Genomic DNA, 125285 nt, shown 5'->3' on the forward strand with positions numbered 1-125285 from the left:
GAACTTGGAAGCGAATGGTGCACAAGCCAACCCTAGCCATCCTTGGCATCCGAAAGGCCCCACACCCCAGCCTGGGACAGGTGCGCTTTGGGTTGTTTTCCCAGCTGTGATGCTGGATTCAGGTCCGCAGCCCAACTGGCAGCTGGTATGCCTGTGTGTGAAGCTTGGCCTTGGCCATAGAACTGAAGAAAGTTGCCCTGGTCCCCAGAACCCACAGGTGCCCACACAACAGGCTCTGTTTCACCCCATCTAAAGAGCAGTAGGTACTGTGGACTTTCAGTAGGAGACCTGGAGGGAAGGAGGACACTCAGGACCTGGGGACAGAGAGGGCAGGCACAGCACAAATAGGTGTGAGAGCCTCTGAATCACTGGGGCACCTGGGACTTGCTGAGCTCACCGCCTGCCAGGCTCACTCGACTGGGGGAGAGTTTTTTTTTTTTTAAGTTATATTTTATTGGAGTTCAAATTGCCAACATATAGCATAACACCCAGTGCTCATCCCATCAAGTGCTCCCCTCAGTGCCCGTCACCCAGTCACCCCCACCCCGTCCATCTCCCCTTCCACCACCCCTAGTTCGTTTCCCAGAGTGAGGAGTCTCTCATGTTCTGTCTCCCTTTCTAATATTTCACACTAATTTTTTCTCCTTTCCCCTTTATTCCCTTTCACTATTTTTTATATTCCCCAAATGAATGAGACCATATAATGTTTGTCCTTCTCCGACTGACTTACTTCACTCAGCATATTACCCTCCAGTTCCATCCACGTGGAAGCAAATGGTGGGTATTTGTCGTTTCTAATGGCTGAGGAATATTCCATTGTATACATAAACCACATCTTCTTTATCCATTCATCTTTCGATGGACACCGAGGCTCCTTCCACAGTTTGGCTATTGTGGACATTGCTGCTAGAAACATCGGGGTGCAGGTGTCCTGGTGTTTCACTGGCTGGGGGAGGTTTAACGGTGTCGTCTGGCTCTGCTGCAGTCCTCCCGAGGCCCCACAGTCTGGAGGTCCTGCCGTGTAGGGTGCACTAGGAGAAAAGCAAAGAAAGCCTGTACCCAGTTACCACGACCTCAGGTCGTGAGCACGGTCCTGGGCATGCAGGTGTGTGTCAATAGATAGATACCGTGTCTCCCATTCCTTTTTCACAGAAATAATGATGAACTTCCAGCCACCCCCCTATTCAGCCTGCCTGACACCCAGGCCACAGTGTAAAGGCCAGCGGAGCCAGGCCAGCTCTCCCAGGGAGCTGAGCCAACAGCTTCAGGTCCCACCAGGCTCTTCCTCACCCCAGCAGGGTGGGGGTGGGGGTGGCGGCCAGGAGGCCCCATGCACAGGGGTCTCTGCCCTGAGCCACAGCAGGGAGGCAGACAGGAATTCAGCTAGTGAGTGCCAGCTCAGTCTGAGGGGCAGCCCAGTTCTGGGCTGCGGGCTGCCTCCGACAGCGAATGCAGAACCACGCTCCTACTGCTCCGATCACTGTAACTGCTCGACAGGTTTCTCTCAAGTTATCAGTACCTTGTGCAACAGTATTTCGATTCTGGGCCCTGGGCACGCATCCTCTGAGCTGCCAGCTGCCCCGTGTCTACTCGAGAGGCTCAACGTCCTGGCCAGCTCCTAGCAGGTGTTCCTGCATCCTTCGTTCCTTCACTCAGTGAGGACCTGGAACACCAGGCATCGGGCGCCCACCAGTAACGGTACAGACGCGGCCCCAGCTCGGCGGGGCCAGCGGGACAGTGGGAAAGCACAGGGAGACAGTGTGGTCAGAGGCCTCTGAGGGGTCACCAAGAAGCTGGCCAAGGAGGGAACTACCTGAGCATCAATCAGGATAAAACCACAATGGACAGAACGATGAAAGTGGAAAAACAAACTAATTGGTTATCACAGGAGGATGTTAATAGACCAAATCACGGTCGTTATTTTGAACACTAGCAAGTAAAGGAAAAGAATGCTATCTGCCTGTTTTGTTTCTGTGCCCACTGGGTAACATAGAGTGGATGGAAAAATTCCATTTATAGAAGAATTTTGGCACCAATGAAGAAGGAATGAGAGAAGAGGATATAAGGCTGGCCAGGACTACAGCGTTGATGGTCAGTGGTTGTTGCATCAGAGAGGAGCAACCAGACACAGGCTTCCTGACGGGAAGCACACACCACACCCACGGGACAAAATCTGCTGAGCATTTATCTATCACGGGCTACAGATGATACAAAGGGCAAAGCAACCTGCTGAATGATGCCACAGGCACCACACTCAGCAGAGTCCAGTCTGTGGAGGACTGCTGGGCATGCATCCCGGTTTTTTCAACAAATAAAATTGCAATGGGGGAGAAAAGAAATTGAAGGGAAATACATATATAATTAATATATATAATTATCTATTTTTTTAGAGAGGGAAAGAGAAAAAAGGCAGAGGCAAAAGAAGAGGGAGAGAAATCTTCAAGCAGACTCCCCGCTGAGCATGGAACTCAATGTGGGGCTTGATCCCACGACTCTGAGATCATGACCTGAGCTGAAACCAAGAGTCAGACGTTCAAATGACAGCCACCCAGGCGCCCCAGAAGGAAACCCATATTAAAGGAGGTTTTAGGGGCACATCAGTCACATCATGTAGACATTATTTGTGTGATTCACACAAACTGTGTGACATTTATGAGACAATTTGGAAAAATGGATACTAACTGTATATCTAATAATATGATAATGTTAAATGATAATTGTTTGGAAAAAGGACACCGGACTGCAAGGTCATGCAATTTCTCCAGCAATGTGAAGGATTCAGATTTAAGGGAGGGAAGGGCTACTACACAAGCTCCTGGCAGGTTGAGTCTGCGTGAATAAATGAATGAGCTCATTCATGAGTTGAGAGTATTGGCGTTTTGTCTTAAATGTTCACTGTGTTGTTAATATCTAATGGAATGTTGTATATAAGAAAGTACCTTGAAAAACTTTGACGTTTTATTTAAGAGTAGGTCTAGGGACACCTGGTTGGCTTAGTCAGTTAAGTGTCTGACTCTTGATTTGAATTCAGGACATGATCTCAGGGTTGTGAGATCGAGCCCTGTGTTAGGGGCTAGGTATGGAGCCTGCTCAAGATTCTCCCTCTCCTTCTCCCTCCGCCCGCCTTTCTCCTTCTCAAAAAAACAAACAAACAAACAAAAAAAGTTAGAGCTAGAAGTCTTTGAAAGCCAGCCAGTCATGCACATGGAGACTCAACAAATACATTATTTGCTGCTGGGTTGGCTTGCTTTGCCAGTATACTTATGGTGATCATAGATTTCTAAACCCCAGAAAGGGGCATGTGGTCTGGCACCAGGATATTTTCCCATTTGTGAATGTATTTAGATGAAAACTCTTACTCAGGTCTAACATTTAAGTCACAATTAGTTGTACATTTATGAATCCCTTTTAAGGAAAGCACAAAGGTACATGAAACTCAAGGGAACCCAGGAAACTGTATGTATCATCCCCTTAATTATGTTCCACGCGAGTCAGAGCCTCATCAGAGAAGTGTGTCTGACGTGCTCACCAGGCTTCCAGAAGTGGGGACACTGGAAGACGGCCCAAGAAAGCAAAGAGTGTGGTGGGAGTGATGGAGACCAGGAGGCACGAGGAGCCGTCACAGAGCCTGGGTGTTTCGCCAGGGAAGCTAAGGGTGTTCAGAGTCACTGCTTCCAAGTTTACTTTGTGCTTTTAGTCATCAGAAATCAATGACTGGATCCTCAGGCCAACAGAGGTGAAGCAAGAAGAAACGAGCTGTAAAGAAGTACCACGGTATGCCCACCACCTTCTGCAACTGCTCCCACCGGGGTGGCCGTGACCTGCACCCGGCTGGACCCCAAGGACCAGTCTTCATCTTCCTGGACCCGTTGCAGCCTTTGCCATCTGCTCCTTGAGACGCTTCCTTCCCTGGGACCCCAAGGCCCTGTAACTGCCGGGTGTCCTCCTATCTCACGGGCATCCACTTACTCAGAGCCACAGGTCAGCACACCCTGGGTGCAGGCCAGCACCCCGCCCTTGGCCAACTCGTCCAGGCCCCAGGCTTTCAACGCCATTGGGATGCCGGTAGCCTGCGTGTTTATGTCTCCGCCCAGACCTCGCCCATGGACTACAGACTTGCGTAACCACCGCCTACACGATACTTCCACCTGGATTTGTAACACGCACCCCAAACTCACATGACTCAGCCACCTGCTCCTCCCTCAGCTGTCTCCACCTGACGGCAATGCCATCCTGCCAGTAGCTCTGGCCAAAAGTCTGGGATTGTCCAAACTCCTTTTTCCCATATTCTGATCTGCTCTAACAGCAAAACCCATTGGCTCACCCTTCAAAAGCCTACACAGAATGGGACAGTTTCTCTTGATCCCCCCCATCGTCCTTGTGGCACCAAGAGCAATGGCCTCCCTCTGGGCTCCCTGCTGTCCCTCCCTCTGCCCTGCACTCAGGTTTCAGCTCAGTAGTTGAGACGGGTCTGCATCTGAGCGTGTATGTCACTGCTCTGCTCCCAACTCTCAGAGCAAAAGCCAGTGTCACCGTGGCCCGGGGCCACTCCACTTCCTTCTGTCTAGGTGCTCCCTCCTCGGGGATTTGCACTGGCTGTGCCTGGTACCAGGAATGCCCTTCCCTGTGACCCACGGGGCTCACTGCCTCGATTACTTCATTTCCTAACTCTGATGTCACTTCTCAGTGAGGCCTCCCTCGTTTCAAACTGTCCCCCCACCGCCCCAGCACTCTCCCGTCCTCCACAGCACTGTCCCCTCCCAGCTAGTTATGCATTTTGTTAGCTGGATGTCCCCTCTGTGGCAGGGGCTTTTCTCTGTTTGGTGTGTGGTTTTTTTCCCCAGCATCTAGAACAATCCTGGGTCCACAGTAGGTGCTCAGAAAATATTTGTTCACTAGAGGCCTGAGTCAGGTAAGAACCACTGCGATGGACAACCACAGAAGTTGTGAATCCTCCGCCCTCCGTACGAGGATTCATTTATTCACCGGACAGGCTCCTCTGGATCTCACTACGAATCAGGCACGGTTCTAGGCCTGGGGATGTGCCAGGAACAAATCAGGCGAAACAGAAGCATCCCTGCTCAGGGAGCTTATAACATCGGGGGAGGAGGGTGACAGGCAGGATAGATCAGGAAAGAAATAAATGATTTCTTATGTTCGAGACTGATGTATGCTAAGGAGAAATTGCGTGCAGGGAAGAAGATATAAGACAGAGAGCGCATTCGTCCACTCAGCCACCCGACCAAAGTCCCACAGACTTCAAGCTTAAACAGCAGAAGCTTATTTCTCACAGTTCCTGAGGCTGGAAGTCAGAGATCACGGGGTTGGCAAGTTTGGGTCTCCGAAGGCCTCTTTCCATGTGTCTGCAGACGCCATCGTCTCCCCGTGGCTTCACATGATCTGCCCTGTGTGTGTGTCTGTGTCCTGATGGCCTCTTCTTATGGGGACACGGGCAGATTGGACTCAGGCCCACCTACGTGGCCTCATGTTAGCCTTGTCACCTCTTTAAAGGCCCTGTCTCTAAACACAGGGACATGCCGAATGTGAATTTGGGGTGACACAATTCAGCCCACAGCAGGGGGTTAGCTGGGTGGAGGAAATTTAGGTAGGAGGCTTCAGAAGGCCCCAGTAAGAGGACAATTAGTTAGCAGATCTGAAAGAAGGAGAGAACCAGCCACGGGGATACACAGGGGTGCAGCATTCCAAGGGCAAAGGCCTGAGCCGGGGGCGCCTGGCGCCTATGAGGAGGAGCGGGGAGAGAGAGCCAGGTTATGTGTGTTGGCTGAACAAAACAGAGCCCGAGCAGGTGGCCCGGGAGGGATCACAGCATCCTGGGTCGCGGGCCAACAGGTGCTTGTGGGAGCGTGGCCACTGCTGGGGACCAGGCTCACGCTGGTGGGCCAGGAGGCTGGGGCAGGGGTGAGGCGGCAGAGGGGGCAGCTCCCCGAGCTGGGGTGGCGTGCCTGGCCCAAGGTGGCACCGCCTCGGGGGCAGAGCCTGGGACACGGCCTGCCCTCTCTGGAGGTCCCGAGGGCCCAGTGGGGCCTGTGGGGCAGCTCAGCTTCATTCTCCCTTCCTTGGCCCAGGCCTCAGAGCCCCCCAGGACGCCTCTGGCTCACAGATCCCCAGCTCAGAGTCCGTGTCCCCAGGCCTGTCCACCAGGCCTGAATTGATGGGGAGGCCGACAGTGGTCAGACCCTGGCCATATTTCTAAGACATTGCTGACAGAGATGCCTTCTCCTCCTTGGGCAAAGAACTACGCCACAGCAAATGTTCTAGGCCTTTCCCGCTTTCCTCAGTTCCCGTTCCCACTCCCTTTTTTTGCTTATTGAGGGGTTCAGCCTGGGCCAGGCCTCCTACCCTCCTTCTTGACCCCGCCCTCACGCCATCCTATCTCCCCCTCCGAAGTGCCCACCCTGCCACCTGTGCTGGGGGCCTTCCTTCTCCTCTCTAGAGGGGACACACCCTTTCCACCAGGGTCTTTACCTGCCCGCCCCCCGTCTTTGCTGCCCACCCCCCTGACATGTGCTTATCTTAGAAAGCCTCTACTGTCCCCTCTGCCTGCATCACATCTGTGTTTCCCGCAGCTGGGCTTCTAGAACTAGCAGACTACCCTCACTGCCTGCATTTCTTCCTTAATTATTTCCAAGCCAACTTTTTGTCCCACCCCCTAACAAAACTAACCACTCAAAGGTCACCAAACCCAGGTTTTCTACTGAGTCCTCATTCTTGAATTGTTTTGTTTTTTTTTTTTTTTAATTTTAAGTAGGCTCCTAGTGGGGCTTGTCTAATGGGTCTAGTGGGGCTTGAACTAATGACCTCGAGATCAAGAGTTAGATGCTCAGGGTGCCTGGGAGGCTCAGTCCATTAAGTGTCTGCCTTGGGCTCAGGTCATGACCTCGGGGTTCTGGGATCACCCCATGTTGGGCTCCCTACTCAGCAGGGCATCTGCTTCTCTCCCTCTGATACCTCCCCCCACCCTGTTCTTGCACACTTGCACTCTCTCTCAAATAAATAAATAAATAAATAATTTTTTTTTAAAAAAGTCAGATGCTAAACCAAATGAGCCACCCAAATGCTCCTGAATTCCCATTCATACAGACCCTTCTGGGTTTTTTTTTTTTCGAACCACTGACCACTCCCTGCTTCCCAGGGCTTCTCTGATCTCTCAGGCTACTACTTTCTGGTCTTTTCTCCTGCCCCTGCCAGGCTCAGACACCCTGTCTCCACTCGGCTACAGACACAGCCTCCTCACAGCCTCCACTGTTCATTTCTGGAATTTTCCATCGGGCGACCCTCCTGGTCATAAACTCAGCTCAACCCCAACTACACCCCCCAGCCCACTCCCCTAGTTCTCCTATCTCTCAATGGTGCCCCTCTGTCCCCTCCTCTAACCACTGGGCTCCTTTCTGACTCCTTTTCACTTCTCATGCAATCAGGCACCAGACTCAGCCTTTCATGTCTTTCAAAGCTCTCCCGCCCTCTGCTTTGATAGCCCGCTGGGCTCCAGGCTCCCCAGGTCCTGCCTGCCTCCCAACAGCACAGCCTGGATGAATTTCCTGCGGTGGACTACTCCACTCCGGAGGCTGTCGGAGGTGGCTTTTCATTCTTTGCTCACCTCCTCCCCTTCCAATCATGGGCCTTCCAGGTGCGCTAGATCTCAGGAGCAGAGTATGCCTAGACTCTCCCCACTCAGATGGGTCCCCTTGTCTTCCCAGGTTAGGTAGCAGAGCAGAGCTTTTCTCTTGAATGTTTCAAGCTCTGTTATGTCTTCCGTCTGCAAGATGTAGCAGTGCCCAGGTGAACCGTGGCTCATCAAGGCAGTGTGCATGGAAGGCTGCACTTCATCCACCACCCATGTTGAACATTCTCTCTAAACCAGAGAGCAGTGACCTGAAAACCCAGCGGCTCTTGGCTCCTTCAGCCACTTGTCAGAGATAGGGGAGCAGCTACATTAGTTCACTGAGTCTGAAATGCACACCATACCGTTGCTGAAATCAGGGCATAGCCAACACAGTTTAGCGGGCATTTTTTTCTTTCTCGTGGTACATAAAATAGTGGTTCATCTTCCAGTTGATTGCATCTTAGATTCTATAAGCTGTAAAGCTCAACTGCTGGTCTTCACTGCAGGTACATTTCTACAATATGAGCATCATACCACTATGTGGAGCTTCAAATTATGGGATGCTAGAGAAGGCACAAAGGGGGAGAGAGTTAACATTTAAAAAGACTAGATGCTTCCTGAGATCTTATCCCTAATTTGTGAAATGGAGCTAAGAGAAAAGAAATATAAAAACCCGGGCACCTGGGTGGCCCAGTGGTTAAGCCCTTTGGCCCAGGGCATGGTCTCGGAGTCATGGGATCAAGTCCCACATTGGCCTCCCTGCAGGGAGCCTGCTTCTCCCTCTGCCTATGTCTCTGCCTCTCTGTGTGTATGTGTCCCTCATGAATAAATAAATAAAATCTTTAAAAAAAAAGAGAGAAAGAAATATAAAAACCCTTTTCAAGCAACATATGAGCAAGTGAGAGCTGAAATGTACATCTGTGAATCTGAGTACACATAATAAACGCTATTTCCTGGGACCTCATCATTCCAGGTGGCTTCCTGGAAGAAGTGAGCTTCAAGTTGCAAAGGAAAGGAAAAGTGGGTCAAAGGCTCCGTCGTGTCATGTCATGGGTGCACTGTCCGCATGAGGGCAATATCTCCATTTCACAGAGGAAGAAACTGGACAGCTTGTGAGCATCATACCTGGGATATCCACCACTTCATAACTGAATTTGTGAGCAGTAGGACAGAAGGCTGAGGAATTATTTGAATCTCTGCCAGTTATTTACATTACTTTATTCCCCAAATCATCACCTGGGAGGTTGTCCACAGAGGATTGAAGATCTGGTCATTCTTGAATGTCTGCAAGGGCACCACAGAGTCCTGCTTGGCATGGGAGGCTCTGCTCCTTCTGGAATGTGCCCCAGAGACAAAGAGCCTGACCCACAGTCTTCTCAACATGGGGTGAGAGGAGCCGGGTTGGTTTGGGAGCCTGATGGAAACGCCCTGATGGAGCTCTCTGGGGCTGTCCATACATAACTGTTGGAGGAGAAGGAAATGAAGCCTCCAAACCCACCCAAGGAGCTAACCTGGGCAAGCCCTCTCCCTTCTCCCCACCCCTGCAGATGAGACCTGGCATCTGGCTAGAACCTAGTGCCAAGAGGGGCCCTGCCTGGCTTGACCTAGCTGCGAGGTCATCCTGTATGGGCAGCATACTCCTATGCGCGATGCAGGGATGTGTGCTGGGGCCCATTCGGCTGATTGCAGGGTCTGCCCTGAAGCCAAGGACATACCCCACAGACTGGGGGAGGGACTGCAAAGTGGAGGCTGAAAGGCAGCTGCAGGGAGAGGGAGGAGACCCCTGGCTCTGCACCCACACCTCGGCTTCCCTGCTTGTTACTTCCTTCGCTTTCAGCCCTGACCTCTGACTCAGCACCCATCCGGTAAGCGTGAGCGGGTGGGACAGGTACAGCCACCATCTGCCAGGTGAGGAGTCAAGGTCACATAAGGGGCACGCCTAGGGGTCGTGGTCTCAGTTCTCTCCGAGAACCGCCCCCAGTTCTCCGAGTGTGGAGCCCAGTAGCCTCCCGTATAGGAAGCTAGTAAAAGGCAACATTTATGGAACACTGCACCCGCCGCCGGGCGCTCGCGGAGCCCCTTCTGCGAGGTAACCCCGCGTCCCCCGCAGGGCAGCTGAGGCTCAGAGCCCGGCCGCCGGCCCGGGGCGGCGCAGCGCCGGAGCTGGAGCGGGGCCGGGCCGGGAGCGCAGGCGGCCGCCCCGCAGCGCCGCGCCCGGGCTGCCCGAGTAAGGCCGCGGGGCCCTGCAGGAGGTCAGGCTCCGCGGGGCGCCCGCCGGCCCCTGCGCCCGGGAACGCGCGGGATCCTCCTCCGCGGCTGCCGCCCTCCGCCGGGGGCACTTGCCCTGGGCCCCGGAGCCGAGCGGAGGGGAAGGGAGGGGAGGGGAGCCCCGGGGGCGCGGGGGCCGACGCCAGGCCCGCCCGGCCGCTGGGGGGAGCGCTGGGCGCGGAGGCGGCGGCGCACCCTCACCTGCCCGGGCTGCGCGGCGGGGCGAGGGGGCGGGGCCTCGCGGCGGGGGGCGAGGGGGCGGGGCCTCGCGGCGGGGGGCGGGGGGGCGGGGCCTCGCGGCGGGGGCGGCGAGGGGGGGCGAGGGGGCGGGGCCTCGCGGCGGGGGGGCGAGGGGGCGGGGCCTCGCGGCGGGGGCGGGGCCTCGCGGCGCCGGGAGCCCGGCGCAAAGTGAAAGTCCTGGCCGGCGCCTGCGGGAGCGCGGGACGGAGGCGGGACGGAGGCGGGCAGCGCGCCCCGGCGCCCATGGCGCTGAGCAAAGGGCTGCGGCTGCTCGGGCGGCTGGACGGCCCGGGGCCCGGCAGCGTCCTGCTGGAGGCGCGCGGCCGCGGGGACTGCCTGCTCTTCGAGGCCGGCACGGTGGCCACGCTCGGTGAGTGCGACCCGGCGCGGGGCGGGCGGGGCGGGGCGGGGGCGCCTCCCTTCCCCGCGGTGAGCGGCGCGCGGGGCGGCGGGTTCGGGGAGGGGAGGCCGGGCCGCGGGAGCTCTGTCCCGCCCGCTCCGCCTGCTGTGTGCGCTCACGGCCGCCGGGACGCCCTGCGGGGCCACCAGGATCCCAGGGGACCGACTTCGGAGCCGCCCGGCCCCGAGCCTGGCGCTCGTTTTCTGTGGCACCTGTTGATGAAGCCAGTGATTGCCCGATGCTTTGTGCTGGGCCCCTTCTCTCCCGGGAGGGATGGGCTGCACCAGCCCGGGAACAGAGACCCCGGAGAGACCTCGTGCACACACTTGCTGAGAAGCATCAGGCCTGCACTTTGCAGATGTCCTGCCTGGTGACTCTACCTCTGCGCTGCCCGTATTTGAAGTTAGATGCCAAGCCAGTTTATTTCACGTCTGTGCTACAGGAAGTCTTGAGGCTGGCCTCGAGCCAGGGACTTGAGCGATGATCTCATTTAACTTTCACGGTTCTGCAAGAGTTCCTCTTGTCCTCCTATTATAGATGAGTAAACTGAGGCCTTGAAGAGGCTATGAAACTGGCTTGCCCCAAGGTGACACATCGCTACCTGAATCCTCTGTGGCTGTTTTTAAAGATGTATTTATTTGAGAGAGACAGAGAGAGGAGGGGCAGAGAGAGGGAGAGAGAGGGAGAATCTCAAGGACACTCCCCGATGAGGGTGAGCCCAGGTAGCGGTGCTTGATCTCACATCCTAAGATCATGACCTGAGCTGAAACCAAGAGCCAGGCGCTTAACTGACCATGTGGCTGTTTTTATAATGTCATAAAATGCAAGGCTTTCTGGTATCTCCAACCACCCCATCCCTTGTTTTGTGGCTAATTTCATGGGGAAAGCCGAAGTGAGCAAAATAAAATAGGATTGTTAGAACTTTAAATTTGAATCCTGGAGGGTAGGCTTCCAGGTGGTGTCCAGCTGTACCACCTACTTTGCTCGTCCTAAACAAATAATTCAAGGAAGGTCACTGTCCGTAGGTTCTGGATGACCAATGTACTCATTCCCACAACACTTTATGTCTCTGGTCTCCCCACCCCTCTGCATCTTTATGCATGGATTCTTCAGCTGGGATATACATCTTGGAAGAATCATCTCTTCTATTTCAATTTCCCTAATCATTTCATTCCCACAGAGTTATCAGGCTTGTTTTCCGTTGCTTGGTTACAGAAACAATGTCTCCAATATTGTCAGTACCATAGTGTGCATTCAGTCGTTGATTAAATTATTATCAGATTATTCCAGTTTGTGCTCTGTCCCAAAAAATCCAAGTTTGGTCATTTGCTAAGGTCTTGAAAGAAAACCACAAAGGTTTCCATTCCATTTTAGATGTCTACTTCATACCACATTTATCAGAACCGAGAGATTCATTCCGTGGTACAAAAATACTACTTCATCAAAGAGATTGAAGCGTCCATCACTTGGAGTAGAGGAATGTTAAGGAAGGTTCAGGCACATGTAAGAGTCCCTTGGAAACCACTTGGAGAAGAAGTCTTTATTTTTTTCAGAAGTGATGACTTTGAAATGATTAATGAAAATAATATAATGCCAACTTTCCATTTGGAAACTAAGTTTGGGCTGTGATGCGTGTATATTACTTTGGTGATTATAGTACACTGGATGCTAACACAGAGGTGGTCATGAAAGGAATTGGCACGTTTCAGCTCATGTGCGGCCCATATTTGTCACTTAATGGAGCATTCATTTTTCAATAGAACTTGGGCTGAATACTTAGTTTTTTTTTAAAAGATTTTATTTATTTATTCATGAGAGACACAGAGAGAGAGGCAGAGACATAGGCAGAGAGAGAAGCGGGCTCCCTGCAGAGAGCTGGACGCGGGACTTGATCCCGGGACTCCAGGATCAAGCCCTGGGCCGAAGGCAGGCACTAAACCGCTGAGCCATCCAGGGATCCCCTGAATACTTAATTTTTAAAGTCAGTTTTTCTTAAGTTAAATGAAACTATTTTTAAAAGGCAGCTGTAGGGATCCCTGGGTGGCGCAGCGGTGTGGGGCCTGCCTTTGGCCCAGGGCGTGATCCTGGAGACCTGGGATCGAATCCCACGTCGGGCTCCCGGTACATGGAGCCTGCTTCTCCCTCTGCCTGTGTCTCTGCCTCTCTCTCTCTCTCTCTCTCTCTCTCTCTCTGAGTGACTATCATAAATAATAAATTAAAATTAAAATAAATAAATAAATAAAAGGCAGCTGTAGCACTTGGTGATATTACTGGTCCAAGGAGGATTATAAAAGCTTCCTGTGACTAGAAGGTTGTTGTTTCAGACTTCTCAAGTATCCAAAACATGCCACAATTTGATAGAATAGTTCTGAACTGAAATTCCCATCTGTGTTTCAGAGGGCTAGCATTTTGGCTTTCCCTTCCTTGACGAGGAAAAGCATACTTTCATATTTTCCCCAGAAGGTTTCAAGGTCAACTTTTGCCTGGGACAGTGCATCTGGGGGAGCTGGCGTTGGAATCCTGACTGTTCACTCTTCCCATGAAGTTCAAGGTTGGGGGCAGCTTCCTCTCACTGGAGCTGTGGTTTCCTGTGATGGGTCACCCCGGGGAGGAGGGAGAGGCCAGGGAGACTTAAGTGGACGGTTTATTACTGTGTGGGTGGTGGTTTCTCCCCAGCCAGTGAGGATAACTCAGTTCTGTCCTGCTGAGCGGTAGATGCACGCTGCTGCTTCTCTGGGGAGCGGCAGGGAGAGCCAGGGGGGCCCACAGCCGGCTGGAAGCACCGCTCGTCAAGGCCCACTTTACCCCATTAGGACCCATATTTGAAAAGGCCTCTCGCCACGGGGAGATAGGGACTCACAATTGCTTCAGTGTTTTCGGGTAGTGGTCAGAGATAGGAGCTCGAATGGGGCTGTGAGTTTAGGAAAAGCTGAGGACCCTCTGTTGGCCTGTGGCTGGGCGCCGTCCTTCTGTTCCTTCCACGGTGACCCTGCCGCAGTCTTCCACGTCGGGCCTGCTAGCGGGCAGCTTGCGGAGGGAATACTTCTGAGCTCCTGCCTCTCAAAGAATTAGGTTGAGAGTCTATCTTCAGTGTCCATCAGTGGGAGCAGGAATTTGGAAGCAGAAAACTCAAACAGGTTGGCACCAATCACAAAAGTTTGGATTACGTTCTTGCGGTGACCTGATTCACAGTAGGACGCTTCTCGGGTACAGGTGAAACGCCGTAGCACGTGGTCCGCAGTCCACAGCTAGGGTGCAGGTGTGCTCTTCTCTGCACATCTGGACAAAAAGTACTTGTCTTTCCCTGTTGTCTTGTGTAGACGTAGTGTGGACACCCAGTGGAGGCAAGCGTGCTGATTGTCCAGGGATTCCGTTTTCGGACGAGCTGGGATACTCCAAAGTTCAGTGTTCTCCAAACAGCCCCCAGGGAGGGTGGCCTGTGAGTGCCCCCGTGTTTGCACGAGTGTTTTTGAGCGAGAGCAACCCTGCCTGCCCCCACCCCCCACCCCATGCTTGCTGGTGAACAGGGAGCAGGGGCGGTGGGGGTGGAGGTGGGAAGGCCTGGGAGACTTAATTAAGTTAATTAGTGAGTGTCCTTCAATTACATTGAGCTTCTGGGGGGAAAGTTTCTGTGTAAACACCAGCCCTGGGTTTTCCCAGCTGCTGTGTTTAGATAGAGGCCACGATATCTTGCTTCATTTGAATTGGTGAAATGGCCACGGAGCCAGGCAAGGCTTCTGCTGAACTATTGCCTTGCTCACTCTCCCTGGCCTTGTGGCCTAGGACTATTTGGTCAGCGCCTTAAAGTTTGACCTGCTTAAGAGCACCCGAGAGCATCAGTGAGTGGCCATGTTATCAGCTCTCCTGGGTGAGGGGTCAGGGCGCCTGACTTGGGATACTTGGGCAGCCCCCACATGTTGGCCTCCACAGCTCGTGCCCGGGTCCTTCTTCCTACTTCTAGGTGTGCTCAGCATATTTACAAAAACACAAACTGGGTTAACGTGTACTTCTACCTGTCATTTGTGTAACTTGCCAGTGGGAATGTGATTTCGTATCTTGCCAGGCTCCCTTTTGGGGCCATGTGGCTCGAAAACTTTTTCCTTAACCTTTGTGAACATTTTCAAAGGTACAAAAGTAGAAGGAAAAATGAATCCTCTGTACTTGTCACTCAGCATTTATATCTGTCAATATATTTCAATTCTGTGTCACTTGTCCCTGTATTTTTTGCAAAAAAATGAATCTCCTAAAATTTAGTTGGTTCAGTGCAAGCAAGATTTTAATCTATTTGGCCTGGCTTCCTCCCTCATCCCCCCGACTTGCATTTGTGTGTATGTGTAGAAGTTCAAAGTTTACTTGACGGATTGAGATGGGACCAACAAACAGAGATGGTGGTGTGAATTGATTTTGAGATTCTGGCCAAGATACATTTTTTTTTTTAAAGATTTACTTACTTATTTTTGAGGAGGGCAGGGGCAGAGGGAGAGAAGCAGGCTCCCCACTGAGCACAGAGCCTGATCCCACAATCCTGAGATCATGACCTGAGTGGAAACCAAGAGTCGCCACTTAACCAACTGTGCCATGCGGGTGCCCCCTCAGTCCAGGATACATTTTTAAAAACAAAGTGATCACAGGGAAGAGTAAACCATCAGCTGGAAGAGCAGGATGTCTCCATCTTGGGATGGCAGTGATGGGTTCACAAGGAGACAGTCTGAGCCCTTTGGTGGCACTGCCCTAGACCATGGCAAGAGCGCGGCTTGCCCTGTGCCCCTCGCTGAAATGAGGAGTCAGGCCAAGGGTCCATGTTCACCCACCATTTGCACTCCCCCTCTGGACCCTGCCCCGGGTACAGAGGACCCTGGAATCTTCCACCCAAGTGATGCCCAGACTGCTTCCATCCTGCTCGTGCCTCTTCCCAGGTTCTGTGACAGACTGCAGTGCCAGTATCCACTCCAGGTCCCAGGGAAGGGGGTGTGGCAGGGTTGCACAGTACGGGTGGATCTGGACACATGACACATTGGCTGGGTGTCCTCAGGTGTGTACATGAGGCCTCTGGCAGAGTGGTATGAAGCCCAGAGGTAGGGGGTGGGGAGGCAGGTGGTGTCATGGTGTCAGTGGAAAGAGAAGGGGTCCAGGCTAAGGGCAGGTGCCCTTGCTGGCCACATTCTGGACCTGATCTTCCAGTTAGCAACAGGGGTGAACTCACTAAGCTAAGAAGGTAGAATGTATTTTGTTAAACAGAACTCTGACAGCTGTTCAGGGCATCTATGTAAGTATGGGTCTCACCTCTGGGGTGTTCCTTGGGGACCAGGTCCCACTTTGTGATTTGTGGCTGCTCAGCATTTGTTGCTAGACTGGGTCAGCCAATCCATCTGAGATGCAGAATATTTTTTGTTGTTGTTGGTTTTTCCCCCACTTGAAGTGTCCTTAATGCCCTGGGAAACTGCCCTAGGCTCAGACTTTGAAATTAGATGGGGGGGGGGGGGTGTCCCTAAGCATTTTCAGGCAGGGCTGGTGGTGTGCTGGCCAGCCCACCCCAAGGAGAAAATCAGATCCATTTTGTGAAGGTGTCTGCACTTGACCAAGAGCTGTGCTAGCATTTCCAGGCTGCATTTGCAATGGACAATGCTTCTGGTTTCCACACACTGGTGGATGTTGTGCACACACTGGTAGACTCATCCAGGCACTGGTAAGTGTCATCCACACACTGGTAGATTCATCTGGACAGTGGTAGAGGAGGGGCTCTCAGTGAGCCAGGGTCCACCTTCAGGCCAATGCAGAACAGCACAGTTATGAGCACTTTCTAATTGTGTCCAAGGAATGCTGGAAGGAGGCTTTGCATACTTCTATGTACATGTAAGTCATTCTTGAGGACAGTTTACTGAAAACCTTAAGAATATGCATGTCCTTGGGAGCGCCTGGGTGGCTCAGTTGATTAAGTGTCAGACTCTGGGTTTCAGCTCAGGTCATGATCTCATGGGTCCTGAGATTGAGCCCTGAGTAGGGCTCTGTGCTCAGCGGGGAATCTGCTTAAGATTCTCTCCCTCTGCCCCTCCCTCCCATGCCTTGTGCACACATGCATGCTCTCTCTCTTAAATAAATAAATCTTTTCTTAAAAAAGAAATATGCATGTCCTTAATCCAGTATTAAATGGATAGAAATTTATTTCAGGATCTATTCATATATCATGATCTCATTTTGCTGTAAGGATGTTCATTGCAAACTGCTTTGAAGTTTTAGCTGACTAAACCTTGGTCCAACTTGGTAATAATACCTAACATTTATAGGAAAAAATGGCTAACATTTACAGAGCACTTGCCATGAACCAGGCGCTGTTCTCAGTGCTTTCCATGTATGGATTTATTTAATCCTCACACGAAGGCAGGCACTAATTGTGACTCCATTTTACACTTGGAGAAAGCAAGGCACAGATAAGCATAAGACCTTATGTGAGGTTATACCTCTAGTTAGTGGTGGAACCATGATTTGAACAAGGCCCAGAGGCTCTAGAGAATAGTATGTTTAGTAAAATCTCATCTCTAGAAAAAAAGAAAATTCAGGGGCTCCTGGGTGGCTCAGTTGGTTAAGTGTCTGCCCTTTGGCTCAGGTCATGGTCTCGGGGTCCTGGGATCGAACCCCGCATTGGGCTCCCTGCTCAGCGCAGAGTCTGCTTCTGCCTCTCCTTCTGCCCCTCCGCCCTGCTCATGCTCTCTCTCTCTCTCTCTCTTTCAAATAAATAAAAAAATATTTTAAAAAGAAAAAAGTTCAGTGTGTGTATGGAAAAGACTCATGGTGCCCTATTATCTCTGTGCTTATTTTGAGCTTCAAAACACGTGTTGTCAGTGAAAATTGGAGTGCTGGTGAGTGTAAGAATCAGTAGAACATCCTTGTGGGGACTAGATTTTCATCTGATGCTGCATCAACAGGAGCATTCAGGCTCGGGGGAGCACTTGCCCACTTTCTGAGCAGTGAGTGTGCTATCGCAAAGGGACATCTTCGAGAGAAATATGTGGCCTTGGGTCCTGCGTTCCAGTAGAGCTGCGGCTTGCGATGGGTTATAGCCTTCCATGGGGATGTCCCCAGCACCTAGAACAGAGCCTGATTAGGACTCAAGACTCTGAGGAGTTTCTTAGCATAGAGGCAACAATGAGCCACCAGGCTCCCCAGGAACATGCTTCTGAATGTGAGGTATGTAAAATAGATAACATGTTGGACTGGCATCTTCCCAAAGATCTCCTTAGTTAGTTGTGAGTGGGAAGAATGCCCACATGAGTGAATGTATCCTCCTGTTCTAGTAGGTTTGCTCCGTCTGGAGGGCAGCCCGGGGGGCCGGGGGGGAGACTCTGCCAGCTGGGCAGACAGAACTGTGTTTTGCACCCAAGGTGGGCACTGTGCATCTTTCGTGGCCCGGATGCTTAACAAAGGGCCTGTCCAGGAAAGCTGGACACATCTGGCCAGGTCCTGCGGGAGTGGCAGTCTGCACTCACGGCACATCATGCTGGAGCCTTGCCATGTGCTTGTGAAGCTTCCTGGCTGGGAAAATGACTCCGGGCGGGAGGATTCACTTTGAGCACATCAGCTAAGGAGGACAGGCAGCTCCTTCTGATGACCCAGTTCTTGGGAGCAGTTCCAAAGTACGAATACAAAAAGTCTGAGTTTAATTTTATGGCAGTTTTTGAGGATCAGGGACTCTCCCGGGGAGCCTCCTGTAATGCCACGGGAGCTCCTACTTAATTCTGTTCCTGAATCTTCTGCATTTCTGCCAGCCACTGCCCACCCTCCCTGCCCTGCCTTCTCCAAGGCCAGGCCTGATGGAGCCCAGCCTCCCTGACTTCCTGGGGCCCCTGTCCAGCCTGACCACAGCTGCTGTGCTGTATTCACCGCCTACCCGGGAACAGGCCTCATCCCCTGCCACTTTTGCTCCTTGGCACAGTCTGCAGCGATACTTAGGGCAAAGCAGGTGATAAGAAATGAAAAGGGACCTTTGTCATTTAGAGCAGTGTGAGGTCTCACAGCGCAGATCTTGGGCCACCAAAAGCACTCCTAGTTTTGAAATTGATGTGGGATTTGGGGGGTGGGGTGGGGAGAGGGCAGGGTGGTCACAGCTATGCTCAGACCCAGACCCACCCTAAAACTGGATGGTCTAGTCACCCATCAAAATCTAGGGAAATGGCCAGATTTTAGTGAGGCATGATGTACAGTTTCTTCCTTTCTTTTAAGATTTATTCATGAGAGACAGAGAGAGAGAGGCGGAGACACAGAGGGAAAAGCATGCTTCTCGCAGGGAGTCTAATACGGAACCCAATCCCCAGACCCGGGATCATTCCCTGGGTGGAAGGCACACGCTCAACCACTGAGCCACCTGAGCATCCCTGATGTACAGTTTCTTATCTCTCCTGGCCAGCTGCCTTTTTGTATTCAACTTGTATTGATTTATTATTGATTGATGGTGGTAATCTCTACTCAGAAAAAGCAAATTGCTTCCCTTTCTTCAGGTCTCACCCTAGAATGTTCCAGTGAGACCTCCACTAAATCCTTCACCTGTTTCCTCTATAGCCTGGTGATAGAGAAGACCTGAATTCTAGCCCTGGCTCCTTATCCTAGCCCTTATCTGATGGGATTGAGTTAACCCCTCCAGGCCTCAGAGTCTGCATCTGAAAACAAACAAATGACAATTCCTTCTCTGGAATTCTTTTTTTTTTTTTTAATAATAATGGGTGGTGATAGGTCTGGTTCTTGGGCATTTGCTGTATACACATATCGGCATTGAGTACTTTACATGTGTTACATTTTTTTAAAAAAAGATTTTATTTATTCATTAATGAGAGACAGAGGGAGAGAGAGAGAGAGGGAGGGAGGAGAGACAGGCAGAGGGAGAAGCAGGCTCCATGCAGGGAGCCCAATGTGGGACTCTATCCCGGGACTCCAGGATCATGCCCTGGGCCAAAGGCAGGCGCTAAATCGCTGAGCCACCCAAGGATCCCCTTCTCTGGAATTCTATGTGCCTCTAAAAAAAAAAAACAAACAAACAATTAAGCGCTAAGCATAAGCAAATAAGCAACACCCTTACTTTACATACCTAGCTAAAGTAATAAACTACCCAGAAATTTGAATCTTGGGAGAAATGATCTGGCAAGGTAAAATGTAGGATGGTTCAGAACTAAGTCTGAGCTAAGAATCTAATGCTATACATTTTTTTTATTAGAGACTTATGAATTAATTAAAAGGCATGAGATTATCTCTCCTTGAATCTGCCCCTATAACCAGCAGAAAAATTTTAAGAACGCATTAACAATTTAGCTTAAATCAGGGACACAAAGTAAGGTATTTATTAAAATATAAAATGTGCTAAAGTATTAGCTCCTTTAGTTGGTTCTTATTAGCATCCATTAACATTCTGAAGATCCTTTCAACATAAACATAACTTTGCTTTTAGCAGTCTGCTCTGGAGGGAGGAGTTTGTGTGTCTGGCAATGTGTGGTCTTGTTTCAGCTGCTTTCTGACTCTTGTGTGAATTTAGCTTCACTTCGAATCTTAGACATGGCTGATAAATTCTGTATGTTGGGGAAAACTCTAAGCAAAGGAGACAGTTTTCTGCAGCTCTTGCTTCTCCGTTAAGCAAAACAGAGGTCAGGTGGAGACGACATGGATCCTGCTGGCAGAAGGAGTGACAGAATGCAGTCCAATGTGGTGGCAGTCCATGTGCTGTGGCCCAACAGAACTGTGACACCCGTGCCATGGCCTGCTGCAGTAATGGGCTTGTTTTTACATAAAGGGTGCAGATAAAGAAAGGAATATTGGAAAACTTGGGCTAGAAGTAACTTGCCACCAGCCCAGGCCTGAGCCAAGCCTTTGTGATAAGGTCCATCAATCATAGTGGTATCTGCTTATTTTTTACCCAGACCACCAAGAGTGGAGAGGGGAGGAGCCATGCATCCAGAGAGGAGGGGCCTGTGGCTCAGGAGGGGAGGAGCCCTGGGGCCTGGAGGGGAGGAGCATGCACCCAGAGAGGAGGGGGCCTGTGGATCAGGAGAGGAGGAGCTGAGGACCACCTGGAAAAAGAGCTGGTACTGGTGCTGTTTCCTCCACCACCTCTCCTGCTTTCCAAGCTGATCAGTCTAGAGGGAGCACTTTTTCTTCTAATTCACAGAAAAGCACCTTGTGGGTTCTAGGCTGCCTGGGTTCTAGGCTGCCTTGGAGAAAACAGACCAGTAAAGACCTTTTTCTAACTTGTATGGCAGTGATACATTTATAATCCATCTGTGGAACTGGTATTTGCAGCCTAACCCTGCAACAAAGTGGCGCATCACATACACAAAGGGAAAAATTATAATGAAATGCTGCTGCCTCCAGACGAATGGCTCCAGACCTGGGGGGCTGTCAGGTGTGGGTCTGACTTCAGCACCCTCTGAGACCTTAGGTTTCTGGTTCCGTTTTGCTGTTAGGATGTTTGGTTCGCCGAGAGCGTATTAGAATTTTGTCTTAAGGGAGAAGGTAGACCCAGATGGAAGACGAGGGAAGTGATCCTGTAAGAATCCTGTGAGTTTTAGATCCTGTGAGTTTTAGGGGTTGAACTTTGTGACTTTAGTTTGCTCACCAGCTTGCTCACCAGCTTTCTCCTGGGCTTTGTAGGACGGGCCTCAGTTTTGCGGCCTGTGAGCTCCCCTCCTGTGCACCCTTAAGTGTTTTGGATGGATGATAAGATTGTGCACTTAGAAGATCCAGGAAACAGATCCTGAAGTATGTGTCAGTGAAATGATACCATATCTGACATTTGTTTAGTAGTACTGTGCGAGGCAGATAGATGGGGAGGGAATAGGTGAGATGAGACTGGGAATATGTTGGTAACTCTTGGAATTGAATGGTAGGTCTGTGGAGGTTTAGTGAATTAATAAGCTGGCTGCTTTTCAAGCTCAGCAGATAAAAACTGATGGCTTTCCCATATACTATCATGAGTCAAGAAACTAGAAACTAGAGGATCACATAAGAAAAAAAAAAGATTCCACTCCCAGTGACAACAGTTTCTGAGAATAAACATAATAAAATATGTCAGGCCTAAAAGAAGAAAGCTATAAAACGTTACTAAAGCACCAAATAATTGGAAAGGTATCCTGTATTCTTTGATAGGAACACTGACATTGTAAAGATGTTCTTCTCCAATTAATCTGTAAATGCAAGTACCTATGAGTAAAATCCGATTAAATTCCAGTAAGAGTTTGACATAAAACATAATAGGCTGACTCAGGTATATCTGGACTCCCCCACACTTAAACTAAATGGCAGCCCCATGTGGGTGTGGCAGAGGCTTGAGACACAAAACGTGTGAGTCTTCCTGGTCCCACTGTCTTCCGCCAGTCCACCCAGTCCCCCAGCAAGTCCAGGTCTCTCTACCTCCACGTATGTCTGGATGCCACCAGTCCCCCTCCACTGCACAAGTATGGTGCTAGAACAACCATGCCCTCTTTCACTTGGACTGGCAGCCGCCACCTAACAGGTGTCACGGCCACCACTCCCAGGGCTTCCCCAGATCCCATGCAGGGACCTGCTCAAGCCTGCACCGCTTATGGCCTGTGCCCTGGCTCCTTTTCCTCTCTCACCACTTCCTGAGCTTACTACATCTGACCAGCCCTGACTGGCTTCTGTCTCCACATCTTTTTTTTTTTTTTTTTTTTAAGATTTTATTTATTTGTCAGAGAGAGAGAACATAAGCAGGGGGAGTGGCAGAGGGAGAGGTGGAAGCTGACTCCCCTAGGAGCAGGGAGCCCAATGCAGGGTGCGATCCTAGGACCCCAGGATCATGACCAGAGTCCACGGCAGATGCTTAACCTGAGCCACCCAGGCACCCCCACCCCAGCGTCTTTGTACTTGTTGTGTCTCCTGCCTGCCATCCTGCCCCCCATCCCCCGCCCCACAGACCTCTGCCTGGCCATGTCCTCCTCATTCGGGGCTATCTTGATGATTTGGCTGACACTTTCCTGGCCACCTTAGTTGAACTAGCCAGTGGCATCCACACTCCCCACACCCCCATTGCCTCTGTTCCACCACCAGCTTTCCTGTCTTCATAGCACTTATTACCAAAAGCACCTTCTTTATTGGCTTGCCTGTGTACTATGTAACGTTGCTCACCGTCAGAGTGCAGGCTCTATGGGAGGATGTTACAGGTTGCGTTGTGTCCCCCCAAAAGCGGTGTCCAAGTCCTAATCCATGATACCATGATAACTGAATGTGACCTTATATGGAAATCAGGTCTTTGCAGCCATAATTAAGTTGTAAACTAAGGTGAAGTCATATCAGAGTAGGGTGGGCCCTTGATCTAGTAGGACTAGTGTCCTTATAAAAAAGAGAAGACACAGAAACAGGTAGAGGATGATCGTGCGGAGACAGAGGCAGAGATTAGAGTGATGTGGCCACCAGCCAAGGACCCCCAGGGGCCCCCAGATGCTGGAAGAGCCAAGGAAGGATCCTTCTCTGGAGCCTTCCAAGAGAGCATGGCCCTGCCAACACCTGAGTTTGGACTTCTGGCCTCCAGAACTGTGAGAGCATAACCATGGTTATTTTAAGCACCCCAGTTTGTGATAGTACTGTCTTCCCAGCCCTGTCTGGTGTGAGGGGCAGCTCCAGAAACCCTGTGGAATGAAGAAAGAATGGCAAAAATAGCCAAGAAGATTTTGAAAAAGATTAGTGAAAACAAACTTGATCTACCAGATAGTAAAGCATACTAGAAAGCCATAAGAATGATATAATAGGGGAGTGCCTGGGGGGCAGTCGGTGAATCGGCTGCCTTTGGCTCAGGTCTCAGGGTCCTGGGATCGAGCCCCACATCGAGCCTCCTTTGTCCCCTCTGTTTGTACTCTCTCTGTCAAATAAATAAAATCTTTTTAAAAAACAGAATGGTATAATATACGAAAATCAATAAATTAGAAGAGAGGGCTCAGAACAGACTAATGTAAATGGATTGATTTATTTTATTGTAGCGCTGACGATTTATTCAGCCAGGGAAAATGTGGATATTCAACAAATGGTGTTGGTACAATTGACCAGTGCTGTGCCCGGTGGGGCTCTTCCTTTATTCAGCCAGATATTCAGATGGGGTTCCTCTTGAATTGTCTAATCTGAGAGGAGGAAACCTTGCTTGTCCATGGCACAGTGGGGGCTGTCCCTGTCCAGAGGAGCAAGTCCAGGGGTTCCTGCAGGTGACTGCTTGCACAGCCATCCATCTGGTAACTAGCTTCTCCCCTAGCTTAAAGCCTTGTGCCTGTTAGAGCCAATATCTCTCATAAAACCCCTAGAAGTACAGATTCCAGACTTCACCCAAGCCCCGAGCCTGGTGTCCTCACCAGCATGTATAATTCATCTATGGTTCTTCCCTGTCCGGGAGCAATTGACCAACAAATATCATTTTTACCATAAGCAATGTTATCTAGTAACATAGGAATCTTTATGGGGTTCCTAGGTTTTGTTAAGCCCATGAGGATGCTAATTAAGTTAAAGCTGTACATTATATCATACATTAAAGCAAATTACAAAGGCCTTTAAGGTTAAACATAAAGAGCCCCAACTTTTAAAGTCTTAGAAAAACACAAAGGAGCAGCATTCACAGATTTATGGTATAGAAGGCCTTTCTAAACAAAGCATAAAACTCAGAAGTCAAAAAGATAAAAAGGAACCTAACAAATTGAAGAAATATTTTTTTATGGAAGTATAACATACATAGAAAAATGAACAAATCCTAAATGTACAGCTCCATGAATTTTCACAAAGCGAACACACCCACATGATCAGGGTGAGATCTGGAAACAGAGCATTAACAGTACCCTAGGACTTCCTGCTCAGGCTTCACTCTGTGTCAGGCTGACAGATTGGACTACATAAATATTTAAAACTCCAGGATATCAGAAGACACCATAAAGGTAGTTTAAAAACAAGCAACAGCCTGGCAAGAAGCTGTGTATAACCACTTGCAACATATAAAAGGGTAAAAGACTGATAATCATTGGGTATAAAAGAGTGCCTGTAGATCACAAAGAAGGACAACTAGTTCACCAGAAAAGATGACAAAGGATATCTAAGTCATTCTCGAAAGATGCGAATGGCCGAAGCCACGGAGCCAGCACTGCCCCTCTGCTTCGGGCTGTACACAGTGCTGGACGGATGAGCGCTGGTACTCTCCTATTTTTCTTGCCATCTCCCTCCTGTGATTCAGGCTTGGAGGCCCCGGGACAGACACTGCATGCCACCCAGTGTCAACCCTCCCCCCTGGCCCTGTAGCTGTGCCTCCCGCCTGTCTCTCCCGTTAGGCCTTGACCCCTCTCCCAGGAGACATTTACTGCTCTTGTGCACTGGCTCCCAGGTCAGCCGCACAGGCTTCCAGATAAGCCCAGATTTGACTTGTCCTCTCGGGGACACACCTGCTGGGGTTCAAGCCAGGCTCAGTGTGCTGGGAACATCAGGGCAGAGCTCAGGTGCCTGGGGCATGTCCCACAGCTGTGGCAGGACCAGGAAGGGCAGAGAGTCGGAGGGGGCCACCATAGCCAGAGGTTAGGGCAGGCCGAAGGTATGGCATCCCATTCAGAAAGGCCAGGGTTGGGGAGGACAAAATAGGCCCCTCTTTCCCCCTTTCCTTCCTAGCTGGGTGATTTCCACCATTAAACCAGCAGACAGTGGTGTATCGTCCCTGCCCCAACCCCTCACCTCCTTTCTCTGTTCACGTGTGCTGTGGCCGCTCCCCCTCCTCCCATCCTCCATCCTTCCGGATGCGCTTCGGCCAGGCTTTGGTGCTCACGGCTCCTCTGATGCCCTCCATCCAGGTCCCCATGACTTCCACCTCCCCAGATCCCGCTAAGTTGTGTCCCCTGTCCAGAAACACCCCCAGGTGATCACACCTCCTTCCCTAGACGACGCTCCCCGCCCCCCGCCCCGCCATGGTCCTGGCTGGCTGCAGTTCTCCTGGGTGCTCAGAGCTGTACCCTGCAGGGAGTGCGCACCGGGAATCTCTGATGAGTGATGATGTTGTAGCAGGAAAGGATGTGACTTTCCCCCTCCTTCCAGCTCCCACTGGCACTCATGTAGCATAAGAAGTTATATATGCATCACACTACATGGCTTCTAAAGGGGTGCCTGTGGGCCTGCACATACACGTGTGTGTGGAAGTGAGGCTTCTCTGCAAGGGAGGAGGCTGTGAGGCAGGGTAGTAGCCGGGCTGGGAGGGGCCATTCAGATGGACCGATAATTGGGGGAGGAGGAGGAGGAGAGAGGATGTACTGAGGAGCTGGTTTGGGTTGTCAGTCAGAGAGGATACTGGAAAAGTAGTTGTACTACAACCTCCAGCCCCAGGCCCGGGCTGGCAGACCTAATTTGTTACTCATAGGAAGCAAACTGCAGAGCTTGTTGTATGAGGAGGTGACGCATCAGGACTTGGTCCAGGAGGAGAGCCTGGGGTGGCGGGGAGAGATGGAAGGCCCAGGAATGAGATCTGCGGTTAGGCTGTGAACACTGCCCCCAGGGATCTGGTCTATGGGATCCGCCCCCACGTGTACAGTGAACACACACACATTTGCAGAGAAACAGGTATCTTCCGCTTCCCCCTGGCTCCCTGGTGGGGCGGAGGGCTGCCCGGCTGTAGGGAGCCACCCACCCGCCCTACGGCCCCTGTCCCCAGGCTCTGTCCGAAGCATGCTCAGTGTAGACAACAGACTCGGCTCTGAAGGCTGCGTACAGGCCTGCATTCCAGCCCTCCTGTCTGAGGAGCCCGCCTCCTCCTCGGGCCTGGTTGCAGCCACAGCAGACCTCGGTGCAGGGAGGGGAGCTTGGAGGGGCCCACCCCTGCCTCACAGATGTTTTTCCAGCTGTGGCTGCAGGAGATTATAAATTTCCCTTTTATTTTCTCGGGTTGGTTTGCGCAGGCTAACACGGCCTTGGTGGGAGGCAGCGCATTTGCTTAGGTCATGTGTTTTCGGGGGCCCACCTCACCGCCCTCCCCCCGCTGGCTCTTTTGCGTGGCCTGGACTTTTTTGGTGAGAGAGAGAAGCAGTGGGAGTACAGGAAAGTTTCTTATTGGGGCTGCCTGCGTCTGCCCAGTTGGCTCTCATCATAGCTCTCAAGCTTCGGTTACAGACTGATGTTTTGATTTGCACTTTGCTTAGCAACCATCCTAAACCTCATCCGCCCCACCCCGAGAAAACCCATTGTCTTTCTGAAGAGCTGCTTTAGCTCTAAACTGGTAACCCTGGAAGGAACAGCGTAAGCCAGTCTGAATTGAACTCCTGAAGGAGACACTGACCTTGATCTGGATGATGCTGTCCTCTTGAGACCCTGAAATACTAGAAGATGGTTTAAAATCATGCACAAGAATGCAGCAGCCACAAATGGTACCTCCGTCTTGGACTGTCGGCATTGTTAAATTGACCTACTTATTTCTGTGACTTGTGGGCTGGGCTTCACTCGAATTTCCTTATGGAGTGTTATTGTGGAATATATTATGAGAGAAAGAAACGTGTGCGGTTAGTTTGCTTATTGATCTGGACTGGCTGTCTGCAGACCAGGAACATGGCCTGCGTGGCCTGGGTTTTAAGAATAGAGCACATGGTGGCTACGTCGGTAACTCCTACTCCTGGTGACACCAGCCCCAGCTTCCAGGGTCCCCTCAAAGGACAGGCCCATTCATTCCCAGAAAGTCCACATGGCCCTGTCATAGTTATTATAGGTCACCCGTGGTTCCTGTCAGCCTGGATGCCTTCTACCAGTCAGGACTATTTTTAATCATAAGCCATACTGTCTAGTAACTTAGATAACTTTTATCAGGTTACCACGGAAACAGGGCTAGAATGCTAACTTAAGGTCAGTTCTCTTGCAGGTTCTGTTAACCCTTTGCCCACACGCACCAGGAAGACTGTCACCCATTGCCCTGTGTTGGGATTACCTGGCTCCCTGGTGATTTTACCTCGTTCGCCACCAGTCTCTCTGATGCTAAGTTTGCTCTCATTCTTGGTACCTGCAGCCGTCATGGTGATCCTGTTGCAGCCCTTGGCTTTGGACTCCCTGACCTCCCCTCAACAGGTGTGTCCTCCACCCTGGTTTGGCCACTCTCCCCCGGCCATGCTCTGGTCCCCCCACTATCTGTGTCAAACACCCACTACCCCCACCTTTTCAGCACAGCCCTTGGTTCCCCAGTTGGGTGCTCTTTGACTCTGTTAGGACTGTGTCCCTGGCCCTGCCACCTTTCCACGGTCCCACAGTGTCCCCCATGCCTCTCCTTTGGCTTTGTGGGTCCCAGCCACTAGCTCTGCTTGCACCTCCCCCTGTGCTCCCTTGTCCCTCCCTTGCTGATACCGCAGTGAGATCCTCTCCTCTCCTGAACCGGCCTCTGTGTAGCTGGAAATTTCCAGAGACCTATTGTCATGCTGGTAGATGTCATTGCTGCTTCATGATCCCTGATTCCAGGTGGGTCCTGCAGTGACTGTCCCAATGGGCTGTCCGCATCTTCCCACCTCTCAGCTCTGCCACTCTCCTCTTCCTCCTCCTCCCCCTCCTCCCCCTCCTCCTCCTCCTCCTCCTCCTCCTCCTCCTCCTCACTCTTAGCTGCTGGACTTGCCTCTCCCTGCACTGAAGCATGAAAACATTTGGGAGGGATGTCCACACTACCTATGCCATGGTGGCTGCCTGTCCAACCCCCCCCCCGCCCCCCTGCCATCTGGCTGGTGTCTGCTCCCTTGTCTTTTATTAAGCATGGATGGACTGTTTCTGAGGGTGGTCCCCACTTAGACATCGGATTCCACTGACCTGCTCTGGAGCATTGCTGCAGCAGCTCCCCCTCTCCTACGACATTGGATTTTACTGTCCCAGAGCATTTCCACAGCATATGCGTGTGGGTGCACATGCACATGTGTATATACACATGCATGTATACACACATACACGCACACACATATACATATATACACACAAACACATACACAGGCATACACAGATGCACATGTACACATACATACCACGCATGCATGTGCACACATACATGTATGCACACACATATATAGATATATGCATGCATGCATGTATACACACATGCACAGATATACACACAAATGCAATGCACATGTGCAGATATATGCAGATATATACACATGTGCACACATACAGACATATATACACATGCACACACATGCATGCACATGCATACATGCACAGACATATACATGCATATGCATGCACGTGCACATAATATACACATATGCACATATACACGGACATATACACACATGCACATGCATACACACATATATCCACATGTATGCTCATGTACGCACACACACAGGGTTCCTCAAAGAATTGTCTCTACACAGTCTCTGTTCCTCCCTCTCCATTCAGCTTCTTGTCTCTGAACTCACCTGACACTGCTCCTTTCTGGCTACCAGTGCTGAACTGGAAGGACAGACACTCTGTCCTCATGTGATGGAACATAGAGCAGCATCTGAACTTGCTGACCACGCCTGCCTCCTTCAAACACTTTCTTCTCCGACCTCCAGGACACCACGCATTTCTGGTTTTCCTTACAGCTCTTTGGATATTTCATTCTCCTTGACTTTTGAACACACTGTTTCTGCCACTCTCTTCCCAGGTGATCCCTTCCATTCTCCAGATTTTGAGTACCTTCTGTTTGCGGGGGGCCCCCGTTTGTGTCTTCAGCTCAGCTGGACTTCCTTGCAGGACTCCAGGCTGGCACAGCTCTGCCCTCAATGTCTGTACTGGGACACCTGGGGGCACAGCAGGCTCATCGGTCTGACCTGAGCTCTCAATGTGGCCTCCAGGCTCCTTCATCCCAGTGACGGCTGCTCCAGCCTTCCCATTATCCAGGAGAAAAACTTGGCTTCATCCTTGGACCTTGTCTTTCTCTCATATCCCACATCAAATCTGTCCACAAATCCTTTTGATTTGAGCTTCAAAATATATGCAGATATCTGGCGATGTTAAGGAATTATGGCTAAGTTTTTTTCAGATGTGATAATGGTATCGTGGTTACATTTTTTTAAAGGAGGCCTTATCTTTCAGAGATTCTTACTGAATTATTTATAGATGAAATGCTAGGAAGTTTGGGATTTACTCAGTAATCTAGGGCAATGATTTTCACGTGGAGGACTCGTTAAAACAGATTTTTGTGTCTCATGGCCAGAGTTTCTGACTCTGTAGGGCTGTGGTGGGCCCGATCAGTTGTATTTCTAAGGCTGGTTGATGCGTATTGTCTGCAGTCCACATTATGAGACCCACTGATGGGTATAGGAGAGTGGTGAGGGGTACAAGAGCTGATAGCTAGGGTGGTGGTGGGTACACGGTAGTGTGGGTAGGTCCACAGCATTGCTCCAGTACTCCATTTTTCTTTGGAAATATCCATAGTAAAAAATTGTGTATGTGTATATCTGTGTGTATGTGTGTGTCCAGACTTTAACTATTTCTCAACACCTCCATTGCTACCACCCTGGTCTAAGCTAGCATCTTCTCTTGCCTGGATCGTTGCGGGGATCTCCTTGCTTTCCCCCCTGCCCCCCTAGGATCTGTTCTCAACAGAGCAGCCAGAGCAATCCTCCAAACCCTGCAATGGCTCCCTGTCACTCAGAGTGAAACCCCAGGTCTTTCTATGACCTACAAAGGTCTTTACAATGTGTCCTCCATGCTGTTTCCTCTGTCAGCCTCGGAGCTTTTTGTTGGTCCTTGGATAGTCAGGAATGCTTCTGCCTCAGGACCTTTACACATGATCTCATGGGCCTGTAGTGGCCTCCCTACCATCACTCAGCCATCCTTGTCATTTCCTTCCTGCCTGCTTTCAAAAGTCGCCCCTGCAGCGAGGTCTTCTCAGATTATAGTATGTAAAATTTCACACACGTGCGTGCACACACACCTACACGCACAACCCACACACTTTACGCCTCCTTCCCTGCTCACTTTTTCTCCTTAGCTCCTATCACTGTCTGTATTGTGCTTATTGAGCTTGTCTGTTCCTCTTGGCAGGAAGCTTGCACCGAGTAGGCCCCATCACTCTGCCTTTGTGGATATGCCTTGGCCGTGCCACTCTTCCTGGCTCCCACTCCCTCCCGGGTTGGCCTCCACTGTCATCTCACATCCATTCATGACACACGTTCCTTCTTTGCCACTGCCAAACGCCTGCCTTGGCCAGCTCTGCTCTGCAGGGGTTTTTGTCTGTTTGGTTCGCTGCTGTATTTGTCTAGGACAGTGCCAGCCATGGCAAGCTCTCACGACGCTGTCTCTGGCTGCATGGCTGAGTCCCAGGGGCCAAGGGGTGAATGAAGAAGAGGGTGGAAAGTACACGAGGGGACATTCCTTAAAGGCTGGAAATTTGTGGCCAGTGGGAGGGGAAGGAAAGGCACTCTAACATGGAGAAACCTACAGGAAATGCAACAAAAGTGTGAAAGACAAGAATAGTCTATTTTCGAAACATTAAGTAAGGGAGGACAGAAGTTGCAAATGGGCAGGCCAAATGCAGTCTGCAGAGGTGTGTGTTCAGCCCACACGATGCTTAAAATAAACTTGGATTGGTTGCCAACACTGAAAAATCAGGAGTGTCCTATTTCTCTCAAAAAACGAGAGGCTCGCTGGCACCGGGTTGGCATGGGACTGACCATCTGTACCCATTAGAGAGGGTATGCGTTCTCTGGTCCCCTGGGGCCCCCTCTAGCAGCTTCATTCATTCATTACCTGCCTGTTGCTATTGTAGACATTCCATCTGTGGCTCCCTTTTGAAGAGCAGAATGGATTTCTTCTTCCTTCAAACCTAACTGAGGGAATACAGTTGTTTGGGACTAGCAGGGATGTTGGGTGATTTTGGAACAGACTGCCTGAAAGGCCAGGCCACTGGGAGCTCTGGGGGTGGGGCAGAGAAGGCAGTGGGGTGGGGGGCTGCATTATGGGAGCAGAACGTTCCGTTCCCCCTTATACACTGAGGGTCAGAGGGAGCGTTGGAGAGAAGTGCATGGAAAAGAGAAAATTAGCTTCTAGGAGAGACAGCTTGCCAGCGAGTCTAGGCTTTAAAAAGACTGGCTCACCACATGAAAAAGTGACCAAGTGTTATGGGTTCACATGTGTCCCCGAGAAAAGATATGTCAAAGTCCTAATTTGCAGTATCTCCGAATTTGGAGATAGTCATTGCAGATGTAATTCAGTGACACGAGATGACATCATATGATGAATCCCAGATCCAATATGCCAAGTGTCCTTTTAAGAAGGGGACAAGACACAGGGACATGCACACAAAGGCCAGGAGAAGATGGGGATGAGAATTGAAGGGAGGCAGGAGGAGCACCGAGCTGAGAGCCAGAAGCAGGAGGAGGCCGGGCGGGCTCCTTCCCTAGAGCCTTCCGAGGGACGGGCCCTGCCCACACCTGCTTCAGCCCTCTGGCCCTCGGCCCTATGAGATGGTCACGTGTTGTTTGAGGCCAGTGAGGTGGAGGCTTACTGCGAGTTCCCAGGTGCAAAGGCCGGCAGAAAGGGGACCTGGTGGCCCTGAGGTGTGTTGGTTTGTCTGCTGAATAAGAGGTTAAGAGTCTTTGTTACTTGTATTGGCTAAACGTTCCTGGTGACAGGGGCTGTGATGCATGCACTTGTCACCTGCGATCCAGCAGGGCAAGCGGCCAGTTCTGTTGCCACAGCTTCTCCCCGTGGGCACGTTCCCACCCCTGGAGTGTGAACTTGACCACAGCACTTCAGTGAGCAGTTTCCTGGATGTTTTATTTTATTTTCTCAGGATGATTTGCAGAGGTAAATGAATATACAAAGGCCTCCTTGTTGTTGGTTAACAAAATGAGAACCGGGTGATACTAAGGCTTCAGGATTCTGTGTGAAGGCTTTGTAAAGCTCCGAGGGCTGACATATATATCTTTTGTGTGTCAGAATTATTCTCTTGCTTAATCAATGTGTGTCTTGAGATGAGGGCCAGGATCCTGGCCCTGCCTACAGCACCTGTGTGCAGGAGACCCCAGTCTGGACGGCCTGTGGCCTGCAGGGTTAGGATTTCACAGGATTTACCTGTCCTAGAGCAGCGAGCAGGCCCATTTCCAGAGGACTCTGTAGGCACAGGACGCAGTGTCTGGCCCTTGGCAGTGAACTTGCCATCACCTCTGGGCAGAGGGTGGTGTTCGTTGCGCAGCCAGGTGCAGATGCAGGGAATGGAGAAGCTACCTCGTCCCCCTCACCCATCATCAGTGTGGGAGCCAGAGGCCTATGGCCTCTGAGAAATGGGTTAGAGCCACCTGGGGGCCCCTTAGATATCAGCATCCTCATCTGTAGTCCCTGTGACTGTTACCTTATATGGCAAAGGGGACTTTGCAGATTTGATTTAGTGAAGGGGCTTGAGATGTGGAGATTGTCCTGGGTTACCTGGGTGGGCCCAGGGTACTCACAGGGGCCTTTAAAAGGGCGGGTGGGTGCCTGGGTGGCTCAGTTGCTTAAGCATCTGATTGCAGCTCAGGTCATGATCCCAGGGTCCTTGGGATTGAGCCCCATGTTGGGCTCAGCGGGGAGCCTGCTCCTCCCTCTCCCTCTGCCCTGCCCCTGTCTGCTCTCTCTTGCTCTCTCTCTCAAATAAATAAAAATCTTTTTAAAAAAGAGAGAGGAAGGAAGCAGGAGAGAAAGAGAGAATGAGAAGAAAAGGTGGGAGAAGAGGCCAGAGTGAGGCCGTCGCCGGCTTTGAAGAGGATGGGCAGCGGCCAGGAGCCCAGGGATGCAGATGGGCTGGAGATGCTGGGGAGTGCCAGGAAACAGGTTCTTTCCTAGAGCTTCCAGAGGAATGCAATCCTGCCAACATTGATTTTAACCTAGTAAAACCCATTTCAGAGACTTCTGACCTGCACAGTTGTCAATGCACGATTGTGTGTTGTTTTGAGCCAGTGGGTCTGGTCATTTGTCACCACAGCAGCAGGTGACTCACGCACCCTGCGGCTGCCCCTTCTCTGAACCCGGGTGAGGGAGTAGGTGGGACTGTCCCCCCAGTCCTGCTCATAATTAGCTTTAGGTTATGCCCCCTGGCCCCCCTAACAAATTCTAATCAATCCAAACAATTCCTCTGAGTATGGGGGAGGGGGTGGGAAATGTGACTTAGTAAACTGGTTGTTAACCTCTTCAGCGTCACTAACTCCTTTGCGATTCTGAGCAAAACAGCGGCTCTCAGCCCCATAAAAAAAATACATCCAGAAATTTGCGCACAGTTGCAGAGGTCATACCGATTCCCCCAAACCCTCTCCCGTGGAGTGGCCGTGTCTGCTGGGCCTCCCTCTGTCACCCCAGGTAAAGAGCCCATCTATCACAGTAATTCAGAGGCAGAGTGACTGCTTACCTAGTAAGCCTCCCTAATGGTGTCTGCGGGCCCCTTATTTGAGTTGATATTGGATTGATATTTCATTCTCTGAATATAGAAACATTCATCAGAGGAAGGATCCAAGGGCCCTGCCACCCTCCATGCCAGATGGGTCTCTGGTGTCCTTGCAGGTCAAGGGCTCCCAGCTCCGAAGGATCTTTCCGTCTGTCGGGTCTGCTATCTTCTTTTGCTTCCACCCAAGGCTGTGTCTTATCCTGGGCACTGGTGGCGAATGCTGAAGACCTCAGGGGCTCTGCTCCTGCAGCTTGCGGGGAGCCGCCTTGGGCCCAGGCCGGGGTACCAGCAGCACGTGCGTCTTCTGTGCAGCCTCCCCTGTGGGTCAGCAGGTCCCTGCAGGCAGGTGGGCACTTGCGGGCCGAGCCCCCACTGAACAATATTTAGGAAGGAAGGTCCACCCCATCGGGCAGCGATGACTCACTCCTGTTTCTGAGCCTGTATACGGGGCCGGGCCTGCGGCACCTGCTCCTGGCTGGAACCCCAGCACCTCCCGGCAGCCTAGCTGGGGACTCTCCTCACTCTCCCCAGCCCCCAGGGAGCTGTGGGCGCTTCCAGAGAGCAAGCTTTTTGTGGGAAGGTCTAAATCTCTGCAGCCTGGTGATTCGCTGATCATAAAACCTCCACACACGTTACTCGAGGCCGAGCTTTTGTCTCTGCGTTTTCTTTTTCGAGTGGGTGGGGAGCCAGATTGGAAGGCTGCGGTGAATGAACTCAACAGGAGCCCCGGGCTGATGTTGTCTGTGATGTGTTTCTCCCCCAGCTCCGGAAGAGAAGGAGGTCATTAAGGGCCAGTATGGGAAGCTCACGGATGCTTACGGCTGCTTGGGGGAGCTCAGGTTGAGATCTGGTGAGTACCCACCGGTTCCGGCAAAACAGCAGCTGTCAGAACGTCTGATGCTAGACTTTCAGGGCGCCGGGCAGAGCTTCTCTTGTGTTCGTTTGGAAAGGCTGCCAGATTTAGGCGTTTTATTTTAGCTGTTCTGATCTTTTAAAATGTTCCTTTATTTGGCTGAGCCTGCTCCTCCATGCCAGGGAGGAGGTCAAGGTGAATGAACGCAGCCTGGTTCTCACCTGTCTGTGCTGGTGGAGGAGGAGAATGTGTGCAAAGAAAGCTCACCTTCATTATTTGCCCTCCAGGACCTGAGTTTTTCCAAAGTCAGATCTGGGAGGGGCCACCCAGGGAGCTGTTTGTTGTTTACAGGAGATCCGTGCTCTAGAAGGGGTGGATGTGGGAGGTCAGAAGCCCCCGGACTCACTGGGTGGCTTGGGAGAAGAGCCGGGACAGAGCACATTGGCAAGGAGAGAAGAGCCCCCGAGCACCTGCCGTCGGACACCAAGGATGGGGTGTGAGCGAGAGGAAGGGAAAGTGCATGCAGAAAAGGGGCCACATAGTCTGACTTTGAAAAGGCTGAGAACTCACAGGAACAAGCAGGTGTCCTTGCTCATATGGGACCCTCGGGGCTGAGCTGTCGGCTGGGCTGCTATTGGGGGTCGCAGCCTTCTGGCGGGGCCCCTTGCCTTGTCCCCTCTGCGCCCCGGACCTCACCGGAGCCTTGGGGTGCTTGTGGGCTGCACCACCATTCCCCTCCTGTCTCAGCCACCTCATGTGGGTTGGCCCCACCCAGTGTGTCCAGGGACATTGGGGGCCGGAGCACAGGTGACATCCCTCATCCATCGCTTCTCAAAGTGAGAACGGCTGTGAGCTGACCAGACTCAGCACACGGCTGTTACCGGGCCGAGCGTGGTAGGGCTCCTCGTCTCCCACACCAGCTGTGTTCACAGACACGATTTGTTAAGCCAACAGAATACTGGTGTTCGACACTACTTTTCTGGGTCTTCTCTTTCGCGGGATGGTGTCTCCTGATCTGTGATGATTCCACGGATCGTTTCCAGCTAGTGTGTAGGAAAAGCACTCAGTACCCAGATGACAAGATTCATCTGTTCATGTCTGTTTTGTGCCCGGGGCTAGGTATACATTAACGTATTTAATCCTAAAGATAAGCCAATAGGATATTGTGTCTTGCCCACTGTTGATAGTAACAAAAACAGGCTCAGAGAATCAAAGTAATCGCCTCCGGTGAGAAGAGTAGCTAGGATTCAAACCCAGATCGAGCCGCCTCCATATGCTTGCTTTTCCCCTGAAAAACGTGCTGCCTGCCAGGGATTTGCTGTAGGACTTTCCCCACCGTGATTTTAATGAGGTTATGAAAAATTCCTGTGGCCCATGCTTCCAGACGATGATGTGAGGATGCCAGCTAACCTTCCATACCGCCTCCTCTGTGCCAGACCCTGTTTTGATGTATTAACTCGGTTCTCCCAAAGTGAGAGGCAGGTGCCTGTTACTGTCCTGCTTTACCTTAAGTGCTATATTTGGTCTATTCTGTGATATATATATATATATATATATTTTTTACATTGTAGCATCTTGGCTGGTAGGATGTGTTACAGTTGTTGACATCTTACAGTTATAACTGGCAGTGTTTTTCTCCGACATAAATCATTGATGCATTTTGCATGTGACCAGGGCCTGGATTTAGCACAGGGCCAGAACTCGGCCAAGGTCAGGGAGTTCTCAAATGGTGACCTGGGTTTTAAACTCGTGCCTTCTGGCACCTGGGGTTGTTTTCAACCACCAGGCTGTTCTGTCTTGAAAAGGGGCAGAAAAGTTTGAGCTTCCAAGGATAGGAAGAGCAGTACCTTTCCATCATCCCAGAGGAAAATGTTTTTTTCCTGGACTATGATCTGAGATCAGCCATGGGGAGTTGCTTTTAACGGGGAAGGGCAGCAGCCCCCCTGAGAAATATTGTCAGAGTGGGCCAGCGTGTCTGTGGGGTGTTTGGCCCACGGTCAGGGCAAGCTTCTGCAGAATCGTCCCAGGGCAGGATGTGGAGAGAGGTGACCACAGCTAGAGCTGCCCCAGGCAAGGCCCTGCTCTCTTCTATGCCACCCCCCTGCCCCTGCCCTAGGAGTGAGTTTGCACACAGGGCCATGCTCCTAGCATTGAGGATCGTCAGGTCCCCAACCACTGTTTCTCATGTCCTCTGAGTGCCCCCAGCCCTGCCTGCCAGAGTGGCTCTTCCAGGGTGGGCTGCCAAAGCTCTCCGAGGGGGTAAGGATGACCTCTGAGTTTTGGAATGTCAGGATTATTTGGCTTGTCTTCAACGCATTCCTGAAAGGGCCTAGGGTATCTGAAGGATAGAAGGATTGGGCCTTATCATGGAGTTTCTCAAATCCCCTTCGGCTGCGTGATGAAGTGCTTGGCTTTAACTTTATTTTCTTTTCCTGCTCCAAGTCCCTAACCCAGAACTATCATGTTTTCTTCTCCCGGTGTAGGGCTGTTGGGCGGTGCCGAGTGAAATACCAATTGGGGGTTGTTACCAAGATAGGCAGCCCGAGTTAGGGATGGGCATCCCCTTTGACTTTTTTTTAGGCTGAAGATCTCTGTACAAAGAAAGAGACTTCCCCTCAGGCTTATAACATGGGGCAGGTTGTTCAATTTCAACCTACCTAAGTGAAGACAGTTTTTTTTTTTAATGTTAGAAAAGAAATTAAGAAACGTGAACAAAAATTGCATACAAGTTTTATCCCAGGTTCCTAGGTTTTCATGGAGACTGTAAGTCCCTCCTTCCTCCCTGAAATGCCAGCAAGAAGGGGGGGGAGCCCCCACAATTAGCGAGGGAGTCTGGTTTCCTGATGCATACAGGATACAAAGCACAGAAAGTGAGAGTGTAGCAGTAGAAAGAATGTATCCCAATGATTATAGGGATTTAACTCCCTTTTAACCTAAGCTCTCATGGCCTCCCTGCTTCAGAACCTCAAGGGTGGAATACAGTGAGTCTGTAATGGATTGTGTCTTCTGGAGTTATGTAGTGCACAGGCTGTAAAGCTGTACGGGACGGCCCTTCTAGATTCTAGTTCCAGCTTCATAATAGACTCCCCATCTATACTTCGTAATTTCTCTAGGGCCGTATTCCCACCTGCAAAACCAGGAAAACTGCCTCATCTCTATATTACATAACTCTTAAGAGATTTGTAGGGGAGAATAAACATGGTCTGAACATGGGTACTAAGTGGGAGGGGGCTGGCCTGCAGAGGGGTCTCTCTGGGAGAAGTAGGTGTGGGGTGGAAGTCAGGTTGCTGACTCCCGGTGAATGGTTCATCTGCGTAGGCCAGTGGAGGGCTCCCTTCTGGGTGGGAAAATGAAATGAAAATGAAGTCTCTGGAGTGGGAAATTTGATAGTCTTCCGTCTTGAGATTCCGGGTATGCAGTATTCTCTAGAGAGTCTTGAAATGATGTGGCCTTCATCATTCCTAGAATAATTTATTACCTAAATCCAGTAGTGTGCTGGTAAATATTTGACATCCAGCTCTCTGGGGGGAAAAAGCCCTAATGTGTCATGTTTGCCAGTTTCTGTGGGGTAGCTGACCCACCCGGGGCGGATTTCAGGCTGAGTGCAGAGTTGGGGAAAGATGTGCACCGCTGGCTCACATGAGCTGGTGCCGGCTGCCAGCACACCGATGCCAACACCACTTTCATGTTCTAGAAAGGGAGGGTGAAAGAGATCCTTGAAGCTATGCCACGTGAATGCAGGGTGTTTAGAGTTCTGAGTTTGTTGGTGGGGGGAAGCCTTGAGGACCCTCCACTCCGTGAGTGGGAAAGCCTAGAGCTCCTAAGTCTTTTGTCTACAGCTTCAAAGTATGAGGGTGTCCTGTCCAAACAGGGTAGACACAGTGGTCTGTAGGTACCACAGGGCTGAGATTGGCACAGACCTGGCTAGGGAGCAAACTCCAAGGCTCAGCAAACAAAGAAATGCCAACGCAGGGAAAGAAAGAGGCTCAGCAGTGAGAACACACCCAGCATTGTCCCTGCACAAACGGCATTGTGTCTACGCATGACTCATCGTGATTCCAGCCCCAGCCCTTCCCAGCCAGATGACAATGGTCACAGCTAGATAAGACACGGACCCCGTTACTGCAGGGTCAGGGGGTTTGGGGCAGCTGTGCCTTGGAGTTGGGTTTTGAAGGCAGCCCTCTGGAGGGAGAGAATTTCTAAATTGACTCAAGGTCTCTGAGGTTTTTGTGTATGGGGGGGAATATAGAGAGGACAAAATTTACCATTTTAACCAGTTTAGAGTGGACAATTTGGTGGCATTAAGGACATTCATATTGTTGTACACCCATCACCTCCGTCTGTCTCTAGAAGTTTTTTCATCTTCCCAAACTGAAACCCTGTCCCCACTAATCCATACACTTTGGCGTGGCTGACTTCCATTCCTCCGCCCCGCTTGCTCAGACTGCAGGAGTTGTCTGGACCGTGAGCCTCCTGCCCTCTGGAGGGGTGTCTGCGTCCCCATGTATGTCAGCCCTTCTGGCTCTGGTGTGTCTTTTTGGCCTGTGACCCATTGCTTGCCTTCCCTGTCACCTCACCTGACTGCAGCCAGCAACCTCTGACCCAGGTGTGCTCTATCTTTGGCCAGAGCCCTGGAACCAGAGATCCTCTGGGCTGGAAGGGACATAGAAGCCATCAAGTGCTTCATTCTCCAAGGCCCAGAGAGGGTAGGAGACTGGCCAGAGGCCCCAAAGCCTGGTGGAGACGTGCTGAGTCCAGAGCCTCACCTTCTGAAGCCAAAAAGCAAGTTTGAGTTTTGTCTTTCCCTTGCTAAGATCCTTACTGATTTCACACCCCTGGACTCAGCCTCGACTAATGACTTCTGAGACTTTCCCCCTGCCCTGCCTCCCCCCAGGCCTGGCGTACTTCTTGGCTGGGAGAAAACTGACCCTAAAGTCTAGGTCCTGTGTGCAAGGTGGGCACCCAAAGGGACATCTCACACACCTGTGGCAGGTGAGTCCCACCAGCCCCATTATCCTCTAGAGACACCTTTTCTGCTGGTATCGCAAGCCAACACCATACTGACAGGTAGGCCAGGGGGCATGGACTCCCTACTACCACCACCAACACTAATAGCAATAGTCTGGTGCTTGGCTGGAACAAGGGCCCTTTCCTTAGAACCTGTAGTACATGGAGCACATCCGAGGGTTCTAGACAAGATTGGGTAGGTAGAGTTGTGTTAACACTGGGGTGACAGGGAGCCACACGCCAGCTGATTGGGGCCAGGTCCCCCTCCTGGAGGGCCCTCTGCCTAGCACAGTTCCTCTGGGGCCAAGAGACTTCCACGGCACTCAGATGTGGTCAGTGCTAAGGCGGTTTCTGGGTCCTCCCCTCTTTGGTCTAAGAACATCCCTGTGCTCAGGGGCCTGCTTCTCATCCTCCTCTGTCCCTTCCCCAACCACCCATCTTCCATCTTACCTCTCCCCCCAGAATTGCATCATGGTGTGTGGCTCTGGGAGGCAAATGCCTACAGATGCCAAACAAAGGTCCAGTTCCCACAATTGTTGTCGGCGCTGCCGAGGAAGCAGGTCACTCAGTGACTGGGTGACAGTCGACTTACCAGTCGGGTGCTAGCCAGTTGTTTGCTTTCTACAAAACTGAGGGAGAATTTCAGTGAACTGTCAGCTGACAGCATTAATAATAACTGTATGGATAGATTTTGTGATTCTTTTTTGAGATTTTATTTATTCCTGAGAAACACACAGAGAGAGGCAGAGATATAGAGGGAGAAGCAGGCTCCCTGCGGGGAGCCAGATGTGGGACTCCCTCCCGGGACCCTGGGATCACGCCCTGGGCCAAAGGCAGACGCTCAACCCCTGAGACACCCAAGCACCCCTGTGATTTTTTTTTAAATCAAGTAGCTCAGAAGGACTTTGAAGCGTGTATAGACAACATTCTATATTGTAGCCCTTTCTTTGCCATCGATGTCTTCATGTGAACGTGGTTTCTTAGTGTTCCCATCTACAAAAATGAAAAACAGAACTAAAAGTGGTATAGAAGCTGGTTTCATTCCGTTAATAAATGATATTTATTCTTTGATGAACCGGAGGTCCCATCCACCTTCCCAACAAATCTTTTTTTTTTTTATGTTAAAGCACGATTTAGCAAAGCATTTTGTTTACATCGTTCAACTGATTTTGTACTAAAAATCATCGCAGTGATAACTCAAGCCAAAGTCTTTCAAACACTTTGAGCACTAGGATCAAACTGCCACACAATGTGATCAATATGAGACGCAGAAGCATGAAATATGTGACATTAGGATGAAATCCTGGGTGGATGTGGGATGGAAATGCAAGGACAATCCCATCTGTTAGTGAAGAACTTAACTTGTTTGTGCGTTCCTTTATGAAATCAGAGCCTAGAATCCACTGGGTGATGGTAAAGAGGCCTACAACACTTTCATTTTTACATGTCAACATTTGGTATGTGCTGGAAAATATATTATTCACAACCACTTAAACTATTGAGGGAACTTGTGTCAGTTTCCAAAGGACTGAGTGGTGCATTAGCCACGCACATCCCTAGTGAGACAGTTAAGTCCATGAGATTGGAGACCTTGGGGCCCGATGGAGTTGGGGAGTGGGACCCACGTGTGCGTTGTGGGGCCAATAGAGACTAGCCGTACACTTGGGCAGACTATTCCCTTGTGTGTAAGATGGGACCATCGTTAGGCACATTGGTGCTCCATCAGCAAGGATATGGGCCAGAGCACCAGCTCTGGAAGCAGACTTGGCCTGAGTAACTTGCCCAGGTGGTAGAGCCCAGAAGGGGCTTCAAATTCCAGTTCCTCTTCTGTGTCACCTTGAGTAGGCTTCTTAACCTCTCTGTGCCTCCATCTGCCTCTCTGTAAAATGGGGCTAAAAGTGGTCCTACCTCCATGGGGTTGCTGAGGCAAAGTTCATAGAACAGTGCCTGGTGCCTGGTAAGCACTGCCCTGAAAATCCACTGTCATTAATCTGCTGGGTTTCCATGTGCTCCTACAGTGGCTTTTTGTTGTTGTTGTTAATTCACCTGTGCCCTCTCCTGAGCCCCCTCATCCCAGGACTCAGGAGCTTGAATTCTCATTTAGTGTAAGAGCCTTTTCATGCCTGCTGCAGTCACCTATCTGAACCTACCCCAAGCCACTGCCCTGCACAGGAAATGCCTACTGTCTTCAAAGCCACTGGGACTCTTGCCAGGGACTCGGTCCCCCCACGCAGAAGCTGTTGAGGAAGTGGTGCTAGAAATCCACTCCACAGCTTGGGTAGAGAGACATAGTTTTCCGTGCCTCTCCTTGAACCCACTCTCTACAGAATCCATTCTTGGGCTCCTAGCCTGGACCACAGGGACTGTCCCCTGGCCATGCCTCTGACTCTTCTTTTTTTTGTTTTTGTTTTTAATTAATTTATTTATTCATGACAGACACACACAGAGAGAGAGAGAGAGAGGCAGAGACACAGGCAGAGGGAGAAGCAGGCTCCATGCAGGGAACCTGACATAGGACTCGATCCTGGTTCTCCAGGATCACACCCCAGGTTGAAGGCGGCACTAAACCGCTAGGCCATTGGGGCTGCCCACCTCTGAATGTTCTTGAACTCTGCTTTCCCTGCACTGAGCACATCCAAAGAGGCAGATGGGATGCCTGGGCATTGATTCTAGCACAGGCTATGGGAATAATTGTATTTGTGAGGCTATAATTCGAGGATGTCAAGCCCACACAAACCTCACCTGTCTTCAAAAAATGATACTTATCCTTACAAAATCCAGCCCCCGATACCTATCACTGTCCACAGCATAACTGCCTTATCCTTATGTAGCTTTAAAGTAGTTTCCTGATAAGCTGCCTGGGGAGGTGGGTATGAGTGAGCATGGTCACCCTGTAGGTCCCCCCAGCAAACATGGTAGGAGTGGTGACCTAGTTATCAGAGGAAGGCATCTTAAAAAAAAAAAACAAAACCCAGATGTGTCCTGCCTGGCCCTGAGCAGCACTCTTCTTTCTATAAAGCGTGAGGAGGGAGTGGGGGCCACACAATGAGCTGTGGGCCTTAAGGGTCTTTTATCAGAATGTCCAGAGATCTAAAACATTGACCACCATGGCTCCAGATAGTGACTTCTGACCATTTGGAGTAGATCTTGCTGGGAACAGGTCCTTTAAACCTCAGCAGGGTGAGAAGAATCTCCTCTGGACCAGAACCATGCAGAAGGCCTGTTCTGAAGGCCACCCTGAAGGCCAGTTGGTCACCCAAGTTACATCTCAGGCCCTCTCCTGAAATAGAGGGGGGCATCGTCCCTGGTGTCCCCAGAGCAGAGCCTTGCCATGTACCTGTGACTCACCGGTGTGTGTTTATTAGCACCTTTGTGTGCCAGGGGCCTGCTGTGCAGTGGGGGGGTGCAGAACAGAAGGTTTGGTGGGGTCCCCGGAGAGGGGTGTCTCGTTCTCCTGGCAATCAGGTGAGCATCGGTATGGGTAACCCTTTCACAGGAAGTGGGGAGGCTTGAGCTGCCCTCTTGCTGGCTTATGTGGGATGTAGTCATCCAACGTTTGCCATGTGCCTTGCTGGGATTTAACAGTGAACCAGAGTCCTGCCCCTAAGGAACCCCCAATCTACTGGGGACACAGATGGGAAGGAGGTTGTTAGCTTTGCATATGTGAGGGCTAACAGGGATGCTGTTGGCATGTAGGAGGGCACATAACAATGTCTTGGGAGAACAGGGAATGCTTCCCAAGGGTGGAGAGGAACTGTCCTGGAGAGGAGGGACTGAGCTATGGGTGGTCCTGATGAACCCCGGGCAGGCTTGTGACTCTGCTGGAGGCAGGGCAGGCGAGTGGGGAAGGCGTTGATGGACAGATGGTGGTGGGGCATCCCAGGCAGAGACAACATCGTGGGTAAAGGCTCAGGGGTGCGAGGGCATGTGGCACATTTGAGATGCCACAGAGGACAGCCCGTGAGAGCTGCTGGACCAGGGGTGGGGAGGAATCGGGTGGTCGGCCCTGGGGGAGTTCCCCTTTCAGTCCTGGGGGAGGTGGGATTGTGGGAGGACACATGCAGAGAGGGAGGTCCTCCATCAGGCAACTTTGAGAGGCGACTCCAGTGACTGAGCTTGGAGGACTGACCCCACCCGGGGGCCCTGAGCCAGGTGCTGCCTGAGGATTTGTGGAGAGGGCGCACTTGTGAGGCTTTGGGGTAGCAGATTGAAGGAGAGGCCATGGGGCCCGCAAGGTTCCAGGCCAGTGATCCTCTGGCTAGTGGGCAGCAGAATGATCTGGATGCTTGTGAAAGCCCAGGTGGCTGGTCCAGCGACTCCTGGTCCAGCGGTCTGGATGGGACCAGAAATTCGCATTTCCAGTGGGCTCCCAGGTGGTGGTGGTGGTGGTCAGAGGCTACCTTCTGAGAACCAGGCACCTGGCTTTAGGCTCAGGTGACAGAGATTCCCGGGCTGTGAGGGAGCAAACACAGCCATGTGGTTGCAGTGGAAACGTGGGCGCCCGTCCCCTGTGCGGCTGTGGCCTGTTCTACCGCCAGCCCGATGTGGTCCTAAGCCCTCCTGTTTCCCTTCCAGGCGGGGCCTCCCTGAGCTTCCTGGTTCTGGTGACAGGCTGCACATCCGTGGGCAGAATTCCAGAGGCTGAAATCTACAAGATCACCGCCACCGACTTCTACCCTCTACAGGAGGAGGCCAAGGAGGAGGACCGCCTCGTAGCCTTGAGGAAAATCCTCAACTCGGGTGTCTTCTACTTCTCGTGGCCCAATGATGGGTCTAGCTTCGACCTCACCGTCCGGGCGCAGAAGCAGGGCCATGACAGCTACGAATGGGGGAGCTCCTTCTTTTGGTGAGGGCCCGGGGTCGTCTCTTGCCCCCTGTCCCCCACCTCCGTCCCCCTTGGGTCATGTGGAGGGTAGGCTCTGATTGGCACCTGTGTCCTTGCTCTCCGCTTTACATCATCCCTAGGATCCTGGGCTACCTCTGAGAGCCCAATCGTTCTCAGCACAGTGAGAAAAATATCAAAGCCCCATCCCCACTCCTGAGCCCAGGGAAGGGGTTCAAATAGGTCTACTGTAGATTTAGGAAAGAAACTCTCCCTAAGTAGAGAGCATAAGAGCCAACATCTGCCAGGTGCTTCCTAAGTACCTGGCTGTGCCCAGTGCTTCTGTGGTCCTCTCAGCAATCCTGGTTACCCTCTGGTGCACATACATTTACCACTGATGCTTATAAGGTGCTCATGTTCTAAGTTTCCTGCAGGTAATAACTCAGAATCCTCATAGTAACCCATAAGGGAGGGTCTGTTTGTTATGCCCATTTTACAGATAAGGAGACTGAGGCTTGAACAAGTGAAGGAACTCGAACCCAGGCATTTTGGCTCCAGATCCCACACTGTTAATCACCAAGCCAAACCAGCTCCTCCAACAAATAGGGAAACTGAGTCAGCCTGCCAAAGTGATGTGTGGTCATGTGATAAGACATGTCCTGAAGCCCAGACAGAGGTGCCTGGATTTCTGTTATGTTTAGGGTTTATTCGAGTGCTCCTTCATGGATGTAGCTAGGTGTGGATGACTGAATTAAATATGTAAATTATCTATTGCTCTTTCTGGACCCTGAGGCTCACGACCCTGGCAAGTCGTGGTGGGGAGGGGTGGCGCGGTGATTTACACAGACCAGTGCCAGGCCTGTGTTGTCAATTGCTGTTCCCCTCGGATTTGCCAGGAGACATGTGAGAAGTGAGTCAGAAGCCAGTGTGATGAAAATCGTGCTGTAGAAATTGCTCCAATATGCCTCATCTACTGGATGTTCTTAGAATTGCAGTGCTGGCTCTTTGCAGCCACCCCGGTTCTCCAGCCCTAAGACAGGGCCAGTGAGGCTTATTTACATCCTTTATTTGCAGCTGCCTCCCTCCCCTTGCCCAAACACAGAAAGTCATAGGGCTCCTTCACTGGATAAATGTTTTTTCCTTGATGCTTCGGGCCCCCCACCCCTGCCTGACTTCTGCTTGGAGAGAGAGGCTTCACCATATCCTGCGCTGTGCCTCGGCAACCGTCCCCCCCCCCAGTCCTCTTGGGCCGGCTGGTTTTGTTGAGTTTTTTGGGCAGTATTGTACTTAAACTTGAAAACACCTGTGACTCTCCTGCTGATCTTGTTAAAATGCAGATTCTGATTAAGCAGGTCTGAGGGGCCGGGAGGTGGGGGGTCAGACTCAGCATTTCCAGGGAGGTGTTGATGGTGGCTCCTGTCCTGCTGGTTTGAGGCCCACGCTCAGAGGAACAGGTCCAGAGGATGGTGCTTCTGTGAATCACTGATTCCTTTTGCAGGGACCAGCGGGTGCAGATGCTCCTGAAGTCAGCTGAATTCAGAGATGCAAGGGCTGGGGGTTATGAGGTCTATTTGTGCGAAGGCCGCAGAGCCACTTCCAACAGGGACTGTCAGGCAAGGAGAGGCGAGAGGTCTCCGAAGCTGTACCATTCCTGGGCAACATCGGAGGACCATAGGGGGGGCCTGGGGAACTGGATGGCCCCGGCACCATTGTGACTGCTCCTGTTGGGCCTCGGGCCAGTTCGGTGGCTGGAGATGTGAGCCCCACAGAGAACAGCAGTAAGGGTGCAGGTTCACAGGGTGGAGGCTGAGAGGGGCTTGGGAAGGGGGAAGCCCTGAGTGGCCACCAGACCGTATCTTGAACTGAGAAGATGCAGCAGCTCTTGGGTGGGGGTGGGGGGTGTGCCAAGGCCTCCGGGCCACACCATACTCCAGGGCGTGGTGTTTGGGCAGCGCCCAGGGAATTGACCACAGCTGAGTCGGCCCCGACCAAGTGGTCATGGGCTTGATCGCTTAAACCCACCATTTGGGGTACTGTGTGCCAGGTCTGGGCCCACTTGTGGAGTCAGATGGGGTCAGCACTGGATGCAGCTGGTGAATGAGGGAGAGTGCGCGGTGGTTTGAAGTTGTTTTTCTAGGCTGGTAATTGACCCCACGGATAATTGCTTCCCGGTATAATGAAAGCCTGGGAGGAAACTCAAAGTGGTTTTCCTTTATAGATCTGGGTCTCTTCCTCTGGGGAGAAGAGCTGTCCTCCTACAGAGCGTCAGGCCAGTGTGGCTACAAACAGGGATATAGCGTTGACAGTTTGGCAAAAATCTCCTTTGCCTGACCCCTGCTGACTGGCCGTGGCCTCAGCCTTGTGGCTGGAAGGCTGGAATATTCCAGAGGCTTTGCCTTGATACCATATGCAGATTTAGTTTGTTACTAAAGCTGGTTCATCCTCTGAATTTTAGAGAGTGATTCAGAAGAGGAAAATGCATTCTTGTAAAGCAGGGCTCCATGATCATCATTTTTCAGGCAGACAAGCACAGCGGCTAGGAGAGCTCGGGAGGGGGCCTCACGTGGCTGCTCCCGGAGCGGTGGGATCTCTCAGCACCCAGTGACCAGGTACAGGTGGTCATGCTCACGGTGGGGGCAGCTGGCCTGAGGCCCTGGGAACCTTGCTGCTTGGAGAAGCCACCTGAGACATCAGGGCTCCCAGAACACTCCTGAAGAAATGAGAGAAGGCTGCTATCTCTAAGGAAGGCTCTAGGGCAGCAACAGTGCTGCCTTTTTTAAACAAATAGGGCATTGTGATCTAGATTTGCTTAATACCCTGTGGGAGAGAGCCTTCTGGGAAGGTTCCTGCCTCCCTGAGCTCCTTGGAGAGGCCTAGGAAGCGACTGCTGCTTGGGTCCCCTGAGCTCCCGAGTGGAGCTGGGCCTGTAGTGTCAGGGGTCCCGGCACCCCTCTGAGGCCTCACTTCCCAGAGTGGCAGCTTGGGCTGAATAAGGTCGAGTGGGTGTTGGGGAAGCTGAGAGGGAGCCAGAGAAGGTGGTGGCCAGCACAGGTGCGGCTGTACCTATGGGACCTTCACTGAGAGAGGACGCAGGCCTGCAGCTGGCAGGGCCAATGAAGAGCTCAGGCTCCCAGCTCCTCGCTGAGGCTTATTGGCTCCAAGACCTTGGGCGAGTCCTGTACTTCTCTGTGCCTCAGTTTCTTTAAGATGGCTGAATGATAATACCTTTCACAGAGGGCCTTTGGAGGATGAAGTGAGTTAATCCATCCCAAAGCACTTAGAATGGTGCTCAGTGCACTTGATAAATGCTGGCTTTTATCCTCCTCATGGACCCCAGGGATTCCCAGAGCCTCAGAACAACCCACTGGATATGGGGACAATAGACTGGAACTTTTGTTGCTCTTATTTTCATCTCATCCTTTTTTTTTTTTTTTTTTAAGAATTTATTTATTCACAAGAGACAGAGGGAAAAGCAGGCTCCTCGCAGGGAGCCTGATGTGGGACTCAATCCCTGGACCCGGGATTACGCCCTGAGCTGAAGTCAGACACTCAACCACTGAGCCACCCAGGCATCCCTCATCCTTTTTGAAAAAAAAAAAAAATTTATTTGAGAGAGAGCATCCACAAGCAGGGGAGAGGGGCAGACAGAGGGAGAAGCAGATTCCCCGCTGAGCAGGGAGCCCAGCACAAGGCTGGATCCCAGGACTCCCAGATAATGGATTGAGCCACCCAAGTGCCCCTTGTCTCATCCTTTTTTATACTGGATTGCTTCCTACTTGGGATAGGCTATACCTCATGGGATATGTACCCCTTTAAATAAGCATGTCTATATTTCATGATTATTTTTATCAGTTATTCAATTACAAAGCCTGTGATTAAATTTTTTACTGATAGGATTTCTGATTTTAAGATGTGAAGGCCAGGAGTATAAAGGGAGGCCCCTCCGACATTCCCTGGAAGGTGGTGGTTGGCTCGCCCTCCTCGTAGGGCTTCCATTCGCTGATTCTGATGCCCGCAGTGGTTTTGGAAAGGACCCCTTCCCCACTGCTGCTTGCTGGGTGTGTGTGGGGGTGCGTATGTGTCTCAGAAGCACGTGTGAACCGCCCTGGCCCCGTGCCCGGAGCCCTGAGTCCACCAGGGGCACCTTCACCCCATCCTGGGCCGGGTGCACCTGCCCCTCTCCACGTGCTCAGGCCCAGGGGTTCCTGGAGGACGTGCAGTGACCCTGTCGCCGTGGGGCTCTATTTTGCAGGAACCAGCTGCTGCACGCTCCCCTGAGGCAGCACCAGGTGAGCTGCTGCGACTGGCTGCTGAAGGTCATCTGCGGCGTGGTGTCCATCCGCACCGTGTATGCCTCGCACAAGCAGGCCAAGGCCTGCCTCATCTCCCGCATCAGCTGCGAGCGTGCCGGTGCTCGCTTCCACACCCGCGGCGTGAACGACGATGGCCACGTGTCCAACTTTGTGGAGACTGAGCAGGTCAGTGCCCAGGCGGGGGTCGGTGGCACCCCGTGGTTCCGAGGGGACATGGCCACCGTGTATGGTGCATTTCTGTTTGGGGCAGAAGAGGCCTAGGCGTATTAGAGGTTGTTTCTGGTGATCGTGGCTCCTTCCTCTGATTGGAAACCAGTGAATCACTGGGGCTTTACCTGCAAATGTGGCCTTCAGTTTGCCTGGGGTATCTTTCTTGATTCACATTTGCTGGGGCAATACTGACAGCTAAATGGAAGCAGGAATTTTGCCAGAATCATAAAGGGTGGCAGTTGTTTGAAAGCACAGGCAATGGATGAACCAGCAGGGTTGGAAAATCTTCTTAAGACAAAAAGTAGATCAATAAAACAAGGATGAGAGGAGAAACAATTTTTCATTCTAAATCAACCGAAGCCTGTCCTAGCACCTGGGAGTTGCAAAATCTGCATGTTAGGCGGTACTTGCTTTCGGCTTCCATGAATATAACCGTCTGCTTAATCTCATTGATTTTTTCCCCCCTAAATTCTGTTCTCATTTCCAGAAATGCTGTCTTACACTGGTTTTTTCCTCTCCAGGTTGCAAATCTGTAGGATAATGCCACCTTGGAGACTAACAGGTGAAATAAATTATAAGAAAGGCAAGCCCCATGAAAGGCACAGGTGCAGCGTGGCTGTGGGTGTCAGCCTGCAAACAGCCTGTGTTTATTTAGTAGCGAAGTGGCTTTGCATCCTCTCCTTCCTGCAGCTGTGAGAGGTGTTTTCTACCAGGACTTGAGCCAGTTTAATTCAGCACAGATTTGAGCACCTGCTTTCTATGTGTGGGCTGCCACCTGCTTGGGCTTAAGGTGAGAAGGTCCTCTGGAGTCAGATGCTGAGAGGGAGCACATTGAAACAGGAGCTTTGAGAGGAGCAGCAGGGGCAGCTTCTTGCCTAGGACTTCTATTCATTCTGTCCGCACTCCTGGATATAAATAATATCTGGTGAAAAATGTCAGAGAAAATGTGGCCCCTAGATGGAAGACAGTTTCTTTTTTTCTTGCTCATGTCCGCACGATGAAAAGTACTTTCTTTTGTTTGCATGGCCCGCCAGCATCACCACTGCCCATCCGAATGCTTAGCCTTGTGTTCTGAGCCTTTGAATCAGTGCATTCAACAGATCTTTATTGTGTATCACCTGCCATGGGCTGAGTCTTGTGCCAGGAACTGGGGGCCAGAGGTGCAAAGCATATTGGTGCAAATCAAAATACTCAGACCCCTGAACCTGCTAACTGAATCAGATTGAAGAGGTTTTCATTGGCAGCCCTGGAGCTTGGCCCCTGCCTCGCTCTCCGTCCGGCCCTCGGGCAGATAGTCCCTTATTTGCTCTTCTTGTTCGGTGTTCCTCAGAATTTTGAGTTTCAACCATTTTTTTTAAATTGGGGTTTTGTCTATTGTATCTTACCAAGTCATCAGAAAAGCACCTGCCCTGCCTATCACTGTAGTTCCTGAGTGATTTGGGCATTTTAATGCTGAAATCATAGGCTGCTAGAACAAAGTGCCACCGACGGGGGCTTAAAACAACTAGAGTTTATTGTCTTATGGTGCTGGAGGCCGAAGAAGGTCTGAAATCTGGGTGTTGGCAGGACCATGCTCCCTCTGAGCCTCTAGAGAAGGATCCTTCCTGCCCTTTCCAGTTCTGGCCACCACCCCTACCTTGTTGCAGCCCTCCCATCTCTGCCTCACCTTCACGTGGTGAGGTGAGGTGTCCTCTCCTCTTTGACAGGAGACCCACCCTCTCCAGTATGTCCCATCTTAACCGGGTCTGCCGTGACTGTCTCCAAATAAGGTCACACTCCCAGGTGCTGGGGATTAGGACGTCAGCATATCTTCTTGGGGCACACAGTTGAACCCTCTGATAGAGACATCATTCAGTGTTGAAGGACAGTCCTTTAAATGCAGTACCTTTAGCTTTATGAAAAATCCTGATACTGCCCTTTTCCCATTTTTCTACAGATGAAGGCTGGGGACTTTGCTCTGATTATTTCATCTGTGTGTGTGCCTGGTGACTGGCATTTGTCCCACGTGCCCAGTTGCTTGGCCTCTGGGACAGAGACCTTGTTGCCCCGTGGCCAGCCCAGCAAGGCCTTAGAGACACCACTGGCCTGCCCTCTGGCTTCCAGAGCCTACAGCCTGTGCTACTTAAATAGCCTCTACCTGCCTCCCTTCTCAGGCCTGGGGAGCGGTTTCTTGGTTCACGAAGCCTGTATGGTCCTCCTAGTTCATGTTTTCTCTCCCTTTTCCTCTCTGGCCTCTGGATCAGAGGTTTTCCTGATGAAACCCTCTACCCAACCTTGCTCCAGAAGCAGCAGATGAGCAGGCAGGCAGCCGGGCGCCCTGTCTGCTGTCCGCCCAGAGATGGCAGGCAGCTGTGACCAACACAGGGCTACTTGAGCCCATGGCAATTTTGTGTTTATGGGACATGTAACAGGGTGGGAGGTGGGGAGGGGGCATGGTGGCCTTGCACCCAAAGCAGTTCTTTGTGGGGCTACTCCCAATAGCCCTGCATGCTCTCCCGGGGTGATCCATGCCTTCGGGGAACCCTCAGACTGTGACCACCATGGTGTGGGGGCCAGAAGGGGGGGTGGTGGCGAGGAAGGCCCCCACCAGGGGTGGGGAGGAGTCAGTTCCCAGAGCCCACTCCCGTGGTGTTCTCGTTGGCAACAAGAGAGCCAACTTGGAGCCCCTTGGCTGGGTTTGGGTGTCAGCCTGCCCAGTCAGGGAAGCAGCAGGAGCAGGACAGGCAGCTTCAGGATCCTGGGCGCGCTTCCCATAGTCGTGCTCAGCGGCAGGGGTCCTGCCTGCAGAGAGCTGGGAAAGCCCACAGAGCAAGTGAAGGCAGGGTGGCAGACGCAACCAGTGCCAGGCGGGGAAGCCAGGGAGGGAGAGGAAGGCACAGATGCTGTTGATGGGAGCAGTGCCCGCGTACGCCTCCCTAGGAGAGCATCCTGCCCAGGACACCCTGACAGTCCCCTAGGGAGCCAGCACAGCCCTGATGGGGGTCAGCCGCTTCCTGAAGCCAGCTCCAGGCAGTGTCTACCGCAGGAGCGTCATCCCCTTTTCAGAGGCAGGATGAGCAGCCATGGCCAAAGGAAAGCAGCTGCTCCCCCGGAGAAGCAAGACACTCGTGTTGCTCTCACTTGTACAAGAGAGCCATTTGCTGTCTGCCTCTGCAATCATGGAATGTTTTGTTTACAGCCCTTTTAGCAATAGAAATGCTTAGGTTGCTCTCAGTTGTTTATTTTAACACAATCTTTTCCTAAGTGGAATATATCCTTAACCAGTGTTCCTGCCAAGCACAGCTATGCCTTCTCCCACCAACCCCGGCCCCACCACGACCTGCTGGTGAAGGGACTTCTGGGTTTTGGCGCCTGGGAAGGCTGTTCAGCCTGCAGGCATCTGCTCAGCTCAGGGGCAGCTTGGGAAGGGGAGCACACAGGTACCATTGGGGCAAGCTGCTGTAACCCTGTTGAAGTTGGCCCATTAGGGCCTGCGGTGATCTGATAGGGTTCTGGAAAGCCAGGCACATTCTGCTGCCTTGCATCTGTGGGACAGAGACTGGCCTGGGTCAGGACAGTGTTACAGGGTACGGTGCACCTCCCCACGGTCGTGGTGTCTTTGCTCATGGTGATGGCAGATTAAACATTGCATCTCCGGGCCTTTGAATCAGAGTGATACAGTAGGCACAGTGGGGCTGGTTCTTTCAGGTAGCATGCTGTTGCCTGCTCTGTGACCTGACATTTAAAAAAAGTGGCAGGCTTTGAAACATGGGCCCCTCACCAGGGAGGGGCAGGCAGCGTCTTGGCAGCAATTAGTGTTGAGCGGCGGCAGGAAGGAGCCTTAGCTGGGTCTGCTTGGCTCCTCTTGGCGGTTGCCCATAGGTCACGTCTGGCCTATGCCCCTGCCACGGAAGCGAGGCTCTTCAGACCCAAGCCTGTGGCCACGTGGGAGTGGAAATCCTTCACTACATGCACGAAGGTGGCTGATGAATTGCCACACTCTACTCCTTTGCAAATGGTGGGACTAGCCAGAGAGCAGACTGGCCCCCGAGGCAGGGCCTCTCTTAAACTAAATGTTCAGGGAGCCAGAAAAGGGAGGTGCTTTCAGCACCACCCACTCTGCCTTGCTTTAACATTTTTCCTAAGAGGAATGAACCAGCTTTCTTCTCCAAGGCATGTGCGTGCATGTGTAGTGTATAAGTATGTGTGTCTGGGGGAGCGGGGGTCATTGTGTGCATGCACAGGTGTGTGCACTTGTGTGGTGTGTGAGTGCCTGTTTGGGTGGTATTTTGTGTGTGTGTGTGTGTATGGTGTGTGTATGGCACATGCATGCGTACAGGTGTGGACCACATCTAAGTCTTCCTGGGAAGAAACCAGGAGTCCTTTCGGCTCTGCTGTGAGTCATACCTGGTGGGATTGCTCGGCAGCTGTGACTCACCATGCAGAAAAACAAAACCAAGAAAGTCCCTTTGGTCTACTAAAGAAAAAAAACAGATGAAAAATATTTGGCTTTTGAAGATAAGGCCACTGATTAATCCAGGAAGGTTGGGATGACTGTGTGTCCTCCAAAGAATGCAGCAAACTTGGAGAGCACTGGTTTGCAAATATCTCACCTGGAAATGGAAGTTGAGCAAAAGCCTTTCAGATAAAGGAGCATCTGCAAGGTTGCTTCCTTTCTCTTGAGGATTGTTGGGTTTCTGCTCCTACTACTCCATCAAAGGGTCACTCAGAATTGCCAAGACCAGGTGTCCTGGGCCTGGCCTGGTGTGGCCCTGGCCACTGCTCAGCTATGGTCGACTCCCTACCACCACTTGTGTGCCTTCATTCTGCTCCCCACAGCCTAAGCCCTGCTCACCACCACCACCCCACCCCCTCCGTGCTCTGCCCCCTGCCTGGTCCATCAGTCCTCTGCAGGGGTCTCATCCGCACTCCTGGGCAGTGCTCTCCTGGCCTGCAGAGCAATGAGCCACTGCCCTGGATCACATTCCCTCATTACTCATTTACTCCTCCCTGGGACCAGGTGACAGTAACTCTGTGGAGAGAGGGAAACTGAGGCCAGAAGTGGCTAAAGAATGCGTCTAGGGTCACCCTACAGGGCATGTGGGAGCCGGCAGGTGTCTCAGTGCATGTGCTGACCAACTTTCCTAGTACACCCTCCTCTCCTCCCCCTGGGATCTAGAGGCCCTTGGTGAAAATCACATCTATGAGATGAGGCATCAAGCCTGTCAGCAGTATTAAAACCTATGTTCTTTAGCTCAGAAAGGAAAGCACCCCAAATCCACTGCTGGTGATTGGTCAGCCTTGTCTTGTTACTATGGCAATGAAGAAGGTGGTCCTGATGGTGAATGGGACACAACTGGAATATCTTCATGCCAGGAGAACTTCAGAAGCCTCATTTCTTCCTGTTCTGGGTTGGGGTCTGGAGGGTGGGTGGCTGGGTGGGTGTTTTCTCAGGCTGGTTCTGTCTATGCCAAGTTAACAGCTCAAGAGGAGTGTGATCTAATGCTGGAAATAGCTTGTTTAGCCGTGTTAAAGTGAAGGGTAATAGTTTCATGGCTTAAATCAGGTCCTGGCACTGTTAGGGCTGTCCTTATAGAGAAATGTTAGCTAAATTGGTTTCTTTCTCAGTAATCTGAACCTGTATATTCTCTCTCTCTCTCTCTCTCTCTCAAGATTTTATCTATTTATTGACAGAGGCAGAGAGATAGCATAAGCAGAGGGAGAAGCAGGCTCCCTGCTGAGCAAGGAGCCTGATGTGGGGCTTGATCCCAGGACCTTGAGATCATGACCCGAGGCCAAGGCAGACACTTAACCAACTGAACCATCCAGGTGCCCCTGGACCTGTATGCTCTTAATCTCACTGTAGGCAGTGATGCCTCCATTGGTTTAAGCAATCTTCTTTCTTCTGTTTTTGTTTCTTTGTTTTTTCCAGTAGAAAATAGGGGTAGCAAATTTGTTGGTAGTCCATATCTGGAAACAGACAAGTTCCTAATCCAGTGCTTTTCCCAGAGAGGAGTTCAGCTCAACTACAAGAGCTACCAGGCTCCCATAATTCCTGCTGTCCCAGGGAGCTGTGGGTCTGACGCTCAGGTCCTCTGCTGCAGAATTACTAATGCATGTGTGATCTGAGCGTGATCTAGCCGCATGGAAAGCTACCCTGTAAAGGAGCAGGCTGGTAAGAAATGGAAAGGATCAGCAGCGTTGCCCAGGTTGGCCCTGCCAGGCCAGAGTAGAATTACTCAGATAAAGGGCAGTGCATCTGATAATTGCCACAGCCTCCCCCTGTGATGCTCAGGACTGCAAAAGTCTCAGGACTTTTGTCCCCTTAACACTCTCTTGCACTACAGTGTTGGGGGTGGGGTGGGGGGGGGCATCTGCAGGCAGATGAGCTGGTTCGCTCTGAAGTAACCTTGCGTGCAGTGGGGACAGAGCTCCGATCTTCAGTGGGTAAGTATGCTCTGCTTCCAGGCCTGTGCTCCCATCCTGGAAGCATGTGGAAGCTGTGCTGTGTGTGTTGACTTCGTGGCAGGTTGGAGAACATGGGCCAGGAGCAACTACCAGTTGCTTGTGTCTTGAGTCATCCTTATGGTGTCAGTGATAAGCGGGGCCACCTCGGTCCTTTGGCAGTAGCTTATTCATTTCACCCATCCTTTTCCAGGGGCGCTCTGCTCCTTACCTAGTTGACCAGGTGAAAATAGTGGGCTCTAAGGAAAGTCTTAGTTCAACTCCAGAGCACATTTGCTTCTGTTCCTGAAATGGGGTGCGGGGAGGCATTGCCAGGCTTTCTGGGGAGCTGGGTAAGGCTGTGTTTATTGGTGGCAAGTGGTGGCACATCCCCGGGAGGCCTGGGGCCTGCTCCAGACTCGGCCAAGGCTGGTCAGCCGCCAGCATGCCCGTGAGCACACGGGGCTGGCCTGCGGGTCAGGCGACAGGAGGCCACACCGGCCAGGGGAGCGGGGCGCGCAGAAGGCCACTGTCTGCCCTTCATTCTGGCCGGTGTCGGGTCTCAGGCGGCCGGATCCCATTACCCGGCCCCAGAACATTCAGTCTCATTGAGGAATACTTTCCCTTTCTGTTCCCTTGTGGTGCAGACGATTTACATGGATGATGGAGTGTCCTCTTTTGTCCAGATCAGAGGCTCCGTTCCGCTGTTTTGGGAGCAGCCAGGGCTTCAGGTAAGTGATGAAAAAAGTAAGTCACCTGCCTTTCTCTTCTGAACAACTCTGGGTAGTGTCTTTTAACTGCATTTCCTTTGGTTTCCAGGCTTGTTCCTCAGGCCAGATGGAGCTGAGCTGAGCTGAGCTCTCCAAAGTATACACACCTGTGTGTGTGTGTGTGTGTGTGTGTGTGCGCGCGCGCATGTGTGCATGTGCGTGGGGTTTTATACAGAAACGTATACATCTATGCAATTTTCTGATCCTGGGCTTGCTGTTGATGCAGGCCAAGTGGGAAGGAAGGTCTTTGCTGATAAGCGAGCCACGTAATGTAATTGAGTTGAATTAATTTCATTAGCTGCTCCCCCCCCAAGTTTGGTATATTTGAGAACATGGCCAAAGGTGTTTTTTGAAAGCTATGACTGTCCTACGGGGCTTTGAATGGTTTCCGGGCCCCAGTGGCCGTGCAGCGGGTCCGATGTTCCAAGGTGCCTGTTTGGGGGCCACGTGAGAATTGCACGGAACTTTCCCATGCGTTCTAAAAATACACCTTGCGGTCTAAAACAGGGCTCTGGTCAGTGCCAGAGTATGCGGCCTTCTGTCTCGGGGAGAGTTCAGGGTGTGGTGCCACGTTCCAAGAACACATTTGTCATCAGTGGAACGGTGCCCTGCCTCGTTCGTGAGTTCCTTCCCCAGAGGTCATGGGTCGAGCGGGTCTGAGGTTCCTCAGCATCGACCCCAGATCTTCCTGTCTGGCCTGAGCAGTTGATCATCTGTGGGCCCAGAAGACCTCTCTGCCCGGGCCTCTGTGGTTCGGCTCCTCTTACCGAGGACTCTGTGACAGCAGTTGGGGTGTCAGCGATGCCTCAAGAGGCTCAGAGCCATCTGCCAGGTTCTTGGGGGTGTTTGACACCACTGGGTCTTTCCCCAGCCCTTGACTTGACCCCGTGTCAGTCAGGAAAAGGCAGTTTGTCCATGTGGCTGTCACTGTGCAGTTGACAGCCTCGGTGAGGAACTGCGTCAGCTCTTGGAATGAGGAAGAGGCAGGAGAGTTTCATGTGGGGTCTGACTTCCGGTGGAGGGAGAAGCTTTCTTAGCATTCAGTCTTCCCATCGGAAAGGAACAAGTAAGATGTATGAGGATGGCTGGTGGCATGAAGTGGTGGCACGGAGAGCTGTCCTGAGGATGAGCAGGATGAGGAAGATGACTCTGGAGCCCATCCCAAAAGAATTTTGTTTATTTTTATTTTTTTTTTTAATGGCTTTGTTGTGATACAACTTACATACCATAAACTGCACCCATTTAAAGCGTACAATTTGCTGGTTTCTAGTGCATTTACAGAGTCATGTGACCATCACCATGGTATAATTTTAGAGGACTCACCACATCTAAGAACCCCATCCCTGTTGGCCATCACCCCTCCCCGTTCCCTCACAGCTCTCCCTGAGGCCCAAGCAACTGTTCTTCTACTTTGGGTCTCTATAGGTTTGCCCATTTGGGACATTCTAAAAGGGTTTTGAAACTGGATTTCCTTTAGAGTTGCAGTTTTCCTTCTGAAACTTCTGGAGCTCTGTATTTAGAAGAATAAACAGCAAACCTCAAATGAGGTGGGGGTTAAAAAGGAAGCAGGAGACCATGTTATGTTTCATGTGAAGGTTTTAAAAAATCCAGAAATTGGGTAAGGTCGCGATAGTCTTGGAATTCGGGAAGGAGCTTTGGAAACTCATCCCCTTCGCCCCTGCATCCAGTTCTGGATCCTACTGACCTCTGACGCTGACCCTGAGGCCAGGACTTGGGATGGCTGCGATTAGCAGTGGGCTGCTCCTTGCCTCGCATGCTGCCTATCTGCAGGGCCTTGTGGGGGATGCTCCACAGTGAGTCTGATTCCCCAGACTTTTGAGGAGATTCTCACTCTCTCCATTGTGTCTTGTCCGAGGCCTTCCAGCTCTTTGGCATCTTCTATTCCATTTCTAGAACTCTCCAGGTTCTGGTCTCCCTTTTCCCCAAACAAAGCAAAACTGCAAAACTGATATGTCATTCCCCTCTTGAATTTTGGCCCCTGACTCGACTCCCTTGATGCAGCCTGACCTTGCCATGAACAGCTGTCCCTCACCCTGACATGGGCAGTCTCAGTGGGGCCTGGGTGGCTCGCTTCTTGGCAGCTCTGGCGCTTTTTAGATTCATGACACTTGTGCTTCTCCGGAGCTTCCATGGTTTCTTCAAAATAAGTTTCAAAATGCTTTAGAGTTCGTTAATCTTATTAAGGATTTGCTAACCTTTGGGTCTGATACCCATGTTTGTCCTCTCCAACCATCCACCATCAGAGAGAGGTTAGGTCATCTTCACAGGGGACCAGGAGGGCAGCTTTCAGTGATGATCTATCAATGGCAAGCCTGGGGATTGATTCTACTTGTTCTTCTCCATTAAGAACTTTCTCCCCTCCTTCTTTACTTAGGCTGGATGAAAAATGCAAAGATTTTTGGACAGATAGCTTGCATTTTAAGTTGCAGTGATGCACCCTCCAGGGCTCTCCCTGGGAACTGACAAGCCCTGCCAGGGATAGAGTGTCGGGGTGGGGTCAGGCAGAGAGGACTTGGGGTGGTGATTTGTTTGCACATTTTCACAGTGGTGAAAACTGGTGCCTTCCTTACAAATGCCCGGATCCTGATGCCATTCCTAGCAACCATGTACCTTTAGCAATTTCATCTTACCATGTAAATAGGCTTGTGGTTTATAAATAGCCACCCTGGAATTTTACCCTTAAAGCTAATTGTTCTCCTGGTATGGTTAGTTAGGGGGTATATTTTTTATGTACTCTTAGTCTGCTGAAGATTTTGCTCCCCTGTCACTTCAGAATCTTCCTCCCCTGTAACATACGCATAGGGACATGTCTTGCAAAAATGAATTAGGTCTCTGTTTTGAAGCTTCATATGACATCAGCAGCTGGAGGAGGATGCAAAGTAGATTCGTCTCCTCTGCTGTTCCCACCTTGCCTACGTTCGCCTCCGCCCTGTCACACCCTGTTTACTAGACTCTTGGGTACATGGCACTGTATGTGCTCATTTGTGTGGCTGTACTTTTCTTTTTTGTCCCCTAAAGGATGTGAGATGACTTGTAGCACAGCAGTTTCAAAAATAAGAGGTTGGGGTGAGGGAAAGATACCTTTATTGCAAACGAACTGAATTCAGGATAGAGTTGCACACGCACTATGGGGCCCCAACTCTTTGGTGCTCGCACGCAGCTCCTGTGTTTACAGGCAACCATCACCGAAAGAACCAAGGTCGCAAAGTAGCTTATCCTGTGGTTCAGAGCGTAAACTTTGCAGTTATAAGATCTGGTCCCAGTTCAAGTTCTGGCTCCCGAAATAGGGACCATAGTCTTTCAACAAGTTCTTATCTTAGAAAAAGATTCTTATCTCAAAGAGAAAAAAGAACCCTGAGACATTCCCATCTTTGCTGAGCCTTAGTTTACTCTTCTGTAAGTGGGGTTGACAATAGACCTCCTGGGGTTATGGAGAGGATTAGCTGTCACAGCACATAGTAGAATTCAGCACAGTGTCCAGAACCCAGAGAACACACAAGTGGTAGCTGTTAATGTTAGTAAAGTGAATGATCACGTCAAGGTTGTGTTGGTAGAGCATGGCTCTTTGCACCTGGAGAGCAGATAAGGGCTTCCCCCCACCTCCCATGTGCGAAGTGGGGACTGTGCCCACATTATCTCTCTATCAAGATAACACAAGGACCAGGCTCCCAGGTGTCCTATCACCCCTGCCCTCAGAGCAAGCCATTTGTTCATCCCACAGCCACTCACTGAGTATCTGTCGGCACCTGGGGACACTTTAGGTCCTACCCCCGGCCTCAAGGAGGAGGTGTGGTGTGAGGAGCACCCATGAAAGAGGAGGCCGAGATCCCTGGAGCAACTGAGGGAGGGTGGGTGTCTGAACCAACTCGGTGGGATGGGGGCTGCATTGCCCAGATGAGGAAGGGAACCCTGCAGAGGGGACCACACAGGCAGGTGTGGTGGCCTCTGCGATCACAGCGTGTTCAGGGAGCTGCAAGGCTTGCTGCTCACAGCTCGAGGCATGGGGGCCATGGCCACACATCAGACCAGAAAGGCCGGCAAGGGCCAGATCGCGATGGGCCTCATACGTTACACTAGAGACTTCATGTTTTACTCCAGGAGCTGCTAAAGGGAGGGAGCACCCCAAAACAGTTGCACCAGGTAGCTTATAAAACACCTGATACCCAGGGTCACATGCTATCCCAGTGAAATCACAGCATCCAGTCATCTGTGCCTGCAACTTCTTCCTGTTTATAGAAGAACCTTTGGGTTATGATTTGGGGAGAGGCAGACATGTCCAGTAACGGAACCTGTCACAACTAAACACCAGGCTTCTGAGCCCTGAACCGTTGTTCTTCTGCTCTCCCCTTACTGCCTTCCCCTGGGAAGGATTCTGAAAACAGCTGCAGTTTATCCAGGGAAGATTTCTTGCCCCGATGGACAAACTCACGCACAGCAAGCAGCCCCTTCTCTTGGGCTTCAGCCCCCAGGGATCTCACCAACAGGGGCTCAGAGGAACATGGGCTCGCTTTCCACCAGCACCTGCCTTCTAGGACCAGAAGACAGGAGCTGACTGGCGTTGGGGTGCAGAATAGAGCAGTCTTCTCAGAGCTTGGGCTGTGCACGTTTTAGGAATTAAGGATCACATTTCCTCAGCCAGGTATTGATGCTGCTGGGAAAAGGAGCACAGAATAAACACAGCAGCAAAATGAAAGCGATTGGTTGAGGCTCTCCTAAGAACGCCCAAGGTTTCTTAGGACCAAAAGGGACTTGGGGCTTTATTTGTAGAATCATTTCAACAGACATGCCTAATCCTAGTGATTTCTAAATCTGTTACTGAGAAGCCAGTGGTCTAGAGTGGCTCTTCCCTCGTATATGAAGATGAACAGATGTATTACCTGTGGTGGGGAGACTTAGAAATAGCACTTGGTCCATACTCAACAGTGAGCATCTGATGGTGAGGACGAGTCTAATGACACCACCATTATACTCAATAACCAGCAAAGCTGAACATTATACTCCAAAAAACTTTCTATCATAATTCCAGACCTACAGAAAAGTTGTAGGAACAGTAGAGAGAGCTCCCATGTGTCCTGTCCCCAGATTCACTCAATGTTAATTAACCTCTTGCTGACTACACACCTGCCATCTGCTATTTGCCAAACCACCAGATCGTAGGTTGCATACATCACATCTCCTTAATACGTCAGCACGTTCTTCCTGAAAGCGAACCTGTTCTCGTGCATCAGCACAGGATGGGTACACGTTCAGCAGGTGTAACAGTGATACAGTGCTCTAAACTGACCTGCAGGCCACATTTCAGTTTTATCAACTGTCTCCATAGTGTCCACCATGGTGTCTTTACGCCTTCAGTCAGGGGTCCAGGCCAGGACCCTGTCCTGCATTTCATTGTCATGTCTCTAGTCTCCTTTGATCTGGAACAGTTCCTCTGCCCCTGTCCCTTGGACATTGACATTTTTGGAGAAGGCAGACTTTCTTTAAATTGAAGGTGCCTTGTGGGGGTTTCCAGGTGTTTCATTATGATCAGGTTCAGGGTGTGGATCCCTGACACCACCACATCCTTGTCAGAGCGTCCCAACTGGGAGCCCACGGTGTCCATGTGCCCCCTCATCAGTGAGGTTGATTTCCATCGCTCGGGCACAATGCTACTCCATTTCTTCACTCATTGTGAATAGGTCTTCCTTTTCAAATAATAAGCATCTATGAGCAGACTCAGACCATGCTAGTGTCCTGTTCCTCATCAAACTCTCTCTTAACATTTACTATTAACAGGTAATTTTTGCTGAACCATTCTTTGCTGTGATGGTTGTAAAATGGTGATTTTTCCCACCACTCTCTCCACATTTATCAGTTGGTGTTCTAAGGAAGAGCCCTCTCTCCTCCCCCATCCACCTGCCCACCTCTCTGCTCATCTGTCCACTCATCCACTCGTCCATCTGTATAGGGTTTATGAATTCCTATTTTATTCATCAGACTATAAGGCAATACTGTGCTTTATAGATCAGTGTTCACAGGTTTGTTCAGAGAGAGCCTTTTCAAGCTGGCCGTAATAACAATATGCCACATTGTTTGTTTTTTAAACTCTCAGTGTTAAATAGGTAACTATAAATCATAAGGCAAATTAGTTTGCAGGTAGCGATAACTCAGATTTTAGGGGTGGTCGAGGTCCCCAGACTTGCAGAGGAGGCTGGGACGTGGTGTCTCTCTCCTGGTTGGCTTACCTTCCCCTCTGCACTGTGGAAAGGTCTGCAGATCTGACGTGGGCCTCATGGGCTGATCCTGAGATTCCTCTTCTGCCTTTGGAAGGATTCCATCCAGCGCCGGGTCCATGCTGCAGTTAGGACCAGCTGCAGCACAGCCAGAGAAGGGGTGAGAGGCTGCTGCGTGCAGCCTGGATGGCAGCGAGGGGGTCGGGGAAGGACTTCCTGGGTTCACAGAGCAAGGGGAATCACTAGTGTTTTTTCTCCTTACTTTAGGTTGGCTCTCATCATCTGAGACTCAACAGAGGCCTAGAAGCCAATGCCCCTGCTTTTGACAGGTAGGGTTGTCTGCGTCCTAAGCCTGTCATCCTTTTGGAGAGTCTTCCCCCCCACCCCGCCATGAGATGGCACCACAGGGGACAGCGGGAGGGCGCCAAACCCTGGACGTGTGTCTGCCTTTTAGTTTGGTTCTTTGGGCAAGAGGAGGGGAGTTTACAAAATGGGATTTCTAGTGGCTCTCAGATTTTCCTGAAAATTCATGAAGACTGAGGTAGCCCTTGGCAATTATTTTATCTTACCATTTCCTTTTTTAATAAAGCTTTATCCATTTGTCCTAGTTAACAAGGGATAACCTAAATCATAGGATATTTCTGGCTGCTTGTTTTTCTTTTAAAAGTAATACATTCCCATACTTAAAAAGTCATAGTATAGAAAGGTATAAAGTGAGAAGTAAAAGTGCTGTTGTCTTTCCAACTCCCACTACTAAAGATTTGACTATTAGTTTTTTATGTGTCATTCTAGAAAACCATTTGGCAGATCTGTAGTTCATTTTGTTTTGTTTTGTTTTGTTTTGTTTTTTGTAGTTCATTTTTGAACCACAGACTGACCATTACACATTTCCTGTTACAGAACTTTTTTAAAAGCCATCACTGACCTAAACAGTAACTTGTATTTGAAATAGTTAATTGCCTCTTAAAATATTTGGATTTTTAATCTAAATACTAATTTTAAAAATTAGTGAATGTTGTCAAAATTCCAAGAGTGATTCTTTTTTAAGTGTATTAATCATTCTACCCGAAGCTTGATTTGGACGTTAAATCTGCATGCATCGTTGTTATTTACCACAGACTGGTGACAGCAGCCCAACCATGACCGCTAATGAGCTCATGATGACTAGTGGGCTGTCACTCTGGAGAGAAGTGTAATGTGCAGATAAAAATGCTCTTCCCTGTTTTCAGAATGCTGTTAGTGTGTCCTGCGTGTGTGTAGATGGATTCGTCTTTTGGAGATGCTGATCTACATTACATATTCCTAGGAAATTGAAAACAAATTCCTCCCCAGCTGACCACAAGTAGAAGGGAAAGGACATGCCTACTGGGCTTGTTTCAAAGGCCTTGTGTTGATGAGCTTTTAAAATATATGTATATACATATAAAGTATATATACGTGTGTATATATATATATATATATTTTTTTTTTTAGCATGTTTACACTGACTTAAACATTTTAAAATCCTGTTAGTGCGTGGTATGTGCACTGAGGATGAGCCCTCTCTTTTCTCACAGGAGTATTCAAGACCATGAGCCCATTGACAGGCCGCTGCCACTGGAAACGTGGCTCCCTGCACGCTCCCTTCCTCAAGCAGCCTAGCTGGGAGGCAGCTGAGATCCATGTGCCCTCACAGGCCCAGGGTAGGAGCTGCCTGGCTACATGTTGGGTGATGCTCCGATGCACTCATTTCAGTGACATGTAGGAGCAAGGGCACATGATTGTCCAGCAGACCCACCGCCGGGGGCACTGGGGATCCTGAGAAGCAGGGCTGCAGGCCCCCAGAGGGGTGCCCCCCATCTCTGGCATATCATGGGGCTCTCTCAGGAGTTTCTCCAGTCTTTGATGTGTTTAGTCCAGAGTCAATCCCTTAACCATCCCCCCTAACCCACCCCCACAAAACCCCTTTTCCTGGGTTGTTTGAGTACACACGGAATACCTGTGACCAATGCTGTACTGTTCCATGGGTTGTTCACTGTTACCACTTGGGCACCTCCTGTCTGGGGGAAGGGTGGAGGTACATTGAGCAGCCCTTTGGCTGTGCTGGCCTGAGGAGGATCTCATTTCCCTGGTAGAGTTTGAATGGAGGTATTAACCCTTTATGGAAGCGGTGCCAAGGTCTCACCTATGCAGGATGCTGGGCCCCCGCTCCTTCTTCCCTCTCTGTGTGGAGCTACTTGCCATCTGCAGTCCCAGGGCAGACACCAGAGTGTCTGGTGGCCTGCTGGCCACTCAGTTGTGCCCTGCCTACCTGACTCCCGGTATCCTGAAAAGCCCCCTAGTTCTCCAAGGAGCTCCACACAACAGTCCCCAGGTGGGTGGGCAGGGGAAGGACCCTGGGTGCCCAGAGCAGGGAGGCCAGGCTGAGTCTCACTGGCCTCGATGTGGGCTCCAGTGCTTCCCCCTGGGAGCTCTGAGGTGAGTTGTACTGTATTGCTAATAGGTGTTTTATTTTAAAATTAAAAGGAAGGAAAGGAGGGCACCTGAGTGGCTCAGTGGGTAGAACATCTGCCTTCGGCTCAGGTCATGATCCCAGAGTTCTGGGATCGAGTCCTGCATCAGGCTTCCTGCTCAGCAGGGAGTCTGCTTCTCCCTCTCCTTCTCCCTCTCTCTTTGTGTGCTTGTGCTCTCGCACATGTGCATTCTCTCTCCCCCCCCCGCCAAAATACATCTCTTACAAATTTTTTTTTTTTTTTAAAGAAGGAAAGGAAAACCAGCTCCCACGTGCCAGGCACTAAGCTGTCACTTTTATTTGTCTTGTTTAGTCTTCAAAGCCATCTTTTCCAGGAGGAGGATTAGCTTTGTGGTACAGATAAAGGAGTAGCTCAGAAGGGAGGAATAATTTGATCTAAGATGCTTGGGGCTGGTATGATGAGCGATACTGTTTCTCTTCCACCTCTGGGTTTGGAACCAGTTGAGACAACAGGCGCAGCATTGGCTGCCTCGGGGTCACACATCAGCCTTATTTCTGATAAGCTGCATTGTGGGAGGGGGCCTGCATGTGGGCCACAGTGGCTTCCTTGCATTTCACTCCCAGATCACAGATGCTCGTTCAGTGGTTAACAGAGCTGGGAAGCTCAGACCTGCCACCAGAGCAGAGCCTGCCCTTTGGCTCCATGCATTTGACCTCTGGCCAGGACACACCTCTCGGGGCAGACACAGAAGAGCCCAGAGGGGCTGAGTCATGCACACTCCATTTCTTCTCATACCTTCACCCAGATTGCATGGATCTGATTGAGCCCTACCTCTTCCCAGGGTGGGGACACCTCAGGGAGGGTGGGGCTGTCAGGAGCATCCCTAGAAAATTATGCCAAGTAGAGATAGGAGCCCACCCTTAACAAGTCATCAGAGGCCTAAACAAACTACCCCCGACCACAGTTGGTGAGAGAATAACCTTTCCTTTATTGGGCTAAAATCGGTTCTAATTAACTTAACATTTTGTGTATGAAAGAAACCCGTCATCCTAGAAATTTGGAAAGTACAAAAATGTACTTTTGTACATTTGTACAACAAATTTTAAGTCACATAAAATTCCACCACTTTTGGGAATCCCTGGATGGCTCAGCGGTTTAGCACCTGCCTTCAGCCCAGGGCGTGATCCTGGGATCCAGGGATCAAGTCCCACATCGGGCTCCCTGCATGGAGCCTGCTTCTCCATCTGCCTGTGTCTCTACCTCTTTCTCTCTGTGTGTCTCTCATGAATAAATACATAATAAAATCTTTAAAAAAAAAATTCCACCACTTTTAATATAGTGGCACACCATCTTCTAGTCTTTTTTTCTATCTTTTCTATAAACATTGCACGATGAAAATATGGTTTTCATCTGCTTTTTGCATGGTCTTTTCCCTGTGTTTTTTAAAATTATATTTAAGCATTCCTCCTATTAAGATTGTAAGGTTAACTTTTCAAAAGCTAGTGCTAAGGCATAAATATTAGTCTGTCCATAATATTTCAACTTCTGTATTTTTAAAAAAATTTTCATTTATTTATTTGAGATTGAGTGCGCACAGTGGGAGGAGCAGAAGGAGGGGAAAGACTCTTCAGCAGACTCTGGTGCTCAGCGCAGAGCCCCGTGTGGGGCTTGATTTCACAACCCTGAGACGGTAACCTGAGCCAAAACCAAATGAGCCACCCAGGTGCCCCACAACAAATGTATTTTTAAAAATCTCTGATCTAGGGCTATTTTCCTAAAGCCTGAAATTTTACTGTGCCTTCTTGTTTGGGTTACACGTAATGAAATATAGCACTTAGATAAAAGTTAGACGTGGAGGTTAACAGACCTCCTACCAGCTTTTCTAGCTTAGAAAAGGAAGGTACCAAGTGAAATTAGAGATTAAGTTCAGAAATGTGCACGTCTTACTTCTAGGGTTCGGTTAATAAAAGGCTGAGTTAGCTGTTCTAGATTTAATAGTGGTACTTGACAGAAAGTCCGGCATATCCTTTCTCTGATGTTATGCCTCTGTAGAAGTCTGAGATGCTGTGAGTTATTCTTGGCCTGAGTCTTGCATGCAAGCAGGCTGTTGACATGCTTGTCCCTGACAGTGGGGTTGATGGCAAGGAGAGACTGGTTCTCTGCTCATCCCCGCAATTCCCCATTTTGGGTCCTGGGAAACAGTGCCTCCCAACCCTCTAGTGCCAAACAGGTGCCTCTTGCACCCCGTCCCCTCGACAGTGGGGCTGTCAGCCTGTGTCCTGGTGACCTGGGCTCACGGTGCTGCCCTGTTCCACTGCAGACACATGGTGCTTCTGAAAGAGCAGTATGGGAAGCAAGTGGTCGTAAACCTGCTGGGGAGCAGAGGCGGAGAGGAGGTGCTCAACAGAGCCTTCAAGGTAAACGCTGTGCTGCTTCTTGGCGCCCGGGGTGGTGGGGCAGTGGGTGAGGGAGGTGAGGGCCCCGCTCAGAGGCAGGCTTCTGTGCTGGACTGGGAACAGCAGTGCTCTCCCCATGTTTGGGGAGGCTTTTTTTTTTCCCCACCAGCTCTGTAGCATGAGGTGATTTGGACTCCTGATCTATGAAATTTAATTTTTATGAACTGATGGTTTGGGAATTTGCTCAAAGTCAAAACAAAGCATCTCCCATCTCCGGCTGCATTTCCTCCAGGGCTCCCACTGGGGCTTTGAGGGCTCAGGTTAGCCAGGCCTCTTTCCCATTCTCTTGGACACACGTGCACGCGCGTACCCCCCCACCACCACCACCTTGCACACATGTGGGCTTCACCCTGCTGCCCCTCACTGCTCTGGGAGCCTGAGCTCCCCTTTCCTTCCTTGATCTGGCTCTGCTGCAGGCCAGGGCCTCCTGGCAAGCTCACCCAAACACCTGCAGGGCACCTGGCATGGAGCAGTTGTTCAGAGCTCCTGCTGGAGTTAAAGCAAGGAATCTTACATGATTTCCTCCTGCTAATAACTTTAACCTTCAAATCTTCTGTCCCCTTCTGGGCTGTCCCTGAAAGCTGCTTCCTTTGCCCGGTTCCTCTGGGTACTTTCAGGGGTGGGAGCAGGGGGGCCTGAGCAGGGAAGGAACAGGTAGAAGGAATGGCTCCACCTACCTTGCCCCACCTTGCCCAGGGCCTCTCCCTGTTGCCAGAGTCCCAAGTATATTCAGTCCACTAGGTGAAAAAAGCTCCAGAATGAGCTGTGGGCGATGACCACATTCCTATCCTAGTGGCCCATGTCTCCCATGGAAAGTGAAGAAAAGCCCTCTGGTTGTTTCAAGGTCACAGAAGCCCCTTATGGGGAGAGTGAAACCAGACTTCACCTCATGGGAAGCAGCGTTTGCTGCCTTCCTGACTCCTGACCTCTGGCTGGTAGGAGCCGAGCCCAGTGGGTGCTCCTTTCCCTCTGCTCAGAAAAGCCATGTGCTCAGAGCAGACTTCCTGGTGGCCAATTTCATTTGGCCAGACCTGCTTTTCCTGTTTGGTTTGTTGCTGTTGGCAACAGCTTGCTGAGTATCTCCCCACCCAACCATCTTGGCAGCAACGTTGACAGCTTATCTTAAGGAAAAAGAAGGGGGAAAAAAAAAAAGAACAGAATCTCTTTTCCCTTGATATCTTGAGTTATGGAGAGGGGATCCCCTCAGGTCCCCATCTTCTGGAGGAAGTGCCCCCTTGATGATGGGCTCTTTTGTCACTCGTGGGGCAGGAGGCAGCAGTGGTCCTGTGGCCCAGGTGGAGGGGGGGCAGGTAGGAGAGGGGAGGGGAATGCCACTGGAGGAGACCGGTGCCACACCGAGCTGCGGTTCTGTCAGCCCTGAAGTCCGGGTACCAGCAGCCAGCCTGCAATCATCAGGCCACAATGGGACAAGGTGCTCACTCGAAAATGTAAAGTCACCAAGAAGTACACAGGTCAGTTCAGCTGACTTTTTTTCATAACGAGACCTTCCTGATGGTCAGAGCCATGCTCTGCCTGGCATTCTGGCTACAGCGCTGGGCACTTTGAGTTGGAGGGACCAGAAGGCCTAAAGCCCTTCTAATCTTTCAAGGTCATCAGACTCTCTGGACAAGTCTAAGCTGAAGCTACACAGGAAGGTCCAGGGCGGGGCAGGTCTGAGCCCGGGTGCCCTGGGGAGGCAGCTGGTTCATCTACCACAGGGCTCTCAAGAAAGCTGAGTTGTTACCTGGGAGGTTCCTCACGTGGGAGGAAGGCAAAGCCTCTGTCAGGAGCACTGAGCTGCCTGGGGTCCGCCTATTATGCACCTCCATCTCTGGCCTTGCCTCCCCTCTGGGTCCTGTACTAGCCTGGGCCCACCAACCCTGACCATTTGTCACCCCATCCTAAAGTCTCATGGGACCATGCCTCTGACACTCCCCCTCACAGGGACCTTGATGCAAGAATTGGGCACCACTGAGCACACCCCTCCTGGGGCTTGCGCTTGTCAGGATGGGACTGGTTACCTGGGCAACAGGGAGCTGGATTATGAGCTCCACAGCCTGCTGGGCTGCACTGTCCCTGATGGGCCCAGGGCACTTGCATGCCTACAGGATAGCGTGGTCCTCCCCTCATGAGTGCCCTCCCAAGGGCCCTGCAGTGGGGGGATGTCCATTCAGGGCTGTGAGCCAGGGGGCTGAACCTCCAGCTGTCCTTTGCCCAGGGAGGCCCTTCTGCCCTGCTGCAGGCAAGATGCTCTTTTGCAGCCTCGTCCACAAGTCTTTGTTCTTCCCTTTCAGGGTCGGGACTGATAAACAGCTTGGTCCACCACATGCCTTAAAATAAACTGTGGGCTCTAGCGAGTGCCTGGGGTAGCCTCACAGATTCCAGCGTGTGAGGCTTGTGGTCCCTCGCTCCCCTGCCACTCTTTCTCTTTCCACCTTCAGAAATTGCTCTGGGCTTCTTGCCACGCCGGCGACACACCTATGATAAACTTTGACTTCCATCAGCTGGCCAAAGGTGGGAAGCTAGAGAAATTGGAGAATTTGTTGAGGCCCCAGTTGAAGCTCCACTGGGATGACTTTGACGTGTTCACCAAGGGCGAGAATGTAAGTCCACGGTGAGTTTCCACCTGCATCCTCGTCCTCCTGCTGAGTGACTGGCGGAGCACCCGGGGGTCCTCCCAACAAGTGCAGTTTCCTGGACCACAGGCTCAGGGATGGGGGGGACCCCAGGTCCCAGCCTTCTTCCCCTCCCCACCTTCAGAATGTGCTTTTGAATTTTGTGAGTAGATGGTAAAACCTGGTTTTCTGGCAAAATAAATTATACATAAAGGGACTCGGTTAAAACATGGAGCTATGGTGGCCATAGAATTCATTGTTCAAACTGATGAAAGCCCATGAGAGTTAAGAGGAACATCTAACATCAGCCCCATTGCCAGGAGGGCATGGGGTATAGATTTTCCTGCTCAGAGCTGAGCAAAAAAAAGGAAGCCTACCTTCCTCAAATCACAATGCAGTCAATCCTCTGCATTCACAGATTCTGTATTTGCACATTTGTCCATTGCTAACGTTTATGTGTAACCCCCAAATCAATACTTACAGCCCATTCATGGTCATTCACAGACATGCTCAGAACTGTGAAAAATTTGAGTCTCTCAGTATGCCACATTCCCAGCTGAGGGAGAACAAGGCGACACTCTGCCTTTTGGTTTCAGCTCTCCTACTATAAAGCATCCTTTTTATGGTCTGTGTAGTGCCACATGGTCACATTTTTGTGCATTTTATTGGTGATTTCACTGTTTAAAATTCTCCCCAACTGTAGTGCGAAGAGCTGTAAGGTGTTCCCAAGCACAAAGTGGTTGTGATGTGTCAGATGGGGAAAATACCTATGATAGAGAAGCTTCACTTGGGTATGTTATAGTGCAGTTGGCTAGGAATCCAGTGTTAATAAGTCAACAAACTATATTAAAGTGCCTTTAAACAGAAACACACATAAAACAAGGTTGTGTGTTGAGTGGTTGATGAAAATGTGTGAGAGCAGAGGCTTGCAGGAACCTAACCCTGGATTTCCCCTGGGAGCAGTAGTTTGGCATTGGCTAATGGTTCAATTCACTAATTGTTTTTTTCTTTTTAAGATTTATTTATTTATTTTATGGGGTGGAGAGAGCAGGAGGAGGGACAGAGGGAGAGACTCGCATGCAGAATCCCCACTGAGCACAGACTCTGATGCAAGGCTCAATCTCATAACCCTGAGATCACGACCTGAGCCAAAATCAAGAGTCGATGCTTAACCGACTGAGCCATCCAGGTGCCTCTCAATTCATTGATTGTTCATGGTAACTTTTTAGGATATAACTGTAGCAAATAGTGAGAATTGGCATCTGTTATAACAACTTAGGCGTGCAGGTGGCCGAGAGTGTATGTGCCACTCCAGCAGTGCTGGGGTCCCTTGGGGTGTGTTCTGGGGTTTCTGGTGGGCTACCAGAATAGATGAGTGTGGGCACCAGTTTTCTTGGAGGCCTCCAGTCATATGTAGGCCATTGTGCTATGGCCCTTGGTCCTTCAACTACAATTTGTAACCATTTACATTTCTTGTTTTTCAAAGTTTTCAGAAAGGCACTTTGCGGATGAACTGTCTTGATTGCCTGGACCGAACCAACACAGTGCAGAGCTTCATAGCACTCGAGGTCTGTCCCTGTTGTGTGAGGCCCCTTGGGCCACCTGGGTTATATCCCATGCCTCCATTGGCAAGATGAGGGTAACCTCACTGGGCTAACTTTCTAACAGTGGAAATGTGGGGCAGAGATGTGCTGGGAAGCTAAGAGCGAGGTTTTCCTGGCTGGCCTTTGCCCCATTTTTAGGCACTCTTTGAGGAATGCATCCCAGACATGGTGGCCCAAAGCTGCCAGGTGCCACCTTCAATAACAGTGGTTCTGTGTAATGATTGCTGTGGATATCCAGTTGGGCAAGGGCAGTGTGAGGCTGGCTGAGATGAGGCTGAATCTGAAGCCTGAGAGGGAGATCTCAGTCTGTCTAGTGGCCTGCTGGCCCAGTACCTGGTTCACCTCTCCTGTCTCACCACTGGGGGGAAGGCATGGAGTCACCACTGCCTGCTGGTATCCCTGATTGCTCTCCATCCCTCTGGTGCTCAGGGGTGGGGGATAGAGAAGGTCAGGAGTAAGGGAGGCAGAGGAGGGCTGATAGAATGATCAAGTTGGGTGAGTTGTGGTAGGAAGCCCCATTCTTTGCTACAAGGATTCTTGGAGAGGCACAGAATGAGCCACGGCCTGCCAAATAAGGAACCCACCAGAATGATGCCTGGTGACATTCCCCCCGAACCAGCTATGGGTGATGGGAGCTTCCATGTGAGAAGACAGTGACATCTGTCCCATATTTCTTATCCAGGTCCTTCATCTACAGCTCGAGAGCCTCGGCCTGAATTCAAAGCCCATCGCTGACCGCTTTGTGGAATCCTTTAAAGCCATGTGGTCTCTGAATGGTCACAGCCTGAGCAAGATGTTCACAGGCAGCCGGGCCCTAGAAGGGAAGGCCAAGGTAGGGGCAGGCCACAGGGAGAGAGGGAGGGCCTGCATGAATCTCTCTTACCACCTATGGTCTGGCTTGTGGCAGGTGGGTAAGCTGAAGGATGGGGCCCGGTCTGTGTCTCGCACTATCCAGTCCAACTTCTTTGATGGAGTGAAGCAAGAGGCCATCAAGCTGCTGCTGGTTGGGGATGTCTACACTGAGGAGTCTTCAGACAAAGGAAGGATGCTTCTGGACAACACAGCCCTGCTGGGTAAGGGGGCTCCCACTCCACTTGCATGGAGGTGTCCAGCTGCCCTGCCCCCAGAAGGAGTGGGTGGGAGTGGTGGGTGTGCTAGCCAGCCCTTCCTGCTTCTCCTCAGGTAGTTCCAAAAAGCAGGTTGCAGACACTCCCCTGAGCTGAGCTTCCATGCCCTGCACTTCTGGCCTGTGTCTTGAGCTTGACCACTTGAGAAGCAGCCTACAGCTGTGATTTGTATTCTTTCATGAAATGGTCAGTCATTTGCAGCCACAAGAGGAAGAAGCTCAGAAAAAAACAAAGTTTATTCTTCAGAAGTAAGAACATACAGAGGCGTCTGGGTGGCTCAGTTAAGTGTCTGTCTCTTGACTTTGACTCAGGTCATGACCTCAGGGTCATGAGATAGAGCCCTGCCTTGGGCATCAGGCTCCAAACTCAGTATGGAGCCCGCTTAAGATTCTCTCTCTTCCTCTCCCACCCCTGCTCTCTCTCTCTCTCTCTCTCTCTCTCTCTCTCTCTCAAAAAAAAAAAAAAATACAGACCAAAAGTGAAAGGTTGGAAAAAGATGTTTGTAGCTATATTCCTAACAGACAAAAAGAGACTCTAAAACAAAGACTATTAATAGACAAAGAAGGGCATTACATAATGATAAAGGGGTCCATTAAACAAGGTGACATAACGTGTAAATATATATATACACACCCAACATATGAGCACTATGATAATTAAATGTTAACGTCTAAAGGGAGAGATTTACAGCAATACAACAATAGTAGGGGACTTTAATATCCCACTTATATTGATGGATAAATCATCCAGACAGAAAATGAGTAAGGAGACATTGGCCTTAAACAACATATTAGACCAGATGGATTTAACAGATATAAGCGGAACATTCCACCCCCCAGCCAACAGAATACACATTCCTCTCAAGTACACATGGAACATTCTCTAGGATGGATCATATGTTAGGCCACAAGACAAATCTTAATAATTTCAAGAAGATTGAAATCCTGTCAAGCATCTTCTCTGACCACAATGGTATGAAACTAGAAATCAATCACAAGAAAACTGAAAAAAAAAAACCACAAAAATGTAGAGATTAAACAACATGCTGCTGAATAACCAGTGATGGGTGATCAGAGAAGCAAGGGAGAAATTTAAAAAATACCTAGAGTCAAACAACAGAAATACAATATACCAGAATCTTTGGGATGCAGCAAAAGCACTTCTATGAGGAAAGAGCACAGCAATACAGGCCTACCTCAAGGAAGCAAGAGAAATCTCAAGTAATCTAACTTTACAACTAAAGGAGCTAGAAAAAAAAAAACCTCAAAAAAACCCTCAAAAGCCTAAATGAAGCCTAAAGTCACTAGAAGGAAGGAAGTAATAAAGACCAGAGGGGAAATAAATGAAATAGAGATTTAAAAACAGTAGAAAAGATCTACAAGAATTGGTTCTTTGAAAAGATAAAATTGATTAAACTATAGCTAGACTAACCAAGAAAAAGAAGTGACTAATCAGAAATGAAAGAGGAGAATCATAGCTGACACCACAGAAATACAAAGGATCACAGGAGACTACACACATAATTCTATGCCAACAAATTGGACAACCTAGAAGAGATGGATAAATGCCATTCTTCCAAGACAGAATCATGAAGAAATACAAAATCTAGATAGACCGATTGTTAGTAATGAGGTTGTATTAAAAATAAAAAACCTCCCAAAGGGGCACGTGACTGTCTCAGTTGGTTGAACGTGCAACTCTTGATCTTGGGGTTGTGAGTTCAAGTCCTCTGTTGGAAAAAAAAAAAAAAAGTCCTCTGTTGGGCAGAGATATTTTGAAAAATAAAATGGAATAGCTGAAAATTAAAACCAAAACAACAAAAACCCTCCCAATACACATAAGTCCCTTGACCTGAAAGTATCACTGGTGAATTCTACCAAACATGCAAAAAAAGTTTTAATACCTGACCTTAGCTCTTTAAAAAAATTGAAAAGGAGGGAATACTTCCAAACTCATTTTATGAGGCCATCATTATCCTGATACCAAAACCAGACTAGGATGTCATGCACCCACAACAAAATTGTAGGCCAGGATCACTGATGAACACTGACACACAAATCTACAATAAAATATGCAAACCAAATTCAACAACACATCAAAAGGATCGTTTTTACCATGATCAGGAAGGATTTATTCCATTGTTGCAAGAATGGTTCAACATCCACAAATCAATCGGCTGATACATCACATTAACAAAATGAAGGATAAGAATCCTGTTGATCTGGGTGCCTGGGTGGCTCAGTCAGTTAAACATCTGCCTTTGGCTCAGGTTATGATCTCAGGGTCCTGGGATCAAGCCCTGAGTTGGGCTCCCTGCTTGGCAGGGAGTCTGCTTCTCCTCCTCACTTTGCCACTCCCTTCCCCCACTCATGCTGTCACACGCACTCTCTCTCAAATAAATAAAAATATTTTTTAAAAAAGATTTTATTGAGTTGATCATCTCAATAGATAAAGAACATATAAAGAAAAAGCATTTGACAAAATTCAACATCCATTCCTGATAAAAACTCTCAACAAAGTGGATATGGAGGAAATTTACCTAAACATAATGAAGGTTATAGACGACAACCCCACAGGTAACATCATACTCAATGGTGAAAGGCTTTCAGCTTTTCATCTGAGATCAGGAATAAGACAAGGATGCCTAGTCTTGCCCCTTTCATTCAACATATATTAGAAGTCCAACCCACAGCAATTAGGCAAGAAAAAAGTCACCCAAGTTAGGAAAAATAAAACTGCCACTGTTTGCAAATGGCATACTATATATAGAAAACCCAAAGGACCACCCAAAAACTGTTAGAACTAATAAATGAATTTAGTAAAGTAGCAGGATACAAAATCAACATATAGGAATCTGATGTCTCTACATTAGTAACAAAATTATCAGACTGAAAATTAAGAAAACAATTCCATTTACAGTTGCATCAAAAAGAATAGAATATCCAGGAATAAATTTAACCAAGGAGATGAAAGACTTGTACTCTGAAAACTCTAAGACTGGTGATGAACAAAACTGAAAAACAGGCAAATAAATAGATATTCTGTGCTCATGGATTGTAAGTATTAATATTGTTAAAATGTGCATACTATCCGAAGCAATGTACAGATTCAGTACAATCCCTATCAAAATTCCACTGGCATTTTTCACAGAATTAGAACAAAGAATTCTAAAATTTGTGTGAAGTCACAAAAGACCCCAAATAGCCAAGGCAATTTTTTTTTTTATTAAAGATTTTATTTATTTATTCATGAGTGACACAGAGAGTCAGAGACACAGGCAGTGGGAGAAGCAGGCTCCATGCAGGGAGCCTGACATGGGACTTGATCCTGGGTTTCCAGGATTACACCCTGGGCTGAAGGCAGCACTAAACCACTGAGCCACCTGAGCTGCCCTAGCCAAGGCAATCTTGAGAAAAAAGAACAAAGCTGGAGGTATCCAGCTCTCTGATTTCAAACTAAACTGTAAAATTATAGTAAAACAGTATTGTATCGGTATAAAAACAGGCACACAGAACAATGAACATAATTGAGAGCCCAGATTTAAACCCATGCATATATGGACTGCAAATTTATGACAGAGATGCTAAGAACATACAATGGCAAACAGTCCCTTCAATAAATGATGTTGGGAAAACTGAACAGCTACATGCAAAAGAGTGAAACTAGACCACTGTCTTACACGATGCACAAAAGTCAACTCAAAATGGATGACTCGAATGTAAGACCTGAAACCATACAGTTCCTAGAAGAAAACCCAAGTAGTAAGCTCCCCCAACATTGGTGTTAGCAATATTTTTTTGAATCTGACTCCAAAGGCAAAGGAAACTGAAGCACAAATAGATTGGATTACATCAAACTGAGTAACTTCTGCACAGCAAAAGGAATCATCATCAAAACGAGAAGGCAGTGGTGCCTGGTGGTGGCTCGGACGATTGGGTGACTGCCTTCGGCTCAGGTCAAGATCCCCGTCCTGGGATCAAGCCCTGCATTGGGCTCTCTGCTCAGTGAGGAGCCTGCTCCTCCTTCTGCCTCTGCTGCTCCCCCTGCCTGTGCACACATGCATGCGCGCTCTCTCTCTCTCTCTCAAATAAATAAAATCTTAAGGAAAAAAAAGAAAAAATCTCAAAAGGCAGGTGGTACCTGGATGGGTCAGTCAGTTAAGCATCCAACTCTTGGTTTTGGCTCATGTCATGATCTTGGGGTTGTGAGATCAAGCTCTGCATCAAGATCAAGAGTCTGCTTTAGATTCTCTCTCTCTCCCTCTGCCTCTCTCCCTGCCTCACCGCCCCCCCCCCACACCAGAAAAATAAAATTAAAAAGCAGCCTACTAAATGGGAACGGATTTTTCTGAATCCTATATCGGATAAGAGGTAATATCCAAAATATGTAAAGAACTCCTACAACTCACCAGTAACAACAAAAAAAATCAAGCAACCTAATAAAAGATGGCAGAGGATCTGAATGGGCAGATCTCAAAGAAGACATATGGATGGTCAATGGGCACATGAGAAGATGTTCAACATCATTAATTACTAGGGAATGCAAATCAAAAGCAAAATAAGATATAACCCCACACTGTCCAAAAAGGCAACAAGCATTGGAGAGAGTTATGAAGATAAGCGAGTCGTCATGTGCTGTTCCTAGGAATATGAATTGGCACAGCCACTATGGAAAGCAGTATGGAGATTCTCAGAGAATTAAGAATAGAACTACCATATGATACAACTCTTCCACTTTGGGGGATTTATCTGGAGAATGTAAAAACATTGATTCAAAAAGATATACATACCCTTATGTTTATTGCAGCATTTTTTTTTTTAAGATTTTATTTATTTGACAGCACAAGCAGGGGGAGTGGGAGAGGGAGAAGCAGCTTCCCCGGAAGCAGGGAGCCCTACGTGGGGCTCGATCCCACCACCCTGGGATCATGACCTGAGCCAAAGGCAGCTGCCCAACTGACTAAGCCACCCAGGTGCCCCAATTGCAGCATTATTTACAAAACCAAGATATGGAATAAGCCAAGTGCCCATCAGTAGGTGGATAAAGAAGATGTGACATGTACACACACACATGCACACACACACACATACTCACACAGAGGAATACTACTTGACCACAAAAAGGAATGAAGTCCTGCCATTTGCAACCACCTGGATGGACCTTGACAGTATTATGCCAAGTGAAATGAGTCAAGTGGAGAAAGACAGATACCACGTGACTTCGCTCTTGGAATCTAAAACAAAACAAAAGCAAACTTCCAGATGAAAACAGATCAGTGTTTACCAGAGCAGGTTGGTGTGGGTGAAGGCTGTCGAATGTGTGGTGATAGATGGTAACCAGACTTTGGGTGGTGATCATTTTGTAGGCGTACGGATGTAGAATTGTAATGTTTTACACCGGAGACATAAAACGTTATCTACCAATTTTACCTTAGTTTAACAATTTCTTTATTAGACTTGCAGCTCCTAGACATGGAGGGCATGCCACACAGGGGTTTATTGGGATTTTCTTCAGTGGGGTTTCCTCCAGAAAGGCAGGACAGGGTAAACAGCTTAGGATTGGCCGGTTTGAGTAATTCTCGGCAGGGCTTTGGGTTATAGGCACGGAGTCTAGTTGAATGATAACCTGATCCTGGCATGATTGAGGCAAAAGAATATACAAAATAAGTATACAGTACTAGCCATCACTGTTTCTTGGGGGCCCGTGCTTTCTGGCCTTGAATGGGAGCCCACTCTTATATATTTCCAAGCCAAGGGGAGGGAGAAAGTCAAGAAGGCACTGCAGGCATCCGTGTACAGTCTCAGCCCCAGTGGGCTCTTGGTCCCATCGCCAGGTATCATTTGTCCCAGGGAGTCTCCCGTGAGAGTGGCCCCCTGTTTGTTATGGTCCCAGGACCCTATTGAACTGGAAGAAGGAGAAGAAATGGTTGTCTCCGGGGATCAGGACACCTCCTGCTCTCAGGGGGCAAGATTGTCATGCTTCTGTCAATAGCTAGAGGTTTGGGGTTGTTAGTTGATATATAGTTGACATGTGGCATTGTATTACTTTCATGTGTTCGACATCATGATTCGATACTTGTGTACGTTGTGAAATGATCACAGTAAGTCTCGTTAATATCCATCACCACACATAGTTACAAAAGTTTTTTTTCATATGATGAGATCCTTTAAGATCTACTCTCTTAGCAGCTTTGGAATGGGTGACCCAGTATTATCAACTATGGTGGTTCTGCTGTGCATTACATCCCCAGGACTTCCTGACTTTATACCTTTTGACTCCCTTCATCTTTCTCTCCCCCAACCCCCTCAACACCTAGTCCATTCTCTATATCTAGGAGTTCATGGTTTTTAGAGTTTGGGGGGAGGGTTGTTTTTTGGTGGATTTTTTTCTTTTTGGTTTCTTGTTTTGTTTTTTGGTTTTTAACTTCTACCTGTAAATGAGCTACAGGTTTCTTTGAGGGAATTTTAATGGCTTCTTATCCCCTAGACCCTATAAATGTTATAGAGCTAGTGGAGAAGAAGGGGGAGCCCAGCATTTTTCCTTATAAGACCGTATAAGTTTTAGAACTTTTTGAAAAATTAATTTGCCCATGCTTAAAATGGTTTCACAGCCCCTTTGCTGTTTTCATTCCTCCATAAAGACTTTCGCTTGGCTTCACTTCACCAAGGTGATTATTTGCGTCGACCTGGAAATCAGGCCAGCTTGGTCAAAGCTGAGAGAGGATCTGAGTAGCACAGGATCTTATTAAGTAGATAGGTAGGCATGACATATATTTGAGGTAAGTCACTCATTTAAAAAAATGGAATGTATTTCAGATATCCAGAGGATGGACGTGATTCAGAGCAATGATTTTTTTTTTTTTTTTAAAGGCTTGAGTCCAGGATAAGGCAAACAAAGTATCTCATGAGGGATGGAGGGTGAAAAAGGCCAAGATGGTGTAAGACATTTAAAAGTGTTTTGTTTTGTTTTTTAAAGATTTTATTTATTTGAGAGAGAGAGAGAGAGAGAGCAAGGACACGAGCAGGGGGAGGCAGAGGGAGAAGCAGACTCTCTGCCAGGCAGGGATCCCGACATGGAGCTCGATCTCAGGACCCTGGGATCATGACCTGAGCTGAAGGCAGATACTTAACCAACTGAGCCACTTACCCTAAGACGTTTCAAGTTTTAGGTACCAGTGTTCAGAGTGGGGTGGGTTGCGGCGTCCCCTTGCTGACAGCCCCACTGGGTGGTGGAGGACGTGCCAAGCAGAGAGTCCCTGTGGTGTCTGTTTGGGTAAAGGGCGTCGAGGGTGAACGCGTGGTCCTATGTTTTCAGGGCTTCGTGGCACAAATGCCCCAGGGAAGTCTACTGGTTCTGGTGGCTCTGGCCTCTCCCCACCCTCACGGGGAGCATACCTGGCCCCTGCCCATAGGGGCTGCAGCCCTCTCCCCGTCAGGGAGCCCCTTCCGAGTCTGCGGAGGATGCGTGTGGTTGTGCAGTGTAGACAAACATGCCCTCTCCTGCCTCTACACAGTGACTCCCAGGATCCTGAGGGCCATGGCTGAGCGCCAGTCGGAATTCACAAATTTCAGGCGGATCCGAATTGCCACGGGGACGTGGAACGTGAACGGAGGCAAGCAGTTCCGGAGCAACCTCCTGGGGACGGCCGAGCTGGCCGACTGGCTCCTCGACTCCCCCACGCGCTCGGACCTCCCGGGATCCCAGGGTGAGCGCTGCGGCTTGACCCTGAAACGCAGATTCCACCGAGACCCCCCTGCCCCCGGGCTGACCTTTCCCGTAGCCCACGACTCCTTGAGATGTGGCATGTGGTGCCCTCAGTCCTCAGAAAGTTTGGAAAGGGCTGTGGTCTCTGTTTCCAGAACACACCTGGCAAATTACTTGGCGCCTTCTCTTTTCCAGATGTTTGGAAGGGTCACCAGAGCGGGGAGGTCTCTCTTGCCACATAGAGAGATTTTGCAGTTTGGGTTTGGCTCTTTAGAAGGGCTCTGTCATTAAGGAGGAGGATGTGCTCAGGGCTGCGTTACTGTGGGAAGTGGGGCCGGGCCGAGGACACCTGTCCCAGCCTTCCCTGTCCCAGCCTTCTCCCCAAACGCCTCCATCTGCTCATCTGCATCACACAGTCACAAAAGAATTTGCGTGCCCCTTAAGAACCAAGTGATTCCAAACTTGGCACTTCACTGTCTTCTATCACGGGAGGTGATACTGGCCTCAGGATGCAGGGTTTGAGGAATAAAGGCTTCTCTTCAGTTGGCATTTGTGGGTGGGCTGGCTTCCTCCAGCGACCTGGGATAGTGCAAGGGAGCCACGCTCGGGTCTGTGCCCTGAGCTGTGCGCAGAGCCCACCCCGTACTGTCACGGGCACCTGTACCCCCCGCTGCTGCCTTGAGGTGCGGGGTGGCTCAGGTCCACAGCGTGGGGTTCCTGGGATTCTTGTGTGGGTGGTGACCAGAATGCCCACTGGGGCAAGGCCCTGGACGCGCTGAGGGCCCCCCCATCTTCCTGTGCCTGCAGGGGTGGATGGGTGGTGACAGCAAGTTGGCTGCCACTTTGCTGGGGATTTTATTGGGATGGCGGCCCTGCAGCCCCACGGGGAACTTGCCAGGTTCAGAGGGAAGGAGGGATTGTGGCGACTCTTGCCAGCAGTTCGGAGGAATAGGTATTTTTTTCTTAAAACAAAGAAGAGACTTGAAGCCAGTTAAGCTCGAAGTGCCAGGCTGCCCTGTGAGGCCAGCAGGAAAGGAAGTGGACGCCAGGCCTTTCCCCACAGCCTCAGGAGGGCAGGGTCTCCCTTTCTAGGGTCTTCCCTTTCAGACGCTCAAGGGCTGAGTGGCAGGACGGGGGCCACTGGAGAGAGACAGCCAGTGGCTGTAGGGATCCTATTAACCCCTCTGATTCCCTGTTAGAGGGGACGCAGAGAAGGGATGGGCAGCCCCTCAGCTTGCTGTGCTTCCCATAAAACACGTTTCTGCAGCAGGCCTCAGCAGCCACCGGGGAACAGCAATAACCACCTTGAGCCGGGCAGGGTGTTCTCACCTCCAGCCACCGTGCAGGACAGCAGTCCCCTGGGACAGGACCACCTCAGGCAATCATTAATGGGTTAAGGCTGGGTCTGATGCACCTGTGGGTCACCCGGAGGGACCCACAGGGCAGTGCCCTAACTACCTGCCGGGTGGGGCGGGCACTTCACACATGTCACCTGATGGGTGCTTTACAACATCCTTGTGAGATGATGGTTACTGTCCCATCTGCAGACAAAGGAACAGAGGTTTGGGGAGAGGTCGATAAGGTGCCCCGGGATGGAGACAGGGCAGGGCCATGCACAGTGGGAGGTGAGGGGAGGTGGGGATCTCTAGGGAGCTTCACTCAGTCATCGGGATGAGTGCACCCGGGCTCAGAGAGGCACACGAGGCGCCCCACGAGTCCACTAACACAGGCCTTGTGGGATCTGATGTCCTTCAACTCCTGCCTTGTCCTAGATGAGGACAGCCCAGCTGACATATTTGCCGTGGGGTTTGAAGAGATGGTGGAACTGAGCGCAGGGAATATCGTCAATGCCAGGTGAGTGTCTGGGCATGAGGGGTGCAGGACCACACCCTGAAATTCGCCCAAAGTTTTTTCAAGCCAGGTGCCTCACTAGGAGCAGGACTCTGGGTCCGTCCTGCTTTTGCATGCACTACCCTATGACCCTCGATGTGTAGGCACTGCAGATTGCTCTCCAGCACCACCCCCCCAGACATGCACCTCCACTTCCTCTGCAAATTAAGGAAACAGAGGGAAGGGCAGGTATGTCCTTGGCCATGTGGGGAGGAGGCTGTGAGCTGGTGTGTGCACACCTGGAGGGTGTGTGCTGAGGACCAGGCTGGAGGGGTGCTGATTCACTGTTTCCTGGGGAATGGGCTTCTCTTCTCTCCACCAGATCCAAAGGAAAAGAAAACCGCTGCATTAACATTTTGTATAGGGTCAACTGGACTTCTTTCCTAGTTTAATTTCAAGGAACCTTCTGAACAAATAATAAAACCTGATCTATGCAGCTCTTGATGAGCAAGGTGCTGTGTTGGGTTTTAGGTGATGGGGGAGTGAGGTATGTGCTGTGATGTGTGTGACACAACCAGAAATACACAGATAGTCCACTGCAGAAGTTAAGACATGGCAGTAACAGGGGAGCGGGGACAGTGGGATACTAGCTCTACAAAAAGAATAAAGGCTGAAGGAGTCTGTTGGTGGGAGAGCCCATGTCCAGCAGACTGGAAGGCATCATTTCTTTCTCTTCTCTTCCAGTACCACCAACAGGAAGATGTGGGGTGAGCAGCTCCAGAAGGCCATCTCACGCTCCCATAGGTACATTCTCTTGACTTCGGCACAGCTGGTGGGCGTCTGTCTGTATATCTTTGTACGTCCATACCATGTCCCATTTATCAGGTAAGAACATTTAGTTTATGAACATCTGGGGGACGCGGGGTCTTTCGTCTTGGTGTTTTGTTCAGACTTCCTCCTCCTCCTCCCCTCCTGCAACAGGAATCGGGACTTGCCATTATTCGAGATAAATGTAGCAACCCCCTGAGGAAAAAACAGGCTGAATAGAATATTGTCTGGTGGTTAAAAAGCCACAGTGGGAACCTTGCAGGCCAGGAAGCCGAACCCTTTCAGAGGGAGTGATTATTGTCCTCCCAAGCTCAGTTTTGTGCAAGGAAAGGGATTCCTGGTTGAAGTTTTAGACAGGAAACCTCTGACCAAGAGCTGAGTTAACTCATCGGGAAATGCCAGTTCTTTTGTCTCTTTTTAAAAGAGTTCTAAATAAGATGTGTGGGCAGAAAGCCTCTACCACTGTCACCCCGTTGTAATGTCCTAAAGTGACAGCTTTGTGACTGTCAGAAAGGGAACACTCAGCAAATGGGTGTCCTCTTGGGAAAGTGTATGCACGTGTGTGTGCAGGCACACGCATGTGTGCACACGTGTGTGCATGTGTGTGTTTTAAGGTTTGGGAAGAACTTAATTTTTTCCCTTAATGACTCATAACCTCCTGCTGCTACCTGGTCTCAAATCCGTAGAATTTCCTCCCACGTCAGGCTGAGCTCACTGCCCACGCAGGCTGAGCCTTTCCCCACTCCGGGTTGAACGCCTCTGAATATGTAGAGGATGAGAGGCGTGCCCATGGCAGCGCTTGGAGAGCATGACTGTCCTCCATGCTCATCAACCTCTTCTAGGACTTTCAGAAAATCTCTAAGTCCGTGTCCCCCTGAGTGTTTATTCTGGCCCTTGGGCAGTGTCCAAAGTGAGTGGGTCAAAGTCAGGAAAGGTAAGGTCAGGGCAAAGGTTAGAGATGAACCATGAGAGAGGGAGTGATGCTGGGGAACTCCAGATTTCCCAGATGCCGCCCAAGGTCCCCGGCCTCTCCCCCAGCCTTAGCCTCTCAGCCAGTTACCGCATCACCTTGTCTACCGACTGACAGGCCCAGGGAGCAGGTGTGGGTCTGAGTGCCTCAGTCTGTGGTCCGGGGACCCGCACGCTCACCTGTGTGCAGTGTAAGTGGGCATTCCCATGTGAGCAGAAGTGTGTGCGGAAACTGCCTACACAGCCTAGCACTCATCCGGGGTGTTTCCTGTTCTTAACACATATTGATTACCTGATGGCACCATGTGTGCTTTGCAAGAAAGCCGCAAGAGGGTAGGACAGGGGATGGTGAAGTCCAAGCTGGGTCAGGGGCCCCAAGGACATGGACACGGAAAGGACCCAGGGTGGAGGTGAGAGCTTCCTGGGTGCTTTCGTGAGTGCAGGGCACTTGAGGGTGAGGACTGCAGAGAGGGTCCTCCAGGCCCACCGCAAGGCAGCTGCCAACAGCGAGAGGACAGAGGTCCGGAGTGACAGCCATGTGGTTGCCATGTGGCCCGGCCACCGATGTGATTGAACGGATTCCGAGCTGCAAGCCTGGCGCTGCTGCCCAGCTCTCGTCTGCAGCAGAGCTGGTTCTTGCTTTTCCTTCTGAGCCACAGAGCAGCCACCACACGTGCTCGCTGTGTGTTCCAGGGACGTGGCCATCGACACGGTGAAGACAGGCATGGGAGGAAAGGCGGGCAACAAGGGCGCCGTGGGCATCCGCTTTCAGTTCCACAGTTCCAGCTTCTGCTTCGTGTGCAGCCACCTGACGGCTGGCCAGTCGCAGGTGAAGGAGAGGAACGAAGACTACAGGGAGATCACCCAGAAGCTGAGTTTCCCAATGGTGAGAGCAGCGTGGCATTGGTGGCCGGTGGCCTGGAGCATGACAGGGATACGGGTGCTAGCTCCCAGCTCAGGCCAACATCGGGGGGTGCGGCTGCGGGGGGGTCCCTGTCCTGGGGGCTTGGCTCCAGGGCAGGGGAAGCACCCTGGGATGGAACAGTAGAGGTGATCCCAGGGGGTCCAGCCCTGGAGGGTCCTGTGCCCCATGTCTGTACATTTCCTGAATGTCCCTCTGCATCCTACAGTTTCTTTGCATTTTTGTGCATTTTCTGATTTTCTCATTCACTGTTCACGGTACATCCAAGCTGGTGAAGAACCTCTGAGCCCACATGATACTAGACTCGCTTTTCCTAAGATTCATTATCTTCACACATACCTTCTGTTGCAGCTCAGATAAGGAAGCTGGATTTTGAAACCTGTGTCTTCAGGACCAAGGAGCCCTGGATCCTCCCACCTGGGCTCCAGACTGCCGACAACGCGCGCCAGGCTGCCCTCTACTGGCAGCGGGGGTTTCCATCCCAAAGCCAGCAGGGCGTCTTTCCAGATTCAGATTCAGATTCAGATGTTGTCATTCATTCCTGTGCAGAGATGTCACCTGCACACCTTCAGCCTGCTGCGAACCACCTGTCTCCCTGCAGTGAGGGGCGGCCAACTCTTTTTGCAACATTGTCTGTGACAGTTGGCTGGGTCATGTCCTCCGTGTGAGGCTAGACAGATCCCGTAAAACTGACCTCCTGTTTTCTGGGCTGCACCAGTACTCAAGGCAAAAACTCTTTCATTCTCATTAAGAAGTGCTGTAATCTTTGCTCTAGTTTTTATTTCTTGGATTAAAGAAGAAACAAGTAGAGTTGGGAAATTTACAACGTGAAGTCTTCTAGACTTCATGGGACACTATGCTTATTTTCTTTGTGTATCTATTTAGTTTAAAAAAAAAAAAAGTCCAGCCCTTCTCACTTAAAGTGCTATCTTGAAATAGTAAACAACTTTGGACACATTCAAAATATTCAAAGAGCTTTTAACATAGTTTTTTTTCCCCCCCAACAGAAATATCAAGGATACCTATAGGTTAATACTCTACACCTGTGCTCTTTGGTAGACTAGCCGCTAGCCACAAGCAGGTACTTAAATTTTAATTAATTAAAATGAAATAAAACAAAGAGTTCCTTGGTTACACTGGCCATGTTTTTTGATGGTCACTCAGTGGCTGCATGTGGCTGCTTGTGGCTGGCGGCTCCTGTTCTGGACAGTGCGGATGGAGGACATTTCTATCACTGCAGAAAGTTCTACTGGCCAACAGTGCTCTGCACACTCATTTATTTGGTTGTGATCATTTTAATATTCTGTCTAGATTACTGTTATGGGTTACAGAGAGTGGAAATGCCACGCAAGGAAAAAGAAACAGATTTCGGACTTAGGTTGACCTGAGTTCAAATGTTGCACTTATTATGCGTTAGTCATAACTTTAGCAAGTTTTTTTGAACTTTTTTAATCCAAAGGAGAGCCAACAGTGCATGCTTTGCAGGGCTGCTGTGAGGGCAGTGTGCCCCCAGAACAGAGCCCAGCACACGTAGGTGGATGATAGGGGTGATACGCTGTGGCTGCTGTCATTGTCCTTGTGATTCACGGCAGGGAAGGGCGGGCAAGGATCCCATGCTCTCCAGGGCTGTGCTGGGGGACTGCTGGCTCAGGGTGGGCTAGACAGGGCAGAGGAGGGAAGAATAGGACAGGTCACACGATGAACATGGATAAAATCCATGACATTTTGCAAAGTTGCACATTCTGAGCATTTTAACTTATTTTCTTAAGCCTGATCCTCATAACACAGAATGTTTGGGCAACTCTTCTTTGGATGTAGACCTGATAAAAGCAGGAGCACAGCCCGATCACAGAGCTGGGCCGCAGTGAAGAAGGGGGTCATGCTTCCCAGTTAGATATGAGCTTTCTCCAAACCACTCAAAAACACCGTCATTTAAAATGAAGTAAGCCACATAAAAGCCCCGCACTAGGTGTATGGGATTGAGAGATGAGGTGCTCTACTGGAAGTCATTTTTTAAGTAACATTCTAAGAAATGTATCATCTGCAGGGTGAGTTTTCCTTCCCTCGCCCACCTTCTTTGCAAGATGAGCTGGAACGACTGTGATTTTCTTTAACAGGGAAGAAACATTTTTTCTCATGATTACGTGTTTTGGTGTGGTGATTTCAACTACCGCATTGATCTCACTTATGAAGAGGTCTTCTATTTTGTCAAACGCCAAGACTGGAAGAAACTTCTGGAGTTTGATCAGCTACAGCTACAGAAATCAAGTGGAAAAGTAAGTTGTGCTCTTATGATAGGTCTCAACTATCATGATATGATAGCTTTTCCACTCTGGAATAACATCGAAACATTCAGTAGACTCAGGCATTGAAGTCAGAGAAACGTGAGCGTGTGTTCACACACACATCCTGGTCCTCCTCCAACGGGCTGCATTCAGGGCAGGTGTGCTCCTGGTGGGAATGGCTGTCAGTCACTCTATGGAAAGCTGGTGAGCACAAAAGCCAGCGTAGGAGGTGATGGCAGCAGAAGACTCCCTGCCAACACCAGAATCTGTGCTCTGCAGTTGGAGGGTGGGTTTGCTGTCTCTTCCTCCTTCGGACATCACAATGTCAACCACCGAGTGACACTCAAAGTACTCTATTTTGGTGAGATCTCGGTTTCTCATTGGTAAGCACACTAGCAAGTTATAACAATACTGAATATGCTTTATATACCAATTTGGGTGGATAATCCTCAAGACCATCCTACAAATTAGGTATTACACCCATTCAATAAACAAAAGAACTTAGGCCCAGGTCAGATGAGTCCGAGGTCACACAGTGAGTACACAGAGCCATCATGCCATCCAAGACTGTCAAACTATAGAGCTCATATTTTATCCACTACATGACCCATGTGCAATTTTTTTAAGGCTTTTTTTTTTTTTTTTTTTTAGATAGAGAGTGAGTGGGGGCAGAGGGAGAGGGAGAAAATCTCAAGCAGATCCCCACTAAGTGTGGAGCCCAATGCCAGGTTGATCTTACTACCCTGAGATCATCACCTGAGCTGAGACCATGAGTTGGACGCTCAACTGACTGAGCCCCCCAGGCATCCCACCATGTGCAGTTTTTTAGTGACTCCTTAGACCATGAAATAATAGGAAAGATTCAGGTATGGGGTCTGCCCTCAGTTCTTCACAGTCACACTGGTCAGCTTCCAAATGACCCGAAGCTTATGTTCTCCACCTAATACTGTTTGCTCTTTTCAGTGCCTGTTAGCTTCATAGCACCTGCACTCCATTTACCTTTTGAAAATGTGGCTGGTTCAGTGCGTGGAGCTAGGAGAGTTAAGGTCTCTCCTACAGCCAGATTCACACATTCTTCGAGATGTTCTGTTCACCTCCCACTCAGCCCTACCACGACATCGCTGAGGGGTGGCCGGATGGAAAAGTAACCACAGCATACCTCGCTAGAATAGGTTTTTCTTTCTTCCCCAACCAGTGTTGTCCACATCCTTCCACAGATGCACAGAGAGAATTAGGTGTCTGTTCCAGGGTCTTCTCACAGCACCAGGGCTGGATCTAGAGCTAACCAGAAACAGTTCCATTTCGGTCCTGCGCTTCTATTTTTAAAGATTTTATTTATTCCTGAGAGACCCAGAGATAGGCAGAGACATAGGCAGAGGGAGAAGCAGGCTCCATGCAGTGAGCCTGATTTGGGACTCGATCCCAGGACTCCAGGATCACACCCTGAGCCAGAGGCAGACACTAAACTGCTGAGCCACCCAGGCGTCCCCCTGCGCTTCTATTTACTCAATTCATTTAGTTAGCAAATACCAACAAGGGCCTTTTAGGTATGCCCAGGCATGTACTAGGTCTGGGGCTGAGTGGAGGGGCCCCTGTGATACTTGCCTTGTGCCTTCCACTGTCTCTGGGGGCACTGACGAGGTGACAGTTGGACATCGGGTCCCCGAGGTGGGTGGGAGTTCCCAGGGTGGTGCGTCAGTCAGTGGAATCAATAATCATCCCTCTCTTGCTAAATAGCATACACATGTTCACTTTGAGACATACTTGCAACTATAATGTTGATTTTCTGTCTTTTTAGGAATGGGGCACTTGGGAATGTGCTTCCTCATTTTTTGTTTTTTTGCATACTATATACAGAATCTAGAACCAAGTTGGTCTTGGTCTTTTCTCCTAATAGATTTTTAAAGACTTTCACGAAGGCGCTATTAATTTTGGACCTACCTACAAGTATGACGTTGGCTCTGCTGCCTATGACACAAGTGACAAATGTCGCACCCCCGCCTGGACAGACCGGGTCCTGTGGTGGAGGAAGAGGCACTCTTTTGACAGAACAGGTGCGTGAGATGTGTGCACATTCAGAGCTGGTGGAGGGCGTGATCGATAGCGTAGAGGGGAAGTCTGCACATTCATTCAGCACAGCGGTCTGTGGTATAAATAACAACTTTCTTGATGACCCCAAACGATAGAAAAGTCATTCCATCTATTGGCCCCTATGCTTTGGAAGTTGTGCTTTGGGGAGCTCCCCTCTGGCTCTCCCCGTCCCTGCATCACGGCTGCCACCCCCCGCAACACCACCCCATCTGCCTTCTGTTCTGGGTGGACAACAAGGAGAGAGGCCACGGCTCTTCTGGTCCAGTATGTCTCCCCTTGCCCACACATGGCACTTTATCCCGACTGTTTGCTTCCACCAAACTCTTACCTGTTCCAGGCTCCCAATTCGGAATTGAACAGGAGCCAAACACAGGAAAGAAGAGCTTTTTCCTCAGTTAGTGGTCAAGTACATTTTGAATTATTTGTGATGGCCAATTAGGAAGGGCAGTTGAGACAGAACACCTAGACGTACAACAGCTCTGCTTTCCTGGAAAGATGGCTGCAGAGATTTCAAAGCCAGGGAATCACGTCATTCAGATCAGTCTTTGGACATCTGTGGGCATCCCTGGGGCACCGAGAGGCCAGGATACAGTGATGGCCTCAGCCTTGGCTTTGCCTACATAAATGGTGCAGACTTCCTGTGTCCCTGTACCCCTGGGATGGGAACCCCACAGCCACGATGTCTGCTTTCCCACTCGGTTTGTCCACTGGGGAGGCCACAGACATCACTGGATAATCTACATAGATTATCTACCCCAAGGCAACTCCACATGGTTTCCGGTCCAGCAGGTTAGAACAGACGAGGGTGAGATAGGTGGTGGTCTGTGCCCGAGATCCCTGTTGTACAGCTTCCTCGGTCCGCATTCCCATATGTTGATACCAGTTTGTGTTGTATGTGGGTCTCTTGATCGGAATCCCTGTGAGTAGCTGAAGAACTCAACCTTCTAGACAACGATGTAGATGCTGACAACACAGTCAGACATTGCTGGTCTCCTGGTGTGCTCAAGTATTACGGCCGAGCAGAACTACAAGCATCTGATCACAGGTATGGTCTTCGCTGCGTCGGGCACATTCTCCTGTGCCGGGATGAGCAGCGTCTGCTGCTCCCCACAGAGAACAGATGTGTTGTCCCCCTCGGAATGCATGTGTGCACACATGTGAAATATAGTAAAGAACCAAGAATAGCATGACCAATAGCTGTGTCCCCACCACCAAGAATGAATCAGTGTTAGTATTTTGTACTAAAAAAAAAAATGACATCATTCATGAAAACTTCAAAGATGCACCCTATACTATTTTTTCATTTAAATTCCTATAAATGATGTCATTGGGCAACTTGCTTTATTGTTATTTAATATCTTTGAAATACAGTCATGTCGATATTATAGACCTGGCTCGTTCTCTTGTAATTGCTGTCCAGTATTACACTAAATATATCCATGGAATTTACCCATTCACCTACTGGTGACATTTTTTCCTAATATTTTATTATTACAAATGCCATAGGGTTTTCAAGTTTGGATTCTGAGTTCTTAAATGCTCTGAGCTATTAGTTTGGCCTTGCATATCTTGCGTTAACAACAGAACACAGCAAAAGGGTTGGTCAGCTCAATGTGCACTGGCACCAGCCACAGAGAGAGATTGGTCTTCTAGAACATCTTTAAAGAGACAGAGAAAATGGCATTTTCGGGTGGAAATAGGAAGGGTTTGATCTTCCCACGACTGCTCCCAAAACTAGCCTATCAGTTTCGACTTCTACAAGGAAAGAAATTAGGAGAGAGAGTTGATGAATAGCTGGTCAGCCAGTAGGTCTAAATCTTTAGATATCCTAAATTCTTGAGAAAGCTGTGTTGCAAATACATACCTAGAAACCAACCTTGGGAAATCTCCAGTTATAGGATTTTCAGGTTTGCTAATTCAGTGAGTGTCTTTAAGAAGCAGTTCACTTAACAAATATTCACTGAAGGGCGTTGTATACTAGCCCTGTTCTTGTATACTGTTCACTGAAGATTAACAGTGAACAAAAAAGACAAGACCACATTCTCATGGAATTGTCTAGTAAGGACAGACAGACAATAAACAAGTGTGAAAAAAATAGTAATAAGAGTCAGACAAGGGGTTGGTGCTCTTTTATACCCAGTGTTCAAGGAAAGCCTTTACGATATGATGACCTGAAAGAAGTGAGTTGAGCCAGAGGGGCATCAGGGGGAGAGCATTCCAGGGTGAGGAGGGAGGCAGTGAACATTCAGGAATTGAGAGAACAGAAGTGGAGTAGAAAGAGTAGAGGAAGTCATAGGAAATGGGCAAGAAGTGCAGACCTTCTGGAAGAACCCTGCAGGCCACAAGAACACATTGGGTTTTACTAGGGCTGAGGAGTGGCATTATCTGATGAGGTGTTGACAGAATCAGCCAAAGAGAGTCTATCCCACTGGGCCAGGGAAGAAGCTGGTGTGGTAAGCAAGGGAAGAAAGAATCAGTGCCAGCCTTGGACCAGGTGGTCATGTGTCCCTGTGGTGGGTTCTGGATAGATTTTGCAAGTGGAGCCTACAGAATTGTCTGAGGGATTGGATGGTGTGTGTGTGTGTGTGTGTGTGTGTGTGTGTGTGTGTGTGTGTGAGAGAGAGAGAGAGAAGGGGGATTTTAGGAGGACAGAGCGGGGCGAGGGGGGATTTCAGGAAGACCCCAGAGTTTGGCCTGAGCAACCAGAAGGATAGAGTAGCCTTCACTCAGCTGGATTGCTGGGAGGTACGGATCTGGACACACTGGTTTGAAGTGCATCTTCATTTATGGATTTTTCTGATTAAAAAAACAGAGCACCTCAGTCATTGACAGGGAAAACCTATATATGCAAACAAACCCTCCATAGTTCGCCTTCTGAGACAGTGGCTGCAATGGTCTGTTACGTGTCTTCTGTATTTTCCATGCATGTCAAAAGATCTTATACCAAAATGGTAACCTTCATGTGCAGCTCTGCATTATATATAAATGCATATAAAAACATTAGGATTATACTATGCAGACTTACATTGCCTTTTTACTTACTACATTCATATCTTTAAATTAAACTTTTTATGTGGAGGTAATCAGAGATTGACATCTGATTATAAGGAATAATACAGAGAGCCCAGGTCCCTTTTCCCAGGCCCCGCAGTGAGGAGATCCTGTCCTTCTGTAGCACAGGGCCATGACCAGGATAGCGACAATGTCACTGTCGAGATACAGAACATCTCCTTCACCACAGGGATGCCTCCTGGCGCCTTTCATAGCCCTGCTCATTTCCCCTGGTCCCTAACCTGTCTGCCGCTGCTTTTTCTCCCTTCCCATCATTTCGTCATTCCAAGCATGTTACATAAATGGCATCAGAACTCGGGGACTGGGTTTTTCCTGCCAGCCTCATTCTCTACAGATCCGTGCAGTTGTTCTGAGTATCAGTAGCCTGTTTGCATCATCACTGGGGGTGCTGCCCGTGTGCACCTGCTTTCCTCAGCGATGCTTCCTGTACAGCACGTGCGGCTTCTCCCAAAAGGTTTCCTGCCAGCTTTTACAACTACTCACTTGGTGCACATCCCTGTGTCAGATTTTCCTCAGTCTTCTTTTTCCTTCTAAATGCAAAAAACCAAAAATCTAACAATGGTGATACAAATTTGTGGTAGGATAGTATCGGTTATCACTCACATCTCCCCATTTTCACAGTGTTCCCTGTTTTTAAAGGTCACCATCCTATGACCTACTGTTTTGTCTTCTGTTCTGTTTCCACTTAATACTGTCTTATAAATGTCTTTGATGAGATTACAGAATCTTCATAATAGAGGATTTCCTAAATTTTTGTAAAGAAAGTAAACCCATCCCTATATCATACTTGCAATCATGATTGCATTATTTCCTGCTGGCCTGTTTTCCTGGGTATGTCAACTAGAGTTCTCCAACATTGTTCTTATTAGTTTTATAATATATGATCATATGGCTACACCATAACCTCTCATGTATGGGGCAGATAGATTGTTTCCCCTTTCCCCTTTCAGCAACAGTGCTGTAATAATCATCCTTATGTATAAATCTTTGTCTGAATCTCTCATCATTTTCTTAGAACAAAGACCTGGAATTGAAATTAGTAGGTCAAAGGAGATGAACATCTTTGAGATTCTTTTTTTTTTTTTTAAGATTTTATTTATTAATTCATGAAAGACACAGAGAGGCAGAGACACAGGCAGAGGGAGAAGCAGGCTCCCTGGGAAGAGCCCAGTGAGGGACTCGATTCCAGGACCCCAGGATCACACCCTGAGCCAAAGGCAGACACTCAACCACTGAGCCACCTAGGCGTCCCCATCCTTGAGATTCTTAACACCAGTTGCCAAATAGCTGTCCAAAAAGCTTGTTCCCCTAGCAGAGGGAGAATTCACACTTCTCTCCATCCTCAGCAATCTTGGCAAGTACCACATAAGAAAAAATCTCCGCTAACAGGGCACTGTTTTCTCTAAATCATCCTTTAGGTAAGAATGCCAAGACAGTGCTAAGGCTGGGCAAAGACAGAGTCGGAAATCCTAGGACAGGACAGCCGGGCTGCAGGTGCTGAGCCAGGGCCACACCATGGGTCATTGTTGTTCACTCTTGCCAGTGGACTCTGGGGGTCAGGACCTACTCAGCCAGTTAACCATCACCCATCTTCCCTTCATGTCTAATGCAGACCCGTGCTGGCGATCGTGGAGGTGGAAGTTCAAGAAGTCGATGTGGGTGCTCGGGAGAGGGTGTTCCAGGAAGTGTCCTCTTTCCAGGGCCCCCTCGATGCCACTGTTGTAGTCAACCTCCAGTCGCCAACTTTAGAAGAGAAAAATGAGTTTCCTGAGGATGTACGCACAGAACTCATGCAGACCTTGGGCAATTACGGGACGATTGTTCTTGTCAGGTAACTAGCGCCCCGGCTGGCACAGGGTCCTGGGTGCATGTCGTGTGCATTCTGGCCAGGACCCGTGAGAGCCACCGAGCTGCTCTTGGTGTTGACTTGGCATATCTCACTTATTCCAGGATCAACCAAGGGCAAATGCTGGTGACTTTTGCAGACAGTCACTCGGCTCTCAGCGTCCTGGACGTGGATGGTATGAAGGTGAGTCATGCTTGGTCACTCATGGAGTGGGGGGCTGCTTGTTTCCTTGGGCTTTTACATGGTCAAGTCATCTCTTCACCTCTCCCTTAAGGTGTGGACTCCACAGGAGGGCAGGCAATAGCACTCTTCCTTCTGGTGTCTATTTCTGGTGTCGTCATTGAGGATATTAGTATATCTAATGTCTCCCTGGCCACTTGCAGAATTTAGGAGGAAGAGCAAGTTTTAGAGGGCAGATCCCACTGAGTCACTGGGTCCATCTTGGCTCACACCTGCCGGTGGGAGAGCACTGCAATCATTTTCTTTAGACGGTTTATTTTGAAATACGCAGCATACAGATATTTCCCATTTTGATAATATGCTGGTTTTATACTCACATGGGATGAAAAGCTGGAAGTGATAATTCAACTTTTATTTTGACTGAATGTGAGCTATCATGATCTTGCCTGAGGTCTAGATTCTCAACTTTTCTTAGCAAAACATGAAGATTGGCCTGCTTCTCATGCATGAGTTTGAGCAAGATGCCCTTTGAAAGTGAAGGGAGTGGTTCTGACGTCTGCATTCATCCTCAGATGGCCACTCTGTCCTCACAGGTAAAAGGCAGAGCAGTGAAGATCAGACCAAAGACCAAGGACTGGCTAAAAGGTTTGCAAGAGGAGATCATCCGAAAGCGGGATAGCATGGCTTCCATGTCTCCCACTGCCAATTCCTGTTTGCTGGAGGAAAACTTTGACTTCACAACTTTGGACTATGAGTCAGAGGGTGAGTAGTCACTTAAGTGACCAAGTACTCCAGGACTTCTTGGTCATTGTGGCGAGGTCAGCAGGCAAGAAGTTCCGACAACCAGCATGAGATTTTCTTTTTTTTCTTTCTTTTTTTTCTTTTTTTTAAGATTTTATTTATTTGTTCGTTTGTTTGTGAGAGACACAGACAGAGAGGCAGAGACATGCAGAGGGAGAAAGAGGCTCCCTGTAGGAAGCCCAATAAGGGACTTGATCCCAGGATCCTGGGATCATGCCCTGAGCCAAAGGCAGACGCTCAACCACTGAGCTACTCAGGTGTTCCCCAGCATGAGATTTTCAAGCCCCCTTCTAACACCTTACGATTGCAGAGGGCCCTTTGAGTGCAAGCATTTATTCGTCGTGCTAAGTTGGGGCAGTGTGCACGTCTAGAGGTGTCGCCTGAAGGGGTAAATAAGACCTGGAGCCATCTGACATGATAGTGAGAACAGGGCTTTTGAGGATGTCTGGGCTGTGGGCACAGTCCCGTGTCTCAGGTATGAGTGGAATTGGGATCCTGTACCTGTTGACACGTGGGCGCCTCTGGGCTGCAGGAAGCTGTGCCGCAGACATCCTGATGCTGAGCTGCAAGCCCAGATGTTGAAACAGACCCACTGGGCAGCACAGGAGGCTCAGCGGTTTAGCGCCGCCTTCAGCCCCGGGCGTGATCCTAGAGACCTGGGATCGAGTCCCACATCAGGCTCCCTGCATGGAACCTGCTTCTCCCTCTGCCTGTGTCTCTGCGCCTTCTCTCTCTCTCTCTCTCTCTCTCTCTCTCGTGAATAAATAAATAAAATCAGAAAGAAAGAAAGAAAGAAAGAAAGAAAGAAAGAAAGAAAGAAAGAAAGAAAGAAAGAAAGAGAAAGAAAGAAGAAAGAAAGAAAGAAAGAAAGAAAGAAAGAAAGAAGAAAGAAAGAAAGAAAGAAAAGAAAAGAAACGAAACAGATCCACTGCTGAAAGGCTCTGCTATGTACCCTGATGGTGTGCTATGACATTTCCTTCCCCTAGGGGATATTCTCGAAGATGACGAAGACTATTTGGTGGATGAGCTAAATCAGTCTGTGGTCTCAGATGGTGAGATAGGGGGCGGACAACCTTTCTGAAGCCTCCACAACAGCGGTGCCTGCCAGCAAGTCACCTGCACTCACTAAAAAGAAGCAGCACCCGACGTACAAAGGTAGCTTGGCCCCTCCTTTTCTAAAAAGCCTCTGGCATCGAGTCCATTCTTTCTCTCAACACCGGGACATTACGTGATACCATGAATCAAGTGCCCACAGCCCACCCTAGAGCTAAAACAACAAGTCATAGCAAGTGGGTGGAAACCGGGTTTTGGGCCTGGATCCAGCTACCACCACACCAATTTTCTGTAGTACTTTTTTCTTTTTCTTTTTCTTTTTTTTTCTTTTTCTCTCTTTTTTTTTTTTTAACCACTGGTACCCCTATAGCACACAAGATCTGTAGCAATTCCTATTTCCTCTGTATGTTTAAATGGCCACCGCTCTGAACTGGTTTTACATTTCTAATTCTGTTTTTCCTCTCCAAAATGTTTCTCTTTAAATCCCATGAGAGACATAATTATTTTTTTATTGAAGTATAGTTGGCATACAATGTTATATTGGTTTCAGGTATACAACTTAGCAAACCAGTAATTCTATATGTTACGCAGTGCGTGTGGTTATCATCTGTCATCTTATAACGTTGAAAAAAATATTATTGGCTATATTCCCTATGCTACCTTTTTCTTCCCTGTGACTGTTTTGTTTTATAACTGGAAGTTTGTATCTCTTAATCTCCTTCACCTATTTCCTCCACTCCCACTTCCCAGTCAACCACCAGTTCTCTGTATGTGTTTCTGGGTTTAATGGTTTGTTTGTTTTTGGGGTTTTTTTTTTTTTTGGCTATTGTTTGTTTTGTTTTTAGATTCCACATGTAAATGAAATCATACTTGTCTTTCTATGTCTGATTTATTTCACTTAGCGCACCCTCTAAGTCTGTCAGGTATCTAAGTATCCATCAGGTCCTGAGTGCTGGTGTATGGTTATATTCATATAACACATTATTGTACATTAACATACATTAGCATCATTCTATCATTTGAGATTGAGCAAAGAGGGACTGAAAGGCCTGCAGATTGAACTCCAAAGTCATAGGTTATATGGTATAATGGCCCTTCTGAATAAGTTTTAAAACCTGCTGGCATTTCATAGGCTGGAAAGTAGGGTAGTCCCTGCTCTAGCCTCAGACTGCTCCAGCCACAAGTGCCTTCCAGCTGCTGGTCACTGTGTTCCCCCTCCCCCACTGGAAGAAAGCTGTGCTCAGCAGGTTCAGGAGCTTAGAGTATGTCAGGACCCTTTGAGCTCTGGCTGAGAACACAGAACATGGTGAAAGTGAATTGAGATGCTTCCCAGGGAAGGTAATTTACTGGGAGAGGTGCAGACACCTCTAAACCCTTTTGACTGTACAGTGGTCCCAGAGGTGGTTAGTAGGCTGACTACATTGAACCAGCAGGAGCTTTTAAACTTACAGGTTGCTGAGGCCCATCATAGAGATGTGGATTTGGCAGGGGTGGGCTGGGACCCTGGAAATCTGGCAGGTCACAAAGCTCCTTGGAGGACTGAGATGCATGGCTGAGATTGGGGACTGCTACTAGGAAGCAGCAGTCTTCATCCATGCATCGAGGTGGTTCTGTGCCCTGCACATCCAGAGGGCTCCTGCCCTGGAGTAGGAGTGGCTGAAGGGACACGCTTTTCAGATAGCAGGCAGTCCTTTTCTGCAGGAATGGCCATCATTCAGGAATCCTCCCAAGCAGAGTGCACACATGCGCTCAAAGGCCTCTCTGAATGAAAAACTAGTAGAGCAGCATGAGGGTGCTTGATGGTGAATGTCAAGAAGGCATGTCCATGATGTTATGGGGGTTCAGGCATTCCCATTAGAAGGAGAAGCCTGCCTCTTCCTAGCTCCAAAATACATGGGCTTGAGCTGTTGGAAATGTGAGGGGTGGAGTGTCTGAGCCAAAATAAAATGAGTCAGGCTGTGTTGCAGTAGGAGAGAGAAGATCCGAAATTTTCCTGAACTTAGGTAATAAATCAAAGCAGTCACCTCCTCACGCCCCTTTTAGCCTTAGTTAGAAGGTATTTGCAGGACAAGTCAAGAGGCAGTGGGTTTTGGAACTTGGGGCTTGATGGATGAGCAAGGACGCTCCATACTAGGAGCTTGCCACTGGATGGCAGGCAACCCTGCTGGCAGAGGCAGAGAATATCCTAAACTTCCAAAACATCTGTCCTGTTTGTTTGTTTTATAAGGTTTTACTCATTTATTCACGAGAGACACACAGAGAGAGGCAGAGATGTAGGCAGAGGAAGGCAGGCTCCCTGCGGAGAGCTCGATGCGGGTCTTGACCCCAGGATCATGAGCCAAAGGCAGACACTCAACTACTGAGTCACCCAGGCACCCTAGCTGTCTTGTTGTTGTAGAGTGAGGAATTAAAACTGGGGTACTCTGGTCTTCAGCTGTCTCCTCTAGTCCTCTGTGTGAGTCTCCTTCATTATTTCAGAAGGAAGTACCCCTACACTTGGAAAAATTTCTCTCTCTCATGTCAGGACCAGAAGCCTGGTCCACAGTTCATCTCATGTTCCAAGCAGGCATTGGGTGCCCCCGCCCACCCACCCTCCCATGCCCACAGAGAGGGAGGCCCTGCCTCACGGGGAGCCCCCCTGCATGGTCAGCTCCACGCAGACCCGAGTCTGAGGCCTGCCTCCCACCTCACTCACCTTCCGCCATGTCCTCCAGATGACGCTGACCTGGTGGAGCTAAAGCAGGAGCTGGAAGCAGTTGGGGATTTCCGGCACCGTTCTCCAAGCAGGTCTTTGTCGGTTCCCACTAGGCCTCGGCCACCTCACCCACCGCAGAGACCCCCCCCTCCAAGTAAGACTTTGCTGCTTTGGGCTTGCCACCGTGCCTGCTGGGAATAACCACCCATTTCCTGCCACTTGACACCCGCCTCTGGGTCCCCCGCCTTCCCCTCCTCAGGCTCTTTTTTGTGTTGATCTCAGAGAGAGTCCAGTACTTTCTGTTTTACCTCTTCTGTTCACTCCTCCCTCCACCCTAAAAGTGCAGTCAGACACAGAGATCTTTCCCTCAGGCTTTACTTCCCAGTTGGGCTCCTCTTGGCTTACGTCACAAGAGCAATTGTTTGGCAGGCTGGAAGCGTGACTTTTTAAGCATATTCTTTGCTTTTCTGAGTTAACACCCAGAGAACAAAATGATAAGTAAATAAAAAGTAAAATTTACGTCATATTGTGGAAATTTGCAAAAACATATAAATATAGAAAATGAGATGTTTAAATTCACTTGACTGTCTACAAATAACAATTGTTAACCACGAGACTTCTAGCCTTTTTCTAATTGCATACATCTGTAGCTACACATGGCTATTTAGTTTTTACAAAGCTGGTATCCATGCTCTTTGGTCATTTGTCTTTCATCTAATGTCTGTGTAATTAAATATTCCTTTATTTTTTAGATTTTTTAAAAAAGATTTTATTTATTTATTCATGACAAACACAGAGAAAGAGGCAGAGACACAGGCAGAGGGAGAAGCAGGCTCCATGCAGGAGCCCAACAATGGGACTCGATCCCAGGTCTCCGGGATCATGCCCTGGGCTGAAGGCGGCGCTAAACAGCTGAGCAACCAGGCTGCCCTAAGTTTATTTATTTTGAGAGAGAAAGAGAATACATGCAAGTGGGGGAAGGGACAGGGAGAGAAAGTCCCAAGCAGACTCCTCATTGAATGCAAAGCCAATGTGGGGCTCGATCTCATGACCCTGAGATCACGATCTGAGCTGAAACCAAGAGTCAAACACTTAACCAACTGCACTGCCCAAGTGCCCCTAAATGTTCTAAAATATGATTTCTTAATGACTATAAGTATAATTTAATATCACTTATTTCCCTGCTTTGGGATTTTTTAGATTTTGCCTACAAACCACTTTTAAAATTGGCTCCTAATAACAGTAGTGTATTTTAAACCACTTAAGAATAAAGATTTTTGTACAGATTTAAACTGCCCCAGGATGTTAGATTAAAGTTTGCATGCAAATAATCCTTCCCAGAGAATAGGCACAAACTGTTTGAGAATCAAAAGAGAAATTTAATATCAACCCTGTGAATGCCCACCTGCCATGCTGAGCCCCTAAATGCATCTGTGGTTGGCCTGGCTCTCGGCTGGCTGGGAATTGGCCTCAAAGCAGCCGGTGACTTCACTGAGATTGAGACTCTGCCCTTGTTGGTTTTCCCAGCTGGTTTAATGGTGAAAAAGTCAGCTTCGGACGTGTCCATCTCCTCTGGCACCCACGGACAGTACTCGATTTTGCAGACGGCAAAGCTTCTGCCGGGAGCACCTCAGCAAGCAGTGAGTTCTTCTGAGTTCGGCCTCAAAGCAAAATGGGCCAGCATTTCAAACCCAAAGGATCTGCCCCATGGTTCATCTTCAGCCCCTAAGATTGTGTGGGATTGCCACTTTTTTTTTTTTAAGATTTTATTTATTTATTCATGAGAGAGAGAGAGAGAGAGGCAGAGACACAGGCAGAGGGAGAAGCAGGCTCCATGCAGGGAGCCCAACACGGGACTCGATTCTGGGACCCCAGGATCACGCCCTGGGCCCAAGACAGGCACCAAACTGCTGAGCCACCCAGGGATCCCTGGGATTGCCTCTTCTCAGCAAACACAGACTTAAATCTCTTTACCCTCTGCCTGCCTACCTGCCAGCTCTGTCTCAAACCCAGAATTCAGGAGCAGGTCTTAGAGAGTTTCTACATAGTTGTACAGAGTGTTAGAAAATCCTATTTGGTGAAAAATCCCATGTGTCCCTGCAGGGTGGGACTGCTGGTTTCCAGACTCATCTGCTTCTTTCTGATGCGCACCTTTGACCTTGGTGTGCAGAGCAGTGCTCAATAGAAGGCAAAGTAGGAGAAATTCAGATCAGTCCTCTTGAAAGAAGAGGCTAAAAAGAAGAGGGGTAACAGGCCCTAAATAATTTAGCACGGTTGCGGAACAGTAGTAATAACCACAGTCAGGGAGGCTTGTAGAAGTAGAAAGTTCCAGAGGATGGCAATGAGCCGCCGAGGAAGACTGGAGGTGGTGGTTGGTGGAATGGAGGTGAGAGAGGTGAAGCCAGGGTGCTGGGTGGAGGCGAACCATCCCAGGAGGCTGGGGCAGATGACACGTGTGACAGCAGGAGAAGGGATGACCAGGCCTCAGTGGTTGATGGTAGTGAAGGCAGGTCATCGGTGGCAACCCAGAGGTTTGGGTTCAGAGGTAGAAAGATGAAGAGGTAGAAAAAGCACATTTGAGGAAAAAGTGGAAGGTGTTTTAATAACTGTTGAGCTGTGGGAAAAGTGGCTTCTGATGAGGCTTTCTGGCTTTTGCCTGATTAATGAAATAGTGATTTATCCACTTTACAAAGACCTGTAACCACCCAGTTTGGGAGAGGAGGCTTGTCAGCTCTGAATTATTGCATTCGTCTTCTTGCTCTGAACGTGCTTCTGGGGAAAGGAGGCTTGAGGGTTGCGCTCTGTGTTGGAGTTTGTGTTTAACTGCCGTCTGAAGGAGCGCCGTGCACCTCAGGCTTGCAAGCTGATCTGTAGGCAGGGAGCGCACCAGGTGAGCCTGTTTTCCTGCCTGTGTTAATAATGCCTTTCTTCTTGATTCTGTGCTGAAGCCCAAAGCCAGGATGGGGATAAGTAAACCCTATAATGTCAAGCAGATCAAAACTACCAACGCTCAGGAGGCAGAAGCAGCCATCCGATGTCTCCTAGAAGCCAGAGGAGGTGAGCATTCTGCTGGGACTTCCCGTCTGGTCTTTTCTATGCATCTTCCTACTAGAAGGGGCCTCGAATGAAAGTAACTTTTCCCCCCTGCAGGCAGTATTAAATTGGAAACACCCTTTAGCAACACTTTATAAACTTCCACTAAATGTTATTGTCCATTTGAAATTACATATTTAAAATTCAGTAAGTATATAGAAGTAGCCCCAAGATTACCAAGAAGTGCTTTAAGGGAGAGATGGAAATAAACAAAAATGAATTTTAGAAAAGGATAATAATGCTCCAGGCACTAACTCATTTTGCCAGCTCCATAAAAAGAGGTAATTTGGGACACTTCCCTATTTTAGGCACAAAACCTACTTTTGAAATCAGCAGCAAGTATAAATTCTTTACTGTCAGGCAGGGACGTCTTCCTCACCATACTACCTGTTAATTTTTTGGTGCTGTTATTTCACTTAACTCATGTTAATCATATTAATCGTAATCACATTCAAAATTGCTGGTGCTAATATATTTTAGGGGATTTTTTTGTATTGATTTCGTACAAGTATCTCTTTTGGAGAGAAGAGATCATGCCCTCTGAAACACCGTAGCCAATCACTTGCTGTCTATTTGCTTTTAGGCAAGATATGTAACTTACTTAGAATCCCAAGTAACTTTGAAGGAAGGCATGAATTAAGAGGTCAGGAAACACTCTTGTAGGATAACACTATCATGAGTGGTTTCTGTTTTTATTTAAAAAAATAAAATTAAAAAAAATAAAAATAAAAAAATAAAAAAAATAAAAAAATAAAATTGTGTGGCTGAAACCACACATGGGACCACCAGCTGATAGAAGGATACAATGTAGTGTAATTATAAAACAGAATATTATTCAGCCATAAAAAAAGAACTACTCCTATATATGCTTTATCACAGGTGAACTTTGATAATACTATGCTGAGTAAAAGAAGATAAACACAAAAGGTTATATATTATATAATTTCACTTATTTATTATTTATAGAGAGAGTGGTGGGGGAGAGGGTGGGAGAGAATCTTTTTTTATAGGATTTTATTTATTCATGAGAGATAAAGAGAGGCAGAGACATAGAGGGAGAAGCAGGCTCCCCGTGAGGAGCCTAGTGCGGAACTCGAACCCAGAACTCTGGGATCACACCCTGAGCCAAAGGCAGACACTCAGCCCTTGAGCGCCCCCTTAGCTGAGATTTTGAGAAATTTCAGATAACCTCCCCAGAGAAATGCACAGACATAAAACTTTGCATATGATGTCTGGGCCTCACCGATCCCCCGTGAAGAGCATCCCTGTTGAGAAGGTGAACATGAGATGCTGGGGGCTAAACCTAGCTGGTTGGTCTTGACAGCACTCAGAAGGTTGGGGTTTTTTTTAGAAAAAAAGGAAATCCATTGCCTTAGCACGTTACTCCTTAGTGTGTAGACTGTGTAAAGATGAGATCATGCAGCGGATTGCCCTGTCCTGCCCGCCTCAGCCGTACCGCTGTGTGTTTCAGGCACCCCAGGCGAAGCCCTAAACACCCCGGCCCTGAGGGACCAAGGGCCTTCCAAACCAGAGCCCCCTGTGGGGGCGGCCCCGCTGCTGCCCCGTCGGCCTGCACCCAGAGTTCCTGCCATCAAGAAGCCAACCTTGCGGAGGACGGGCAAGGTAAGAAGCTGCAGCAGAACCTCTTCCTCCCGAGGTGCTCCCGTGTCTGGCTAGAGGAGGCGCAGACCCGGCCCCATCCTGGAGGAAGCTGCTTGGCCACCGCTTCCTCCTCCTCATCCCTGCTGCGTCTTTGGCTCTAGCTGAGCAGAAAAAACGGGGGTTTCTCCTTGTGATGAAACAGCTTTGGAGGTATCACGCTTCCTAAATGCTCTATCCGAGCCCCCAAGAGGAGTCACTGTGGGAGGCTCTCCTCCAAGTGCTCCGGAATTCCCCATCTGCGAAACTCCGTGTCATGTGCACAAGGTTTGCCCGTGTGCAGAATTTCACGTGCACTGGAAAAACAACCACCAGTTCCCGGATTAGCGGTGTAGACGCGCCGTGGTGTGGACAAGCTCTGGTGCGGCCTCCTCCGATGCTGGGGTTTCGACAGCTTCTCTTGCCACTTTTCTTGCAGATTGTTTTTTGCTCTCCCTCTCAAGCTTCTCAGCCTTGCTTGCTGCTTCAAAGACATGAGTTTGTCAGGACAGTAGCAGCCCAAAGACTGGCACCTATAGAGACATCTGGATCTTCCGTTTGATCTCGGTGTTCTCGTAACGGGACCGTTGGTAATGGCTTGGCTGGCCCTGCAGTGACTGCCGTTTCCCAGCCGTAGGAAGTGTGCGGTGTGGCTTTGGCGCTTGCTCTGTGTTTTCTGCATCCACCTGCCCCACTTGGGGGGCAGACTCACGTCTGTCCGTCTGCCGTGCCTCCTTGCAAAGCAGACCCCTTTCCTCCTCCTTTTCCCTGTGCCTGCTCCATCTTTTCTTCTAAAAGCCGGGGCAGAAATGGATTTATTTTCCCAGCTGCCGCACAAGAGTTTCAGTGAAAGTCTGGTGGAGAAGGGATGGTTTCTGCAGTTTGTTTTCCAAAGAACCCGAGGAAATGCTGAGATGCTGATGCTTTAAGATACTAACAGCTCCCTCAGTACAAAAGCTCCCTTTTGCACCGTGCGGTGGTTTTGTTGATAGTGTTGGGTCGGAACCAAGGAGGTGACATTCCTGGGTGAAATTTGCCGTCTAGTAATTTCAAATATCAACGATTTAAGGAGCACACTGATCCATCAGGTGTTCAATTAGCTTCATGCCCCAACAACATAAGTTCCCCCCTCCCGGCATGGTACACACTGTATTTTCCAAGCTATGGCCTCCGAGAAGATGGTTTTCAGAGGTTCACTTTTAATAAAGGGAGAGCATAACTGCATTTCCTAAGGTAACAGAGAAAAGACTTGTTTCAGAAAATTTGCTGTGTGGCCCTGATTTTAAACTTTCTGCTCCTATTTCATTGGACCTACTGGTACTTGATAGACGGGTGTCCCTCCTGCGCCCTCTCCTTCCTGCTCACCCTCTCGCACCCCAGATATTCTCAACTCTCGAATTTGCTGATGTCAGCTTTGACCCATCTCTGCTACCCTGCTGACACTATCTGGGTGCTGACTCCCGCTCCCCCACCCCAGTGCCAGCTTCTGATTGACTTTGGCTCTCTGTCCTGCCTTTCCCTAGCCGGAGTCACCAGAAGGACAGTTTGGGCAGCAGACGGTCCATTTCACGATCGGGCCCCCAGAGACCAGCCTTGACACCCCTCCTCTAGCAACCCCTCCTGTTCCCAAACCAAGGACACTTCAGCCTGGGAAGGGTGCCGAGAGGAAGCCCGCACCAGAAGACGCCCCTCCCATGGCAGGAGCCGCCCTGCCGCCCCCCCTGGAGGTGCCACCTCCCGCACCCCAGGCCCCCCCGAGGAGGAGGAAGAAATCGGCACCCGCAGCCTTCCACCTACAGGTGCTGCAGAGCAACAGCCAGCTCCTCCAGGCCCTCACCTGCAGCACCCCAAGCAGCGACTGGCCCCCTGCACACCTGCCCGACCAGGGTGCACTTGTGCCGCCACTTGCCAGCCTCAGTGCTTCCTCTGCCACGAGCCCCGAAACTGAGGGCCCCAGGGAGACCCAGGCAGAGGCAGCCTCCCTTCTGGGTGACTATCAGGATCCCTTCTGGAGCCTTCTCCATCACCCTAGCCTGTTGAAGAATACCTGGCTTTCCAAGAGCTCTGACCCACTGGACTCGGGGGCTCAGGGCCTGGAAAGAGCACACACGGCCCCACTGCACCCACTGCAAGTTGCTGCCTCGCCGGCCTCGGAGCTGCCCCTGGAGCACGGACAGAAAGATTTCACCGGCTGGATGGCAGTCAGTGACAAGGACAAGAGGACCGTGCTGCAGGTGTTTGACCCACTGGCAAAAACATGAGGGGGATGCTTGGACAGCCACTCTCTTGCAGAACGTGTGCCTTCTGCCCTCAGGCATCTCTCGGCCTTCTTGGGGAGAAGCCCCGAGCCTTGGCCTCACCCCACTCCCCCTCCATGGAAAGAGACCTCTGTTTAAAGGCACACTGAAAAAAAATCTGTACTTCTGTCACTCTTGTGTAGTTTACAGACATGGTGTCTCTTAGTCAATAGATGATCATTCAGTCACCACGATATGTTTAATTCCAGGCTCTTGCATTTCCGTTTCCTTGCAGGGGCATGAGAAGCCTCTGTTTAGATTCGAGGTATGGATTTGGGGAAAGGGAATCTGGCTGATAATGTCCACGAAATTCTCTCTCTCTCGTTGGATTTTTAAATGGTTTTTCAATTTATGTGTGTATGTGGTGTTCTTTTTAGAATTTTGTTTGTATTTTGCAGATTCGGTATCACTTTTTGGTGATCCACCTGAAGGTTGATGTGTAAACTTGAAAGATGGTTGGGACCATTAAGAGCTGTACCTGGCCTACTGTGACACCAGGTTAAAAAACAAAGCCAGAGTTGAAAGCAGCAAACAGATCAACCAAATGACTTGACTGTACATTCCCGTGAGCCCTTGTATTTATGTACATGTAATAGTAACCTTGGTTACGTGGGAGATGGTGTCATACACTGTTTTGGTTCTGAAGCATATACTCTTAGCTTAACCGGAGCTTAAGCTGGCTAGAGACTCCTACCTACACCACATCTTAGCTACTGCATGCCCCATAAAATGCTGCAGCCTTGAACCATGGTGTACTAGTTAAACCAGTTTTTATATACTGGCTCTTTCCTATTAAAGGAAACCTCGTGGCTTCTTTCTCCCCTTACATTCCCTACCGAGTATAAGCACAAACCGTGAAAATTCTTACTGGCACGTAATACTGTCCTCATTGTTACATTATGAAGAATATTTAATTTAGCCTGGTCTGCCTGGCTCAAGATGGAAAGTATCACCTGCCTCTGTATATAGGAAATTCCAAGGCAGCAGTTTTGAGTTTATCTATCTGTTTACTAGGTTTATTTTTTTGTCTATACATTTTTCTATACATTTGCAACACCACTTCTTGCCTCGTCGGTCCTTTAGAAAGACGTCACCATGTGATCTTACATTTTAAGAATAATGTTGTAAGGCCTAGAATCCATTTGAAGCAGATACTATATTTTTGCCAACAAGAAATTCACTGGTGAAATATTAGTTTGCCACATACCATATTTAGTTTTTAGTGTCATAGAATCATATAGCAGTGACTCTGTATTATCCGTAATGTGACCAGAGAATTCCTGCACTAAATGCTAATGGTTAGGGTGACAGTCATCATCCTGCCTGGGCAGGATACCACTCTCTTTTTACCTCTGGGATTTCAGAATTATTTCTCATTGCCACTGTCAAGATACACTGCAGATTATTTAAATCTGGCACTCAAAACAAAAAAACCACAACATGTATCACATTTCATTTGAAAACTGATAAAAAGATATTAGTGACCCACAGGGATGAACATATGTAGTCAACCAGTCTTAAAAAGATGGAGTTGATGGCTGATGAGGATCCTTTCTGTAAGCAAGGACTTTATATCCTGTTTACCTCTCTAACAAACATGAGTAAACAACATCATTCTTGAAGAGTTAGCAGAAGAAAGAATGCAAGATGGGTAAACGGCTTGGAGAAGTTAAATAATTTGCCAGGATTCACATTGCTATTGAGGGTTCAATTGGGAATGGAATCAGAGATTTCATAATTCAAATGTTCTTTCCTCTGTCACTTCTTTTTCCCACCAAAAAGGAAGCGAATTTGAAAGTAGATATGTATAACACAACAGTTGCTTGCAAAGCTGGAAATAGGCCTAATTTTCAGGTTTCTTCTTTGTTCTAGATGCAAATAGCCAACAAATGGGATAGTGAATGGAAGTTTAATTAAGAAAGGTGCTCATCACACAGGTAGCTCTTAAGAATCTGACATTAAGTATTAATACAGAATTGTGTTGACCTCGGAGGGCAGATCACAATAAGAATTCAAAGTAGTTTAACATAAAGAATCGAACAAATATTTGAGTGGGGATGTTCATATTTAGTAAACTCCTAGGCTGGATTTTGAGGTGATCATATGTAAGTTTCACACACCAATATACTCTTTAAAAAGCCGATTGAAATTGCCTTATTTAATTTCTTGATCAGAGCTTTACTGAGCTAGTAAGTTTCCTAGGTTAGCAGCAGAGTTGGTTAAATATTCTGGACAATGTGCAGCTGCCATCCTGGGGATTCCATTCTGTGGGTTTTTTATTTTTGGTTTTTCTGTGTGCCGCCCCCAGACCCCCACCCCACAGGCCTTGCAGTTTCTTTCATTACCATTCTGTAAGACAGGACATACAGTTCACTGTGGAGAATTTGAGGCACAGAGCTTTACAATTCAACATTGTCTCTAGGACCCCAATTATATTCCCTTTAACAACAAAATCTCCGACTTCTTGCCTATTTTAAAAATTTGTTCCAGTAAATGACTGAAATTAGGACATCTACTCAAGCAATTCCTGTAAAAGTTAAAAGTTGTTGAATTTCAAGACACAATGGAATTCTCCAGATGTAGAAGTACAAGCAAAGTAATGCATTAAAAATGTTTGCTTTATAATAATTTTATCAGAAAGCTACAAAAATTATTTATTGGCTGACTAGCAATTAAAACTCTGTGATGTTTATTTGAAGTGATAATTTGTACTGCAGTTGTAAAAAAAATGCCTATTAAATATTTTGTCTTTTTTTTAATTTGGTTTCTTTCTGGATATGAAAGAATATTGGAATACCTTCTCTATCATGCTTTCTATTCTGGATAAAACGTGGTTATTAGTTATTCCTCTGAGTTTGGGTTTTGAGTTTTTATAAATGGCAAAAGTGAGGGCCAACATCATCTTGCCGAGGGATAGTTACATAACGTTAAATAACAAACCATTGCTCTTGCTTCCTTTAATTAGTTTTTCTCAAGGGGTATTTCAATTTTATTGGCACTTTCAAATTACAATGGGATTTATAGGGATCCCTGGGTGGCGCAGCGGTTTGGCGCCTGCCTTTGGCCCAGGGCGTGATCCTGGAGACCCGGGATCGAATCCCACATCGGGCTCCCGGTGCATGGAGCCTGTTTCTCCCTCCGCCTGTGTCTCTGCCTCTCTCTCTCTCTCTGTGACTATCATAAATAAATAAAAATAATTAAAAAAAAATTACAATGGGATTTATATAGCCTTTCTATTTTGTTTTTTTTTTCCTGTTGATTTAAAAAATATTTGTCATTAACTTAAACTTTACGCCTTTTTTCTTTTTAATTTTGTTTTCTTAATTCCTTTTTTTTTTTTTTTAAGATTTTATTTATTCATGAGACACACAGAGAGAGGCAGAGACACAGGCAGAGGGAGAAGCAGGCTCCACACAAGGAGCCCAATGTGAGACTCCAGGATCACACCCTGAGCCGAAGGCATGCGCTAAACCACTGAGCCACCCAGGGATTCCCCCTTTTCTTAATTTCTTAATTAAAAGTGCTAGATTCCATTATTTTCTCCTGATTATAGCCTTAACTGTGCCCCGTGTATTTTGGCATAAAATATTCTCTTTCTCATTACTTTCAAGATTAATTTGCTTTTATTTTCTCCTTCATCCAAGGGAGACCAATTTTCTAATAGTTAAGGGTTTATTTGGCATTTAAAAATCGTTTACTACTAATTTTTTGGATTATGACCTGAGAATATGGACTAGATAAACCTTTTTTTAAAAAAATAAACCTACTTTTAAAAATTGATTAAGGTTTGCTCTGTTGGTCAAGTGCAGGATTGATTTTTAAAGTGTGTTCAATATAGAATAAAAAATTTTTTAGTCGTAGGGTACAAAACTGTGTGAGAGAGTGCAAGAGTGAGATTTGATATATCAATTCCGCCTATACCCCAAATGGAACAGGTCCTTCTAATAAGGCAGATTTAGGGAAGGGGGTATAAGGTACATAGTTCTCCAATGCAATGGCCTCCCACCTTCCATTATTCTTACCAAAATTCCTCAGGTTTTGGTGAATTAATGCTTCTCAGTTTGTTTAAGTCTTTTGGTCAATCTCTATACATGTTGAATAACTGCCTTTACTGATTTTGACTAGTTGAATAGATGCCTCTCTGAGAGATACCCCTGTCCTCATCCTGCCGTTCCAGGGCTGCTACCCCTGAGCAGTCTATTCTGTGCCACTGGATTACTTGTTAATCTCTGTGCCAGTACTACATTGTCTTTTTCTTCTTTTTTTACTAATTTTTTTTAAGTCTTCATTCTATTTAACTTTGGTATCTGGTAAAACAGTCCTCATACCTCATTCTTTTTCTTAAGAGAATATTGGCTATTCTTGATTCTTTGAAATTGCATGTAAGTTTTGGAAGCAATTCATCAATTCCATTAAAAAAAAAAAAACCCTATTGGAATTGTTTAATGGGAATGCATGGAATAGAATAGACCTCTTTACAATATTGACTTTTTAATCTAAGAGCATAATATATTTCTTCATTTAAGGATTTTGTCATTTCACAAACTTTTAAACATTATTTCTAAATATATATGAAATCAGAGAGAATAGTTTGAACCCTCATATGTCCATCACCAAGATTTAATAGTAATTAATATTTTACTGTATTTGCTTTATATTTTTCCTTTAAAATACTTTAAAGGAGGAATTCTGCTTTGGTGACATTTGATTCCTATTGTAAATACTTCCAATATGTATCTCTAAATAACACTTTTTAAAAAGATTTATCTAAGAGAGAGAGATAGCACACAAGCAGGGGGGAGAGGTAGAAGGAAAGGGAGAAGCAGACTCCTGCTAAGCAGGTAGCCCAATGCGGGGCTTAATCCCAGGACCCTAGGATCATGACCTGACCCAAACGAAGGCAGACACTTAATTGAGCCACCCAGGCGCCCCTCTAAATAACATTTTTATAACCTTAATACTATATCTACAATTCTTACTTTAAATTCATTTGCCTTTTTTTTGGTGGTACACTTAAATATGAGTTTTTTGTGTATGGACTGCATCAATCTTGTTAAACTCTAAATTCTAACTATTTACTGTATTTTGGTATGCCTACTACACCATCTGTATACCATACTGTGTCATACCATTATAAGATATGCCATATGTATGCTATTAAGAAGGTGCTATGGCTTGAATATTTGTGCTGCCTCCAAATTCATATGTTGCAATCTTAACCCCCAGAGATGGTATTAGGAAGGTGAGTATTAGGATGGTGTTAGGAAGTGAGGCCTTTGGGAGGGGCTCAGGTCATGAGGGAGGAGCCTTTGCATTTTGTGATCAGACTTCTTATAAAAAAGAGACCTCACCGAGACCTCTTGCCCTCTCCACATGTGAGGACACAGCATGAAGATGCCAGTTATGAGCTGGGAAAAGGACTTCCACCAGAATGTGCCCACATTGGTACCACGATCATGGACATACAGCTTCCAGAACTGTGAGAAATAGGTGTTTATTGTTCATAAGCCACCCCAGTTTGTGGTGTTTTGGTATAGCAGCCCAGACTAAGACAGGCTTCCAACTTAATTATGATTCTTCATTTATTGAAAGATGCAGTCCAATTACAGCGATGTTAAAATAATTTTTAATGTGTCTTAAAACTAATAAAATAAGATCTCTGTATATTCTTTTGCATTTTCTATGTAGAGAAGTGTATCCTCTGCAAACAAGTTATGTTTCTCGCTTTTCCATGCCTGTGCCATGTATACATTTTTCTTGCCTTATGGAGTTGACTAGAACATTTAATTTAGTACAATGTTAAAAAAAATGTTGGTGACAGGCATTTTCCTCAAGTTAATATTTTTGCCATTAAGTATAATGCCTATTGTTTTTTGTTCTTTAGACACCTTCTTTATTAGGCTAAGGAAATTCTCTTCTTGGATCACTAAATTTATCTTTTTCATGATTGGTGAATTTTATCAGACATGTTTAACATGTATAGAAATTATTATGATTTTTCCCCTCTTAGTTCATTAATATGGTAATTTTATTTATCAATTTTCCAATACCAGACAACCTTGCATTCTTGGTATAAATCCAACTTGGACAGGTCATGTTGTCTTTTAAACTATTACTGGATTTAGAATGTCGATATTTTTGTCTAGGACTTTTGCAACTATGTTTGTAATTGAGATTCTCTTTTTTGTACTGTCCTTGTTATCAGTTACACTAACCTTTAAGTTGGGGACTATGATCTATTAACTGGAAGAATTAAATATTGAAATTACTTTCTCCTTAAATTTTTGGTAGAGTTCACCAGTAAAGTCAACTGGGTCTATAATTTTTTCATGAGAAGATTTTTTAAAAATCACTGATTCTGTTTCTGTAATAGTCATAGGACTAGTTTCTGCTTCACAGGTAAGTTCTCTACATCATGGATAAGTTGGGTAAGTTATATTTTTCTTGGGATTTTTTATTTCATCTAAAATTTAATAATATTGACCTAAAAGTATTCATAATATCCTCTCTTAATGTTTACATTATAGTGATAACTCCTTTTGATTTTAATACTGGTGAATTGTGCCTTTTTCTCTTAACTGGTTTCACTGGAGATTTGTCAATTTATTAGCCTTTTCAATGAATCACCTAGTTTTTTTGAGACTCTATTTGTTTTCTATTTAACTGGTTTGTCTTTTTAAATTCCTTCTATTTTTTAAATTTTATTTTGCTGTTCATTTTTCCAATTTCTTGAGATCTAGCTCATTCAACCATTTGGTCAAATTTGAAAAGAATTCATATTCTCCATCCCTTAGGGACTGTGCTCTAAACATTTCAGTAGGTCAAGTCTAGAAAGCATGTAGTTCAAATCTTATATTCTCCCCCTTGCTTTTTGGTTTATTCCATCAGTACTAAGAACCATGTTAATATCTCCCATAGTGTCTATTCTTGTAGTTTTCTCCATTTTTGCATTATATAATTTTAGGTCAAATACATTTATATACAATTAAAATTCACTATTTTCCTGGTGAATTTAATCTTTTTAAACTATGAAATGGCCCTTTTTTTCTCTAATAATTTTTGTCCTAAAGTATGTTTTACCTGATATAGTTACATCATCTTCCTTTTGGTATTTGCATGACATGCTTTTTTCCGTCTTTTAAATTTTGAACCTCTCTGTGCCCTCATGCTTCAGATGGGCCTATTATAAATAGCATACAATAGAATGTTGTTTTCTTAGCTAGCCTGACATATTTATCTTTTAACTGTAATATTCTGTCCATTTACATTTAACATAATAATTGCTACATGTGGGTTCAAATTTTACCACGTTGTCTATACTTTTCCTGTGTACTATCTGTTCTTTGTTTCTTTTCCTCTCCTTCTATGCCTTTGTTTGAATTTTTATCATGCCTTTTTTTCTTCTAATTTATGTGATTGTTTCCTATTTTTATTGGTTATCTTAAAAACTACAACATGAGGGGATCCCTGGGTGGCTTAGCTGTTTAGCGCACCTGCCTTTGGCCCAGGGCACGATTCTGGAGTCCTGGGATCAAGTCCTGCGTCAGGCTCCCTGCATGGAGCCTCCTTCTCCCTCTGCCTGTGTCTCTGCCTCTCTCTCTGTATGTCTATCATGAATAAATAAAATATTTTTTTTAATTATCTTAAAAAACTAAGGGATCCCTGGGTGGCGCAGCGGTTTGGCGCCTGCCTTTGGCCCGGGGCGCGATCCTGGAGACCCGGGATCGAATCCCACGTCGGGCTCCCGGTGCATGGAGCCTGCTTCTCCCTCTGCCTATGTCTCTGCTTCTCTCTCTCTCACTGTGTGCCTATCATAAATAAATAAAATTTAAAAAAAAAACTACAACATGGGCCATTAAAATCTCCAAGTCTAATGTTAACTATTACTTTACCTTCCTCTTGAATAAGGCAGTAACTTTTGGAACACATTAACTCCATATATAACATTGCAAATATAGTTGCTGTGTATTTTAATTTTACCTCCTTTAACACCCACTCAGGTCATTATTATTGTTTTGTACAATTTTTATTTAGTTTACTCAAATAGTTGCCTCTTTTCTCACTCTGCATCTCTTCTTGAATCTTAGCACCTCTGCCTGAATCATTTTTCTATCTGAAGTACATCCTTTAAATTTCTATTACTGAAAGTCTGTTGGTGGTAAACTGTTTTAATATATATGAAATATCCATTTCATCTTAATATGTTCAATGTCTTATCACTTTTACTGAATGTATAATTCTAGAGTGGGAGTGTTTTTCTTTCAGCACACTGACAATACCATTGCAATGTTTTCTGGCTTCCACTGACTAATGACTTAGCAATCTTAAATGTTATTCCTTTAAACTTTTTTCCTCTTGTCGTGGACTTTCATTCCTTTAAACTTTTTTCCTCTTGTCGTGGACTTTCTGCAGTTCTTTGTGCTGTTTATAGATGAGACTATTTTTATTTGCTCTACTTTGGATTTGTTAAACTTCTGGAATCTGGGTTGGGTCCTTCATCAGTTCTGGAAACTTTTCAAACATTCTCTCTTCAAATACTGCCTCTGGGACATTCTTTTCCTCCTTTCTTTCTGGGACTCTAACAAAACTATGATGGAATTTGTTATCTTTTAATTTGCCTATATCCTTAGCTTCTCTGTATTTTCCATCTTTTGTTCCTGCTGAATTCTGGATAATTTTTCTGACCTCTCTTCCAGTTCTCTAATTTTCTTTTGTTGTATCTAATGTAATTTTAGCTTTCCTTTTTAGAGGCTGTCTTTGGTACTTTCTAAAATTTAAGACATTATATAGTTTCCTATTTCTAGAAAAATTTCAACCTTGTATTCATAAGAAAAATATCAAGGATAGTTATTTTTTTAAGATTTTACTTATTCATGAGAGAGAGAGAGGCAGAGACACAGGCAGAGGGAGAAGCAGGCTCCATGCAGAGAGCCCGACATGGGATTCGATCCCGGGTCTCCAGGATCAGGCCCTGGGCTGAAGGCAGTGTTAAACCGCTGAGCCACCCGGGCTGCCCCAAAGATAGTTACTTTATTAGCTCTAGCTGATAATTCCAATATTTCAAAAGTTTTTGGAGAGAGTATTTTTCTATTTGTTCCCATTTGTGGTATCTTATTTCCTTGTATGCCAGTGATCTTTGCTTACTGATTATACCATTTGGAAAAGTATTTGTAGGAGTAATTTAAGGGCTGGTGTGAATGTGTCTTTCTCCTTTCTCCCAGACAATACCAGTCCAATTTCTTCATTCAAATTGTAGGTTTGCAATTCCCTGGACCACTCAAGATTCATGAACACAGGATGTTTACTTCCAGGTCACCCTTATTTCATATAATAGCCCTTTGCAGTTCCAGCTTAATGAATGTGTTGGATTATCAGACTCCTAATCTTTGACTTCTATCACCTTTGCCTTGCAGATTTGTCAAAACCACAGCTCAATCTCTCTTGTTTGTTTGGGCTCTACAAATGACCACAGAGTGGTCTCCTTAATCAAGATACCCAGTTAAGGAGAGCAAAAGGGATCAGAAATACAATCCCTGCTCTATGTCACAAGCCAAGTGCTGGAGGAAGAGGTGTCTTTTAAAAATTATCTGGCCACAAGGAACCTTTTTTGTAATTACCTGGTCAGAGGGGCTGCCAGATATGCCAGTGGCATCCTTGCCTCAACCAAAAGTAGTTTGAACTGCTTGTTTCCTCTCTGGTTTCTTGCCTTTTCCTACATTTTTGTCAGTAATTTTTTTGTTAGCACTTTGATCAGTTAAAAACATTTCATAGAGATTTATTGGTTGTCCTCACTGGGAGCTGGTTCCAAATTATCTAGCCTATTACTGAAAGAAGAAGTTTATAGTTAATTTTTAAGATTACTTTTTCACTGATATTTTAGTTTAGCTTTGTTCTTCTAAGATATACTCTAGCTTATGTATGCTGCAATAACTTGACTAATAGTGGCTATGATTTGAATTTTGACTTCTATAAAGCCTCTTGTTCAGAATTATGTATCAAAATAATAAATACTCATAAAAACTAAGCATTACAGAAAAATATAAAAAGCTAAAAATTCTCCCAAAATCTATCCAGAAATAATTATAATTATTTCTTATTCTAGAAAATTTTCTATGTACAGTAATATCAGATTAATTTTTTAAAATATTTTATTTATTTATTCATGAGACACAGAGAGAGGCACAGACAGAGACTGAGGGAGAAGCAGGCTCCACGCAGGGAGCCCAATGCGGGACTCGATCCCGGCACTCCGGGATCACGCCCTGAGCTGAAGGCAGACACTCAACCACTGAGCCACCCAGGCATCCCAATCAGATTAATATTTTAACATCACACTATATGTCATTGTATAGTAAGTAATAAACTTAATTTACTTGAAATTAACCTAAGAGGATCAAACTATAAGAGCTTATTAACAATATTTCCTGAGTTCCTTAGGCTTGAGCATGTTGTTCCATTACCTCTATAACCATTTCAAGGGCAATTTAGTCCTTGAGTACACAATTCTTTCCAACCTTGCTGTTTTCTAACATGAGGGTTTTTTCTTTTTTGTCTTTAGGATATTTGTTTGCAGTTTAACGTGCAGTATTTTCATCCATTTTTTCTTCATAATCCTGAATTTAAACAATACGCAGATTTATCAGAAGATAAATTGGTCCCTATTGCCTGAGTTTATGTTGGCAATGTAAATCATAAGCTTGTAGGGCATGTAAATTTGCTTTTATAGTTAGATAATGCCTTTTTAGCTTTTCTAATTGTCTTATTTTCCTTCTGTATCTATTGTGGTTCTGCATCCATCAAGCCATTACTCTATTAAGAGGATTTTCATCCATTTCTCTTTCATCCATGTTAAAGATAACATGGTATCTCTTCTATAATTGCATTGATTTGGTTTTCATTTTATTTCCATATCTCTACCTTTTTTCCCTGCATGTCACTTTTTGCTGTTGTTCAGGGATTATGTTTCCTTTTAGAATTGAACCTTCAGCTATCTTTATATACTTGCTTGTATTGCTTCATTATGTTTAAGTGTCATGCAATTTCTTTTCATCTTAGGCGTAATAAACTTCATCTAGATACATTTGATCTAATAAATGGAGGGTGAACTCTTCTGAAAAACCCTCCCTCCTTATCTTGGCCATCCATGTATGACATTACCACTCATTCTCTCCTTTATTTGAAGGTGAGAAGGGGCAAGTGTTGCCCTAACAACATAGCTGGGGTGAGTCCTATACTATCTTTGTTAGAAGATCTCGCCTCTTGTCCTTCTTTTGAGGGTTTGTTACTATACTAGGGTCTACTTCATTTAGAGTGATTATACCTTATTTCCATGAGGGCTTCAGAAAATAGCCTATTTTGGTTTTTGAGTATTTTAACATCTTCAATGATAGATGAGGTTTCCAAGCTCAAGGCTTTTTAACTTTGCTTTAGCACCTTGTTCCCTCTCTTTTTCCACAAAATACAGAACTATCATCAAAATTCTCAAGATTGTATTGATTAACCTTCTTCCTTAGTATCACTTATTTTTCTTAATCACTGGTTTTCAGTTCTTTCATTTTTTTGTTTGCTGAAGTATTTTTTCCTACTTCCCCTTTTTTCTGTCTTATTTTCTCCCTTCAGTTACGTATTGAGGGAGAGAAATTCTAAAATCAGCTTGAAAGTCCTAGACTATTAGTTGTGTGACTGTCAGTTTTAAAGTTAATGATGTGTGAAATATTTTATGAAGATACTGCAACAAATATGCATAGATTTTAAAATCAAAACCATATTTAACCTTCACCCTCAATGGTTTTGAGACTTGGCACCAGTTTTATGATTACTTTAATGCTTTGTTTTCCTATCTCTAAAATATGGCTAATAAAGCTATTTTATATAAAATCACCAAAAAGTGGTACACCCAAAAGTCTAGTTACCATCCAACCACCCTACAATTTATCCCTTTCATCCACTCACCCCTCTAGAAACCCCCTCTGGAAACTACCAACTGTTTTCTGTATGTGAGTTTGTTTTCATTTTTTTTTTTTTATATTTCACATACAAATGAAATCACAAAGTATTTGTCTTTCTTCTCCTCACTCATTTCACTTAGTCTAATACCCACTAGGTCTATTCATGTTTTCGCAAATGGCAAGATTTCATTCTTTTTTATAGCCAAGAAGTATTCCAGTGTGTGTGTGTATATATATATATATATATATATAGATTTCATTCTTTTTTATAGCCAAGAAGTATTCCAGTGTGTGTGTGTATATATATATATATATATATATATATATATATATATATATATATATATGTTTGTGTGTACACATCTTCTCTATCCATTCATCTGTCACTGGATATTGGTTGTTTCCATATATTGGCTATTGTAAATAAGGTTGCAGTGAACATAAAGGTACGCATATCTTTTTGAATTAGTGTTATCTCTTTCTTCAGATAAATACCCAGTAGTGGAGTAGCTGGATCATACATTAGTTCAATTCTTAAGTTTTTGAGGAATCTCCATACTATTTACCTACTGGCTGCACCAATTTACAATCCTACCAGCAATGTACAAGTGTTCCTTTCCTTCCATATCCTCTCCAACACCTGTTATTTGTCTTTTTTTTTTTTTAACTTTATTAAAGTGATCTCTACACCCAACACAAGGCTTGAACTCACAACCCAAGATCAAGAGTTGCATGCTCTTCTGAGCCAGCCAGGCACCCCATCTTTTCGATAATAGCCACTCTTACAGATATGAGGTGATAATCTAATTGTGATTTTGATTTGCATTTCCCTAATAATTATGTTGGAACATTTTTTCATGTGCCTATGGTCCATTTGTATGTCTTCTTTAGAAAAATGTTCAGATCCTTTGCCCATTTTTAAATTGGTTTGTTTCGTTGTTGAGTTGTATGGTTATTTTGGATATTGACCCCTATCAGATGTATGGCTGCAATTATCATCTCCTATTCAGTAAGTTGCCTTTTCATTTTGGGATTGCTTTGGCTAGTCAGGATCTTTTATGGTAATTTTAGAATTTTTTTCTAGTTCTGTGAAATATGCCATTGGAATTTTGATAGGAAATGGATTAAATCTACTTCATATTCTTATGTAAAGCAACACTTGGTATACAAGAACTCAGTAAATGTTCACTGAATTACAGTTCTATTTTATTAAAATGAGAAGCCAACTAGGAAGTTACTATATTCCAGGCCAAATGTGAAAACCTAAACTGAAGACTGTGCCAGTAGAAATGGAAAAGGATTCTGGTATTTTTTGAGACTAGACACCTTTTGGTAGTTAATCATATATGGGAAAGAAGGGTCAAAACAACTGAAAAGAGTCCTGTTTGAAGGAATATAATGAATTGTCTGAAATAGAAGAAATGGACTTGAGGATAAACAGAATATGCAATTCTTAGGCTTTCAAATGTTTAAAATTCTTTTAATAAAATTAATTTCAGCTTTATTGAGATATAGTTGACATATAAAACTAAAATAAAGTATACTTGTGATCTGATATAAATACATGTGAAAGGATTTTCCCCATCTAGTTAACACATTTATCACCTCATATATCATTTGTATGTGTATGTGAGAATATTGAAATTTAACTCATAGCAAATTTGAATTATATATTACAGTGTTGTCAATTATAGTCACTGTTTTACAGTAGATCCTCAGACCTTATTCACCTTATAGCTGGAAGTATGTATATTTTTTTAATAGCTGAAAGTTTGTACCCTTTACCAACCTCTTCCTATTTCCTCCTTTAGCCCCTGGCAAACCACTTTTCTACTGTTTTTGAGTTTTACTTTTTTCTTTCTTTCTTTCTTTTTTTCTTTTTTTTAAAGATCCACAATAAGTGATACCATAGGCCATTTGTCTTTTCCTGGCTGGCTTACTTCACTTAGCATAATGCCCTCAAGTTCCACCCATGTTGTCACAAATGGCAGGATTTCCTCTTTTCTTATGGCTGAATAATATTCCATCATATGTATATACCAAATCTTTATTCATATGTTAATAGACACTTTAGTTGTCTCCTTATCTTAACTATTGTGAGTAGTGCTGTAATAAACATGGGAGTGCAGATACCTCTTCAATAGCCTGTTTTCATTTCCTTTGGATATTTACACAGAAATGAGATTGCTGGATCATACGGTAGTTTTCTTTTCAGTGGCCACATAATTTACATTCCAGCCAACAGTGCACAAGTGTTCCATTTCCTCTACATCCTTGCCAACACTTGTTATCTCTCATCTCTTCATGTTAACCATCCTATAATCATGAAAGGATATTTGATTGTGGTTTTTATTTGAATTTGATTTGAGCTGATGACTAATGATACTGAGCACCTTTTCATATACCTGTCAGTCATTCATATGTTTTCCTTGGAAAAATACCCATTTTAAAGTCAAATTGATATTTTAAGTTGCATGCATTTTTTATATATTTTAGATATTAACCCCATATCAAGTTTATGATTTGCAAATATTTCCTCCCATTCCGTAGGCTGCCTTTTCATTTAGTTGATGGTTCCTTTGCTGTGCAGAAGCCTTTTGGTTTAATGTGCCAGTTGGTTTCTGTTTTGCTTCTGTTGCCTTTGTTTTTGGCGTCAAATCCAAAAGATCACTGCCAAGACTAATGTTAATATGTTTATCAGCTATATTTCCTTCTAGGAGTTTTATGGTTTAAGGTGTTACACTCAAGTCTTTATTTTGAGTTGATTTTTGTGTATGGTGTAGATAGTGGTTCAGTTCCATTCTTTTGCATGTGGCTGTCCAATTTTCCCATCACTCATTGGAGACTATCCTTTCCCAACAATATATTATTGGCTTCTTTTCCATAAATTGACCATCTATGTACAGCTTTATTTCTGGACTCCCTATTCTATTCATTATCTATTGTCTTTTTATCCCAATATCATGCTGTTTTGGTTACTACAGCTTTGTAACATAGTTTGAAATCAGGAAGTGTGCTGCCTTGTTTCTTTTTCTCAAAACTGCTTTTGCTCTTTGGGGTCTTTTCTAGTTCCACAAGAATTTTAGGATTGTTTCTTCCAGTTCTGAGGGGGAAAATGCCATTTGAATTTTGATGGGGACTGCACTGAAACTGTAGGTTGCTTTGGATAGTAAGGATATTTTAATAATACTAAGTATTCCAGCACATAAGCATGGAATATCTTTCATTTATTGTGTCTATTTCTTACATCAATGTCCTACAGTTTTTAGTGTACAGATCTTTCACCTCCTTGTTTAAATTTAGTCCTTAGTTATTTTTTGATGCAATTGTGAATGGGATTGTTTTTTAATGTATAGAAACCTGATTTTTTTTTTTTGTATATTGATTTTGTATCCTGCAACTTTACTGAATTAATTTATAAGTTTTTTTGGTAAAGTCCTTAGAGTTTTCTAAATAAAATGTTATCTGCCAATAGAAACAGTTTTACTTCTTCCTTTACAATTCGGATTACTTTTTTCTTGCCTAAGCACTCTGGTTAGGCCATCCAATCCTATGCTGAATAAAAAATAGCAAGAAAAAAATGGCAAGAGTGTGGGCACTCTTGTTCCTGATCTTAGAGGAAATGATTTCAGCTTTTCACGATGTTAGCTTTGGGGTTGTCATGTTAAGGTGAGGTATGTTCCCTCTACAGCCACATTGTTGAGAGTTTTTATCATGAATTGTCAAATATTTTGAATGCTTTTTCTTCATTTTGTCAGTGTGGTATACCAGCGTGGTATACATTGATTTGCAGATGTTGAACCATCTCAAATCCTTGGAATAAATTCCACTTGATGATGGTGTATGATCTTTCTATTGTACTGTTGAATTCAGTTGGCTAATATATTTTGCAGAGCATTTTTACATCTATTTCATCAGGGATGTGGTTCTTGTCAGGTTTTACTTCAGGGTAATGCTGGCCTCATGAATTTGGAAGTATTCCCTCTTCTACTTTTTGGAAGAGTTTGAGAGGGATTAGTATTAATTCTTCTTTAAATATTTGATAGATTCATCAAAGAAATGATCTGGTCCAGGACTTTTCTTTATTGGATTTTTTTTTTTTTTGACTACTGATTCAATCTCCTTACTAGTAATTGGACTGTGCAGATTTTCTATTCCTTCACAATTCAGTTATGGTAGATTATATGTCTAGGATTTTATCTGTTTCTTCTGGGTTGTCCACTTTATTCATAAATATTGTTCCTATTAGTCTCATGATTCTCAGTGTATTTGTGTTGTTAGTTGTAATGTCTTTCACTCTTTTTTTAAAGTTCCAAAAAAAGGCTTTATTACTTGGGGGGGGGGGGGTTCAGTCCTTCTTGGCTGCCACTTTTCTCATAGTTTCCAGGATGTTGCTCAGCTCCTGTCTCTTCTTGGCATGGATGTATGTTCCCACCCTTTTCTTGATGAACCTGAGGGCCCATTTGTCCTTGGAGACTGAGCAGCTCCATAGTATGTAGTGATGCCACACACTTCTCAGATGTTCCACATGAACTTGGTGTGCACCTGTAGCAGTGGTTGTGTCTCAGCTTGCTCACATTCACTTTGTGGAGCTTGTTGAGGCTGTAAGGTAGCACAGAGCCATGGCTGCTGCTCTTCAATAGAGTCAGAGTCATTCAAGGGCCTTCTCTTTCATTTCTAATTTTATTTGGGTCCTCTCCCTTTTGTTTATCTTGGGTAGGGTAGCTAGTTTGTTTTACCTTTTCAAAATCCAGCTCAGATTCACTGATATTTTCTATTATTTTTCATGGACCCCAACGTGGTGCTTGAACTCATGAACCTGAGAACAAGACCCAAGTTGATACCAAGTCAGACACTTAACCAACTGAGCCACCCAGGTACCCCTCTGTTATCTTTTGAGAATCTATTTCATGTATTTCCATTGTGATTTTTCTTTCTCTGGGCATAGTTGGGTGTTTTTTTCTGGTTACTTAAGACATAAAGTTAGGTTGTTTGAAATCTTTTTTTTCTTAGTTGTAGGCATTTGTTGCTGTAAACTTCCCTCTTAGAAATGCTTTTGCTACATTCCTTAAGTTTTGGTATGTTGTATTTCCATTTTGATTTGTCTCAAGGTATTTTTTATTTTTATTTTTTTCTTTAACCCATTGCTTATTCAGCTGCATGTTTAATCTCCACATATTTGTGAATTTTCCAGTTTCCTTCTTTTCATTGATTTCTAGTTTCACACCACTGTGGTCAGTAAAGATGCTTGATAGATTTCAGTCTTCTTAAATTTATTGACTTGTTTTGTGGCCTAATGTATCATCTATCCTGGAGAATGTTCTACATGCACTTGAGAACAGTGCGTATTCTGCTACTATTGGATGGAATGTTCTGTAATTATCTATTAAGTCCATCTGGCCTGATGTCATTTAAGTCCAATGTTTATTAATTTCTGTCTGGATGATGTATACATTATTGAAAAGCAGGGTACTGAAGTTCCTATTATAGGGTATTTTACTCTTCAGGTGTGTTAATATTTGTTTCATATATTTACATGCTATGTTGGATATGCAAATATTTACAAATATATGCTTTTTTTGGATTGACCCTTTTATTATATAACTTTCTTTTTGTACATTTCTTTTATTGGAGTTCAATTTGCCAACATATAGCATAACATCCAGAGCTCATCCCGTCAAGTTGTCCCTAATTACAGCCTTTGGCTTTAAGTCTATTTTGTCTAATATAAAAAAAAGCTACTCCTGCTTTCTGGTTTCCATTTGTATCAAATATCTCCATCTTGGGATCCATGGGTGGCTCAGTGGTTTTGCACCTGCCTTCGGCCCAGGGCATGATCCTGGAGTCCAGGGATCAAGTCCCATATCAGGCTTCCTGCATGGAGCCTGCTTCTCCCTCTGCCTGTGTCTCTGCCTCTCTCTCTCTCATGAATAAATAAAATCTTAAAAAAAAAAATCTCTATCTCTTTACTTGCAGTCTGTGAGTGTCTTATAGGCAGCTATAGTTTGGTTTTATTAAATATACTCAGTGACTGTCTTTTGCTTGGAGAATTCAGTCCATTTACATTTAAAGTAATGGTTAATAAAATGGCAACAGTAAGTCCATGTCTAATTGTTTTCCTTTCTCTGTTATATGTTTAAGTTTTTGCATTCAGATTACTATGAAGCTTACATAAAACATTTGTTATTTTAAACTAAGTTCAAATGTCTACTAAAGCTATTTTTACACCCATTTTGCTTTTGATGTCACAAATTACACATTCAGATCTTGTATATCCATTAACAAGTTGTTTAGTACTTTTGCCTTTTGCCTTCATACTAGATTTATAAGTGATTTACCCGCCACTATTACATTGTTAGTGTGTTCTGAATTTAATCATATATTTACCCTTACCAGTGAGATTTATACTTTCAGGTTTTCCTGTTACTAATAGCGTCCTTTCATTTCAGCTTGAAGGATTCCCCGAACATCTCGAGTAAGGCTGGTCTAGTGGTGATGAACTCCTTCAGCTTTTGCATGTCTGGAAAACTCTTTATCTCTTCTTCAATTCTGAAGAATTTTGCCAGGTATTCTTGATTGCCAATTTTTTTCTTTCAGCACTTTGATTATGCCATTCTCTTCTGGCCTGCAAAGTTTCTGCAGAAAAATCTGCCAACAGTATTACGGGGTTCCCTTGTACATAACCATTTTCTCTTGCTACTCTTAAGATTCTCTGATCTTTAACTTTTGGCAATTTAATTATAATGTATCTTGGTATAGGTATGTTTGGATTCATTTTATTTGATATTCTCTGGGTTTCCTGGTTGGGGAAGAATTCAGCCATTATTTCTTTGAATAAGCTCTCTGCCCCTTTCTCTTTTAAGGAACCCTATAATGCATTTATTCTTTTTGGTCCTCTGATTGGATAAATTCCTGCCATCTTTGAGTTTGTTGATCCTTTCTTCCACACAATCTAGTCTGTCATTGAAACAAACACGCTATTGTATTTGCCAGTTTATATTTTCCAGCTTTATAATTTGTTTGGTACATGCTTATATATTCTAGGCCTATGTTGAAATTCTCACTTTGCTCATGCATTATTATTCTGACTTTGGTGAAAATCTTTTTATTTTGAATTCTTTATCAGGTCATTTATCTCCATATGATTAAGGTCTGTTTCTTAAGTTTCATCTTCTATATTCTTCTGTTTAATCATTTTCCTCAACACTGTGGATTTCTGTGCATTAAGTAAAACACCCACTTCTCCCAAT

The 125285-nt window shown here is 47.5% G+C and overlaps 1 protein-coding gene across 1 annotated transcript; it reads left to right on the forward strand.

Moving 5' to 3' along the window:
- Positions 1 to 10263: 10263 nt before the first annotated feature.
- Positions 10264 to 108927, forward strand: SYNJ2 (synaptojanin 2). Its single transcript, XM_041744518.1, is given in 28 exon segments — positions 10264 to 10502; positions 34664 to 34750; positions 44336 to 44606; positions 48835 to 49060; positions 56176 to 56259; positions 62796 to 62857; positions 67302 to 67398; positions 69879 to 70051; positions 71539 to 71620; positions 72339 to 72488; positions 72564 to 72729; positions 80297 to 80488; positions 82260 to 82341; positions 83062 to 83202; positions 84808 to 85000; positions 87154 to 87312; positions 89219 to 89375; positions 90340 to 90457; positions 94097 to 94315; positions 94435 to 94513; positions 95104 to 95272; positions 96298 to 96377; positions 96379 to 96466; positions 99079 to 99213; positions 100587 to 100699; positions 102008 to 102116; positions 103624 to 103775; positions 105314 to 108927. Coding segments are annotated over 28 exon segments (4449 nt in total). The 5' UTR covers positions 10264 to 10375; the 3' UTR covers positions 106052 to 108927.
- The last annotated feature ends 16358 nt before the right edge of the window (positions 108928 to 125285 follow it).

This window comes from Vulpes lagopus, chromosome 2 (genome assembly GCF_018345385.1).
Source record: "Vulpes lagopus strain Blue_001 chromosome 2, ASM1834538v1, whole genome shotgun sequence".
NCBI classification, from domain to species: domain Eukaryota; kingdom Metazoa; phylum Chordata; class Mammalia; order Carnivora; family Canidae; genus Vulpes; species Vulpes lagopus.